Source organism: Opisthocomus hoazin, chromosome 5, assembly GCF_030867145.1.
Source record: "Opisthocomus hoazin isolate bOpiHoa1 chromosome 5, bOpiHoa1.hap1, whole genome shotgun sequence".
Taxonomy (NCBI): domain Eukaryota; kingdom Metazoa; phylum Chordata; class Aves; order Opisthocomiformes; family Opisthocomidae; genus Opisthocomus; species Opisthocomus hoazin.
Window position 1 is genome coordinate 55,347,713 of NC_134418.1, and position 130,362 is coordinate 55,478,074.

The 130,362-nt window shown below is 46.2% G+C and overlaps 2 protein-coding genes across 3 annotated transcripts; both read left to right on the forward strand.

The window, feature by feature from the left end:
• Positions 1-11,915: 11,915 nt before the first annotated feature.
• ELOVL6 (ELOVL fatty acid elongase 6) lies at positions 11,916-89,264 on the forward strand. Of its 2 annotated transcripts, XM_075421334.1 has the most exons (5): positions 11,925-12,009; positions 12,167-12,228; positions 63,783-63,914; positions 84,600-84,751; positions 86,622-89,264. In XM_075421334.1, the coding sequence occupies exons 2-5, from the start codon at positions 12,215-12,217 to the stop codon at positions 87,044-87,046; spliced, it is 723 nt and encodes a 240-aa protein (XP_075277449.1). In that variant the 5' UTR covers positions 11,925-12,009; positions 12,167-12,214; the 3' UTR covers positions 87,047-89,264. The 2 variants fall into 2 exon arrangements, with proteins under 2 accessions (XP_075277448.1, XP_075277449.1); XM_075421333.1 differs by having other exon boundaries at positions 11,916-12,228.
• Positions 89,265-101,650: 12,386 nt separating this feature from the next.
• On the forward strand, positions 101,651-103,564 carry LOC142361505 (uncharacterized). Its single transcript, XM_075422103.1, has 6 exons — positions 101,651-101,752; positions 101,980-102,097; positions 102,243-102,388; positions 102,810-102,901; positions 102,988-103,158; positions 103,540-103,564. The coding sequence occupies exons 1-6, from the start codon at positions 101,651-101,653 to the stop codon at positions 103,562-103,564; spliced, it is 654 nt and encodes a 217-aa protein (XP_075278218.1).
• Positions 103,565-130,362: the final 26,798 nt, after the last annotated feature.

Genomic DNA, 130,362 nt, shown 5'->3' on the forward strand with positions numbered 1-130,362 from the left:
TGTGGGCCTGTTATGCTATAAGGTCTGTTTATCTAGGCACAAACCACAGGGTGGACACATATAGCACCAGCTTCAGGGCTCCTGAGGGGACACTTTAGACTGTCCACAGCAAGTCAGTCTGGAGGATTTCATTTAGAGATGCCAGAATGGTATTAATCTGGGAGGATTTTCCAGTGTCAGTTTGCAACTGGATTGAAATCTCTCCCGTCGCTGTGTGTAGACCATAGTAATTGTGTGTGTGCATGTATCTTAACTTTTATGGAGCACAATTTCCCTGTTGAAGAGTCTCCTCTTGAAAATACTTAACTATTCTAAGGTAAATTCAAGGTGATCCCACACCCCTTCTTGCAAATGAGAACAGAAACTATCCTCAAAATGCAGATCAATTGTGTCAATAAAGGCATCTCAGAAAGAATAAGCCAGTAACACATATTTTATTATTCATTTTGGTCTCTAGGAGGTCTTTGCAAAACCATTTAATGAAAAGATGATTTGGGATGTTTGCACTGGATGCGAAGGTGAAACAAAGTCCTTCCTGTTGCTTCCCCATTGCTGTCAGCAGAGGAAAAAGCTGTGATGGTGTTCGTAGCAGGCTTGGACCAGCTGGTGTAAACTGCCCTACCACAGCTGACCTCCACACAGCGGAAGTGGTTGACCCTCAGTATAAATCCACTCCAGTAATTCTGGATTTACCCAAATCTGTCTTTTATTAGCAAATGAAATTCATGAAGTACCTCCATTCGTCTTGTTCCCTTCTTCCTACCTAACCATTTTCCAGAGTAAGACACCCTTCAGTAGAATACATTTCACTAGGTTCATTCCCCTAAAGTTTATAAACAACAAGCCACATAGGCAGAGCATCATGTCTGCTCTATCTGCTTCGCTTAACTCTGTATGAACTGTGTTTCCCTGCACAGAAGAAAACAGCTTGCAAGTCCCTAACAATAATCAAGACAGTGCAAAAGATGGTACTGAGTAACGACCTCAGCATAGCTCAAACATCCAGTGGAGCCTTGACAAAAGCCTCCCACAGTCCGCATCGTGCAGAGCCAAACTCCAAATTATCTCTTGGTGCAACCGTCTTGATTTGCCCTGCCAAATCAAGGAGGAAGTAACACCACGCTTTAGCTCGGCACCAGGACCCAGTTATTGGGGTTTCCCACTCCCAAGACTGGTGCTTGCCTTCCCACTGTCCAGTGCAGGAGAGGGATGGGAGTGGGCACTGGGGAAGAAACCATGCCAGCAGGCTGGAAATTGCTGTACAGGTTGCAGGAACTAATCGAACCCCCACTGGAGAAGAGAGGGACCAACGGAAAGTGTTTCTGCATTCTGTGCCTAAAACTCACCTGGGAGCAGGGTGCTGGAGCTCGGGTGCCTGCCCTTGGGGCTGCCGGGGGGTTTGTCCAGTGACCATCCTGTATCTGACAGCGGCACCGTTGCAACCAGCAAGGGCTTGAACACCTGCACGGCAGGGCTGCTACCGACCCCGTCCCTGACGCAGCCCCCCCGGGGAAGCACAGCCTACCCGGCCCTCGGGGGCAGGTGCTGGTGGGAGAGGAGGGGGACTGTGGGTGGCTTCCTTGGGCTCTAGCACAGACTGGCACCGTTGCCCAAGCCTGGTTTAGGGCCTGGTCCTTACCCATCAGTGTCCACAAGGCAGGCTCCACCAGAGGGCACAGCCACCCAGCAGAAGTGGGGAGCTGGGGCAGCGGGAGAGGCAGCAGCAGGAGGATGCTCCTGGGAGCAGAGGTCTCCCAGCAGCTAGCAGGGCTGGCTCTGCCGACCTCAGATGCACCCTAAAAGGAGCTGGGGTTCTTCTTTGAAAACACACTGGTCCCAGCCGCTTTCCAAAGAGGCGCAGCATCTGCTTTTGGCACTGGAGCACGTGATGGCCTGGTCTGAGCAGCTGGAAGGAAGCTAGCGCAGCCAGAATGTCACTTTCTCGCAGTGCTACTTTTCATCTTATTTTGGATGTGTGCATCAGGCAGGCTTCCTAAGGCAGCAACTGAGGGTTACCATTTCTTCCCACTGATCTGTTACTAGATCCAGCGGTAACTGATACAAGGTCAGGATTTATGACTGAGACCAGAATTTTACCCTCATTCTTTGTTTGTAAAAACCTTCCACTAATTTTGAGATTACCTGGAGACCAGTGTGCTTCAATGACTGATTTTCTTGTGTTGCATGAAACAGAAAAACCACCATCTCTAACCTGTAAGATGATGATGTTTTTGTAGCTGTTGTGGCTTGTCCACCTGTGAGCCGTGGGGCTGAGAGGGGGGCATGGAGACCTTTCCTCACTGAGCTGGGATAGCTCTGCCCCCTTTCCCCTCCATTAGCCTGTGCAGCATTTCAAAGGGGACAAAGCGGAGGCATCCCCTCCTTTTGAGCCAGTATGTGCAGGGAAATTGATATATATCCTTCAGGCATATGCAAATCAGGACACACGCCCTCCTTGTGCGAGGGATTGCTCAGGGAGCCCTTCTTCCAACGGTGCCTCCCAACGATCATTTTAGCTCTGCGTTCTCCCCAGTCAGGGCTCTCCCTCTGCAGCATAATTAAAAGCACGCCTGAGTTTTCTCTATTTGTCTCAGTAGATCATCATGGGTAAGTGCAATTCTTGTATGATACAACATGACAGTAATTAACACCTAGCTACAGCATTACGGCACCTACATCTTTCTTCACTGATGACCACAAATCACAAACAAGCATTTGCACTATTAACGGTATGAATATGGCACATATGAATTTTGAGGACAGTGTATGTAGCAGATAAGCAACATAATAATTATGCTTTGTACATAAAATAACACTTCTTCCTAAGGCTCTCCAAACTTTCGATACTCAGTAATGAATTCAGACCCGTTGTATCTACTGTGATGGGGGAGTTGTTAGTTTCCCTCTTTAGAGAAAAACTGAAGCATAGGAGCAATTTGTCAGAAGTGTTTTGGAAACTCTGCCATTGACCAGTTTAGGCTCAATGAATAAAAATTTTTAAGTTCACAGTTTTGGGTTATAACCATAAACTGTCTTTGTGCATGTCTGTTTCTGGGGCCTGAGTGAAGTCCAACATATATTCTGTTGATTCCTTTAATTAAGAATAGGCACTTTGACCTTCAGAGCCCAAGCCAAAAGTTTCTGGTGACACAAATTATACACATATGAAGCGAGTGATGAAATTTCCTGTCTTCTGGGTGTTGGTTTGAACAGACGAGGTGCTCAGGTAAGAAATGCGTCGATTCACTGTCCTTCCTAAGGAAGCTAGTGAAGAGCCCTGGATGGAAATGCAAAGAATCTTCCTTTGGTCAGGTCCTCATGGTGATCAGGGGTCATATCTGAACTCTGCTCATTCAAGCCTCCATTCAATAATCATATGAGCTTGCCAGAAAACTCATCTCTCTTCTTTGGATTGTCCTGGAAAAGGGAGAGGGAAATAACTGGGAAAAGGAGCACAGGACCAAAGAGAGTGGTATATTCTAATTGCCTATGGGAAGGCAATTCTTATCCCTGGAAAGGTCTTTCACAATATCTGCACTTTAAAAATGCTGAAAAAACCCCATAGTTCCAGATTTTATCACCCTTTTTTTTCCTACATTCAGTAATACCTAAACAGACATATTCACATCCTACCTTATGTGCATGTGACAACTTATGGCTTAATCCATCGCATCAGAACTCCGAAATCCCTGATTTCCAAACTGGGATCACTTCAAAGAGGGGCCCTCTTCCACATCAAGTGCAAGCCAATGAAGCCAAACAAACCTGAACTTGCCTCTTTGCGGTCTGAATAGCTGGTCCAGGGCTAATCTATTAGTGGTTACTGAGAAGTTGTTTCTGCTGTAATCTTGCCCTGCTGCAGGCTTATCCTTGGACAACACCTTGCTGTAGCAATATGCATTTCCCAATGTACAGATGGGTAGATAGATGACCACTGAAGCAGTAAAACAAGATGAAAACAAGCAGATAGCTGAAACTGAGAAACAACCTGTCTGCTCAGGTTTATGTAAAACCCCAAGAGAATTAACACTTCACATTTTAGCACCCTCACCATACTTTGCAGGTGGTCTTTCTTCCCCTGCCCATGCTGCAGGCCCTGGGCCTAAAGCACTGTTGGAAGGGTCGGCCACTGCAACCCGCTGGCTCACCTGGCCCTTTTGAGAGAGAGTGCAAGGGGACGTCCCCAACTCCAGCTCCACCACCACCCACACTACTCACCCTCTCCACGAGCCAGACTTGACCCTTCAGGGAGCCATTGCAACTCACTGCATGAGCTACTTAAGCTACTTACGGTCCTTTTTTTTTTTTTTCAGGTGTCTTACCCACCCACCATAGTGAGCTGAATCAGCTGACAGAGGGGTCAGGGGAGTGCCAGGGGTGGGGAAGCAGCGGGAGTGCACGACCAACAGGAGAGCAGGGAGCAGAAACTCCCCTTCTGTGGCAACCACATTGGCTCAACCCTTCCACCCAGGCAGTCTCTGCCTGCTAGTGTGGCAATCAGTTGGAGCGCGGAGAGCAGGATGACCTGTTATTTTGGAACACTCCCCAAATAGCAGTCATCCTCCAAACGGCTGGCAGCCTCCAGAAGAGTCATGCCTGTGGCTTCTCTGTTGGAACACAAACAGCTTGTGGCACACAGGTGTGGTCATGTACCCAACTGCAGGTGTCTGCTTCCATGGGTAGGTGGGCTAGGGTATCCGGCACATCTCTGGGGCCGGTAGACTAGACACAGGATTTAGGCTGCTGGCTGCTGGAGGCCGGGAGGGATACTGGAGGACACCTCAAATGGTGCTGTCAGACTCCCATCCCTCTGAAAATGAGTTGAGACCAAAGTGACTAATGTCAGAGTCCTCAACCCCAGCTACACTGATAAAACCGCCTGGCAGATGGGGTATTACTAGAATGGAGCATCCGTGGCAGAGCCGACCCACAGACTTCCACATACCTCTGAAACAGTAACAGCAGATTGAACCTACATATGGGTACAAAAGCTTCCTCTTGACCCTACTGACTTCCTATAAAAATCCTGGTGGTGTTATTATCATCTTCATTTGTTATTTTTTCCTGCATTCACTCAAATGCTAACATAGAGCTTTTTTTTTTATGCCAGGAAAAAGCAGTTCTGAGACCATGAAATACCTGTGTGGTCCAGAAAATGTTCAGAGATATATTTAAAAATTAAAGGCAGCCCTTTAAATACAGATTCTCTGTGCAGCTGTGCAACTACTTTTCTGTATGACTTCTCTTTCTTGTGCTCTGAAGTGCATGCAACTCTAAATTGCAAAGTAAAGTTCTTTCATAGACTATTTTTTGCACAGATTCCAGATGGCACAGAGGAAGTGACTTTGCTATGTAAAGCTAAAGATTTTAGAGGTGGTGACTACAGAGATTTACTCAGCTTTCGTACCCCCTTCATCACTGACTGCAGGATTAGTCCAACTGATGAAGCAAAAGAACAAGAGAAGAGCTCAGCAATCATTTCCCATTTTCAGTTTTGAAGAAGCAGCCTGGGTACCTTTTCTTTTTTTTTTTGTAAATCCCTAAAATAGAATACAACCAATATTTGTACAGTTAAATGTTACATTGTTACGTGGAAGAGCAAGACCTTCTTTTTCCCCTTTCCAATCAGTGAGCCTTTGTGTATACCTGTGTGATCTCATCAGAAGCAGGGAGGTTACGCAGCATAACTGATCACTGAGTCCTGTCCTTCATTGAAACAATCTATGCATGGGATTTGTGTAGCACGTTCACATTTGATTTAACAGTGGTAAATAACAGTAATCTTAACCATAATAGTTAAAATTAACAGGAATTAATCCTGTTATTGCCTTCCTGCTGAAGCAGCCGAGGTGACGACTTTCATCTTCAAGTGGGCAGCGAGTGGGCTGAGCACGATTTCCAAATGCCATCCCGGACTCTGTTTCCTCAGATGGCAAGTCCGCCACCGCATCTCGTCCCCACTGAGGTCAGCAGGAGTTTCCAGGGCCACTGCAAGATACAGCACAAAACCCTGTAGCAGAATCACGATCTGTATGTTCTGCAAGCTCTGACGGTTGGGATAGAGCCTATGAGCCATTTGGCAAAACCACTGTCGCATAGCAGTTTATTCAAGGAAGGGAGTGAACTGATTTGTTCAGGAGAGAGACCAACATCAGTTGGGCTGGCTCTGGAAGCAGCTAAACCTGCACAGAGCAGAAGCAGGTGAAGAGTCCAGGACTGCTTGATGACAGTTTCCTAATCACAGCTGGCAGGCAAGCTCCATGCCAGAGGCTGAAACTGTGAAGAGAAAAACTCAACCACAAGATTTTTGGGGTGTCCAGTATTTTGCTCTGTGGCCACTTCATCGAAGTGCCTGTCATTGCAAGATCTTGAAATATGTAGAAACAGGCTTTGAAGAAATTAAAAGCACAAAAAAGTAAGGGAAGCTAAGGTTCAAGTACACATACTTGTTGCTATCTTTGTATCTATCCACACATCACCAAAAATATACACATACTCACCCATAAAGAGAAACCTATAATAACATCACTCAACACCTGAAGTAGTGCTTTCTGCTTCTGTGGCTCTTTTGTACCGCAACGTAAAATTATATTGGTCTTCAGAACATGGTTGTACAGACCCAAATATTTCAACCACCTTTCCCATTCTTAACCTAATTCAATTAAGTAGTATTTTCATTCAATTAAAAAGAAATGTCAAGCAAATATATAGATCAACATCAAACACCATAAAACGGTTCCTATTCCAACCTCTGCCACAGACTTTTAGCATGACCTCAGCATGCAGACTGAGGTGGTTCAGTGTAAGCATCCAGCTCCAAACTGGTGTGCACATGTTTAAACTTTTTGCCTTTTGCTTCTCTGTCTTGCCTTCTTCCCTTAAAAAACAGATCATTTTGTTGACCTGTCAGCAATGAAAGTCAATCTGTTTTCTCTCAGATTTACTGATATTGTCCAGCCCAAGGCTGTAGGGAAGGAAGTATGGTGTTGGTGTCATGCTTTCCCCGGCTTGTAGGGATGAAGCACTTCACAGGTCTGCAGATATACTGGCAGATAATGTAGAAAAAACCCTCTTGTCTTTTGCCTATGAATGAATGCCATCTGGGACATGCTTAGAACTGCTACTAGTGTATGCAAAGATGGGAAATTCAGATTCTGAGATTTGTATGGCAGTGGCTATAACGAGGGAGGTCTTGCTGTGGATTGCATTTTATGCACAAGACTTCGTGTGCTTTGAAACCACAGAGATTTTCCACTTCTCGCCACAAACCACGGCCTAGAGCTTCAGCATGAATTTAAAAACGCTTCTGCTTCTTATGGCTGTGAAGAAAATACTGAGGGAGGCTGAGGAGGTGAACCGTGTGAAGACAAAGATATAATTATCCCACTTAGAACCACAGTGAGCTTTTATCGAGCCAATCTCAGCCATAGCCCCGACAACGAGGAGGGGCAGATTTCCGTCCGAGCTGCCCACGAGGGCAGCACCCTGGAGCTGCTGCCTGGCCCCTGCAGAGCACTCTGCAGCTTGCTCCTGACCATCGTCATTGCTGTTGTAACTGGCACGAGCTGCGTTAAAAGTGTTGCAGAAGAGCTTAGATCTAGCTGGTTTCAGAGCACGGAGGTGATTTTTAAGTGCGTGACCAAGCCGAAGGCCCTGGGTGTTGTAGCATGATAGAACGCGAGTACATTGAGACGTGGGTTATTTTACAGACCTGAAAGATGACACAGTAATTCTGCTTTAAATTCCCCTATAATATTTTAATTCATATTAGTGCTTACTATTGATTTATTATGAGCTGACGCTTGCCAAGTACAACAATTTGTTCATAGGGTTTGCTCAGGCTTACCACTGCAGCCGTCCAAGCAGCTTCCCAGCTGTCTGTGGTTGAGTCCCAGCGTAATGCAGCAGCACAGGCTAACCCGATTCGCAGGCCTGACTTACCAGGTAGACTGGGGCTGCCTATAAACATCCCTTGGCCATTTTTTGTTTATTCCGTGGCACATGAAAACTTGAAAACTTCCTTTTTGCTAGGACCTGTTAGGACCGGCTAGTAGCCCTAGGGAGATGCCTCATTCATTCTTGATACCATTTCCCTTTATCTTATCCAAGGGAACCACCTAATTGCTGCTAGATTCTGGGGTCTACAGGAGAATCCAGTTTTCCATGACTTCCACTATTTGTATGTCGCTTTGCTTTCAAGTGTGGCAAAATCACAGACAGAGAGATTAAATGCTTTAAGGCATTAACTGATACAGCTGGACAAAAAGCTCTCAAGCACCCAGGCCTCCTTCAATTTTTTGTTTGTTTTAGTAATTGATGTTATGTTTAAGTCACGATGTCAACTCTCATTGCCACTTACTATACCTTATGTTGACTTGTCGGCAATATAGCATCTCATTTCCCAGCAGCTGCTAAGAGTTTAGCTGAGACTTCTCTATACCTCAGTACAAGAAACTATTCAAAATTACTCCTTACAGCAGTAGAAACCTAATGGTTTTTGCAATAAATTATCACTGTGACAGGGATGAAAATGTATTTGCTTAGTAACAAGAATGATAACGGTAAGGCACCCAACCTGATTAGGCAGTTCTTTGTAAATCCTGAATGGACCTGCTTGTGTTATTCAACCAAAGGGTCTTGGATAAAATGGAAATGGCATTAACAGCTATCTGGTATAAAATGAAGCATTTAGCTGCTGCGCCTTCTATACAGCCTTAGGAGACATGGTAAATGAGGGGAATAAAATGTAATGCTCAATAACTATCCGTTTACCAAACAAGATGGAGACCCCATAGAAAAAAGCCATGAAAGTATGCACATGAATGTATGCAGAGGGACTGAGATTGTATTCCCTGTCTCTCGAAGACCTAGTTTTGAAACCTTATCATTCTCCCCACATCCTTTCTCCTGAAAGGTATTTACAACTTACACTTCAAGTTCCTGCTTTTATGTGAGAATTAATAAAATTACTTTCAAAATGGTTTCATAAAAGTTACTTCCCTCTAAAAAAGACTATATATTTTTTGTTTACTATTCTTTGATGCAATTGATCTAAGTGACTAGAAGCAGGGCTTACAAACTCCACAAGGCCAAGAAGATTTTATGCGTTCTTCCATCGTCCGCGCAGGTTTTGTAAGTGACCCTGATCTTCAGTATTGACTTCCAGATAGTCCTGTAGTAGGGGATATTTCAGGTAGCCCCCATGGGAGTGGGACAGAAAGGGAAGAAGCATACACTGCGATTGTTCACCCTGTGAAGAAGTCCTGTGAGCTATAGAAAACTTGGAGAAAACCCTGGCGTGCTTTTGAGACTCATACTAATCCCAGTAGTGTTTAGTGTTTCAAGGCTGTTACTGTATTTCCTGAAGCTCTTATGGATGGTTTTCAAGCGTTGCTGAGACTTGAACTTCAACGTGATGCCCTGCACAGTCAGCAGTTGTGGGGGCAACAGCCAACCTCACCCAAAGCCCCATGGCCACCCTAACCCTTGAGGAGCCCTTGCTATAGCATCTTATGGCCTTCATCTTCATCCTGTGTACCTTGCCAGCTCTAGCTCTGACTCTGGAAAGCCACCAGTGTGAGAGAGCAGGTCGCAGATCTTCTGGTCAATCTGCCACTTCAGGGTTTCAGAAGTCCATCTGTGCACTCCAGAAACTTTGCATGTGGGGCAATTCTGTTCTGAAGAACTGTTTTCTGGAGGAAAGCAAGCCCCAGACCATAAACTTCAACCCACCAGATATTAATGAAATAATTGGATGGTGTAAGTCATTAAGACACCCAAATTTCTAGTCCAAAATAATTTGGAGTTGCAGAAAAAGAGATTGAATTTTTTTTCCCTCAAAGTTAATATTTCTGGTAACCATCTCTCTGTAACAACTTCACTTTTAAGACAGAAAAAGTATTCTGCCACTCATGTGAGTAAATGTACCAGACACACAAATTGGGGCCCAGATTTCCTTGTTTATTTCCTAGTCACTTTTGACCAAAGAGCGTTGACATACACCAGCACTTGTCGATTCACACATTAATTTCTCCACACCTCTGTGTTAAAGATATTGTTCAGATGGATGAGCAGCATCACCTGAAGCCTTTAACGGAGCGAGTGCGGACGCGCGCTGTAGTGAGGGCACCACCAGGAGGTATTTCAGCTGGAGATGGCCCATCCGTGTACAACCCTGCAGGAAGCTTCTGGCAGAAGAGCAGGGGACTTGGGCCGATGTCTGCCATGGGGCAGCATTTATCCTCTGGCACGATGGCAAGGAGCAGTCCTGTGGCTCAGAGCCCAAGCACTGCAGCTGTGAAGAGACCTTCCCCCCACGCTTCATCCAGCCGCACAATGTCAGCTGTGGCTGTGTTGGAGCTGCCTCCATCCATCTTCCCCCATCTGCCTTCGGGTCCCCGTCCACTGAAACTGCCTCTCGTGGAGATTTGGAAGACTAACGTGCGCCTTGACGGGCAGGTCTTTTGGAGCAGGAGTGCGAAGGAAGCCAGCTTTGCCCAAACACCTCTCCACCACCCAGTTCATTGGCCACGGAAAGATGATGTGAAGCAGTTTTGAAAACCCTGGCAGCTCTCTGAGCTTCTCCATCTGGAAAGCAAGGTCACGACTGCTTCTCTTCCCCTTTGTCTCGACTATACAGACAGTATGGACTATGGGACCTTGACCCATTGTAAGCCTCTGGGTACAATAGTAATAAATAACAATTCAGCATCGCCTTGTAGTTTCAGCCTGAGCAGTGAGATGTTTTGTGTTTTGCTTAAAACCCCCAGTCAGATGACAACGTGAGCAACTCAGCCCTCATTAGCAAAAAAGAAGAGTTGTAATTGTCAGGAAAAAAGAAGTGAAAAGCTGAAAAACATAACTCTGAAGAGCAGAATCGTCAAAATGCAAGCAGGAACATCAGACCAGCTAGCTGTTGATGTCCCACAATTTGAGGGCTCCCTTTTTTATATTTCCCTCAGTGCTTGGCTTTCATGACATTAAGCACTTCCACGTCAACGAGAACTGGAGTCCAGGAGAGCCAAGAGCGCGCTGACCTGTGCTGGATGTGCTCATTTGTGGCTAGCTTTCTCGACATGAAAGCTGTTCTCCTCCTGCCTTCAGACTGCAAGCTCAGTGGGGGCTGGAACTAGTTTTAGCCCAGCTCGTCCGGCAAAGCGCGTCCAGGGTGCTGCAGGAGCCGGAGGAACACAGCTGGAGACTCCAAAGTGTGGCAGATGAGACGGGAAGGCAAAATAAGCACACCGTGCGCCCTAGCTGCGAGGGGAGCTGAGTGGCCGATAGTTACCCCTGGGATCTCTGCCCCACGCTCCACCAGCCCCGTCCCTACGGCAGCACCCAAGAGCGGGTCTGCGCACAGCGGGGAGCGCGGGGTGCCCCTCTGCAGGGCAGTGCCCCCCGCACCGGGACACCCCGCTGCAGCCCCTGACCGGGCCGGGCCGGGCCGCGGAGGTGCTGTAAAGTAGGGGATGAGATGTACTGGGGGCTGTGATGTACAGGGGGTATCACGTACCCGATTTTACACCACAGGGTCCGCGCACGGGGGGGTCGGCAGCCACAGCAGGTGCATGTTGAATTTAAATGAAAAAGGACACGGGGGGGGTGGTACACTGGGGGGGGAGGGGTACGCGTTTGCTTTTCTGGCTAAATCTCAGTTTGTGCTTTATTTCCCGGGTGTGCGGGGAGGGCACGCGGGGCGCCGTGCGGGCTGCCTATTTTTGCAGCTATTTTTGGCGGCCCGGGACTGGCGGGGGGGGCAGGGAGGAGCTTTCCCCCGCGACGCCCCGCAGCGCAGCCCCGGTGCGGGGCGCCGCCGCCCGCCGGGCAGCCGGGGGCGGAAGGCGCGAGGGGCGGCGGCGGGGGGCGGGTGTCCCGGGCGGCGGCGGCGGCGGCGGGCGGGCACTAAGACCGCGCCGCCCCCGGGCGCTGCGCGGCGGCCGCAGAAGAGGAGGAGACCGGCGGGCCCGGGAGGAGAGGCGCGGAGGGGAGCGGAGCTATGCTAAACCCGGGGTACCGCTGAGGCGGGGCGGGCCAGGCCAGAGGCGGGGGCTCTCCGGCGGCGGGCGCGCAGGGGCCCGGCTCCCCAGGCGGCGGCAGGCAGCATTTCGGCGCGGGGAGCGGCTCCGCAGCCACCGGGCCAATGAACATGTCAGTGTTGACTTTGCAGGAATACGAATTCGAGAAGCAGTTCAACGAGCATGCGGCCATCCAGTGGATGCAGGAGAACTGGTGAGTGCCGCCCCCGGGCCCCGCCGCTCGCCCGTCCGCCCGGGTCGGCGGGGAGGCGCTGAGCCCATCCGGGTGCGCGCCCGGCGCGGCGCGGTGCGGTGCCGTGCTGCTCGGCGCGGCTCCGCGCCGCCGTGCGCGGCCACACGGGCGCTGCCGCCGGCGCTACCTGCGCGCCCGGGCGGGGGCCGCCCCGCAGGGTTTGCGCAGAGCCGGGGCGTCCCGGCGCGGCGCGGTGCGGGCCCCGGGCCCCGCCGCCGCCGCCCGCTCCCGCCGCGTCCCGGCCCTCCGGCTGGCCCGGCGCTGCGGGGCCGCGCACGTGTCCCAGCCCTGCCCTCGGCCTCCCCTGGCCCGGCCCGCCTGGCCCTCCCGCTCCCCGCGCGGCGCGCCCGGCCGAACAAGTTGCGGGTACCTGCGCTCGCCGCACAGCCCACCCCCCCCACCCCCCCCCCCAGCTCCTAATAAAACTTCATTGGCGGCCACGCGTCTGTCAACTTTCCCGGGACCCGCCGTGCCGGGGGGCTGCGCGGAGACCCCGTGGGGCTGCCCGGGCCGCGGCGAGACGGAGCCTCACGGACGCGCACACGGACACAGGCGCGCACGCCGCCTTCCCGCCGGCGGGGAGCGCCGTGCCGGGAGCCAGCTCCCTGCCCCGGGGGCACCCCGGTCCCGGGCCTCGGCCGGCAGCGGGGGCAGGGGTGGAGGGAGAGCCCCGGCGGCCCTTGCCCCCTCCAGCGGGGTACCCCGGGCTGCCCCCGAGGCTGGGATCCCCCTCTCCATCACGCCTCCTCCCGGTCCTCGTCCTGGCTTCGTCTGCCCGCACGGGCCCTGCCTTCACGCCGTGCCCATGCTCGCCCGCGCCTCTCTGCTGCTCCATCCCCGGCGCCCAGCCTTGCCCTTTCTGCTGCTCCCGTGGCCTCCCTCCCCAGCTTGCCCTCAACTTCCCTATGGCCCGCCTGGCCTCCCTCCGCCGTGCCGCCTGCCCTCTCGGGCTCCGTCGTCCCCCTGTCTCCTGAGTGAGGACCTTCCCCGTGCCACCCTTGTGTGATGATGGCAGGGTAGGACTGTCTCTGGGTCCAAGCTTTGGTGCCTACATTTGCAAGGCAGAATGGTCCCTAGGTGGATCTCAGCCAGGGACCTGCTGGAATCCTCCAGTGACTCGTCTGGGGACTTTTAAGGGCGATATAATTAAAATGACGATTTAAGTGTGTGTATGTCTCCCTCTGTTCTCCTGCGGGTGAGCTCATTAGCTCTTGAGGGGTGGCTGGTGTCACTCGTGTTTTAGGAGAAAGGAGGCCACGTAGATATTCTTGGGCTGGGAGTGTTGGATGCTTCCCGTTTTGTCCATGTTCCGGAAGAAACCTGGCATCAGAATAGGGCAAACTGGTAAAAGAGGACTGGGGGTGGGGGGGGTGATACCTAAGTGTGTATAATAGCCAAATAACCCAGGAGAGATGCAGTTCAGATGAAAGAACATGACTAGGAACCAGGACTCCTGCATCTTCTGCTTGGCTCTCCTGCGCTTCGTGACGTGACCTTGGGGACATTATATAACCTCTCCTAGGCCTCAGTTTCCCTAGCAGAGAAAGACCGGGGTGGGGGATAATAACGCTAAAATGCCCTCATGAGGCGTGTTGATGGCTTTGGTAATGTTTGCCGAGTGCCTTGAAGATGTGAGGGACTATCTAAATGCTAAACAGTGTTATTAAAATCTCCTTGGCAGTCTCATGCGCTGCAGAAGTCGCCAGCTGGGACTCCCCTAACGCCAGGCTCCCGCTTCCCGTGTTTGAAGGAGGAGACGCTCAGTTTTCCACTGCGAAAGAGACATGATGATCCGTGCACACGCGCTTTTTGGTCCGATTTTGCCTTCTGTAAGGGAACTGGTGATTTGGTACCTGTGATTCACGTGAGAGTAAAGGAGGGGAGCGATCTGCTTGTGGCCTGGGAACTTTTCTGGAAACGAGACGGAGCTGTGCCTGCTGAGGTCTCTGTCGTGGCAGGCTTTTCCTGAAAATGCTGCTAAAGACTCTTCTAAGTTTTAGGTTCAATCGTGTGGTTTTTATCTTCAGGAAATTCACTCGCTTAATGAAACGGGTCCTACTCCAGCACTTGAATTTTTCGGGGTAGCTGAACTGGTAAAATACAGCAGCTGAGGGCCATGCAAGAAGGCCTTTCGGATTCCTATCAGGATGACGCAATAGGTTTGCTTACACAGGCATCAATGGCAGTACGTGGCTTCTCAACTTTGTAGGCGTAGCCCTAATGTGCACATCATTAGTGTAAAAGTGTCCTAAGATGAGGTTGTTAAGTAGTGGTTTGTAGAGATAAACACAGTTGTTCGTCCTTTGGGCAGGAAGAGGGCTAAGTGGACTAGCTTCAGGAAAGACTACGGCAGGACTTCACACTGTAATCGCCATTTACATCAGGATGCAATGCTATTACAGTGCCTAACGTTGGAGGTAAACAAATTGGATAGGTGTGGCATTCGTTGTATTACTTCCATCTCAGAAATACTTCTTGATAGCTTATAAGGCAGGAAAAAAAAAAGGCTTTAGGGGACATGAAGAGGCTCTAAGGAATTGACCCCGTCTTTTGGATTTTGAGAAGCTTCTTTGGAGTCTGACTAGGTTGCATATGAAGTTGTAGCCCAGTTTGAGGCAGGACATGAATCCCTTTACATACCCTCTGGGTTCTGATCTGGTTAAAGCACTGACAAGCCCTTTTAATTAAAGCACATAAGCCTAAAGCTGGAAAAGCTTGAACGCAAAGCCCAGAGGTAGTGGCGTACCCCTAGATACGGGTCTGGTTGGTCTGGATGGATCACGGTGCAAGGAAAGAAGTGGCTGGTTCTTTGCAGCCAAGGCTCGCCCCTCCTTTGCTTCTGTCCCCGAGCTTGCTCCAAGCCCCATCGCTCCCTGGGGCAAATGCATGTCCTCTGCACTCACCCATCGCTGGCACTCAGGCTTTTCTTCAGCATGCCCCTATCCTAGGGTTTGTTTCTTCTGTCCCTTCTGCCCCTGGAAATCTTCCCTCTGAGTCTGGCATGAATGGAGCCCGTCTGATGGTGAAGAGGTCTAACGGCAGTGAACGAGGTCCTCCTTGCTTCGTTCCAGATGTTCCCACTTCACTTTAGGGAGGCCCCCATCCTGCAGCGTGCATCGCACTGGGACCTCTTTAGAGCCTGGGCCTAGATTAGCAGTCCTATAAAGAGGTGGCTGTTTTGACACAGAGGAAAAATGAATAGTCTATTCCCTGATACTTATAAGCTGATGGGTCTCGTGCCTTCCTGAATTCTTGGCTTCACGTATGTGCACGCCCTTATGGTATAGCCCCCAGACTGCCTGGCTCTCCTGCGGGGAGGCAGGAACAGCAGCACGAGGTTGCAGGCTGCAGAGACAGACCTGCAGCGTGCTGGTCTCCGAGGGCGAGAGCCGCCAGTTAGCTGTCTTCCCTAAACAAGCAATGGCGAGGTTTGAGGAGGTTAAAGAACTAATGGGTCCGTTTACTCCGATGAAGCTCCTTATGCTTTGTGTTGCCGGAAAGCTGCTCGTGGTGTATGTTTACATAAAATGCCATCAGGTAGGTACCTTTTGCTACAAAATATAGTATCACTTTGGTTTTGTTGTGCTCAGACCATGGGAGGTTTGATTTCAGTAAGATCAGGATGAAATCAAATGTTTATGAAAATAATTGCTTAAAATGATTTCTCAGATTAAACTCACCCAGTGCCTCCTCCTGAACTTCTGCAAAGAGGGAGGAGGGATGAAGTAAATAATCTGCAGAGGCATTTTTTTTTTCCTTAAACTGCTGCATGAAAATTGATGCAGCTCTGGTCCTTTATTTCTCGTTGAATAAATACACTACTGTTTTTGCAGAAGGTTCGCGGTTCAGTCAGCCAGACAGCGAAAGGGTGGCAGCGCCGAGATCCATCCCGGTTCCCAGCTGCAGCCAGTGAGGTAGCAAAAACCGGCCGGTGCTTAGGAAAGCAAAAGTGACAGAAACGCATGGACGGAGTGGTGACCGCCGGGGTCCTTCTCCATCGTGCTGCAGAGCGCCAGGTTCGGGCATCGGCACGAAGTGACAGTTGTTCCTGTTATAATTGTCTGGCCAATAATAATTATCTTCAGATGTCTGCTGACGAGGGGCTCGCCAATGGGGAGGCAGGAGGCCTGTGCTGACTGCGTCGAGATTATCTGGGCGAGGTGACGTCACGCGAGGGCTTGCCTAAAATCGCAGAAACTTTTCCTCTGCTGCTCCGCCGGCTGCTGCAGAGCTCTGGCCACTCCTGTCCCCAGCGCCGCTACCCTCCGGCCGGCTGCTGCCCCGGGCAGGCTCCCCTCACTCCCCTCTCTCTTGCCTCTCCTGGCTTTTTCCTCTCCTGTTTTTCTTCCTGAAAAGGCAAGGTTTAACCCATGGCAGCCAGCAGCGTGCTCGCAGGTAGTAGCGGGAGCTGAGTCAGAGCGGAGGAGGATGAGCAGGATGAAAGCGGAGCTGGTTATTCCCCAGAGATGCTGTGGGGCTTTGCTGCGAAAGTGACCGTTTTTGTTAGTGAGCTGTCAGTACAGAGAGAAGCACTGCGTAAGGGCAGCTAGGCATTTTTTGGGTTTAAGGGGCGCTGGCAACTGACACTGAACTCTGAAATTGACTTTGTAAACCTCAGAGGAGTATAAATTTTTGTGTATTTGAAAAAAACATCCTAGTGCAGGAAGCTATTTTTAACCTTTTGTTGCCTGAAACTTTTATGTGGCGAGAGGAAGAAAGCGCAGCCAATACTGAGAGAAATTTATCCTTTGGTATCTTTCTGGTCAAAACTGGAGATAGGTGTGGAAGAGCAGAGGGTCAACAAATTTGGGTTTGCAAGTGCGTTTGCCTGGTAATAATTCCCATGAGCACCATCCTCCTAGACAGTTTTGTTTCCTAAGTGCAGAACAAGCTTTCCTCATCCACTTAAGCTACTCTTACCTCATGCAGAAATCAAGAGTGAGAGTCTGTGCGTGCACCTCTCCAGGCATACGTGAGTGGCAGCCAAAAAATGATGTAAATTACTTCTTTCTCCACCCCCCCACCCCCCCCCCCCCCCGAGCTCTTGCTAAATGCCGGTGAAGGATGTGGATGGGACACAGAAGTCACCCTGTCCTTCCCTTTGTGCTGCAGCAAGGACTCAAAGGACTCAAAGGGGAGAAGTATGAGTTGTGCTTTACTACTGAGAGACTTTTACTTGAGCAAATTTCATTTAACCCAAGAATTTAGCCTGCCTCCACGTTTCATCCCCCTGAGGGGCTTTTTGCTGTTCTCGTGTGCAAACTGGCCATGAAGCTGACTGGGCCACCAGTGCACAGAAGCTTTGGTGCTGCAGAGATTGGAGGATACCCACTCCTTTGCCTTGCTTCCATCCCTCAGGCGTTCCAGAGCAAAAGGCCGATGGATTGGAAGATCATGGAGCTTTGGCTCCTTGAAAATGCAAGGACAGAGTCTGTGAGGACTAACAGAACATGTCCTTTCAGAGTTCAGGTATTTTCTGTCTCGGGGCGGGGGGGGGGGGGGAGAGAAGAAAGATGGTGGCACAAAAATGTCATCCTGAAGATAAACACATCGGTGTCTTCTGGATTCAGCCTACCACTGAAACATAGGCATTGGCCTTTTGCTCACCCTGTCCCTAGAGTATGAACATATCTCTCATCATGTTGCTTCATTAATTTTTAAGCTTCTGAGAGTGAAGGCATCTCTTCTGCTTTGTGAAACACCATGTGCTTGTGGGAATAATAAACTTGTAAGAATGGAGCCAGAAGGAATTTAGGAGCTTGCCATCATTTTCAAAAGCGAATATGGACGTTCCAGAGCATTTTGGTTTGGGATGAGACGGATGAGATGTTTGGTTTGGGAGGATGCTGAATGATTTTGGCACTTCTGAAAAAGTATCTCATGTCTCAACTAGGCACGCACTTTGAAAGCAGAGGGGTGCTTGTGCAGGCAGGGGCTGAGCAGCAAGTGGTGACATAAACCCCTGGAGTCAGGGTGCTTTTTGTGGGTGGGCACAGGAGCAATGGGAAGAAGCTGATTTCCCTTGGGAATGGGGTACAGAGTGCCCAGCTGTCTCATTGCTTGTCTAAACTCCCTGGCCCTGTCAAATCGCAGGGAATTTTTCCCCTGGAAGATGGCAGTTTCACATCTGTGGCTATTTCTGCTGGTTTGCAGATACAGGCACCCATGCAGAGACAGACAGACTGACCTTTGTCCTTTGCTGGTTGAATCCACACGGAGCCAGTGGGACGAGGCACCCTGCGCGCTGGTCCAGCTTTCCAGTCTGCCAAGCTGTAGCTTCACAAGGATGTGGTGGTAGGGCTGTCGGGGCAGCGCGGGGCAGACAGATACCGCTTCTGTTACATGGCAGCGTCGCTGCTTGATCAGTCCTGGCAAAAGTGCGACCTGCAGTTGGCTTCCACAGGCTCTTCTGCACCCCAGGCGAAGGCAGCCGGAGTGAAAAGCGCATCTTTGGCTGAGGTCATCGCCTCACGTCGAGAAGACAGCAGTTTGTACTGTGGCATGTGAGTTGCTGTTGGCTGTTTTGCTGTCAGGTTGCACATGCTTCTGGGCTCTTCCTGGGCACCGCAGCAGCATTCCTTTCCTGATTGCCAATTTTTAATCATGCCTTGATGACAAGCTGCTGTTATTTAGATTGGTGTGTTTTTTCCTGCTGCTAGTTTTTCTGAGGCGGATGCTACATGTGCATGTCCCTTGCAACCTAGAAATCTTTAAAAACTGTCTTCTTTAAAAGCAGCGAATAAAACTTACATGGGGACAGCTTCCATATTCTCCTCCTCCCTCCAATGGGTGCAGTCTGGTTGTCCGTAATCTGGTAAGAGAAGCACTGTAGACAGGCTCCAATAATTTGTTAGATCTTGGTCTTTTAATGGACTCTGTGCTGGTAGATGTTGCCTTTTAATGGGGTTCAGGGTAAGCAGGAGATCGCTGTGTGTAACTCATTGCGTGATTTGGGGTCTCAATTACTCCATTTTCTGCAATGGCTGACGTAACTGGCCTTTTCCCTGACCCCCCCCTGCTGAAAACGCAGCGAGCATTTGTGTCCAGTACCTCTAGCGCTCCTCAAAAAGTCAAAGATGGTCACGTTCCCGTTGAGCTCAGCAGAGAAAGGTCTGGCCGAGTATTTAACTCTCAAATTTATGCACTGCGTTTGCCGTCGGTCTCTTCTCCACAGCCAGCTATAGTGGTGCTGGGAATAAAAGGATGTTTTGTACTTTTTTCTTCCTTTATGTCATTGCGCAGTCACTGCCCCTTGCTCAAGAGTCTATCCCAAGCCCTTTTCAACTGACTTTGATCTGCTAACTCTTAGCAATAAATATAGAGATAAAAAGGGGGAAAAATTCATAGGGGAAAGGCTGTAGCATTTCTGTCTTCATGACTGCGGTTAGCACGGGCAGGCTGGTACCCCTGGTGTGTTGGAGCCCAGGGAGAGGCTGATGGGGACTGCAGAGACCCTTCTCTGCAAAGGTATTGTCAGTACAGAGCTGGGGACATTGGAGGTTACGGGGCTGGAGTTTATTTTTTGTGCTTCAAGGAGAAACTTTCATTAGTGTTTATGGAGCTTTCTGCAACTTTGAGAATGATTTTTGTACTACAAGGTCCACTGGGACTGCACAAGGCAAGAAGATTTAAAATGCTTTTTGGAAAGCTTAATAGAGAGTTTAGATGCTTTTTATTTTAATGGAAATGGGCAGGGGTTAAACGTATTACTATTTTTAAATGTAAATTAACATCAGCTAAAATGTAAAATAAGCTTTTCACTGACCAGACTGTATGAACGTGTGACCTATCTGTGTAACCATGTTACCCTCGCACTGCTACCCAATACTTTTTTTTCTTGCCAACCGTTTTGTCAGCCCACTTCAGCCTTGGGCTTGAGTCCCGGATTGGAGTAGAAGGGTTGTGCACTTACTCTGTGTCTACACAGAGCCTAGCACAGTGGTGGCCCATCACTGGCTGAAGTGTCCCAGAAGTGCTGCTGCTGCAAGCCATGCTATTCCTGTCCATGTCACAGTGTGACGTCCCCTGGGGCTGGGTTTGCTGGGGGACACCGTTGCAGCCCGGTGGGGTGCTCTGCAGGGTCACCCAGGTTAGCGTTATGCAGGCCAGCAGCAGAACGGCAAACAGCAGGGCTGAGACTGCACCCGGGCAAATTCGAGGAGAAAAGTGCATCACATCGTGTGCAGGGTTTGCCAGTGTGGTTGTTACTGCTTTCAGATCCAAAGTAGCAGTGCTACCTGATACTACCTTGTACTGTGTGCTCCGCTGCAAACCTTCAATTGCAAATCTTGTTGACTTTTGTGAGGACATCTTACCTTTTGATTGCCGTGAGTCCTTCTTATGGTGCCGGCGCAAGGTGGAAGGATTCCAAGAAAGTCGTGACCTCAGTTTGGCTAAGGAAGGGACCCAGATCCTGCAGAGCAGACATTCCATGGAATGATGAAATCATGGGCAGATCTTGCATCTACTGAGCAGACCTTGACCTTCTGTTGGAAGAGCTGGTGTTCGGAGTAGGGAGGAAGAGAAGGTGATGCAAGTCAAAGGTTTACCTCATGCCAGGGGACTTGGGGCTTTGCAGAGTACACGTAGTGGTTTGTGCTACATGGCATGCAGGGGAATGATGATCAGTACATCTCTGAGGATGTGGGGAGCCTGACTTCAAACTGAATGCAGCCATAGCCACCTTGTACAAGTCAGGTGTCAGTCAGTCAGGCTCGGTTCTGCTGAACGTGCCCAAGTCCCACGATTTCCGTGGAAGTCAGGAACCTGTGTCATCTCTGGAAATTGTTCTTCATGCCTCAGTTCCTCAACTGTAAATTGTGAGCGATTCCTTTCTGAGGATATTCAAAGTTGTTCTTTTACCATGTCACAAAAGTGATCCTGAGGTGCTAAGACCCATATGAGTAACTACATTAAAACAGCACAGAAAACATAATGCCCTTACAGTATTACTATGCAGCTTTACACTTGTGCTAGCACTGAAGAATACTTTATTCTTGCCAAAGATGTGGGGCAAAGTTTGTCTCCTTGATTGTGGTAACTGAGGATTAAGAAGAGCTGCTGTATTATTGGAGGCAAGGCAGTTTATTGTTGGTATCATGGGATTAAACTGCAAAAGTCCAAACCATTCTTAATTGCAAATTTGTGGAAGGAACTGTCCTTCAAGTAGTTGAATAAAACTTCAGACTGTTCAACATCTTCTGTTGAGAACTTTTAAACAGAATTTTTAAAATTTGTTGGTAGTTAGTTTTTAGCATGTGAAGCCTGCAAAGTGAGTGAAAAATGAATTGGACATCATCCATGATTATGAGCTCCTCAAATTCAGTGTGTTGGTTTTGATATCTGATGGCCTTAGTTACAGCTGGACATAAAACTTAAGGTTGATAAAGAGCATTGTTAAGGACAAATATCTGCCCCGTATGTCTGGAGCCATCAGTAGTATAAATACACCTGGAAAGAGCAATCCCAGGGAGTGCCAATTAACATTTTAAGGGGAAGAAACAATGGGCCAAGTGCATCTCAGTAAAAAGACCAGAATGATATTATTGAGGAGTCTGATCTTCTGGCTAGTAAAATTGCCTAGTTTTATTTTAATTTTTTTCCTTCTTTTATTTTATGTTTAGAACCATTAAGAGGTACTTAAGATGATAGTGAAATCCTCTAAGTATAAACAAAAGCAGGATGCCAAAGTTGTTGGACTGTCTCATTCAGATAGTGGGTTTATTAACAAATCTTTACAAACTCTGGCTTTTCACTTATGTAATTTTCCTTTTAGCTTTAATTGGGAATTTTCTCTCTAGATCTTCTGTTGTGCAACTGCTGAATGCAGGTCCCCTGCAAACATTAATGAGAATTTTGTGGTTTCCAACATATGAAATCTCCAGGCAGGTAGAAGTCCTGGGTTTTCTTCGGTTTTTTTTGTTCTCCATGGGAGGGCTGGCTGTCCAACTCCTTTTCCACATCTTTGCAGGTCACAAGCAAGAGAGGCATTGGTTATAAGCAGGAAATTTTGTGGACACCTTACATTTCAATTCCTTCCTTCTTGTTTCTTCATCCGTGGCTTGACAGCCAAGCAGAAAACTCCAAGCTATTTTGTACACCTTAGAGATGTCTAGATCCTCTGGTCTTCATTAGCTGCCTTCACTTTTGCAAGGACTTTTGCTCTGTTGACATGATAGCTCTGGAACTAATGGTTGCCCTGGCCCGTGTTAGACCTCAAGGTCTCATCATCGGGGGCCTTGCTGTGTCCCCTCTCCTAGGTGTGGATGGGGACCTGACCCTTGTGCATGGGCGACTGACCCAAACCCAGCAAAGCCCACTGGCGATTTCACTGCGTTTCCTAGGTGAAAGCTGAAGCTCTGAGGATGTGCTAAGTGGAACTGCTGATGAGAGTGCACAGCACTGATTGCAGACCCCTGATGAAATAGATTGTTTAACAAGTAAAATTATTTCAAGTTGCATGATGTTGTCTTTAAATTATTTTGTGAGAGCGTTGCCCTGTTAAATTTTTTTAAAAAGTATTGCCGCCGTCTGAAACAGGATACTGACCTAGTTCAACCTTTGATCTGACCTGATCACTCCTGTGTGCTTGAATACCCTTTTTGGGTTGATAAAGAAAATACTATATTTGGTATCAGTCACGCCAGAACTGACTGGGAGTGACATTCCCTCTTGCAATGGCTCTGTGTACACAAGCTGTCAGTTTATTTTGTTAAGTCATTATTTGTTGTTTGAAAACTCTGTAAATACTGTGGAGTTAAATCCATTATTTTTAAATCTTACTTGGATTGTCAGTTCATGCTGAAAATGCCCAGCAACCCTACATACTGCGGCATTTCTGGGGGTCTCATGCGAGGGAAGATTCTCCTTGTGCAAGGCACTGCCCGTGGGTGCTATGAAAAACTCAGTCTTGCCCCTAACAGGTCAGTGGTTTAGTTTAAAACTAGTGGTACCCCAGGCAGACAAAACTCAATTTCCCATAAGCTTTCCAGCATTTTCCAAGAGCTGCCCTCCTACATCAGTGCTTACATCATGGGCAAATTTCGAACTATAGTTTGAAAAATAGGATCAACACCAGGTGTTCCTGTTGCAACACTTGGAGCCAGACTGTCACAAGGCTGTTGTACGCAGGATGTTCACACTTGTTAGGAAATCAAAGAAAAATTTTTACCGAAAGAAACATTTTGGAAACCTGGCCCTAGATGTCAGGGAGAGGTGGTCCCTGTGTAACGCTACTGAAGATGGTAGTTACAGTGCATGCCTTTCCCACTTCGTCCACATGCGCCTTTTGATCCTGCGGAGGACGTGTGCATGCCTGCGATCCTGGCATTTGGTGATTACAGGCAGTTTAGGTTACTGCTCACTCATTCGGTCCCTCAAGCACCCTGCAGGCACTGGTGATGGGATTTGTCTGACCACACATAGGCGCCTGCTACGTAAGGTGTCTGAGTCATCTCATCCTGAAATAGGGAGCTGAGAGAGAGAAGTGAAATCCTAAAACCACTCCCTTCTCTGCACGAATATAAAGAGACTTCAGGGAGCTATCGGACCATAGTTATTTCCAACCATCCTTCTTCGTTTCTCCTCGCACCATGCATTTTTTTCTTTTTCCAGATATCTATTTGATTTTCCTTTTTATCACCCTTTCCGCCCCTCTCCCTTTCATTTTCCGTGTATCTTTTTTCCGTTTAGGAACAGTCAAGCCGGCAGCGCGAGTGGCTGGGGGAGCCCTGGATGCTGGCGTAGAACAGCCTGTGCAGTGGGCAGCAGCCGGTGTGTGTTTCAGCGCTGGGCCGATGGAGCTGGGCAGCGCAGGCCTGGCCCTGAGCTGTCTCCAGACAAACAGAAAAAGCACTGCATTGGGGTGGGCCCGCTGCCACCTTCTGATGGAGGCGCTTGGTCCTTGGTTTCTGGAATAGGGCGATAACGAAAGGAGTGCTTGCTTGAAGCTTTCCTCAGCACCCGTCGTATCCCCGTATAAAAGGGGCTTCTCTCTTAAAAGCCACTTCCAGTCATTAGCTGGAAAAATGCTAAATAAAGTCTAGAGTAAAACTTCTGTTGGCTTCAGTATAAGAGATGTAGTCCCTAAACTTCGATGTGTTGGCTAAATGTAGTGTAGCATCTGGTATGTAAAATGATTATGACAATTCACATATTTTGCAATGGTCATTACTGTAAATGCAATAATTGGAAAAGATGCTAAAAGAACATGAAGAAAGAAGAGATTGTGTCTACATTTAGGAAAAAATACACACTAGGCTGATAATATGGGCAATCCAGAGATTAGGGAGAAATAGTAATTGTGAGAGCTACCACAGCTTTTTACTGTGTGGTGAATGAGCAGAACTCCTCCCTGTGCTTTCTGTAGTAGCGTGCCCTTGATCGAGAACAAAAATGGACTAGGAAAACAAAAAAGGGTCTGTTAGCATCTGTCACGTATCGGTGTTAAAGCTGGGCATCCAGATTTCGACCTCAGGCTTTCTAAATGCTCTTCTTGCCTTAGCCATTCCAGTGACTTCAGCTGTTGTGGTGTCATGAAGCATCTTCACCAATGAAGAGCCAGTGGCTTCAGGGTTGGTGTGCACAGTATGTAAGATACTGAGGGTGGTCCTTTGGTTTATCGTGATGAACTCTTGCGGGTATGTTGAGCAGTTTTGAATTGTGTCAATTAAAATGGAGTGTACAATTGAGGCAGGCTTTTCACAGACCACAAGCTTCTTGCCTACACTTTTCTTTTATGATTATGTTCCAGCACTTTGTCTTCATAGGCTGTGTACCGATGACCTTAGTTACGATCCATATTTATTGCTGGCAGAGAGTAGACCCATTTTCATTAATCTAGATGATGTTGTATCTGTTTACAGGGGACATGAGTTTGGCTTCGGAGATCTTTAACCCATTTGCCTTGTTTAAATTTTCAAGAATGAGTCTTGACTCAATGGAATTTCAAGTGACTCTTGTGTTGTTAAAGTAGCTGTGTAGCTTGAAAGAGGGACACTTGCATTTGTTGTGTTATTATGGAGAGTTACAGTATTTTAGTATCTCTTTGCCCTTTCTTAAGGGCAAATCCCACAGTCACATTCTTCGTGAGTTGGAAGCTATAATGACAGAAAGCTCTATGATGTAACATTTCTAACAACAGAAGGGATGTCTTGAAAGTGGTGGTTCTGCACAGCAACTGGGGCTGCTCAGATCGCTGCTCAAAACCATTGCAATTAGAAGTCTCACCAGGTTAGGATGATCAGTGCCACTGACTGTCAGTTGAGGTCTCTCTTCTCAGCTCCCAAGTCCTAAATGAGGTGAAAAGAAAGCAAGACCGATTCCCAGAACTCTGGAGAGCCTCCCATTGCACGTACAGTAAGCCAGAGTGCATTGCACACACGCATAGCACTGTCATGCGTTTTTCCCTGGCTGCTGGATGAAATTCTGCCACTTGAATGTCAGCCAGCCGGTGAGGCAACAGGGACGGCCTCCCTTGCCACCCAGGTTGCACAAAGGGGTGGTGTCAAGGTGGGTTGCCTGGGGTTTGCTGGCGCTGGAGTAGCTCCCTGGGGCTGAACTTTCGCCCCATGCCACGCGGATGCAACCACCACTACGGTGAGGTGAACTGTCCTCCTGTGCCAGGGCCACCTGCCATGGCTTCTCTGGGGCCGTGACCTCCTGCGGCGCAGCGGAAGGGAGTCAATCGTCAAACTGGTCCTTGCCCAGAGGCTGCCTGCGTGGCATTCCCTAAAGCAGTCCTGGAGACAGCACGGCGCAGAGGCCACGTGTCCTTTGGTATTTAGTACCCATGAGCGCGTGTATGCTGAGGTGCTCATGGCTCGTGTGCCCAAAATGTTGCACCCATGCTGTCTGAGCGGTTTCCTTCTAGCTGCGTGAGCAGAGACAAACGCTTCAGGTTGTGAATTAGACAAACATCCCTCTCTAACTGGATCTTGCAGTCTGCTATGCTAACACCCGGCGGTCTGGTCCCTAGACTGTCCTGCTCAACCTGCTGCATTCAAAGAGTGGGAAAGGCACCCTTCCGGAGGACTACGGACTTTCGAGGAGCTTCACTGTTGAAATTGGCGTCTGGGATTTGTCCAAGTCAGTGGGAGACATGTCTGTGGCTTGAATGGGAAGAGGATATGAAGTTTTGTGTATGAGTACAGGAGGTGGCTCTGGTCTTAGCCATAGCTTTGATCCAGACAGAGATATGAGTGCTGCTGAGGCCAGAATAAGCCGCCATCCCATGGGCTTCCTGCAGAAATACTGGTGAAGAGGGTGTAAGTGCAACATGTGGCTACGGAGTGAAGGGTAGTATGTGGGAGATCACTAGAAAGCATGAAAATTAAACTGAAAAGGGCATGTTTCCCAGAGACTGGTTTACATGCAGTTCTCCCTGTGCAAGTCCTCCTCTTCTAGAATAAAACTACCCATCTCAAGGTCCTGTGCAGCCTGCTGTAGGAGACCCTGCTTCGGCAGGGGGGTTGGACTAGGTGACCCACAGAGGTCCCTTCCAACCCCTGCCATTCTGTGATTCTGTCTCCAGTGTTGAACCAGGCAATGTGGGCAGGGGCCTAGGCTGCCATCTGCCATCATGCTCTGGGGAAGTGGCCATAGGCTGGAGAAGGCCTTACAGAACAGAAAGGGGAAAGAAACATCAGTTCTAGTCAGAGTGTGTTGACTCATAGGAGACATTTTGAAGGTTATGGATATATGTTGAGGAGGTATTAAATAGCTCTTGTTTTATAAATATCATTTACAAAAGCAAGTATCCTCTTCAGGGCGCGAGAGTATGTAAGCAGATGAGTTAATTAGAGTCAGCATTTTCAAAGTGGTAGAAAAACAGGATTTAGATCGGAAAAATTGCGAAGAAGTTTGCTGGTGTCTTGAAGTCCAGTGACTTTTGTAAAACTTCTGGCCTCGCACCTTGCTTTTTCTTCCCACTCGCTGCTCTCTGCAGCTGTGTCCGCTGGGCGCGGTGCGGTCGTTTGCGGTTTGTGTGACCCAAGGGGTTCAGACTCGCCGTCCGATGGCCATCTGCAGTGGGGCAGGCCTGCCCGCTGGTGGGGGCGCATCGTGGTGGGGCTCCAAGACACCGGCTCACTTGTTTTGCAGAGAAGTGCGGGCTGGCAGGAGGATGAGCCAGATCACGGGCTAATTTGTAAACAGGCTCGGTGGAGCGTTGCATGGCCTGCAAAGTGACCGGGCTAATCCCAGAAACCTGCAGCCTTCATCATGACACCTGACACAGCTCACGGCTGGCGTCTTCTGCTTTACCAGATTCCCATGCTCACATCCCCGTAGTTCTAAGCACGGCACAGATTTTTTTTGCTTTCCCAGACTTAAAGGGGGAGACAATGGAAGAAACCTGCGTTAAAGCCTTCCCGAAAGCAGTGTGAAGATGCGGAGCTCCTCTTGCCAAAGAGAGGGACCCCTCGCACCAAGGTGATGCGTCGTCCAGTTTCTCAGGGATGTGACTTTGTCTGCAGCATGAACAACCTCGCGGTGCCTTCAGAAATGCTCGCCTGGCTAACATATTGCTTACATTTGCTGACTCACTCTTGCACTGCCTTTTTCCTCCTGCTTCCCTGGATGTGTTGATTTTTATCTCTGTTACTAGGGCTGTGCCCCAGACACTGTATAATCAGCGTGTTTGTGTTTGGCTCCCCGGGCTGTGGGAGGTATCTACATTTGGATACAAACATTAATATAATTCGCCCGCAAGTGAATAATAGCAACAAAATACAGGGGCCTGAAAGCCCCTGGCGCAGGAGGGAGTGCTGTGAATCGCTGCTTTCGGGGCAGCGCCGTTCGCAGCATCACCGCCTGGGACTTCGCCCCACCAGCTGCATTCGCTCTGGCTGTTCAGGTCCTGCCCCCCAAGGGCATTTTGACCCATCGGTTTAAATTCATCCGCATGCTTTCACCTGCAGAAGCCACCCACGCAGGGCAGCCTGTGCCTGAAAGCGCTTTTGGGGCAGGAGCCACACGTGGCATTGCTGAGAACCACGGCAGAGCTGCCCGAGCCCCGCTGTCCCGCTCTTCCAGGGGGCCGGTGGGTGGTCGGAGGCCCTGCATGCCACCCACCCTGCTCGCAGGGTGCTCCTGGAAGGGCCCTGTCCTGCTCCTCCTCGCTGGGTGAGCTGCCGCAGCCCTGCACCCTTGCAGCCCTGCCTGCTTTCCCACTTTGATCTTTCACCGGAGCCATGCAGTGTCCGTGCCTCTTGCCACTTCAAAGGGTGTCTGTTCTTGAAGTACAATGCTCGCGTGCTTCCGGAGGTGCGGCTCATGTTTGCATGTCTTCCCAAATACGAGTGGTACTCTGGTCTGAAGTGACGCTCCTGAAATCTTTGATGATCCGTGTTAGTATGGAAGAACAATGATGCCTTCAGGATTTTTCCCTTTACAGCCCAGGCTCCTAAATTTTCTCTGTGAGTATACCAGATGGCTGTGACTATCTTGTCTTGTCAATCTCTTCTGAACAAGTCACCATTTATTTTTCTTGTCCAGCTTGCTTTAGGGCTAGTTTGAAGCCCATCTCGTTAAGCTGCGTCACATAAAGCTCTTTTTCCTTTTTTTAATCAGATGATGTCCAATGTTTTCCCAGCAATTCTCATGCAAGGAATGACATTGCGTGGCCAAATACCAGGGAGCTAATTAGCAGACAGCTTCTTCCCTCATGGTTCAAAGACCATTACATACACATTCCCAGGAGATCGTGCCACACAGCATCACCTTGCAGCAGCATTGCTGTGAACGAAACGTGCTTTTTGCCTCTGTGCCTTTTACTACTCATCAATTTTGTGTCAGACTGGGAGCAGACAGATGGCGTTTCCCAATGTCACCAAGGAGAATCCAGCACCGACGGTGCCTTCGAAACCCTCCCTGCATTGAAACTACGGTCCCTGCTAGTTCTGCACAGCGGTGGCACCTGAACAGAGGCACCCTGCTGAGTGCCTGGGCATGGTAGCTTTGCCTTAAGAAACTTCAACCTCTGAAGGGCTGCCTTTTTGCTTCTCTTTAAGCACAATTGATTTTTTTTCAGGCTAAACAGCATTTATGGCATTTCTTATTGCACTTTTCAATATTGGAGGTTTGGTGAGATCAGTGATATTTAGCATTTGCAAACAGAGATTCTTAAGTTTTAAAATCCTGGCATTTTTGATTGTGACTTTTGTAAGTGCTGGAGGGCATTAAACATGCAGCTTCTGTGGTGTCTTCTCCTTTTAGCTCTTCATAGTGCACATGACTGTCAGCTTCTTGAACCAAGCTGTGAGAGCCCTCCAGACATTTCAGTGGCAATACTAAGGACTTGTGACCAGCTTTACGCACTTTTGGATTTACATTTTTGTCATTGATTCTGAATACATATTGGACCAAATATATATGCAAACAATATTAGGAGGATGTGTGCTTGTATTCTCCCCACTTACTTTACTGATTCCCCAAAGCAGTGCCTGGCACCTTGGACCCGTGTAGTAAGGACTAAACAATGAACAGAGCTGTTGTTTTCTATTAAATTAGTCCATCTTCTCTATCCCAACTTCCTCTGAATTTGTGTTGTATTTACTGTCAAAGAGCATCTGGCATCACCGATTTGTAAATCATAAATTTAGATTTATTTTACCCAGGTAAATAGAAACAAGTTCCAGAACAGACACTAATACAAGAACTTTAAAAAAGATGCCTTATCTTTATCAGTAAGTGGTAGTGCATACTCTGTTGAGATCTGCTCTACTAAAATATTTCTTCGTTTCTGTCACCTAAGGTGAGCAATAAGCTTTTTCTTCAGCATGGCACTCAGTCAGCAGACGGGGTGGGCGGTCATACCGGAGCAGAAGAGCTCTCCTCCACCTCCAGATTGCAGCATCTGCTCCTGGTAACATTTTTATGTCCCCTTGTGCAGCTGCATGATGAATTTCTGGGATGAATAGCGGCTTAGGTGCATAGTTCAAAATGGAAACCAGGACTTGGCCACCCGATTTTCAAATTCCCTCTTCTACAGAGTTGAGGAGGAGGAGGCTTTGTTTCCTTACCAGAGTACCCTTGCAGGCTGGAAACCCACTCCCACCCTGGCTGGCCCTGAGACTGTTGGACCTACAGCTTCATGCCATATACCCTGCCTGGCCCAAAGCTGGACACTTGGCTTTTTGTTTAAGATAAGGGAAGAGATTTGTACCTCTGGAAGATGCTTTGGGGTGTGGGCAGAGTCAAGGAAATATCCATATATTACTTATATGGATAGTTAGGCCAGATTTTCCAGCTGTTTATTTTACAAGCGTGTTGAGACATCTCAATGCAGTTAGAGGTTATTAAGTCTAAGTTGTTAAATTCATTTTAATGACTTTAATAGACCTATAGCATTCATGCTTAATCCAGTACTACTTACTGGCCTACACAGTATGTTGATACTTTTTAAAGCTTCAGACTTGGCAGCTCTCATTTCCCGGATACTTGGATGAATTTGTTTCTGCTGTTGTTAACCGATGTAGACTTCAGCTCTGCATTTGCACTAAAATTTGAAACCACCTTCAGAAGGGAGCCTGACGCTGTGGTGGTGAGCAGCATCGCTGGCTGACTTTGCAAAGGGTGCCTGTACCTGTCTGCCAGGCGGGAGGCCTTGGGTGGAAGGCTGATGGACAGGGAGAGAAACAGATTTGCTTTGGTTCAAATGAGGCATAAAGCATTATACCAGCCAAGGAGGTCTGAGAAGCTGCCCAGCAGACCATATGACCTTGTTCGCTGAAATGAAGCCTAGCTCAGGATGCTTCCAGCCCTCTGCAGATTCACAGGGAGAAACATCTTGCTGGTTGCAGCAGAATAAGTATCAGGCGCCACTTTTTTCTGTGTTGTTTGAACAGCTTTCCTTTTGGCGTAAGAATGCTTCTCCAGCAATTCAATGTGAAGTTTCGAAGTTTCTGGACTACATTAACTTTTAATCTGCCCTGTACTAGCTGACAATTTCTATCCTGATTTGCAGTGATTAAAAATTAATCTAGCTAGGATTTGGTGGTACTCCAGGATTTAGGCATTTTTATCTTGTAAGTCAGGTTTTAAATGAAACGCACATTACATATACATCTGCTTTATTTAAAAGCAGAATCGGTGTTTCAGCTTTAAAGGAAAGATTATTGATGATTTCCTGGTTTATTCAGAATTGCAGGTGTACCAGTGCAGCAAAGCAATCGGAGGGCGTCTTCCAACTGACTGTTGATCCCTTTGGAGGGATATCCTTTGTGGTTGGTGTCAGAAACATGTACAAAAGGGGATTTTAGATCTGTGCCTGCGAGTGCTGCGTTTCTGCTCTTGTGTTTCAGCTAGCAAACGGGGCACTGCCACGTTCTGCTGAGACAAAGCTTCCACTGGTGCTGTAGGAGAAGTTTTCTTCATGAGCAGTAAAGGAATGCTGAGTTAAAAAGAGGAGAGATTCGAAGCCTTATAAAGACTGGATTCTCTTACAGAGATAATCCTTATGCGATTTTCCTAAATATTTTGTCAGGTTTTTCTGTCTCTTGTTTTCTTAAGTGTACCTTGGCACTAAATGCCTGCTGACCTTCCTTGAATCAGCTTTCGTCGTCTAATAACTCGAGGTAATGTGTGCAAATCCTGGGATTTACATATTTGACTGATTTATGAGTAAATACCTCTCAGACTCTGTTTAAATCTGCTGGAGTCTAAAGAGGTGCTGATGCGGATAGCCCGCAGATGTATTGCAGTCGTCCTGCAGGTACTCGCACATGACGGATTTTCTTCATTAACCCTTCCCCAGCTATGACAGAATACTTTTGCACCAAGTGGAAGCACCGATTCAGGTATTTTCTGTCAGATCTGTGTTTTTAATGGAAGTAGTACTAAACCTGTTTTTCTGCAAACATTAACACAATTTAGATTTTTTACAAGTATACCAGAACTAGTATGCCTTTAAATTCTTCCTGGCAGTTTATTAGTTCGTGAAGGGCTACAGCATTTTCACCAGTTAAATTCAGTGGTTAAGGCATATATGATGAAACCTGCCTAACCAAAGCTGGAGTCTTCGGTTCCTGGTGTCGATGCTCTGTCCGTATGACTTCCTTGGCTTGCTCCTCACCTTTTTCAGGTTATGATCTGTTTAGCTTAATAAGTCTTTTGATCTTTGGCGTGTAAACAAAAGCAATAAACACTTCTGTAAAGTGTCCAGGACTTTGTGGAGAGAGGTGCCCAGTTATGCCATTAGGTAACTGTTTTGTGAAATAGCTTATCCCTGTAGGCACTGAAATGTGTTTACATGCTAACTCTGTTTCTAACCCGAGTTAGGTAAATAACTATGTTTGTATTTGGGCTTCTCACCAAAGATTAGCGTGTTGTCCAGTAGGCTGCAGTCACACTAATGACAAACATTGTTTTATCACCCTTGGGTAGAAAATAGTACTGTCCTTGAGTAGCACCATACACTGTCTCGATTTTATGGCACTGCTCAAAAGCAGATGGAATGAGCATTGCTTTGCAGAGGCTTACTGCACCCACAGTCACTGACAGATGGGGGTAAACCCCCGTTTCCACCTCGCTGTGCATTGTATATACTCTGTGTTTTGCAGCGTCGTGTTTTGTTCGATACCAGTCTGGGCCGTGGTCCTGCGTGAGGTGGGGGCCTTTCTCTGACTTCTGGGAGCTCTTTCCAGTTCACCTCAGGAGGAAGATCCAGCAAACCTACCTGAACAATGTGAAAGATTCAGGTCCAGGTTTCAACTATAAGAGTTTTTGAATACTGAAAATCTTTGATTTTGATTCTTATTCATCTCTTACAGTCAGTGTGAACTAGAATCTAAAATCCCAACATGCTGTACATTTTAAAGTTCAGGTAAGTTCATTTCACTGAATTCGGAGAAGGTTTCAGACCTTTCAGGGTTACTTTTTCCAAGTGAAATGTGGAACAACCACTGTTACTGTTCTGTATAATTTTATTCTGTAACTTCTCCAGCAATACGTTAGGACAGTACATTTTTGGTGTCATTTGGGGTAACCATCGTAAGTCTGATAAGAGGTTAGTTTGGGAGACCTAAAACAATTCTTAAACTTGTGCCATTGTAGCAGTGTGGACTGGAATATATTAGCAAAGTTTCCAGTATTTCACTTGACTCTTTTCTGCAGGTAGGTTCAGAATTCAAATAAGTAGGAAGTGAAGCATAAAGTACAGACTTCCAGAAACAAAAAGCTCAAGACCATTTCAGGTTTTAATGGTATGTGAAATGTTCCCACCTCGCAGAAAAAGCTCGCCAAAGAAAGAGCACTGTTGTCTTTAGGTTATTCTGTGGGTAGAGTCAGACTTTCTCTACTAACAGCTGATCTCTAATACAATTCCTGTTTGCTTATACAATAATCGTTTTGCTTGAGACACCAAGGCTTTCTTCTCTTATTTAGTACTACTTCTTTTTGCTCTCTGTGGATGGGACCATAATAGCTGTCCTAACCATACAATAGACATGCAGACCAAACATAGGTGCCGTGGTCTTTTCCCAAAGCAAAGGTTTTCCTGCAGATTGAATAAGGTAAGATTGGATAGCCAAGTCCCTGAGAGCATTGAAACTTCAACACATGATGCGTGGGAGTCTGGATGCGCTTCATGGGACTTTGCATGAGAATGAAGTGTGGAGACAGACTTAGCTCTGTAGTTAAATGGTAACCTTTTAGAAGGTGATAAAGTCATAGCTTTCATGTAAGCTATTCCTCAGTAACAACAGGCATTGCAGTAACCTGCATAGGTTGGTGTGACCAGACTGGAGTACCCAGTACAGAGTTATATCAATGCTGTTCTTTACTATCTGTCAGTAGAAGAACCATGGACGACCCCAGCTGCAAACTCGGACAGACACTGGGGGCTCTTTCCCCAGCCCCATGCTTGCAGGACTGCACAGAGATCCATCTGTTCTTCTCTGTACTTCAGTGCCTGTGTGGGAAGAGAAAAATCACAGATTTGTGACGTTTTTAGGGTCAGTCACAGTTTTCACAAAAGGCAAATTTTGAAGTCATTTTAGAAGATCATAATGAATGAGTCGGCTGGCTCTGTACTTTTTAATTGTTGTTGGGATGATGACATAATTCTGTATTAGATGGAGGTCAGTTCAGTATAGTTTAGGCAGTTGAAATAGGTGGGAAATAAGCAGGAAGACTGGAGAATGAGTACAGGAAAAAAACATCACCAAATCCTCCTGGTCAACATCTCAAAATCTTAGAAAATTAGCTTCTTTGCAAGGGACTTGAAGCTGCAATTCCCTGCAAGGCCAGGAGAAATTCGTTGTATTCTGTCTCGTCTTTTTGGATCACTCCTCATGTCTCCCAAGTGTAAAGATGGCTAAGGCTAAGCGTGCTTAGTGGTCAGTAGAAAAGGGCTTTGTATATTGAAACCTCTTTCTCGAGTCTGGGACAGAGAATTTGAAAGAGAAGAAGAGGACAGTCTTTGAGGCATAGTCTGGACCTCTCTTTGCAGACCTGGTTAACCTGGGCAGCTCTTAGCAATGACGGTGTTTGCCTTTATAGGGTCCCTTCAATGCTGGGTTTTGTGTAAACAGGAAACAATTAGAGAAGAAATGGGGTGCTCTATTTCCATTGCATTTCCTGTGGTGAGCTGTGGGCTGAGCCATTTGGGAATCTTCCTCTTAATTGCACCCTTGGCTGTGTGAGATGTCTTGATTTATGTGATTTAAGTTGATTTAAGTTCAAGAAATTTGTGCATAATTAATAGCAGTGACTAAAGCAGAGCAGGAGGTGAACATCAGTCTCAGCTTTCTTTTGGCAACTGCTTGGTATGTCCATTTTCTTGACGGAGAAGAAGCAAGTCCAGAGGCAGGTTTAAATGCTATCAAACTCTACTCCAGATGCCACTGGTAAGTTTTATCATGGGTGAAGATCTCAGAATTGTAATGTACTGTCATTTGGCCTCAGAGATCCATTAGCTCTGAGACATCAGATAAAGGAATTTGACTGCATATACACAAGCCAGAAAACTTCTGGAATTGCCGAAGAGGACTAAGGTCTTTCCATAACTGTGTAGTGCTAATTCAGAGCATGACACAGGCAATGGTTCTCTAGGTCCCCCTGTAAGTCTGCAGTTAAAAACTGTAAGTTCTTGTAACACTTGCTGGTTTATTCGTCTGGATTATTCAGCATATGTAGCTGTGAGGTATGGGTGGATGGATGCGTGCATGTAAATTTCTGAAAGGCAATTTTTATGGAGAAACAATGAAATAACACAGCAGGGGAATTACTGCCAAAGCATGCTTTGTAAGCCACAGAAAGGGAAGAATAAATAAATACCGTGTTCTAACTCAAAATGTTTTTTTTTCTTTTTATTTGGCTGGTGATATGTGCACTCTTTGGTGAGGTGATTCTTCTCAGTATTATTGAGATACATTTGTGAAGACACTTTGGTTGGGCTTAGATGTTTCTATGTGAAGTGCCACTTTCCTTCTGCCCCGTAAATTTTCATTAAAAAGCATTTTATGATCATCCAACATGAAATATGAGGTCAGATTGATAATATATCCACCGCCACAGGAAAGGATGTCTTTTGAATCTGCGTGCATGGTGCAGAATTCGTCTTGTTACTTATGGAGGGATGGTATTTAAATTACAGCCTAGAATAATTACAGGAAAGCAAACAATTACATTTATGCATCTAATATTTTAGGAGTTCAGTTTCTTACATATGTTTGCTGAATAAATGTCCCCTTGCTGGAACTTGCACAACCAGGTGATGTCTTCACTTGCACAATCAAGAGCAACTCCAACGTGCAAGAGGACAAAGATAAGACGGGTTTTGTAATGAGAAAGCCGAAGACCTTTATTTTTGTGCAATTAAAATTTCACCTCAAAATTGGGTAGTGAGTTGTTTGTATGGCATTTCCTTCTATTCTTCAGCTGTCTCACTCTGAGAAGGATGTGTAAAAGATACACTAAGCAGGTGCTGAGCTGCAGTTTGTTTGGAGCCCTTCTGGGCCTTGGTGCTTACTTCTGATGAGGCAGTGGTTAAGGTCTTAGGCTGCGATTTTAGTTGTAGCCATCTTAAGTTTTTCTTCTTTGATATTTCTTCCCAAGGGCTGAGAATGACCTCCAGTCAAACATTTGTGGGTAGCTGAACAGTTTTTCAGTTTGTCTTGTGCCATTCAGCCGATGAGTGCTTTGGTATTTGTTTTTTATAGCCAAGAAGGAAGAGATTCCAGCTTTTCTTGATGTTTTTAGTCTTTGGTGAAGTGCCTTGTAGAGAAAACAACACACACAGCCAGTGTCTCTGGGCTTCAGTGGTACATACAGGGATGCTTGGAGGTCCTGTGATTTTGAACAGCTTTTTTGGAGGATGTGCCTGGGCCTCAGCTGTTACTGTTTTCAGCAGGTCAGGTTTTTTGTTCCACAGAACATGCTCGGGTTGATGTCAAAAGAGGCAGACATGGAAGAAAGGCAAAAGATTGTTTAGGATATTGAAAAAAGTACTGGGCATCTTTCCAGCATTGGCAGTGTTACTGGGAAGATTGGAGAAGCTGTGAGCTTGCAGATGATTCAAGGGCCACTGAAGATGCCCTCTGGGGAAAAATTTAAGTATTTATCTGCTGATTTTATCAAAAATTGGCACGTTAGCACTGGAAAGGAAAAAAAAAAGTACTGACCACTAAAGAGCTCTTCCATTGTGAGAAGGGAGACTGGGCAACGGTCTGTGCCTGGGAGGTGAAGTCCTGTGCACAGCAGTTTTGACTAGTAAGAAGTATGATTATGCACAGGAGCAAATTAGTAAGGGAATTGGTGCTTTCTTATCTGGGTTTCTTCCTCTCATGAGCAGATGTCTCCCTGGAAGATATGCCTTAGCCAAATCTCACTGCTTGAGCTCAAGTGTAGGAGTTCCTAGGTTAAATGTGAGGACTCAAGACACTCAAAATCAGATGAGGTGATGGTCCCTTCTGGCCTTTAAGCTGCAAATAAATGGCTGATTTTGAATCCGAAGTGTTGTCTTGATCAGTCTAATATAAACACACACCAACCTGTTTCGTAATACATGTGGGAAGCTACATAATGAGCACACTGTCAAAGGCTTTGGCACCTGGGAAGATTTTGCCCTTTTCGGCAGCGTTCCTGTCAGTTCATCTTGAGAGAGCCACATCTTTAGAGAATTCATGTATTCTTGTAAGTCCCTAACTAGAAACCTTGAATGTTGAGTTTCTGGAATTTTTTGAGTGAAACAAGATCAAAAAATCATACTAATCTAAGTCGCGTACATTTTCTCATTCGTAGGGTTTCATGCGTTACCAGCCCTGATGGTGGCATCTCTGTGAGATAAGGCTTGTTGCCACGTAAACAACTGCTGGAAACAAGCCGCGTCTCTTTCTTTGCTCTTACTCACTGTCATTCCTGGGATCAGCTTAAGTGTTTGTTTAATCTTTTACATAATAGTTTTATTGCATGCTGTGGATGTAACAGTGCTTATGGATACCAGTGCCTTGCATTGCCCACTGGATTGTCATGTTCATTTACTTATGCTCTTGCCCAAATTAATCAGCCAGAAGGTGAAACTCTGAAAATGAGGAATCGAAAAATACTGTGGCCATTGAGCATGGATAGCAAACCATTTTTTTTCTGAAAACAAAAAGTGTTGGCCGTGGATAAAGCCAAAGGATGACATGTTTTTGATCAAATACTGCTCCTCAGAGCTGCCACTGGGGCTTCAGAAACCAAATAGGTATCCAGATAGGATAGCACTAAATCCTTGAAAAGAAAATGATTAAACCCTTGTGAAGTAAGTTTGTATCAACATGCAATTTTCTGCCTGATAGTGTGAACTGAATTGAGTGCTGCCTAGGTTCTTTTCCGTAAGGCACCAGTTCTGAGGTTTAATGATAGCAATTTAAAGGCATTTTTGCTGATTCCTTTGTGGGCAAACACAAAGGAGGCAGGCTGGGGCATCACATCTGAATGCTGTCTGCCGACACAGGAGTGATGAGCTGAGTCTGAGAAAATAGTTTTGAATTTTTTTCCAATTAAATGCCCTCTCCTCCCAGTAGTTCCTGGTATCATTATGTATACAATATGTGTATACAGTGTATATTTCCCTTTTGCACAGTGCGAGAGACATAGATGGTCCAGATAGTAAATTCTGCGAGTTTATCTTTCCCAAATATGTCTGTTAATGAAAAGCCCATTATTGGCCTCTTCTGGAGCAGAGGCAGGAGAGTTTATGGCAGGCAGAGAAGAGGAGCCTGCCTCTCCTGTAAAAGCCGTTTCCACCATCCGGCTCAGCTCCGGGCCATCCCTGCTGGTGCTCTGATCTAGCAGCAAGTGACCTCATGCTCTCTGCAGGGACACAGTGACTCGGTGGCAGGCAGATCCCGTAGAAACACCGTAGCGCTGGTTGGCGAGTGGTCAAACACAGCAGCCAGCAGGGCTTTGAACACAGTGTCTGCTCTTGAGAAAATGCATCAGAGGCAAAGGAAAAAACACAGCCCTGAATGGCTGGAAATGAAGAAAACCCTCAGCGCAACAACCGTAGCACAACATGGATTTGCTTATTGAGATGATGTCTGTCTGTCTCTCTTTCTAGTAATCTCATCCACTGGTATTTGGTGTGTCTGATTTTTGAAAGACTGGGATCTTTTTTTTAACAAGAAACTAACAATCACTGCGTTAATTAGTCAATTGTTGTGGAAGCAGGCTGCTTATTTTAGTTTATTGTAGGAGTAAAATATGCAGTTAGGTCAGCAGAGACTGGCTAAGCCTCGTAAAGCTGCTTACATTGTATTAGAGAACCTGTAAAGTAAGGGGAGGCTCATTATTTCTTCTTCAAAGTTATTTCAGGAGCGTCACTGTGAAGTGCAGAAGATCCCACTTTAGAAGAATCCCAAATACTAAAAAAAAAAAAAATTTTGACTGGAAACAACAGAAAGATACATCAATAGGAAAACTGTGCCATAATTTGGTGTTTGAGGAAAAATATAAATACAGACTTAAATGCCCCATTTCTAGAGAATCGAAGTGTAGTATTCAAGCAGTGCTATTAAAAGTGCCCTTTTTCTCCTGTTGAGTCTCTAAATTCAGACAGATTCAGTTTTGCTACATCGAGGTAATCCTTCTGTCACCTTTGCCTTGTAATATCAGTGTGTTTCAGAAGCTGCCATCCATCCTGTTTGGATTAATTATGTACGTTGATGAACAAATAATTTGAATATGGTTGTACTTAAGATGACAACACTGACTGACAGTGTGGCTTCCTAGATAAAAGTACTAGCCGCTCATCAAGCCACAGTAGTTAGTCAAAGGTTTTCTGGTTTGAGCCTTTTTTAGCATGGAGGGTTTTACTGGGAGAGACTGTCCCAGACTGGGTGTAATCAGGGGTTTACTCAAGAACCGCAGCGGTGATTCCATATCCCAGCTGGAGATGGTCAAGAGAAGCTGGGTTGTTACTGAAGGGCACACGGATAACACGGGGACACCCACATTTGTTTAGGTTGGTGTGGGGTTTGGAGGGTTCTTAACTAATTAATGAGTTGTTTGTTTGGATCTTATGTGCAACATTCGTTACTGTGCTGCACATGTTTGTGTAAAAGCTGGGATGGAGGAAAAAGACTGCTTCTGAGTGGGCAAATAACTGTGGCATTCAAGCTACAGGATGCGATGTGAAAGTTTCCCGTTGAAACGTGCATGGTGAGATGCTTGACCTTGCGTATCTACTGCTGCCTCAAGGTTTCCAAGGTGACTAATGGGTATGACACCTCCCCAGTAGGTTCCTAGTCAGAAACAACTTAGGAGAGTCTTGTTTGCAAAAGGTACTGAGCAACTCCACTCTAAAACCCAGACTCGCTGCAAAGACCTTGACATCTGAAAAATGCAGGCATGTACAGTCCCTGTCGCTTGTGAAATCTAAGACAACACTGCTCAGTTAATTCTTCTTGGCTGTTTCATGTATTGTCAATTGATGATGCAAACCCCGTCATACATATTTACACATAGATACATAAATATATATATATGACAGCTGCCTGGTTAGGTGAGTGGCTGATTTTTATCCAAGCTGCAACCCTTTTTTTAAAAAAATAATAAGCTAGAATTACTATCTGATATTATGTGACTTTCAAAATAATGAGTGCAAAACAGAAACCTAAGTCTTGATCATTATTTCAAAATTTTCATGGAATAAGAGCTCCCTACAAGTATTGAATTTATCCTACATCTGCACACATGGACATTTAAAGACCATAGCCCATAACTCCATTTGAAAGAATGCTTCCATCATAGTATCAAATTGTATTGGGTTTGCGTGGCCAGGTTTTGGTAGCGAGGGGGCTACAGGGGTGGCTTCTGTGAGAAGCTGCAAGAAGCTTCCTCTGTATCCAGAAGAGCTAATGCCGACCAATTCCAAGAGGGGTGTGCCACTGGCCAACACCAAGCCCATCAGCAACAGTGGTAGTGCCTCTGGGATAACATATTTAAGAAGAGGAAAAAAATTGCAGCCAGAGTGAGGAGTGAGAATATGTGAGAGAGACAATATGTGAGAGAAACAACTCTGCAGACACGAAGGTCAGTGGAGGAGGGGGAGGAGGTACTCCAGGCGCTGGAGCAGAGATTCCCTTGCAGCCCATGGAGCAGACCATGGTGAGGCAGGCTGGCCCCCTGCAGCCCATGGAGGTCCATGGTGGAGCAGAGATCCACCTGCAGCCTGGGGAGGACACCACGCCGGAGCAGGTGGATGCCCAAAGGAGGCTGTGACACCATGGAGACCCCACGCTGGAGCAGGCTTCTGCCAGGACCTGTGGACTTGTGGAGAGAGGTGCCCACGCTGGAGCAGGTTTGCTGGCAGGGCTTGTGACCCCGTGGGGGACCCATGCTGGAGCAGCCTGTTCCTGAAGGACTGCACCCCATGGAAGTGACCCACACTGGAGCAGTTCATGAAGAACTGCAGCCCGTGGGAAGGACTCACATTGGAGAAGTTCATGGAGGACTGTCTCCCATGGGAGGGATCCCATGCTGGAGCAGGGGAAGACCGTGAGGAGTCATCCCCTGAGGAGGAAGGAGCGGCAGAAACAACACAGTCTCCATTCCCTGTCCTCCAGTGCTGCTCGGGAGGACGAGGTAGAGAATTCAGGAGTGAATTTAAGCTCAGGAAGAAGGGGGGATGGGGGGAAGGTGTTTTAAGGTTTGGCTTTATTTCTCATTACCCTACTCTGATTTGATTGGTAATAAATTTTTCCCAAAGTCAAGTATTTTTTGCCCGTGACAGTAATTGTTCAATGATCTCTCCCTGTCCTTATCTCGATTCAGGAACCTTTCGTCATATATTTTCTACCCTGTCTAGTTGAGGGGAGGGGAGTGATAGAGCAGCTTTGGTGGGCACCCGGTGTCCAGCCAGTCTAAACCATGACAGAAATCCACACAGGTTTGAATGCCATTCAGAAGTTTTAATTTAATTTTCCATGGCCAGGAAGAATGGTGATGATTTGTGAGCTCTCTCCCCGCTTGTCTCTTGCAGAAGATAATCTAGTCCGAATAAAACTTTATTCTTAGGACACTACAGAAGGGGAGAGGTAAGGTAAGCTATGGAATTGCATTTTTTGCATATATTGCCTATATTTATTGCATTTATTGCATGTATTGCCTATTTGTTTCAAAGTCAGTGCTTCAGGAGGGGTTGGTTCAGGTTTCGTTACATGGTTGTGTTGTGACTCAATGGAAAGACAGGAGTTAGATGGCAATGCAAAGGAATATGGTGCTGGAGGGGTCATCCTGTTAGTGAGACATGTAACCTCGGTCGAGCCCATGTGCAGTCATAAGAGAAGGGTTGCCAGCTTGAGTGCAGTGTTTGAATTTCTGTTGAGTAATTGTGCCTACCCTTCCGAAAGTTCCCCATGAAAACTTAATCGGTCCCAGTTCGCCTGTGTCCTTGAGCAAGTAATTCTGTTGCATGTCCCAGTTAACTGTCTGTGAAGAGGTAGCGATAATTTTTAAGGCTTGCACTGGTGTGCTGTCTGGGTGAATTTATTGTTGTGGGATGTGCTTATGTATGGGCTGAATTATATCACTACCCAAACGGGAGAGCATCGTTTTTAAGAGTGGATGCAGTATGTGCTGGCCACTGTTGAAGGTCACGTGTAACCTTTCGGTTTGCTGGAGTGATAATAGTGAACAATATACCAGGAGTGGCGTGGCTCACCTCTGAAATGCTTGTCTGGACCTAAGGAGTGACTTAGAAACAGCGAGTATGATCTTTTATGGAGTTTAGTATATATTTATTTTTCCGGTTCTCTTTAGGAGCATGCTAAAAGCAAACAATCTGCGGCAGTGAGTCAGAGAGGCTAATTGTATCTCGCGCAAAAAATCCACAAGCTTTTTAAACTCAAATTATTTCTTTTCTACCTTCATTGAATTCATTGCTGGTGAAAGGTGCTGGGTGAACAGTCCTAACGATTGAAATTTTCTGACTGCAGCTATGTAAAAGTAGCACACTGCAGAGACCTTTCTCCGCTTTCCTTTTCTGCTGAGAGCAAGTTATAAGGCCGTTTCTTGCTACGCGTGGGCTTAATGCTACCAACTCGTCTCACACAGATTATCAAGTCGCCTCCAGGTGGTAAATGACCTTTGGTCATAGTGGGCATGGGCCAGATCTGAACTAACAAACTGTAAAAGGATCTATATCCCATTACCAAACCACTATCCGGTCTTAGTCATTAACATTTTAGTGGCAAAGTTCAAATGAGTTATTTCATTAGTAGTCATGAAACTAATTACATTGAAGTGCATCTGTCAGTAGTAAAAGCAACTGACTGCTGTGCTTCTGAATAAATTCAGTCCACATGAGGAAATGTTACTCTGCCTCTAAATGAGAGAAATACATTGCAAATCATGAAGCGGTATTAAAAAGGAGAATGCAGATGTGTCCTAAATGTGATGTGCTTGATGTGGCAGTTCCCTAATGCAATCAATTAATGAAATGAATAATTAGAAGTGTGTTTGAGTAGGGGAAGGGTCTTGGGCAATATTTTGTGCCTTATTTCCTTCCTCAGACACTGAAAAGTCTGCAAGATAGGAAAGGTTGGGGTGCAGGAGGGTTGTCATTGACTTGGATGAAATCGTACTCAACCAAGTATCAGGAGTAGTTTGGATATGTAGAAATGAGACATGGGTATACTGGGGAGATCTGACCAGAGTCCACAGGGTGTCTATTCAAGTGATTTGCATGAGAATTTGGCACCTGATTATGACTAAGAAAGTGGTCAGATTTTCTTCGCTGAAGATCACAGGAAAGTTTGTGGTGGAGCAGCTCTAGTTTCCTGAGCACTAATCTTGCAGCCCAACAGTGCAATGACTCCAGTTTGCTGAGAGTGTATGAATTTGTCCACCACATCACTCCTATACCCAGTATAAGCATGTCAGGTCAGGTCTGCTCCCGCTGCCACTGTGAGAACTGTTATTTGCCATTGCTGTCATCCCTCCTTTCCCACGTCTTCCTGAGCCTGCGTGTGCTCCACAAGATGCTGTGGAGGCACACACTTGGAGGTACCTTCTGTCTTTAGGAATGAAAAACAAAGTAATTCTAATCGTGTGGTCTTTTATAGTCCAAGATGTGTTTAGTAGGGCCAGTGAAACAGCTTTTTCCTCTACTTGTGTGCAGGTAGATGGGGGAGCTGCTCCATGCGAGACCCAGAAATAGGTGTAGGCTAAAATTGGTTTGTAGACAAGTCTCAAGGGTTTCCAAACCATTAAGCTGTTTCTACAGTCTACAGTCACAGATGGAGAGTTGACTGAATTGACCCTAAAGAGAGAGTTCTTTGCTCAGGATCATCCGAGAGCACTGTATTTATAATCCTAGACCCTATGAGAAATTGCTCTGCAGTCTAAGATATGTTTATCTCTCTCCTGTGGTGAGTAAGTGAGTGGAGGAGGAGAAAGAAAGGGGTAGAAATCGTAAGTCGGTTTCTGCTAACTCTTGCCGTTGGACAGCATTCCCCCACAGAAGGGACTCAAAAACAAAGATGGGAACGTGGCCAGCTCTGTTTTTGTACCACAGTCTCCTGTCTGTAAAATGGCACTGTCCTTCTCTGGAGAGAAGTAAAAGCCTTAAAGAGTGTGAGCAGTAACAAAGTTACCCACGTGTCTAAGGTAGATGAACCAGTTTATATAGTAATTGTGGCCTGAAGTCAGCTGCATTGACGAACTGGTGAGTGTTAGGGTAAGTGCTGTATATGAGTATATAGTAAATGTAACTGCTAGTTATGACTGTGCATCTATCTGTATTATCATGTCTTTATGTGTCTTATGATGCTGTGGCATTCTGCACATGTATGAGCAGTTAGGGAAAAAGGTTTCCCTCTTGGCTTTGCTATCGTTTTTGTGTTGTTAACAGGCTCTAGCAAACACAGTTGTGCTACAGACATGTTGCAGTAGACGGTGTCTCTAAAGTTTAAGAAGACAAGGCAGACATTGAAAATATCATTATATATTTGTTTTATATCTGGGCAACTAAACTAAGATAGTTCAAGTGACCTACAATGAAGGTAACGAGGTGGTACTTACATGTGTAACACACATGCTGTATCCAACAAGCTGTTGTCGTAAACCGTAAATTCTGGGTTGATTTCTGTTCTTCAGACATATTCTAGAGTCTTGTTGAAAGAGAAACCTGTGCTAGAGTAATTGTAGTGAAGGAGTTACTCAATGCAGATTCACAACGCAAACAACCTGGCACCAGTGCAAATATGGTCTTGTAGTACTGCCACGAATGCCAATGAAATGAACTGCAATGGGCTCAGATATGTTGGACAGGCCAAAATTAATAGAAAGAGACAAACTGGGTTTTTTGTTTAGTAGAAAGTGACTTGCTTTTACTTTGTGAGGAACTTTCCTCAGCAGCCCGGGGTCTTTTTGGCTTGTCTCGGGAGGGAGCTAAGCCGTAGCAGGACCAGGGGTGACACCACCATGTGCAGCGAGTGGGAGTCGCACAAGCATGATCTCCACGAAGCGGGAAGGCAAGCCTATGGTGATATCCGTCCCTTTCTCGCTCGCTGCTAATGAGTGTCATAAGAATGCACAGGCCGCGTAAATAGCTTGGTATGACTGCTGCAGTTGATCAAAACAGGAACATTGTCAGATGTGTAGTTCCCCTTGTCAGATACTTTGGTTTAACTCACTCTTGGAAGCTGGGCCATGTGACATTTTAGATGAGAAATAGCTTTTTCAAATGTTTTTTTTTCACTTAGTAAGCAATATAGATATAGCCAACGCACCCACATAGGGAGCGGCAGTCTTTCCAACCAAGACAGCAAAGAACAGCATTGAACATTTTAGAGATAGCACAGGGAGCCCCAGGGGAGTGGAACAGGCTTGTTCAACCCACCTCTGCCCGTGAAGAGGTCACACGGAGGGAGAGATCACTGAAAGTTGATCTGTCCTGTAAGAAAGGTTACTTAATCAAGAAAAAATATTGGGAGAGGGACTTGGGGGAGTAAGAAATAAAATGAGATTGTTAAAGCTGTTGAGTTTTGCTGAGTTATGGATGGCAAATGACAAAACCAATATCCACCAACTAACATGCAACTTTTCCAAAGTGCTCTGAAATTGCAGGGAATATTCCATTAATGCCCCTGAGCTCTGGACCAGACGCAAGCACTTCTCTGGCAGTAAGAGAGGTGCAATCTCTCCTAGCTTCTGTGCAGTTTCACCACGTATTTTGGCAGTGTTTGGCAGCCTCGCTGTATTATTTCCCACTGGGCCTGTGCAGATAAAGAGGACAGGATACAAATATGTTTGTTATTTGACAGGCAGTAGATCAGCTTTGCCTGCGGCGTTTATGTTTGGCTTGGAGTTGCTGAGCTGTATTTCGCAGCTGAAGAAATAGATGTTTTCTGCCCAGCTTATGCCCTAAGCAAGGATTGTTCCCTCCCCTCTCTGCCCAGTAAGTTGCAGTAACCTGTGCTACTGCTGTTTTTTCTTGATACATATATGGTCACAGGTAGACAATTACGTGGAAGAGCGCAGACTGTGCTTCTTCTGTGTGTGAATTTACAACTGGGAGTAAACACCTGCTTGGCCACCCTGTTGGCTTCCCTTGCACAGACGGGTTGATCAGTGCAGCTCTCCGCACCACCTCAGCCACGACCTGGACTGACCTGACCTGGAGTGAGAGAGTGACTCCGTTAATTCCTCTTCAGCCCTGCTGCAGCAATGGCTGGGGCTGCCAAGTGCCATCAGTTCAGTGCTGACGTTTAGGAGGTCCCTTGGGAAGGGGGCTGAGACTGCCACAGACTTGTCAGCATCAGCTGGTAAAATCTTTTAGTTACCAAGACTTCCATCTCAAATAAACACTGCTAACTCTACGAGCCCAGCTCCCTTTCTCTCTCCTTTCTGCATACACATTTCCCAGCCAGGACCAAACCCTGAAATCTGTACTTTCTGCTGTGGTGATGCATAATGAATGCCACTGATCCAAACCAAGCCAAACAAAAAGGTGCTCTTACTACAAGTGACTTATTTAGTAGAAATGGGCTAGCAAATAGGTTACTGTTTACTTCCCAGAAATACACTGTTGTCAGCCAAATCAATGCACTGATGCAGCAAAGCATTTCAGCGAAATAAATGAAAAGAAGGAAGAGGAGTCTGCACATGAGCACAGTTCGGTCAGGTTTTCCAAGTGAGGTGTTTCAGCGTTTCCCTCTGAGTTGCCTTCCAAGATGGATCCCTTTAAACCGTTCATGCAGCTACAGAGATGCGGAGTGCTGAGCAAAGCCGGGCTTGGCGTGGTGTGGTGCAGGAGCCTGGTCTCGGGTGAACTGCAGTGCGTCGTCGTTCTACCGGCAAGGGAGAGGAGCACATGGGGGGAAGGGAAGCACAGGGCAGTAAAACCACGACACTTCTGCTATGAGTCAGCCTCAAAGGAATCTTTAATTTTCATTTATTTGTTTTGGGTTGAGCTACCCCTGGGTCAGCAGAGCGCTGTGCCAGAGGCAGACTCGGTACCTTGCCAGGGACCGCTTTGGGATCCCTGCTGCCCAAGCAGCTGCAGCCGCTCCAGCCCATCTCAGGGTCCAGAGCAATGATGCATGTCCCAGGCCTCCTTCCAGCCCCTGGGCGCAGTGTTGGAGTGGCTTAGACAGCTCTGGTCTTCAGGGGTCTAGGGGACAGAGACCAGCGTTTGCTGCAGGGATGCAGAAGGGGATATAGCAACTGGGCTGGGTTGGCAGTCACCATATGGCTGTGCAAGGCAGACTTAATCTCTCTGTCCCTCAGTGCTTGCCAACTTACTTTTCCTTTCCTTCTTCCCTTCTCTGAATTTCTCTTCCTTGCCAATAACTCTGCAGCTCTCCTCAGAATGCAGTTTGTAGGAAGGTGCCTGTGCGGAGAATGGCTGCATATTGTTGTTCCTGTGCTGTCGTGCTGCGCTGGAGTCTCAGTCAGAGTTTCGCTGCGTACATCTTGCTCAACACGTCCCAGCCTTGCAGCCGGGGGGTTGCACTGGCACTGCAAGTGCCAGAAAGCAAGGAAGAAACTTTTGCAAATTAAAGGTGCCAGGTTTGCATGCTTGCTCTGCTCTGTGGTAGGGCAGAGGTGAGACATCTCTGCCACCTCCCAGCATCACACCCAGCCATAACCATCGAGCCTTTCCTCTCCTGGGTCTGTGTTCCCAGTGACCACTTTCAGAACAGTCATCCTGGAAGTGGTGGAGTCAGGGAGAAGTGCCAAAGACTGGTTTTGTTTTGTAAGGGACCTGCAGGGTCATGCAGCCCCTCACCTGGTCTTTAATTTTTTTTCCCCCAGGCTTGCCAAGCTCCGTCTTTGAAGCAGGCAAACCTTTATGCGCTTGGAAAGCAGAGTCTCCCAGAGTTTGGATGTCCTAATCACTGGGAGACGTCTTCCTGCCTACGCGCAGTGGTGGCTGGCGTCTGTGGGTTTGATCTGGTGCCAAGGAAAGTGGAGAGATTATATACCCTCCTCACCTTCCCCCTTGCGTGAGAGCAAACTCAACCTGCCAGGTTTTTTTAATAGACATGTAGCAGGGAAGAGTTGTGCAAGCCTATGAACAGCATCAAGAGATCTTTTTTTTTTTTTAAATTTAAAGTGTATGTGGTTAACACACGCTGAGGATCAAGATAGTCTTTCAGACCTTGCGAGATCAGCCACCCGCTGTGTTTGTTGTGATAGATTTACCCCAGCCTGCGTGCTAGACACTGTTTCTCACTGTTATTTTGTTTGTGTTTATCATTTAATATGAATGCAGAAATCCTCAATCATTTAAGACACTCACTCGTTCCCCCTCTGCTTTCCAAATTAAACAAGGCTGAAAAGTAAGATTGCGTTTAAGCAGAGGCAGCAAAGCCTTTCCCAGTCTTGAAAATGGAAATGACTTGTGTAAGACTGCCACGGTGGTTTTTTTTCAAATGCAGAGAAGCATGTTTCGTTTTAATTTGTTAATTATAAAAGAAAATTCACCAAGGACAGTCTCGTTAAACAAGTCTGGCATTGAAGGAGTGATAGAAGGAAAAGGACCTGCCCTCACTCTGTAGCTGGTTGACCTGACTAACAGCCATGACCTGAATTTAGTTTCCTTCAGATTTTTGTTTCCATTTTTTTCCGCTATTTTTTTAGTCCAGTGCTGACAGCTTCAGGAAGGACGGCAGAGCTCTCTATTTTGCCCTCGGGCATACCATGAAAATGACAATTTAGAAACTTAAGCGTCAGGTATGGGCTTATTTCACGTGACATACGCAGCCCGGGGAGCCCCGGGAGCAGCAGTGGGTGCCTCTCGCTGGCAGGCAGCTGTGGGGACTTTCATTTCCCAGCCTTCTCGCTGCCTGTCTGCCATCCTCTTCCTCAGGCCTGTCAGAGCCAAGTATTTCCCCAGCCCAGTTTACCTCTTTGTAAAATGTTTAATTTGGGGGAAGAGGAGATTTTTTTTTCTCCCAGACATGCTAAGAGGCAGTGGGGGTGGGAACACTCGAGCAGCGCTGGATGAGCTGCCCTTGCAGGAGGCTGGTCTCCTGAAGTCGCTGAAGCCTCTCATGCAGAGCTTTGACTTGTGTGGTCTAAAACTGTGGCCTCAGAGTGGGCACTCGGCAAGCTCGTGAGTTTTTCTGGGAAACCAACAAGACAGTGAAGGAGCCCTGGTCCTGTTGGGTTCAGGGAGCCCCAGACGTGGAGAGTTTTGCAGGACTGCTCACACAGTCCAAAACGGCCAGCATACAAGAACAAGCCATGCCGGCATCTCACAGGACATCAAGCCTGTGACATTCTGTCACTTTTCAGTTATATTAGCTGCAGGAGGATTAAGTTTCATACCAGGACTTTCACATTTTCATTTTAGCTGCAGGATGTATACCTTAATATACCACCACTTTGATTTAAACCACCTGATGGTTTAAAATGCTTCAGGATACCACGGTGGTAAAGAGATACAGCTGCTTGAGAACGTTTCTCCATTGCTCTGTTGGATGACTGCAGCCACTAAATTCAGACAAGCCCATCATTAGCAGCTTTTTTTATTATTCAAGTAGAAATTTCTTGGTCCCAAGTAGCTCCCAGGCTCTTGTTCATTGACACCTCAAGTCATCCGTAGGTTTTAGGAGGTCTGGTAGAACCAGTTCATTGTCTTGAGCTTTCTGAGAAAGGTGTCAGCCTGGCTGTGAGCACCAAATTTAGCCAAACCATTTGAAGATAGTTCTACTCGAAGTTTACAGTCTTTCCGTGAATGCAAATGTAGCAGTGCTGTTGGGTTAAGCTTCAATTACAGGAGGCCACATTCTCGCATACTTGCCTGTTTCGTGAGTAAACACATTTTCTTTAATTATTATTTAGCAGGATCATTTAGTGTGTTACTGGTAGTAGTTATCAGCATTATTTGGTTTTTATCGGTACTGTTGGTGTTATTTAACAGGAGCGAGTAGGAAGTAGAAGTGGGATTTATTCTTCCCACCATCCAAGCAAACAAGACCACTTCTGAGACATGAATAAAATGTGTTAGAGTTTTATAGGAAGCTTGGTGTATATCAACACAATATTTAAATACACAGAAAAAGGAAACACGGGCTGATTTAAGTAATAAGGACTGGTACTGTTGTGACTGAAGTCTAGTTAGGTCCGTCGTCTGGTTTGTAGCCACGTAACGCACTTGTTTTATTTAGGGCAAAAGCTGCCAGAGGTGGGGCAGGATGGGTGGAGTGGTGGCCATAGCGCAGATCCATCATTTTTCAGAAATGTGGATGAGAATCTCAAAGCAGTATTTATACAAATTCAACCCCCAAAAGAACAAAATTGCGTAACTGTAGATCTAATACATCTTTGAACACATTGCCAGTGTCGTGTGAGATTGCTAAATATCTAAGGCAGGGAGATGCAGATTCTTTTTGCTGATACCTTTGGTAGCTAGAGGGACTAAAACATAAATTGTAGTCTGAAAATAAATCTTTTCACAAAACTGAATGTGTTTTTCCTTGCTAGCCTGTGCTTGGGTGAGGGACGCAGCAGCTCTGCTGGAATTGCTGATCAGGGCGCTGGAGCGGTGTGCCCGACTCTGCCCACTCAGGAGGGGCTCTGCGCCGGCTGGCTGCCGCTGCCGATGGGGCTGAAACTGCTGAAATGGAAGGCACTCTGAATATGGACTTGGTGCCTTCTTGGTGAAAGGCAGAGGACTTCAACGTTTTTCATGAGAGACGTTTCTCTGCCACTCCTCCCTCTGCACGTGCAGTCACCTCAGTGACGCAGGCTAGTAAAATGAAGGGCCGTGTTGGAGATTTCTGTGTGAGCTGGTGCACCCCTGCATTGTGCTGACCATGTGGAGATAGCAGCTCGGAGCCCCAAAGCCGCCAAGGGGACGTCGTGCCCAAGACCATTACCGCTGGCCCCAGCACAGCGGTACCGTGGCCAGGACGCAGGCGAACACAGGGGCACGTGTCTGTGTTTGCAAGTCATTGCTGGTACGGGTCAAGGTCTCCAAAATATTTTTGTTTTCAGTGTGCCAGAGTCCCAGTGAGCCAGAGAAATTAAAATAAAGTAGAGAAAACCTTGGAAGGGGGAGGGAGGGGAATCACTGGCATAGGTCCCTGAAACATGAGTAAACTCTTTCCCCTTGGTGTTTTGAATTCAAGACTGGGTGCCTTTTGGAAAACATGCTGGAGTGAAATCTTGGTCCAGACGCAGAGTGATTGTGAAACTCTGATCTGCATTTATAGTGTGCTTACATTCATGAATCTCAAAACAGGCTACACCTAAAGGGGAAAAACAAACCAAACAACCAAACCCGAAAGTATTACATTAGCAAACTGCCATTTGCTCTAGGGTGTTATGAAAGTGGAAAAACTTGTTGAATACACGGTGTTACAACTTTTTCTCTGGGCACTTAGTTTAGCTGGGTGGCAAGTGTGCAGTTGTGTTGATCATTACCAGCCTCAGAGAGATAGCATTTACCTTTCCCATGGAGAAAGGCTGGTAAAAGCAAGCTATTGTTCATGTGTACTTAATGCACAGAAACTGGAGTGCCCAGCCCATGGAGACTGCGGTAGCCGCTTGGTTCGTGCTGGTTTTAGCATGTTGGCGTTGAGATGCCCAGTCTCAATGTGTGAGTTGTGTGATGGGGCTGCTGGGTGCACGGGCAGTGAGCGTGACCCATGCCTGGGCGGCTTTTTGGTTTAGCTGCTGGCATGGGCTATGGTGGGAGTGCTGCAAAGCGCTGGAGCACCGCAGGGCATCCTTTGGGAAAATAGCATCTTTGGAAAAATGACTTTCTTCCCCCTCTCTGTTGCCCACGAGATCCTGCACGCAGGTGGCCAAGGGACTCTTGTGTTTCCTTTTCAAGTGAAAGAAGAAAGAGAGCAACAGAGCATCCTTGAACGAGATACTGATGTTAAACGGGTTCATGTGTAGTTACAACATCTGGTCGTAACATGACAGAGACAGCGGGCAGATGCAAGAGGCAGATTTATTGATGCCCTTCCAACAGGTGCATGACAAAACGTAGTAAGAATAGATGATGAGAATAGAGGGTATTCCACTATACTAGCTGTGTGATACAGAAATTGATTTAGGAGTAGGCTGGTTGTTTACTAGAACAGACTTTTTTTTACCTCTTCATAGGTCAACAAGAAGTTAGCAAACCTGTCATGGAGAGAAGTTTGAGTGAAATCCGCAGATTGCAGAGGTAATCAGTGGTGGACAAGCCAATTAAGAAAAATAAATAGCAAAAGAATTATGTTTGGAGATGTAAAACAAATTTTGGTTGTGTGACCTTTCAGAAAAAACAAAGGTCAGATCATTTATCTAATTTCCCTACCTTCATGGGAGGCTACTTTCTCTTTAAAGAAGTCTGGAACGGTATCGCTGACATGCTGACTGGCTTTCCTGTTCGTGTGCAGTGAGCTGGTTCTCCCTTTTGCCCCTTAACAGCTGTGGTCATTGGATTCTGACTGCTGTATTTGAATTGCTTAAACGCATTTATTTCCTTTCTTTGCTCTGTTTGCCTGCCCACCCAGAAGAGCTGAATGTCAGTTACTGCTTGCTCCTGGTGATGCTCCTGTTCCTTCTCACGGTGTCATGTGTGCAGCCGCTTCCACTGTAGTCCAGGTTCATCGCCTTGTTTGTCTGTGGTTTCTTTCCTTTTGGTATCTCCTTGTCTTTTAACAGGTCCCCTGTGACCAAGATTTAGCAGAGACTAGGACAGCCAACTCTCTGCGTATATGTAATGCTTTAATGTTACACTTGCTAATCCTGTAGTAACCTGGGCTCTTTATACGGCGTTGGAAAGTGAAATGCTGCTAAGCAGTTTAGTATCCCATCTGATTAGGTGAGGGAGTGGCTAAGGGCAGGATCCAGTCAGATGAGTCCTCTTGGCTGGAAGAAAGAAGAAAGACCCAGGCTCTTTAGTTGGGGAGAGCTGGTGGGTCCTGCCACCTCTGGAGAGAGACAAGGGTGCCCGTGGCAAGCAGGAAGCTGTAGGCAGAGGTGGAAAGCCAGAAGAAGCTGTCACAAAAATACTGCTGACAGAACAGAGATAAGCTACGTTAATGCTGTGTACTTTGTACTGCCCTGTGCCACTCCTGCTGGTTTGTTCCTGTTGTTTCAGGCTGGTTCGGGACCGCAAGTGGGAAGTCTGCAGGAAATGCCCGAGAAACAGCCGAGCTGTGATATTTAGTTGAGGAACGGGTGCTGGTGGTTGTACAATGTTTGCTATGTTCCTCTGTCCTGTCTTCATTTCCACTGCAGGTTTAGGAATGTTATCCTGCCTCTTCAATTTTGTCCGCATTGGATCCTGAAAACTCTGACACTAATTAGAAAATTAACTTCTACTGTTTTATTGCTCGCAGTATTTCTCACCGTGTTTTTACAGTCTCTCCTCAAATAATTTCGGTTGGATTCAGGCCAGTTTGCCTCTTCCTTTGTCTTTGAAAGGGTCTGCTTTAAAAGTACTGCCTTGAGTGATTTCAAGTAGAGCGATTCAGGATTTAACGAAGAAGCTATAGGTCATGGTCAATGACGGGGGATCATGAGGGATTGAAAGTACTGGGAAATTTATTATTCAGTCTGAGGAGTAAGGCCTCTGCTGGGAATGAAAAGCATAAAATTCTTACATAAGTAGTGGCGAGGTTTAGTTCATGAAAATGCCATTTGGTAATGACGACGTAACCAGCTAATGCACTTAGCTGCTGGCGGATGCGTTGGGCAAGCGGCAAAGCATCATGTTGTAAGGAAGGAGCGCCATGTAAACCTGCCTCCAGGCTACTCCAAGCGGCTCCCTGCGGCAAGTTTCGAGTACTGCTGAAGCACCTTTGTATTTCTCCTGACCTGCTTCCATGTTGATTAAGAAGAAAAATAGCTGTTTGGCAGGGCTCTTTGTTTTGTAGAGGTGGTTGAAAAGATTATGGCAAGATTGCCCCATTTTTTTTCTGGATTTTGCTAGTTTCCTATCAGTCAAGAGTTAGGTCCAGGTTCGCTGCAGGATTTCCATTAACATCCTTTGTCACTTGGTCTCTCAGCACTAGACAAAGGTCAGACATACTTGAAGGTTTTATTAGATACATCAAGCAGTCCTTGACATCGTGTATCAAAAAGTACTGTGGGACCAGGCAGAGCAGGCAGTTGTTCTCCAGATGACCTGATTTTTCTCCACTAAGGGGTGCTGGAAAATACTCTTTCATTTGCTTCTTTACCAAAATGTCCTTTTTTATGAGCTCCATTCTCTCACTTATCCTCCACAGGGCATGTGAGCATTTCAGGGTTTGAAAGCAAGACATTTTATTTCAGACTTCCGTTACTGCAATGTCAGCAGTACCAGTATCCCCTTTCAATCAGACCTAGGCCACAGAATGGCATTGCTGGCTTGCTGTGATCCATCTGTACGGTTTTAGGCCTTTAGATGGGGAGGAGAAGGGTGGTGAGTGTATATTTTAATTTATTGTGCTTTTCAGGCATCCCCTCAGTTTGGTTTCCTCCAGGATAATTTAATGTTTTCCAGCACTGAAGGAGTTCTGAAGCGATCCTTTCCATAAGGTGGTCACCAAGCCCTAGCTGCAAGGGCTTATTTGTACATGACTTTGGCTGCCCTGTTTCTAAGTTTGCACTCGGTTCCATGGGAGAATCTTGCATGTCGTCTTTGGCTGGAAATGCTTTCAGGAAAATGGGAATGGTTTTTGTTTGTTTGTGTTTTGCAATCCAGTGGCAGTTGTAGCAACGTCATTTTCTGAGGTCATATTGCAGAAGGCTCAAAGGGACCAATGTTTGCTGGAATGTCTTTTAGGGTGCATTGGTAGACAAACAACACACTGCTTGCTTGCAATCCCTGAATTTTCCATGTTTCGTTTTGAATAGCTGCTTTTTTCCTACTCAAATATTTTTTGAGATCCAACAGACATTATTTCTGAGACTGTTTACAAGTTGCATTTGCAATGGTAGAGAGACCTGGCCGTGCCATTGTGGTTCATAGGCTTTCCTGCAGACGCAAAGGCAAAGGTAGCTTTAGTAAAGTATTCTCATTGATATGTTACTTCTAGTGTTGTGTTGTGTCCTGTTAAATAAATAAATACGTATTCCCCAAAGTAGTCAAAAAAGCAGCACTTGTCTGTATAAATAACGTTTGTGAATGGCTTCAAGGATCTTCCTGAATCTGAAGGCCTTATGTTTATGTACTACTTGAAGTGTAAACTTATTAAATGTCATAACCATTGGTCGATCTGATCAGATAAAGCAGATCTGATGAGTAAGGCAGTATGGAGATCTAGTTTTCATGCTGTGTCTATATGACATACCTCCACTAGCATCTTCATTTACCACTTTCAGGTGAGCCGTGGGGACAAACAGAATGACTTCAGCTGGGAGAGAGGTAGGTTAGTAGTCCCTAAGTTCAGTTCCAGTTGTGTTTACTAGCTCCAAGTTTTTACTGTGGAGGCTGGAGGTTTAAATTTACATTGATGAAAAGAAAAGTGAAAGTACTGTAGCTTTTCATCAGAACTGCAGTGCCTGTGACCTACATTAGCTTCCCTGCTCTCTGCTGTCTCCAATGACTGCCTGAAAGCTCCAACAAAGCCTGGAGAAACCCATGGTGGGTCCAAGGGGACACCAGGACACCCTACTTCGTCACCTGTTACAACCTCAAGTCTTTGTATTAAGAACTAGGTATGCTGTCAGAGTGATACAGATGGATTTAGCAGAGGCTCCCAGTAGAGAAGTAGTTTCTGTAACTACTGACCTGCTATGAAGACCATTAACAGGGATGGTCGTCATTTCGTTGGTAGGCTCCTGTGGCTCTTCTGGGGCTAGATTCCGTTCTTAGCTCTGGCGATGTAAATCTTGGGGGGGCTTGTGCAAAAATGGTTGTGTCAGTAACAGAGAGGCCAGATGCTGGCCCGTCCCTGGGGAGGTGCGGAGGTGTTGGTGATGGGGTGACGCAGGCTTTGGCGTGCGGTGACAGTGTCACCTGGGTAGGAGGGTGCGATGGGGCTCACCTCAGCAATCCGACGCACCGGGCTGCGACTGCCACAGCTGTCCTGCGAGGTGGAAACTCGGGGATGGCTGTTGTCACTGTAAGCACACTGTCACCTGCCATCTCCACTGGGTAGGTCCCCGTTCAAAGCGTGCGTTGAAAGTAGAGGAAATCTGGGGCAGAGCCAGAGACAAAGCTCATTTGCCTTCAGTGATAACAAAATTTTGGCAAGCTGGTTTCAAAACCCAACGCTTTTGAGTTTGTTAAAGTTTTTTTCTGAAGCACTTTCCACTTGAGGGGTAATTTTCTCTTGTGACATTGCTTATGTTTGGGATTGTAGCTTACGAGCTTTTAAAGGTTTATGGCTTGTTCCATTAAGCGTATATGAGGCTTATAAGGAACAAGGGGCTTCATATACTTCAGAGCTGAGTTTGCCTCTTCTATCTGAAAAAAAAAAAGCCATTCCTGAATTTTAACTTAATTTTCTCATCCTTATGCTTCTCTTACATTTTCCCACTACAAAGGGAAAGCAAGAAATACTTGCTGTTGCTGTTTTCATCCCTAGCTGCACACATTTTAGTTCATAGTTAATACTTTGTAACATGTATATTCTACAAGCAGGAGTGTGACAAACTACTGGTGAACACATTTCAACCAAACAAATGCAACCATCAGGGAGGTGCAGGACACGAACCACCTTCCCCCGTGCCTCCATGCTGCCGTGCCCTTGTTTCTCCTCTCTGTAATTTTAGGGCTGTTGCCTGCCCTACCAATGACATGACCCGGGGGCACTTTCCTGCTCCTCAGTCTGACTGAGTGCGTTGTGAGGGGAGGCTCGGGTGGACACAGCCCCTTGCTCCACAGGGAGGATGCCTGCAGAGGTTGGATGGTGGGGAACAGGGGCCATCTCTAGCCAGGCCTCCAGCTGGACCACAACTGGCTGTGACCTGGTGATACACTGCAAAAAAATAGTTGCTCTACTCTTCAGAGGTGGCTGGCCCTGCAGCCCTCACCCTTCCCACTCCGACCTGGACAGTGGGGGACCTGGGTGTCAGGCTTGTGCCTCAGCTCAGCTGTTAGCACTCATGGAGCGAGGAGTGCACACACGAGTCCTTCTCCTCCTCCAGCCTTTTTGGCCAAGTCAAGCTTGGGTCAGTTGCTGCAGCAGTCCCTCTGGCAGCCTCCCAGTGCCATGCTTCCTTCCTTTCCACGGGTTAAGGAGCTGGGCAGATGGGACAGGTACTGTCTGTAGTAGTGACATGGATTGAGTGATGGGAACAGGACCCCAGAGAAAAGGCAGATGTGGGGAAATAGAAGTCCCTGGCTGGGATTTGTTCCCAGGGCACTGACTGCTCTTCCCTGGCTCCCAACACGGAGAGGGGTGCCTGGGGAACTGCCCTGGCCCCGGGGGGAGCACGGACCTGCGCATCCGACAGTACCTGTCACGAGGAGGCTGAAATGGTCTTTTGAGAGGCGTTAGAAAGCAAGGGATCAGATGAGATACATCCCTGTTTGCTCTCTGATAGCCTGTTACGTCAAAGACCATCATCAGTGAGTCACCTACCCGTGTGTGTGACTGTCGTCGTTGCTGCTCTAAATATAAATGTCAAAGGATATTGAGCTGTAAGAATAAATCAGACTGTGTTGGCCGGTGTGTATCCAACAAGTCTTCTTCTTCTGCATGTCCTTCTCTCTGTGTTATTAAGGCTGGTATGGTCAATGGGGAAACAGCTGCAGAAACCCAAATCAAAGCCAGGAGTACAGGTTGTATTGTCATATGCAGATCTGGCATATCCACACGTTGGATCTCTTTTTGCTGGTTCTGTCAAAATCATATCTGGGAAGAGAGAGAGGAAGGTTTGCGTTGACGGTATTTCTGAGGTAGAAATACTGAGAGACTGAGAAGCGTTTTCACACCCTTTTTTATACATACAGAATGTGTGACTTTTAAATAAGCACCAGAGAGAAAGTAACTTTGCCAAGGCTACCAGCCACTGCTTCTGAGCCATTGACATGGGTATGCCATGTGATTTACTCTGGTTCAGGTTAAAGCACTGTAATTAGACTCCCAAGCTAGGAGTTTCAATTATAAACACAAGTGGTTGTTTTCTGTTGAAAGAAAGTCGTAAGAAAAGTGCCTTATCTTTCATCTTGCTGAGCATCCTGGTTTTATTTTCTTTTTTTTTCAGTAAAATCTTTTTTTAAAGTCAATAGCATAGTGATGAAGAAGGCCAAAAGAAAAACGTCAGAAGGCTGAAATTGACTGTTTGCTTGCCAGAAGCACTATGCTCTGGCAACTGCAGTGTGTTTATGTTTCTTTTTTTAACCTGTTGTGCTCTCTTTATAGCATGTGCAGAAGTGGTAATGAATTTAAGAACGAGCTCTACCTGTGCAAAGTAAATACCTCTTGATAAAAAAGGTTTTTAAAAATCTATAGAATGTAATTAGAGGGGGATAACGCTGCTTCACTTTACTACTCCCCTGCTGAATGCTGGTAAGGGGATAATCCTCTATTACATGATACAGAATACTTAAAAGATCCATGGTAAGGTTGTCCTTTGTACATTTCTATAAGAATTCTCTTTAACAATTAAAGAAAATGCTATGGAAATATTAAGTTTTACAACCTATATCTGTATCTGTTTCAGTTTACTCATTAACTTCAGAGAACTCTACAATAATGACTCAGGCTGCTATTTTCAGGGGAAAAAATGACAACAGTGCATCTGGGCTGAAACCGCCTCCTTCAGCAGCACTGCAATATTCAGGGCTATTCCACTTTGCCTCGCAGATGTCGGGATGTCTCGCGCTGCTGTGCATGAGGCTCACCCTCAGGCTTTGGCCCCTTATTTTAGATTGCTGTGTTTTGCAAATGATGCACTTCTGGGGAAGTCAGGACTTCTTAGCTGTCTGTTTGCCATTGCTTTCCTCCTGGGTTTCTTTGCTGCCCCTTTCCGTGCTGTGTTTCCCTGCCTGGGCTGGATGACTAATCTCTCCCTGCCACCCCTTGGTGCCCGAGTGGGCTTTCCTGGGTGGGACTCCCTGGCAGTGAACCAGGAGAAGCTTTGTTCCTGGTGGGATTGATTTTCTCTGTCTTCCTTTATCAGCCCCAGTTTGTGTCTCCCTCTTCTCAGTTATACTTCTTTTCCTTTTCTCCTTGCCTGTCTCTGTTCCTCTGCCCTAGGGCAGGCCTAATAAGGGATTTCAGCTTCTAAAAAGCACATCAATGCGCAAACCTTCTTCCATCCTTGACAAAACACATCACCTCTCTTCAGTTTACACAGTGCTGAGGGACAAGCAGAACCCACGCGCTGCGGTCCAGGGGATGATAATACCTCCTGTCCCTGCTGTAGGGTTTTTGCAGGAAAGCGACCAAAGCTCTGTGTTCAGCATGGGTAGCCTGAGCCCGTCAGTGTGACCATGGGAGCCAGAAGCATCCCTCCAGGGGCTTAACAGAGAAAGGACTTCAAACATCCTTCCCTTCCATGCTGTCCCATCTTCACATCCATCTCTTGGCCGCCAGCTCCCCTCATTTGCTGCCGTGTTTACCATTCATCCTTTCTCTCCTGTTCCATCCATCATGTCAGCTGCTTCTGCCTGTCCCCTTGCCTTGTGACACGGCAGCCTCTGTGGTAGCGTCCTGCTAGATCTGCCTCACATCTTCAGCCTGTAGCCCCAAACTCTCTCATAATAACCCCCAGCCCGAGCACAGCATTTTATAGGTTCTCCAGAAAATTCGCCTGCCTCCCTTTTGAGGGAAAGAGCTGGCAACTTTCGACAGGGAAACATGGAGTTGTGTTCAGTAGAGACAGTACTTAGTCCCTGAAGTCTGAAAATGTAGGAAGGTGGGAGACAACTGTGAGAAACAGAAATGCCAGAAAAATGTGGAGGATTTGGCAGGCCTGTCTTTATGTCTACTGTGTTACCCTGCAGAACAGAATTGAAGACAAACATATGAACGTGCTAACGTTGAAGTTATTGGATGTGAGTCTGCTACTGAATTACTTTGGGGGATATTTTATTTTTTTTTTGGTTTCAAGTTTAATTTTTTTGTTGTCGTTCTGCTCTATTTAATTTTTCTTCAGATAATAGTAATGAAAAGTTACAGCGCTCCAGATCAACTCCAAAGCTTGGTCTTTAAAAATACTCATTTAATATTAGCTTCCTTTGGGTAAACCCATATCGTATCTAATTGAATGCTGTCAGATTGCCGTTGCTTTGTGTCACCAGCCCAGGAACCAGACTGTAGTCGTGAACCTTTCAGGAAAATCCATCATAAAAACACTGATAGGAAGCTGGTTAATACCAGTCTAATGCAGTTAAACAGATTATCTTAAGAGTACATACCTCTGCAACCCCTTTGTAACTAAATGGCCTGGACTACCCAGTCCTTTTAACCATTACTATGCTGCAAAGAGGGGGAAATTCAAAGTCCTTTGAATGCAAAAAGTAAAAGTTACCAAAAGTTGTCAGAAGGTGTCAAAACAGAGAGATGATTTCAAAATCAGCATTGTGCTCACCTCTGATAGGAGATAATACTACTGCGTCCCTCCACATCTGAAACTGCTTACAGCTGCTCTCTGCAGTTTGCATCATGCGTGCAGTCAAATCTTCTTGTGTCTGCCACCGCCAGTACAAAGCTGTATACTGCGGGAATGCCCATCATTGCAAAGAATGCTGACCTCGTTATAAAGCTGTTAGAAGTGACCTAACATTTATCTGTTGTAGTTAGTATTGACCTCATTAGACTGACTGAACTCACGAAGCACAGTTTCAGTAATAAGTAGCAAAATGGAATATTACTTGGTGTAAATATGTCGACTGTCTTGCCCAGGAAGAAGGGAGTCAAACAGAGCGCCAACCTGAGCTGCTAACTCGTTCAGACAGCTCTTTTTTTCTTGAACGGGACCCAAAGTCGAACCATTACTTTGAATTCTTGGCTGTATTTGACCCAGAGCTGAGCTGCTTCCTGCCCACCTGCCCTCCCACAGCGCATCTCTAGCTACTGCTCTTTAGTCCTGGCCTCCTCCCGTGCCAGCTCTCGATGGCTTTGGAGCTCCGTGCATGGACCAGTGCAAGAAAGACCTTTCCTGCCGTTGGCGGGGGGTGCAGGGTTTGCACCCCCTCCCTCGCGGCGCAGGGCTGCAGGGTCCCTCCCGTGGGACCCCTGCGAGTGGCCTGGCTGGAGCGTCCGTACGTGTGTGTGCGTGCCTCCACGCCTCGTTGTGTGCACTGCTGTCTGTGCGTCCCAAGTGCCGTAAGCCCAGGCTTCTGTGGGATTGAAGGGGCAGAAGCATGCAGAGGGGCCATCTCTGCCAATGCCCGGGGGCAGCCAGGCCAGCGCTGTGGACCACGGTACAGCCCATGGCGCTCCCTCTGCCTTCCCTCGCCCGCGCCCAGGTCGGCGACTGGCTGCTCTGCACGCCGCTGCTGGAGAGGCTGCGCAGGGAAGGAGACGGGAGCGCAGTCCAACCTCACACTGAGAGTCTGCTCCTGTCCTGTAAGCCATAAATCTTGTCTTAACAGTTAGGCAGTTCGGTATGAGCAAGTTTGAGGTGGTTCGTCCCTACCCAGGCTGGTTAACAAATATTTACTGGCCTCCAGCCAAGCTAAACTGCAGTCATGCTATCAAATGTGCTAATTCTGCCCCTTCCCTGACAGCGAAATTCAAGACCATAGAAGTGAAAATGAATGCTTTCTTCTGTATTATGAGATGAACAAGGGCTGAGGCTTTGTGGTTTTCAAAATCCAGTTGTGATAAACATTGCCATGGCAATTAGACCATCTCAGTGCGCAAGGTGGGAGGGTGCTGGCTCTGTGGTCATCCTGGTCTGCCTGGGGCTTGTTGCCAGCGCAGATGCTAAAGCTCACCCAGGAGACTGCAGGCACCAGGTCCTCCCTTCTCAGTGCAGAGCACCAGTCGGATTTTCATGCAGTTACCCATGTTTTGCAACACAGAGCTATAAACATGTCAGTAGAAACAGAGGAGTTTCTAAGTGGGCAGAGAATGGCGTGCTGCTGCACGCATACTGATATGCCTCTGTCTCTTTGGGCTTCACTTTTACTTAGCTTTCAAACTCACATAAAACTCAAGTGAAGGCTGCGTGTGCTTTCTTCGTACTTCCAATCAGATGTGCTGCTACAGCTTTTCTTAGTTTTCATGGACCTCGCGGGAAGACACTTGTCCATCGAGGAGCTCGTGGTCCACGTGCCAGTTGCCTTGAGCAGGCGCAGACACCCGCTGTACTGTGCCGCACATGTTGCTTGGCCTTCAGGACCGTGCTGTGCCACCCATGTCCCGTGCCATGGGGTACCCTCAGCTGGCTAATCATAATGGAAGAGCCTGGAGGTGGCGCCTACTTGGCACCACTAGTGACAGCACAAGCACATTCTTGTCTTTATCTTGAGTGAAGCAACATACTTTCATATAAACATCCAGTTGAAAATCCTGTAAAAATTCTGAAGACCACAATGCAGGTGAACCTCGCCCCCGATGGGAAGCCTGGGCAGTGTGCCGTGCCTTGATTGCAGATCTGTCTGGTGTTGCGTCGTCTCAGGGTTCCAGCATCAGAAGGAATGTAAGATCTCGTAGCTTGCTGCTGTCTTTTCTGGGATATTAATGAAGTAGTTACCTTTCTTGAGAGCATTTGTCTTTCTTTTTTTGGGTCCATAAAGTACCTTTTGGTACAAAGCCGTAGTCTGCTGATATTTGTGAATATAATTATAGATTTTGTGGAGTAAAATCTGTTCCTAAATATACTCCCATCCAGTTAGGCCACCACTAATGCTGTGCATCATTAAGTCTTAGTCTGTGCTGTGTGGGAAGGAATCCCAGGCTGAATCTATTTTTGACCTCTAATGGTTGATTTACAATGAGTTATAGTAGCAGAGTTCAAATATTTGCTGATTATTGCTGAGCTGTACTACTATCAGGCAGTTTTAAAAATAAAACTTGCAATTCTAAGAGTATCACTGAAGTTCCTTAACAGAGCCCTGCTTGACCTTTCAGCAAATTCACTTGATTTCCTGGACTGGTGCTTGCAGGCAGGGCTTGTGCAGCAGGTCAGTGCCACCCAGCATGGTCGCTGCTTCATGGGGCTTTTGACCTCTCTTTACCGGCTCTCCACTTTTCATGTTGTGTTGCAGCACTTAAGATCTTGAAGTGTCTTCTTGGAGGAAACAATGGGAAACTAAATTGCCAGGTAGCAAGGAGCCTGCAGGAAACAAAAATTGGTACAAAAAAGATGAATGAGCCACAAAACATGATCAGCTAGTTCAAGTATCAACCGTGTTGTACTTGCAGAAGTGTGTCTGGGCTTTGCAATAGCTCTTCTGTTGCTCACAGAAGTTCAGTCTTCAGAAAATGGGAAAGAATGACAGTCAAATTTGGCTGTCCTTTTTCAGAAATTCCCCGGGGCCAGTTTTGCCTGCACCTGGACCTGGCCCTATGTGCAGGCATGTAAGTTCATACACTAATGACAGTCTCAGCTGGGCTGCAGAGATGTCTGAAAGAGTTTCCTTTCAAGGAAACGCACAAGCCCTTGGCAGTCGTGTCCAGATGTGACTCTGATATATATCTAATATTAGCTAAATACTTGACAGGTGTTTTTTTGGTTTTGTTTTGCAGGAAGAAATCATTCCTATTTTCAGCTCTGTATGCTGCCTTTATATTTGGTGGTCGGCACCTAATGAACAAACGAGCAAAATTTGAACTGAGGAAACCACTAGTGCTCTGGTCCCTGAGCCTTGCCGTCTTCAGGTAGGCATTTCTTTACACCAACTGCCTTTGACAGTAGTCTGTGAAGAGGGTTTGGGGTTCTTCACATACAACAGCACTGCTGATGTGACGAGAAGCTCACTCAGAAATGGCATTTCTTTAGTTCTGCTCTTCAGGGTGATGTCCTGATCCACTCCTCACCATTGAAATGATCCCCTTTGACTTGCTAGATCACACGGCCTTTGAAGAGGAGAGAAATCAATAGCCCTCCTGAAGAACAAGGGTGAAAACAAAGTGAGGACGCACGAAAAAGTGCTTATCATTGCAATAAATTTACCATGCAAGCTACAAATGGAAATAAACACATTAAGGTGTTAGTCTTGATCTGACTTACTGTTAGTATTACATTTATATGGGTGCATATATAGAATATTTAGTCAAGACTCTGATCTCCATTACAGTGAGGTAAACCTAAAGTCACTGCTTTGATGACAGGCAAATTAGACCACTATAACTGAAATCGGAATCTGGCTTCTGGTTATTTCATCACGAAGAGCTTGTGAATGTAGCAAAAGAGTGGCTCCACACGGAAAGGCTATTTTTTACTGATGCGCATCTCTCTAGCTGTGTGTAGACTCTGTACGGAGCATCGAGCATGGGGAAGGTCAGGTTCGGACTCTTGGTAGTTGCTGAAGTCAGGAGTAAAACTGACCATCCTAAATTCCACTTTATGTACTTAATATGCTAATTTTTAATGAGGCTGAAGATAAATGAACAAATGCTTATGAAAATAGCTCTTACAAACACACAAACTTTTGGTACAATTTTCGAACAACAGTACACAGGAGACCTGAAGATTATCCTTCATTTCATTGCCTTGGGAGTGTAAGTTATAGTTCACTCAGCAGCATAGAAACCATTTGCAAACCTTTATCAAACACCAATACCTGTATCTTTTTCTGAGATTGATATAATAGTTACTGATTATATTAGTTCACAAGTACATAAAACAGGCTTGCTTACTGAGGAGCTGTGAATGGTGCGTGGTTTTTCACAGGATGAGAATAGTTTGAGCTGAGAGTTTCTACAGAGTAAAATAAAGCAGGAATGGAGGAGTGTGCTTTCTTCTGTGGCTTTTCCTTTTTTCCTCCAAAATTGTTCTATTACATTGTCACTTTCTAAAACTGTGGCAGGGGAAAATAAATTGTATTTCTACATTGTCTCATCCAGCTAGGACATGCTAACAAAAGAACTTTTATGTTGGCTTGATTTTAATAGTTAATCAGTACCCTTAAAAAAAATATCCTAGTGCAGACATAACTTTGAGCAGTCTGGATAACTTAGAAAGCAAGTTCTAACACTGTGAAAATTTGTGATTTTCATCTGATTGCATTTGGTACTGTACTTCTGGCTGAATGTCTAAGGTAGTTTTTCTGTTAGGGTCCTGTAAGCAACTGTTGTGGTCTGTTTCAGGAGTGGCTGAATTCCAGCAGCTGTTGAATTGGTCCCTAGATGGCATGTCATTTGTGGATCAATTTGTGAAGTGTTTTGTAGCCAGCAGGATCCCAAAATGCATACTCCAGTTACACTTTCTTATTGAATGTAAGCACTAGAAACTAGCTGACTTAGGCAAAGCATTTGTAGTTTAATTCCCAATCCCATGGAGGGGAAGCATGATTTCAGAACCATCCTTTGCAGAAGTTGTCTAGGGTGAATTTTAAAATCACATTATTTTGAGATGGCTGTGGCTGACATTCACAGTGTGGGGCTTTGAATTTCACTAACTAATTTCCTCCCAAAATCATAAGCGATGCACCAATCAACGAATAGCGAGTATATATGCTACACTGTGAAAGTGCCATCTGGATGGACTTTGAAATCAACATGTTCATTACTTTCTAATTGGAGTTTCCCATCATAATCATATCAAATAGCTAATGCATGGAGAGCATGAGCTGCTGAGGGATACTGGGTGAAATCTAAAATGTGGACTTCATGTTTTTGAAGCTCCAAGTTGCCCAGATGAACCTGACACAGAGGCCACCTCTTGCTCTGCCCTACAGTGCAGGCACTTGAGGTGAGCTTTACTTGTGCAGATGAGGAACAGTGGCCAGAAAGGTGCAATTCAAGAGAGATTCACCACTGCAGGGTTTGCTTCCTCCATCGGCTCAAGTAGCGCCATTCAGGGACAAGAGTTTCCCGAGCACTGCAGAACTCATCCTTCCCTCTGCACGTTGGGAAATGAGACAGCAGGGTGGAGAGGGGATGGATGGACAGCAGTGTGAGATGTCTGGACTATGCAGAAGCACCGAGCATTTAAGCTGCTGGATTTGCTAGTGGGGACCAGCTGATTATGAAAATTATTGACTATGCTCAGAAAGCTTTGCTCTTCTGAGATGCTGAGTAGCATGCAGAAGACTGAAGTAGGGAAGGGGAAATCAACCCAAAATGTTTGCAGTGGAACAGAGCATGAAAACTCTGTAGCTTCCATAGTAACATGCAATCCATACAAAATCAAGCGAAACACAAAACCCCTTGACTTCTTGCCTAGAAAACAGAGGAAATGCAGGATATTCATTAAAATCTAGCATGAAGACTTAATGTAAAAAGTGTTAATTGGAGCATCCATTTCGTGGTGTTTCACCACCACTGTCCTTCCTAGGGCCATCAGTCACTCCCAGCTTTATTCACTCTGTTAGCAAGCTGCACTCGATTTTGAATGCTGTAAACTTTCCAGGTAACTTGGATCTTTTTTTTTTTTTCTGGCTCCTCGCATAACTAGGTGTTTCATTTGCATATGCTGGGCCTGAAAGGCATTTCTGCTTCCTCTGAAGGTCGGGTCAGATAGATTTAGATGCCAGTATTCTGCCTGTAGACTTACTGTGGGTCCAGGGCACTGCTCCTTAACTTTAAAAAGACTTCCTTTTTGGCTTTCTGGAATGCTAAAATGCTATGACTTTTATGATACCTTGCAGACATTCTAAGTAATGTATTTGTCTGCCATGAGTGATAGTACTGAGGAAAAAAAGCCTGCCTGGAGAGCCCTCAGTATTCTGCCTCAAGGTTGGTGTGAGGCATTTTTCCGGAGTCCTTGTTTGTCTCTCTTCTGGCACTCCTACCATTTTACCTGCTTTAGATATTCTCGGAAATAGTAAGACTTAGCAGAGGCTGGAAAGATGTGTTTTGGGTTTAAAAAAAACACAGAAATTGCCTGCCAGGCAATGAGATGGTCTTTCTTCAGAATGTATCCCGTATGCCTCGCTATTGCCAAGATCATTTAAATGTAGTAGCAGCTACAGTAGGAAACTTGCCACGCTTATAAATAAACAAAACAACTACATCACCCTGCTGAGCTTGCTGAGCATTCAGGAGCTCGGTCAAGAGTGAGTTTTGTGTCAACACTGGCAGCCAGCAGGATTTCTGAGGCAGGAAAGCAGCTTTATTTCCCTTTGGAAGCATTGACTAGTTTTGAACATTTTGTGTCCAAAATAAGGTTACCAGTTCTCAGTGAAAACTTCTGTAGGAGCAATGATGGTAAATGTTGCTTTTCACTTGGAAACCACCGTGAAAACATGATCTTCTGAAGTCTTTTGCTGAGAAATTAGCTTGGGATCTTTTTCTTGGATTGTTGGGTTGTTTTTTTTTCCCCTTCCTAGCAGGTTTGTTGGCTTGTTTCTAGCATTGAAGATTTATTGTTGTGAGAAATGTTTTCAGTCGTTTGTTTTGTTTTGTTTTCTACACTTTAGTTCAGTGATTTTACCCCGCCTGGTCATGTACTGAGGTCCTGAGGGAGCAGCTCTGTGCTGCTCCGTGTTAGTGCAAACCCACTGCTAGGAAGCTGACACAAAAGTTCATTTTTCAGTCTTGTAAGACCCCAAGGAAACTGTTGCTGATTCACCTACACATCAAAGTGACAGTCAGCCCTGTATTTCTGAATATTTCCTGGGGTTACAAAGCTGCAAAACCACACCAAATCTGATATTCGTGTCACTTTAAACATAAAGTTAGGGTCATTCATTGAATTTTTTACTTGGAGTATATGAGAAGTGTCATGCTGGCATCTCTAGGAATTAGCAAAGCTGAGACCAAGACTCCCACAGAAGGATGTGAAGTCATTCATGTTTTCATTACATCTCAGCTGGATTTTTGTAATTCCTTTTATAGGCCATAGAACCTGTGTATGGGTGGCATTGCTATCAAGGAGCTTAAACGTGTATTTGATTGCCTCGTCTTCACAGAAGACAGCAGTATGGCACTGGTTTCACTTGCTCTCCATCCTTAAGGGGCTGCCAACAGAAGTCTCAGGGGCAAGGCACTAACTAGAGCAGTGGAATGTTGTCTTCCCTAGGGAATACTTTCGCATCAATGTGGGAGACGAAGAAGCTAAAACATCCAATGTGACGCAGTCATTGATAGGCAGAGGCTAAACCTGACCATGGCTGGTACAGTGAGAGGAGGGATTCCTCTTTGTCTACCCAAACCACACAACCGTAACACTGTTACCATCACCTGAGATCACTTAGATTCTAATCCAAATTCAGCTATGCTTTGTGGCAGTGGTGGAGATCAGTTGATGTCAATACAGGGTGTCCAAATGTCTTTCTTCCTGGGAAACACTTTCTCTCAAAGTAGTAGAAATGGTATCAAACGTAGCTGAAAGGTCGGTAGCCGCTCGCCACTAAGCTAACCGGAGCCTCAAAAACGAAGTATTCCAGCAGCAACAGGTCCTATATTTGAAAGACAAAACCAGGCTCAGTGGAAGAAGGTGACTCACTCTGCTTTTAGGAGACTGGTGTGATTGAGTTGTTACTGCAAGCACAGCAGCCCTGTATAGCAGGGTTTGCACTTGTTCTGCAGAGAGCTCCTGACAAGGCAGTCCAAAACACGTCTTTATGTGAGGAACTCGGTCCTGAACTGAACTGAACAAAAAAGACTAAACATAACTATAAAGAAAGGCTTTAATTTGCTTGGATTTCTGAGTCTGAAGTACAGTCTAGTTATCACGTTTATAAGCAGGATAATTGATGAAAAATGATTCAAATATACATCCTGTCTCAGGAGCTGCCATACACAGATACTTGCCATGGAGATTAAAACACAATTTCATATGTTGCTGAGCAACCCATCAAAATCTTGAAGTACTCTGAAATTTTATAGAGGTCCTGACAGTACATTCAAAGAGAAAATGAATTACTGAAAAGAGCAATATTTGCCAAATACCATTAAAATTAATAAGCAGCATTTAAGGTGAATTAATAATCTTCTCCCTTATAAATTTAAAAGAAAGTGAATTCCATGTGAAACATTCCCTATATTTGTAAAGCGTTAATGCATATTCTCAGTAGGACATTTAACAGAACCCACATTAGCAAAATGCTTAATATATACCTACTTAACGATGTGTTTCTGTAGGACCATGTTCATCTTTATGTACTTACCTGATTTTCTTATAGAACAGGTATTGGAAACATCTTTTTAATTACCATTTTGGAGCAAAAGTTGAAAGTTGGGTGAACATTAGGAATTCAGAATGATCGGAGAGAAGACAAAAATCCCTTGGATGAGACTTAACAGCTTAAAAACAAAAATTTCTTTTGTGTAAGCTGAACTGTAATCCCGATAGGGAAATAAAACCAGTGCTCTGTAGGGTGAATTTGTACATTGCAAAACAAGTGCTAGCTGGCATTAAAAAAACAGTGTAGTGGTGATAAAAATATATAGACTAAGAGCAATAAAATACTGTCAAGAAGATGTATCTCCAATCTGTACCTTATTTAATCTAAGTAAGAAGAGCATCTCATGACAAATATCTTTATTCCCAGAATTGTAATTGATGCCATGTGCCAAAATGCTGTGCCCATCTTCTTCTAAAATCTCACCTCTTCATTCACTCTGCTGTTACTGCTGTGGACTCTGTTGTGTCCATCAAAGTAATTTTTAGTGTAAATTGGCTTTACTCTTTTTACCTGGTCAGGCCTAATTAAAAGTAAACAAGGATTCTCTGTACGACCTGACTGATGCTACTTTATAGGAGATATGGATAGGACTGGCTAAAAATTCCTATGAAAATCTCTTTTTGCAGAGCTAAGCTAGGCCTCCTTTCTTTAAAAACTTCTTTTTTTCTCTGTCTGTTCACTTGCTTTTTTGTCTTTATTGCTGGAAAGCTGAACATCTTAGCAAAGTGAATTCAATATATTATTTGAAAAGCAGCTTTTGTGCTTGTTTTGCTCTATTGCCTCCCCACTCTCACAATCAGTGAGAGTGTTGACACTCAGTTTGTCACCCTGAATTGTACGTTTCTCCCATAGATCACCCTGTCCCAGCCCACGGGAGCCCTCGCAGGCCACCGCTCGGCATGAATGTCGAAGAAGCAGGCTCTGAATGTGCTCAAAGCAGAGCCCCCTGGGAGTGAGACTTTTCCTCTTCATTTTAAATGGGGAGCAGACTGAAAAGTGTATTTGAGGAATAAAGAACATCTGTCTGGTGGCTTAAGAAGGGAACTGTACTAGAGAGAAAGTAGATAATTCATGCAAAAGAAATCAAACCTTCCATCTGTCCCGCTGTGGCAGCACTTCTGCATTTTACTCAGCCTCGGTACTTGGTTCGTGTGCCTGGTAAAAGGTCCTCTCCCCCCTGCAGAAATCCCTGGGGAGCAGAAATCTCCATGTATTTTTGTCTGAGTAAGTTCGAACAGCTTGTGCTTGTTGGAGGCAGTGGGAATGGAACACTGAGAGGTGTTAACTTGCATGACCTAGCAAATCCGACATTGGATCTGTGGACCAGCGTGTTGATAAGCACTGCCAAACCGAGCAGTGTTCACCCGCAGGGTCACATCCGAGTGTCGAGCCGTGGTTTAGCAAAGTCACGGGTGTGTGATGAGCTTAACTTCTGCAAAACAAATGCACATCCTTATGCCAGTACCATTCAGCATCTTCTCTAGGTTGCTGAATAAATAAAATATATTTATTATTTACCAGCTGTAGGTGAATCCCTGAGATCTGAACTTCTCTAGGTGCTTGCAGAAGTACTGCCCCGGGGAGGACAGAGTGAAGAAGGAAGACCAATGGGTCCAGGCCTGTAATTGCCATTAAATTTATGAATCTGAGCAGTGCATTACAGCTGTATTATAACTTTTAGCTTCTTTAAGCCTTCTTTATTCTGTCAAATGCTAGTCTTTTCCTGTAACTTAGATTATGTTTACTTTGTTATCTACCTGTTTTACAGCTTTAGTGATGGCTAGCTCTATTGGCTAGCTTGATTCTCTGCTAAACCTTTTACTTTATTGCTTTTTGGCTTTATTTGCCTAGGATAATTTCAAACTCCTGATATGTACATTTCAATGCTAGACATGACAGTTACTCCATGAACTTGATACATTTGATCCTGTAAGTATCTTTAACTTATCCTGCAGAAATAGACATGCCAGGTTTTTTTTGGATTATCATTTAAATCACTGCAATATTACAGTTATTGTAAAATTTTCTTGGGGTAATGAATGGGATGCTGAGAATAATTTCAGTAACAACACAGGAACAAGTGCAAATGCCCCTGAAGCATTCATTAGGGATTGCTGAAGAGTTACACTGTGCTTATGAATCCTCATGGGCTACTTTAGAAATCCTTAGATGGATTCCTTAATTCTTATGAGATTTTGCACCAAACATAGGGCTTAGGTTGAATTTTTTTTTTTCCTTTTTAGTAATTTGGCCACAGTCCAAACTTGCTGAGATAAATATCTAAGAACTAGGAAGTGTTTCTTGACAGAAGAATATCTCATCGAGTACACAGCCTTCACAGGGTGTCAGGGATCTTCAGCTGCAGCAGAAGTTCAATTATTATTTAGTGATGGAAAAGTGAGTTATTGCTCAAGAAATAACAGCTTTCATCAAGAAATATTGTTCCTACAAGTTAGTACCCTCCATGTGCCAGATAATCAGGGAGCAGCATCAGGTAACAGCACATTGAGGAGGCCAAGACTGGCTGATAGGCAATTACCATTGATTAGCTTGTAACTGACTCTTTGGAAGTCAGATGCGATGCAGGGATGCATGGGTAGAGCTGAAAAATTATTTTTCATTCATTGAAAGAAAACACTGACATATTTATCAGCAGTCTGTGGTTAGACGAGGGTCCCTGTAAACAACTTACGCTATTCTCTCATGTTCCCAGGGTAATGATTGAGTGCAACTGCCCTTCAGCGTGACCATTGCTCCTTGTTTATCTCTACCAAAACCCAGTGGGCCTTGTGTAGCCACCGAATGCTCTGTATAAGACTTTCCATAAGACTATAACCCTTTTCGCCTCCACCAATTATCATATCCTCTGTTGGAAAGACTACTTGCAGGACTCTAGCCCTGGCATTTGTTTTTCTGCTATGCTTTATAAATAGTGCAGTTTCTTCCACCGGCTCACAGAGCTTCACTTTTTTTGATTATTTTTGTACTGTGCTGCTCAGGATTGTCTGAATATAGCTAATTCCAGTCATCAAGAATGCAGGTCTGGGGGATCAAATTGCATTTCCTGGAGAGGGAATTCAGGCTCCATGAGGAGGGACTGGAAGACCGTAGCTGTGGTAGTTTGATTTTTATCCACACATATAAATAAGTGTTCTGAGTAGCAGCTGCAGCAACTGGCAGAACTGTTGATCCTGCCACTTTAGCAGAGGAGAATCAGATGGATTTTACTCTGCTGTGGTGTTAATGTGATTAAAATCTCCAGATGACAGTGTCCATTGATCCGGAGCCGTGCAGAGATGTCACTGTTTGGGTATGCTTAATGAAGTCCCTGGAGAGGGAAGGAAAGAAGTTAAGCGTGGTTTTCTTTCCAGTTTTGTCAATAAAGAGGGCAAAGAAATGGTTCTGGGAGCCAGGTGAGTTGTGACTAGGAAATCTGCAGATGAGAGGGAAGGGCTGAAGGGAGTGGCCCCACATCAAGGAATTTAATCCTGAGGAGAAAAAAAGACTGATGCAAGGAGCACAGTATCTGCCCTCACTTGAAAACCACAGAGAGCTGTCACTTTAATACACCTCTTTTCCCTCCCCAAAATTTATCACACGGGAAAGTAATAACCACCCAGGCATGTATGCATATGCTTATGGGTATATAAACCTGCACAAGTGATATATTATTTCTTAGAGCCATGTAAAATATTTGCACAATTTTAAAATCACTCTGAGCTGGCCTGGCTTCAGGTTTTGGTCCCAACTGAAAACTCAAACGATTTGCATTGAAAAGCTTGCTAGAGACATCTGGATCAGATACAGTAGAAAGGTCTGAAAAGCAGGGCTTGTGTGTTTGGTTCAGTGATGGCAGGTTTTTTTAGAGATCTAAGGGGAATTCTGTCAAATTTTGCTTTGAGATTTTGATAGGACTGAACCCAAACCTCAAAGTATGCGTGAACTTATGCAAAGGAAAGGCTTCTGCCAAAAACAGTGATAAAACCTGCAAAGATCAGCACAACTTGTGCTCACACAGATGGTACTGAGACCTAGAGCACCCCATTATAAAACACTTCCAGAACTGCTGACCACCAGATTTTAGGGTAAGTGAGCGCCTCGCTGAGAAAAGCGTATGTTACTCCTCATCTCCCCCTTTTCTTACCTTTTTCTTACCAAGACTGTGGCTTGGACTCCACCCTGAATGGGACTCCATTGCCTTGAAGAAGGTAAAGGGAGGACTGTGGGTGTGCTGCAAGACCCATCTGGTTCTCCTTCCTGGTCAGGAGATGGGCAGGGGGAGAGGCTGAGGAGCAGCTGGGCAGCAAGATGTTAGAAGGAAGGTTTTGCTATTGGGGCTTGTTAAATTCTTGGTGTTTTTATGCCCTTGAAGAGATGGTAACCATTTGAGTAAGTATGTTTTGGAGGCTTCTGATTCTGTTCCTCAGAGCAGTGGATTATATAGAGAGAATATGTAACAAGCATATATAATGGGAGTGGTACTTAATACAGCGTTGGTACTGTTCATGCTCCATTCTCAACCATATCCTAAGCGTATTTTCAAGCTTTGAGTCAGTCCTGGGATTTTCTGTCACTCTCTCAAGGAACCATATTTGAAACAAGATCCAGCAGAGAGATGCAAACCAGTGTCTTAGACGCCTTTTCAATGGCTTCCCAGAGCAGAGTAGCTGTTCAGAGCACAGTGCCACATTTTGAACTTCTCAGCCAAGGCTGGCTGGAAAGACTCCTGCCTTCCCTGGTCTTCTTTTTCTCTGCTGTGACCGAGAGCAATGAAATCGTGTCGTCAAAAATAAACGTGGAGGAGAGACTGTTCTAACTGCATCGTTCACCAGTCCAGTTCACCGCTGGATGCGCAGGTACGGGAGCTCACAGCAGAGGAGCCACAGGCAGTGCCCATCGCTAATTACCATTACACCTCCTCGAAGAAAACAAACATTTTCAAATAAAGCATTCCCTCAGCTGGAGACATAAAATTGCAAGTGTGAACAAAAGCATTAGTCATGTCAAGCTTCTGGTGAGTTTGGGGAGCTAAAAACATTTTGTAGTCTAAAACATTTGTGAAAATTGTGCTCTAAATTACAATAGTCATTATGAAGAATATAGATACCTTACGGCCTTTCAGACACGTGGGCTGAGGAGAACGAGTTCTGCATTCTTTTTAAGGAATGACAGTGACATAAGTGGTCTTAAAAGACTGTTCTGTTAATTTCTGAAATTTTTTAGAGGTCTTCAGTTACCACAGGAAAAAGGTACATCATGGGACCAAGGCCCTTTTTCCATAACTTTTTCTTGTTCCCACCCACTGTAAGAGAGTAAATAAAGGTCCCAAATAATCATATCAATAGGCTTGGAGCATATAGGTGCACAAGGGAGTTACTGTGCTTGTGATTATCTGCTAGCAACTGAACTGTGGTAACGGAGCACGTGATTGTCTAAACACAATTACGAAGGGGTAAAATGTGGTAGCACTAACCTTCTTCTCTGATATTGCAGTTTTACACTAAAATATAGTTTTACATTAAAATTGCCATAAGTTCATCAGCACCAGGGAAGACTTGGTAACATGTTCTCATATCTGTGTCCAAAGTTAGTTCTGTTGAAGGAAAATACAGGAAAATGATAACCAATGTGTGATTGATTTTTTTTCCCCAGTGAAACACAAACAACATAGAGCAGAAAGCAGTTCAACTTCCGTGCACAGAAATGTCATGATAGTCCTAAATCCCAGACATACAAAACCCAAGAACTGCAGTCCTCTGCAAGAGCGACTTTGAAATAATGAAATTTTTTCTTTTTACAGTGAGAGTTTAGGTTTCTGGCTTTGTCCCTGGTTGACTCACTGGTTATGTCCTCAGGCTTTTTCTTCATAGACTTAGGGTAGATAAAAGAAGCCTTTTAAAATGAACTTCCCACAGAATCAGTTGCTGCTGAATGGGATTAAATGCCTGCATTTTTGTAGTTTTATCAACTGAGGGCATTAGTAAAGGAAAACAGGAGGTTTTCTAAGAACTTTGCCATTGAGTTTTCCGCCTCACTAGTGTGTTTTTTGTACTTGCCCATGTCGCAAGGAGTTAGGTGTTTAAAGCCACCCCCCGCCATGGATTCTGATCCATACCTGACTTTTCTTCTGGAGTTTGCTGGTGCGAGTAAGGAGATCAGCAGGGAGCATTAATATAAAGCAGCCACAATAGTTAGAACAATTGCAAAAAATCCACAAGAGAGTAGAATCTTGCATTGTATCTCTCTGCACATCCTAAAGGTATAGGTGTACCTTGGGTAATTAAGATGGAGGGTTTGAGACTTGAAGGTTTAGATAGTAACTTTGAAAAGTGAAAACAAAATCTATGGTAGGTCAAAGGACTCTCTGAAGAAAAGTGCTCCTAGTGGACTGTGTTTACTGTTATTTCAGTAATACTGTTTTCACGGATACAGAGTGAGGTCAGACCTCTTCTGCATGAAGTGGACCTCATGGGTAGGGCGCGGAACCACAACTCGTGATGTTGCACATCATTTCTCATCCTGGCTCAGACAGAGATTTTTGACAGGACGCTTAAATTTCAGTTGGCCTCACCTCTCTGTCTTTGAAATGGGTCTTGTGCTTAGATACCTTACAACGCTGCCACAAGAGTAAAGTCCATTAAGGACTGTGAAATATTCACAAATGCAATGCTAAGGGCCTTGGAGATGCCAACAGGGGCAAAAGAAGTCTGAAGAAAGTCAAGTTTGAACCTGAAGAGACTCCAGTTTACGAACAGCTTTGTATTTAGCAGTTCTTCACACAGGGATGTCTGAACTGAAGCACTTGCTGGCCTAAATATTGTTGAGATGTTCATAATTCTGAGACAGCCCCAGCTGGAGGGGTTAGGTCACTTGGCTGTTGGAAAGCAAACAGGACCAAAATTCTGGTACGGCAACAGGAAGTTCTACTCTGTGGAGAGAATGGAGATGTCCTTTCCATCGTAAGTGGATTCGATGAGGAGATGGGGTCTTCCGGGGAGGTACCTGGATCAGTTCTGTGAGGCAAAACAGGGAAGTGCTTTACAAGTGTTTTATAAGAACAGTCTTTCTGCAGGATCAGGTCTCCTGCTCCCCATCACTAACACTGGCATTGCCTGAAAGCACTTCAGAAATGTTGAAGGATGATGAAACTACAGCCTAATTACATTCATTTTCTTTGCCACTGCTTATAAAAATAACAGTTGGGCTAAGTTCATCAGCTGTAATTTGAACAAGTGTCTCTCTAGGATTTCAAGGTAACTCACTATTAAGAAGTCCTCTCTTTTAAATGCTTGTAAAATGCCTCATAAATGTTACATTTATAGCTAAGAGAGACCAATTCTGTAATCAGTACTACTCTTTTTCAAACTTTTTTATCACTTGGATGAATACCATATCACTGTGTATCCTTCACTGACCAAGACACTGACTCATTTGATTTGGAAAACGTAACCCTCAGTTCCACAAACCTAGCAAAATAATTTTAATAACCAGGTGCAGACTTACAAAGCTGGTTCTTCTAGTCAGTTATTAATATATATGAATATTTCATATAGGCTGTCCTTGTGTCACATTGACCATTTAGGATGTTGGGCACCAGATCCTTTTCTAGGCTGCTTTTCTGTGAGATTAGAGGACATGTCATATTGCACTGACTTAGCCACAGCTCTCATTAACATCTTGAGATCAAAACAAGAGCCATTAATTCCATGTAGGTCACTGAACAACAGCCAAATGATATCTTTCAGTCATTGCCCACATTTCATTTGTACTTAATGATCAGTTTCTTAGTGTATGGTTTCTCACTGTACAGTAAAAATATCATGATTTTGCAATCAAAGATAAGTCTAAAGCAACCTTATATTTTCTACATCCATTTAAATACAAGAAGACCCAGGATTTTGGGGAACTGTGTTTGAATACAATTAAGGCAAACTAAGACAGGAGTCATATCTGAGGTAACATTCAGGTAGTCTGGCAACCTTTTAGTAAAACTATGTATTAAAATTGTCATAGGCTTAATTAATTCCTCCTCTCTTCCGGAGAATTTATTCCATCAGAAAAATCCAACTCTTTTTTTAATATTGCAACGTCATGTACTGCGCATTGCCCAGTGAAGCCAGTACTGCTCCTCCCTTCCCACTGCAAAGGTGGCCAGATACGGATGAATGTGCACATCATTGGAGGAAAAACATGGAAAGAGTTAAGAGGTGATTCATTTTTTTAAAAAAGACGGGGGGAGTAGCTGCAATGCAATCTAGCCAGTCCACAAACACCCAAGAGCAGCCTGGGTGTCAGAATGCGGAGCAAAGCAATTGCGGGTTCTGGTGGGTTGTGCTGCGCCTTCGCTACGTTACCGCACCCGTCCCCCCCCCAGAAAGGGGGGGCCTGCAGGACCCGTGTTTGCTCTCTGCGATACCCTGAACACGTGCCTGTGGACTCTTAAGGAAACTTAATTAGCCAGGAAACGTGTTTCTTGCTCGCGCTTCGCTTCCGTGTGCTGGAAGGCTGGTATGTGACGGCAGGTCTCGCCAGTCCCCTCCCCGTGGTGGAATGAATGCCGCCTCTGTCAGGCAGGCTCTCGGGGAGGCTGCTCTCGTGGTTTTAATTCTTCTCCCAGCCTCAGAACAGTCTGGCATGTCTACCCACGAAACAATTTTGGAATAACAGGCTTTATATAAGCACCCAGGCACCAGTAAAAGTCAGCAGGCTGTTGGTCCGTAACTCTGGTCAGCACAAACCAGACCCTAATATCGTTTCCTCATAACCAGATAACCACTTTAACCTGGACATTTGCTTTCATTTTGGCTCAACTTTAAAAAGAAACTACCCTCACTACAGCCATATCTTGGGAGAACCGGAAAAAATGCAGTTTCATATTTTTTTTTACAGATTATGAGGGCCGGCTCCCTTAAAGCTCCTGATTTAGCTACTAAAATTTTGTTTGACGATCCTCTTTTTGACACAAAGGTTAGCAATTTCCCAGAGTACTCTGCTCCTGCGGGACCTGAAGCCACCACAAAACGTAAGCACAGATTTTAGGTTGGGAGCAGGCCAACAGTTCATTAAATCTTCTGTCTTTCCCACTGGTTTGATAATATAATCACTGCAGCGATAGCAAAGCAGCAGGAACGCTGTGGTCTGACTACCTCACCTGTCTAGACAGATAATAGTTTAGGTATATCTTCGTATTAAACTGTATATATAATGTGCAGTCGCCATACAAATGCATGTTCCCAGAACTCCTGCCCTGTTTGCTAGGTGGGACTTATCCTCGTGTGCTTCTTCCCTGGAAAGGAACATTTCCCAGCGCTGGTCTGCCAGCTTTATCTGGACTCACATAGGAAAAAATAATTCTGTGGCAAGCTTGGAAAATGCCCTTCCCTCTGCTGGTTTGCAAGGCGAGGGGCCCCTTCAACGCTTGCGTCATCTATGGCTGTCTCTGCGTCTTTCGAGTCAGCCAAAACTGCTGTTACTTCTGACATGGCCAAAGCAGGGGTTTGGAGTAGACAGAAATCTCCTACAAACAGTTGCATTTCTGGCAACAAAATCCATCGGCTTCTTAAGAAAGCTGTCACCTGGCCCTGGCCCTGCTCTGTCATCCGCTTGGAGCGTGTCATTGATGGACTGATACTTTGGGACCACGAGGTTCACGAGACTGCGGGAGCCAAGAGTGATTTGAAAGAAGCTCACCCTTACCAGGTGGAAAAGCAAAACTCTGTAAATCCTGCCAAAGAACTACAAAACAAACCTCCCGGTCGTGTTGCAACACTGCTTTGTTACAAGCTTATTTTTAGGAACTAATCCAAGAGCACAGTGAGCAAATGGCTGAATGAGATGTTCCTTCACATGGAGATGCACCCACCTTGGCGTATGCTGCTTGATAATACCAGGGGTTTCTGAGTTTCTTTACTGATTTGGGACTACCTGCCCTGTTGGGGAGGTCAGAGTTGTCTGACGAACGTGGCTTCAGATGCATTTCTTTTCAAGAAACTTAGTTCAGTTAGTTGTTTCTCTTATAGATGCTTTCTCTGTGCGTTTTCCAGCATCTGTTCTTATTATATGTGTTTTCTGTTGCTTGGCTGAGCACAGAAATATTCTGTTGCCCTTGCACAGTAACTGCTTTCTCCAGGCGTGCTCTCGGACTGCCCTGCCGCTCTGACCTCTCAGACCAAGGGGTGGCTGTGCATCCCGCGCTCCTGCGCCGCATCATTAGCACCGCAACTTGCTCCTCTTTTCTGAGGAACCCGGGGTTTAAATCAGCAGGGCACAGAAAGGCCATTTTGTTGTGTTAAGAGACCAGCTCTTCAGCAGCAGAAGGGAAACTTGATATGACCACTGAAACACTCCGGCTGATCAGAAGTGAATGCAATTTGATTTGTCATGCAGGAAGGTGTAGGAAGCTCTGTGTTCTTCAGCTCCTGACCTTTATGCAGTTCTTTATAATTCAGAGTGCTTCCTCTGTAAATATTCTGCACACTAAAATGAAAAAAAACCCAGCCAAAAAAGCTGTTTCCCTCTTTTCTCGCCATTCGATGCAAGCAAGCTGGCTGCAGTCTGACTCCGCATGTGAGGTGACCTTGGCTGCTCTCCTAGGATCTGTTCGATGTGGCTTTCACTGAGGAGGACCACGTGCTCACTGCCACCTCCCTGTGCTCCTGGGGCACAGACTCACCTGCTGGGACTCCTGTGAGTCACCATATAGGCAGGTTGGGGCAGAATTAAGATATCTTCTTTCCTCCTGCCAGGACCTGGGCTGGGAGCTGGAGCTGGACCCATGGGATCTTCTGCCTGTGGCATCTTCTGCCTGTGGCAGAAGATAGTCCGACACCTCAGCGACTGGTTAAACCAGCTGGGAGCCTGTGGTTTGAGCCAGTGTTGAACAGCCTGTGGGGCCTGAGTAAGGAGGGCTCTGCTTGAAGTCCCTACCAGCCCTTAGTTTTGTGCCACAAAGCTGGATCTTGCTGTCTGCGGGTTCCCTGCTGCTCTCTGCTGGTGCTGGGTACGCAGGATGGCGTGCTTTCAAAAATATACTCCACTTCTGATGTGTAGCTTGCAGCCATCGTATTTTACATTCACCTTCGCCATACTCGAGACGTATTCCCGTCTTTACCTAGTTCTGCAGACACAGTTTGCGTGGTGTGTTTGGTTAGTTTAAGGGGTTTGTTTAAAATGCAAACTGGAGCAGAGAATTTCCACTCTGTGATTATCACAGCACTAAAATCCTTTAGGAAACATTGCTATATTCTGTGCTGAACTTCTGATTTTTTTGTTTCATGTGTAAGTCACATTCCCTGCTCAGTTCTGCAGTGTTGATCCTGGGCTGCGATGTCCGGAGGTGTCAGGACCTGGGCTGTGATGTCCAGAGGTGTCAGGAGCCAAGTGCAGTGATGGGTCTGCATAGAAAGCAGCCCTAGGAAAAATGGGCAGTGTCCTCCTCATTGCGAGGAGGAGCTGAGTCTGCTAGAGTGGCAGCTGGGGTTGAACTGAAGTCTTGAGCTACCTGCTGCCCTCTCAGGCTTTTGAGAAACAAGCACTTCACTCCTCCCTGGTAAGTAGAACGGAGGGAACAGAAAGCAGTAGTAGCCAGTAACGCCTGCTTTGTCTTCCCATCAGCTAGCTCCGTGGCCTTCAGTTTCCCTTCTTCTTAATGCTGTGCCTAACCCATGCATGGGATGTGTTTTGAGGCCCTCATTTGAAAACAAGCTTATGAAGGAAAAGTATTAGTTTTTAGTCTCCTCATGGATACGTTTTGATCATGTTATGGACAGTAACATATCAATTGGCCATTTGTTTATCTACCAGAGGAATCGGTGCCTGAAGGGAGGAGAATGTAGGACATTTTGAATCTGAATAGATGAGAAAGCTGCATTAGCTGGTGCAGTTTGATTCTGATCAGTCTCTCTAGTTGCAAAAGGCTGTAATTGTACAGTAATTCACTGCTACCTTATTTCTAAAATCCCTGCAGATGATTCCCACCAGACAGACTGCTTTGGTAAGCAGTTCATTTCAATACCTCACAAAAGCTACAGCAGAGAGCAGGGCGAGGACAAAATGAAGCGGAAGTGATTTACTGAGCAAGCAATGTCATCACTCTGCTGCACATCGTGTCTTTGCAAGATTGAAATTTGTTGGTTGATCTTACCTTACAGAACAAATAAGATTTAAGCGGCAGAGGCACAAAAAGCAGCAGTCCTGGCTCTCTGGGTCCAAGGCACATTTGCAGGCATGCATTAGATCTTTTTCTGTCTCCAGTGGCGTCTGCTTGTTGGCAAGGTAGTGTTCTGGCATGCAGCACATCTCATAAACAGCTACCTGCTCATGGCATCTATTTAGGTAATTGAATCAATTACTTCCAATTTGCTATCTTCCTTATTTATAAAGCCTTCCCTTGTGAATTATGTGAAAATGTAACTTGTTTTTTACTGATAAAAATTCAGATTAGTCTGACTCACACCATGTAGAGCAGTAGCTGGAGTCACTTCTTCTGGAGTCACGGAACTAAAGGAAGCTGCTGTGCTGCGGTTTTATAGAAAAGTAGGTATGTGAGCACAAGTGTCAGAGTATGCGTGCACGGGTGCACTCCAGGGAGAGCTCTGCAATAGCTGCTAAACAGAAAGACGGGAAGAATGACGTTGTTACAATCTCAAGGGCAGCAAAGTGAAACTCTGTAATTCCCACAGGGCAAAAACTCTTGGCTCTGTTATCAGCCCAGATTAAATCCGTGGGTGTCCAGTCGCTTACAGTTAAGTCAACGTTTGCCTGTTGCTCAGACAAGCACTCTTCCTAGCTGAGTTTGTGTTCATGGCACAGAATTCTCTTTGGCTTTAAAACTTTAATAACAAATTATATTTTAGAAAAGCAGTGCAGCTTCTGTACAAGGAAAGCCATATTGCTTGAAGCCATTTGATTTCAGAATTTAAAATTTCCCTTTTTCTCTCTATTTTAATGTTAGCACTGAGGTGTTTGCTAATGGGAGAACCAGCGTATCATTAGATATTCTGCCTGACTCTTCTTGCACCCAGTTTTGCCACCACCCAAAACATAGGAGCAAGCAGCAGCCTGCCCTGGCTAGCTTGAGGAGTTCACTGCCTCAGGAGGTGATCAGATCACTTCTCTTTCAGGATCCTCCTGTCTTCTTGGGAATGAGAAGAAAAAAAAAAAGGGCACGTGTTAAACACCAGAGAGAAGACACAGAACAAGTTGCACCTCGTTTCAAAACTCTTTCTGCAGGCTTTGGAACTCTCTACTGAGTTAAAAGGACCAATCCCCAAAAGACATGAGAAAAGCTTGCTGAGAGAGCATTTCTGGAAGGGAGCAACCCTACACGGAGAGGATGCACTGCAGGCTGCCTGGATGCTAGGAGTACTGCACTATCTCTTCTGCATGGAGGGGTGGATGAACATGAGAGACTGCAGCGGCTGTCATGCCAAGGCCTGGGAATACGTACATTGCTTTGGGCAGTGCTAGTGGGAAACCCAGGCTCAGATAAACTCCGTCAGTACACCTGTGCTACAGCAGGGTGGGTTTTTATTTGCACATAGCGCAAGAGGACTCATCTGGCAGTAGAGCTCATGAGCAAGTACCACCATACAGATCGCAGATAATAATACAGGCTTCTTAAGTTCTAACTGTTGTCTGAATTTCCTGCTGGCACAGTGAAACCTCAGGCATCAAAATGCGATGGTGTGGGAGCCAGGGTGTGCCCTGGGCGTAGAGCCCCATCTGTGATGCCACTGACAGAGCCTGAAGAGCAGCAGGCACTGTGGTACTCCACTCGGCTGTGGAGTGCATGTGGTGGACAGGGAAGAGCAAGGGGCATTGCTCCGTAGCAGCTGGCAGGTTTGACTGGGTGTATCAGTGCTGCTGATTTGGAAAACTAAATACTTCGTGCAAAAAGTATAAAAACTTAGGTCAGCAGTTTTTGTGCTCAGCAGACTTATTTCAACCATTCTAGTCTGACTAAATGCCATAAGAACTGCCATAGACCTCAACTTTTGAGGCTGCCTTCATGATTTTAAAACATTTTTTGAAGAATACTGGCTTCGCAAGATAAGGACAAGTAACAAAATCTATAATTTAAGAACACCTATTCCTTATTTCACACACTTTGCATAAGTGGTAGCTTGCATTTCCCACGTGTCTGCGCATCAGTTTGAGGTGGCTTGGTTTGCTTGCTGCCGTGTGATTTCACGAAAGACACCAAGGCAGAGCAGGAACCAGAGGATTCATGAGTAGGACAAGGTCACAAAGAAGTTGGAAGGGAGATAAGATGGAGCTGTGTAAAAGCACAGGGACATACGATTTAGGTGTAAAGCAAGATATACTCAACCCCAGAGGAGACTGGGTCTTTCTTTGCTCCATTTTTCTGAAAGCTCCTTGTTTCACCCAGTATTCATCACAGCTTTTGAAGGGCCAACAAGCTACAGTGGTAGACAATGGGTAGGCACGTTCTTGCCGTAAAACAGTAAGGCAGTTCCTCCTGCAGAGCTCCTCACTGCGGAGACAAAAGCCTTTGTTCCTTACATCAGCTGGATGTCTTTCGTTATCTGAACCTATCCCCTGTGTAATTGCACTAATTAATACCGTTGCAAACCTCTTGATGTTTCTCATTTACGGAACAGTTACCTTGCATCTCACTTTGATGAGGTGAGGGTGAATCTGCTGTGCATGACTCCATTTAACTAGTCGATTCCTCTGTTAGCAACCAACTGTTAAGAGATGAAGTATGAAGTCAGCACGTGTACCAAAACACCAGCCCTGACTGAGACCCCGCACTGAAATCAGTGTGCCCTACCTAGGTTTGTCTGTGCTTGGAGCTCCTGTGGGCGTAACAAACACAGGGAGAGACAAGAGAAAACTCTGAGGAAATCAGAAGAGGGAGTTGGTCCTGATTACGTTGATGACAGCTCTTTATCAACTCGTTTCTCATAGCCTTGCAGCCGTCAGCATCAAAACTCTGCAGGCTGTTTTCAGCTGACGTAGATGTCTCCCGCTTCTCCTGAAAACTGAAGGATTATTCCTGTAGTAATGAAATAAAAAACACTGACGTCAGCGTTCCAGACTTTCACCAGGAATATGGCTGCAGTCCAGTTTACAAATCTGCCTTCTGAGTGACTTCCTGGAAGCCAACAGAGTTGCTCTAGCTTTAAGGCTGTCTCAAACTTATTATTTCAGCACATCTATGGCCTTTTTCTCATAATGATTTGAAGTGATGGCATGTAGATTTCAAGTGTCCACTCAACTTTCTTCGTTGTCTCTTTTTGTTTTAAAGTATATTCGGTGCTGTTCGAACTGGTGCTTATATGCTGTACATTTTGATGACCAAAGGCCTGAAGCAGTCAGTGTGTGACCAGGGTTTTTACAATGGACCTGTCAGCAAATTCTGGGCATATGCGTTTGTGCTAAGCAAAGCACCTGAACTAGGTAAGTACTCTTCCTCCCTTTCTCTCACTATGCATATTTAGAGCAGAAATGTCTGTGCTGGAAGCACAAGAAGGGTCTCAGTGCTGTCAAAATCTTGTTTTAGTCTTAGAAAAACTGAGTAAACAAAACCAACCCCAAACTCTGCATGTTTTGGTCTCTGGAGATTAAGTCCAGCTTGGCTGAAGTTAGAGCAGTGTGCAGTTGAATAAGACCATTCCAGGCCCAGGAATAAACTGCAGTGATTGTATACAGCAGGGCAGTCAAGAGATAAGAGCAATCTGGTCCATACTCTTCCTTAGCTACTCATAGGCAAACACAAGTAGCGTAATGTGCAGTCGCTCACCCCGTGGGTACAGAAGTGAAGGGTGGGCTACAGCAGCTCTGGCAGCAAGCAGCTTTGAGCCAGGTTCTGCCTCCATTCTGCAGCATTCGTCCTTAAATGCATATATATGTGTACAATCATGAGCAGTAACGTGTTTCCTTCCTAAACATTGAAAGCTGTGGCTCTTTGCTTTTTCCAAGTAGGAATCAATTCCCCGTAATATCACTAGATTTTCTAGTCCTGATTCTTATAAAATCCTGTCTCTCCAGCAACTTTTTGGGCAAGGATACTTATGACATATATGCCAAAGCCAGCTTAATAGCCACTGCATGTGTTCTCATCCCTTATTAGTGGGTTTATTAGTGTAAGAAAGGATTGTTCTAACTGGAAGGAGGAGGTAGCGATTTAGCAGGCTCCAGCTTTCATTTTGGAAGATGCCCTTACTAAACTTCAAAGGGTTGCAGTACTCACTGTGTTCAGGTGTGCAGCAAAAATAAGTCTTTACCTTTCAGCAGAGGATTTGATTCAGCAAATTACAGGACAGCAATTCATCAGCATAAAAACCGGGAAGAGACAGACACCAGTTGCCTTGCTGTGTCAGAAGCCTTTGGTTTCCTGCTGCTTAAATTACTGCAAAACCATGGAAATTTAGTTGTTAAAACTGGAAAACATCAGCTAGAACTGCACAGCAACAGCAAATTGAACGTATGATTACTTATTAAAATGTGAGTCAACATCTTGCAGCTAATGAAGTAAACAGTAGCATTGTGGCTCATTAAAGACCTTGTGCAGACTATGCAGTTTTGGTTCCACCCATCACAAATATTCATAATTTGGATTTCCTGGGATACATATACGTAGCAATAAGTCCCCAGATTCAAATCTCAGGGATCTTTTTGGAAACACTGTGTCTATAACAATAGAAAACAAGTAGCATCCATATATACACATATCTAATTGAGATGCTCAGTGCAATCAGGAGAAGCAGAAGGCAGAAAAAGGCAGGGAAGAGTGAGAAGATCTACTTTTCTACAACAGCAACAACTCAAAAGGTTCTACTGAGTTTAACTAGGTTCAGTTTGTAGGTAGGCATTTGAATCGGAGGACACTGTGCTTCTTCCTGCTCAGGTTTTCTGCTCTCTGTCAAGCTGCGTTTCTCTTCTACTCATGGTATGTAATGGAAAATCTAACAGTCACAGATGATACACATATATCCACCTACCTCACCTCAGACTTTCATGGATTGTGTTTGTAGCAAAGGGCTGCCAAGTAGACTGATGGAATTTTCAAGACGGGTTATCCACACAGGAAAAAGTGGATATACTGGTTTTCCAAAGATTGCGTACAGATTAGGAGCCAAGCTGGCTCTCAGATCAGACAGGCTTTCAGATCTAGCGCTGAGGTGGTTTTTCATGCTCCAAAATAGTGTATACTCCAGCAATAGCAAAGGGAAGAGAGCACTGCAGTAGTTACGGAATTGTTCAATATATTTCTAATTTCCTCCCCTCCTTTTGTTTTTTTTTTCTTTTTGTGTTTTTTTTGTTACAGGTGATACAATATTCATTATTCTTAGGAAACAGAAGCTCATCTTCTTACACTGGTACCATCACATTACTGTGTTACTTTATTCTTGGTATTCCTACAAGGACATGGTGGCTGGCGGTGGCTGGTTCATGACCATGAACTATGGAGTACACGCCGTTATGTACTCTTACTATGCCTTGCGGGCTGCTGGCTTCAGAGTCTCACGCAAGTTTGCCATGTTCATCACCTTGTCGCAGATCACTCAGATGTTGATCGGTTGCGTGATCAATTACCTGGTCTTCTCCTGGATGCAGCAGGGCCAGTGCCATTCCCACGTGCAGAACATCATCTGGTCCTCTCTCATGTACCTCAGCTACTTTGTGCTCTTTTGCCATTTTTTCTTTGAGGCCTATATTGGCAAAACCAGAAAAGAAAGGAAGGTTGACTAGTGGTAGAAACGAGAAGCCATAGCTCAGGGTCAACAAGAAAAATAAAACTATAAGAAAAGAAAATGGCACAAGGGAACACACGTATGGTGCAGCTAAAACTTGGCAGCTTAGGGAAAGTTAGCTTGGTTTAACCCAGTAAGTTTATGATCCTATCATGGTGAGGACTCACTGAATTCTACTCTATCTCAAAGGACTGCTGATGAAAGACAACTTCCTTCTCGTACCTGTCTACTCTAGAAAAGAAAGGAGAAAAGAAAGAAGAGAAAAAGAAAAGAAAAAATGAAAGAAAAAAGAGAAGAAAAGAAAAGAGAAAAGGAACAATCTTGAGGCGAATAAAAAACGTACGTCAAATAAGCAGTGTGTTTCCCCAGGATGGAGCAAAGACTTTTGTGTAAAAAAAAAAAAAAAAGTTTCTAAATCCTTTCTAATAATTTTTCGGCGTTAAACTTGAACAAAACAAAGCAGAGAAGTGACAAAAAAAAAATCTGTCTATGATAATAATAAGATTGCAAAATCAAAAGTTTGATACCTTTCACCAAAATGAAACCCAAAAGGATGTTTCCTGCAGGGAAAGTGGCTGAACTCCACACTGTGGTCATGAATGGAAAAGAAGAGATTGATTTCTCCGCTATGTATTCTGCCAGGGGAGCAGATCTGGGACGCAGAGCCGCCTCCCTCAGAAGGTGGAATGGAGCAGTACTTTTACAAGAGTTTAATGTGAAAAGATGCACTGTTGCAATACGTATCTCAGAGAGTGCATTTTCCAAGTGCATTTTTCAGTTAAAGGCAAGGAATTTCTGCAGCAGGATAAGTCATAGAGGGTTAAATCAATCAATGTTTGCTAAATTACCAGGGGCCAATAGCAGAGGGATGTTCAGGAAGGAGAGGGAGACAACTCCCCTCACGTTTTTTTTTAGGATTTATCCATTAATCTCAATTAAACCCGTAGTGACACTGAATTAAACCGGGGAAATCGGAAGAAATCCTAGTTAGCAAGAAGAGAGTGATATATCTGCCCACTGTTTTCAGGACAGAGCCCTGTGGTACAATATGGATTCTATATTTTTGTGGACACCAGGGTACCTGCCTGGGTGGGACGAGGTGGCAGGTCTGCGCGACATTGGGTAACACTGTGCTCCTGCATCTGCCTCCTGGGCAGTGCAAAGATGTTCAAAGTGCCCTCCTCTGGTCATGTGGAGATACTACTACAAAACATACTTGGAATAGGTTTTTCTTGAGATTTGTATAGAAAAATCAGTCTAAACGGAGTCATTTTGCTGCAACAGCTTAACTCTAAAGTTCAGAGAGAATTATCCTTCATTAAATATATATATATAGCTCTCTGCAGAATCTGTACTGTGACGTCAGACTGACCGCTTAAGACACTTTCTTCCCTGAAGTCAGCTACAGATACAAGGAGAAACATAATTCACTCTGAACCTTAGAGAGTTAGCTGAGAACAGCCATATTCTTTCAAAGAGAAGTAGATTGCATTATCTGTGATATTTCAGTCCTTACAAAGCCAAATAAAATGTGTAAAAGTTCCTAGTATTTCAAAGACGCAAGTATGTAAACTTGATGTTAAATGTGTTAATGTAGTATTCTAAATTGTATCAGTTAGGTAGTTTAACTAAATTAGAAGAACTAGATCAAGAAAATAGGGGCTGCTGTTCTGCATAGGATATACACACACCTATAACTACACCCATATACACATTCTGTAAATTGTCAACAAGAAAAAAAGCCCAGTGGCAGAGAATCACACCTCCTGGCTAATGCAAAAGATTGTCATTATCTTTCTTGCTTTAATTTGAGATTGTATGGTACAAAGGTGTTTTTTTTTTAATTATGATTTTTAGCTTTAATTGTGCTGTCGTTCATGAACAGAGCTGCTTTAGTATCCTGTTAATAGATGACAAGGGCTTTCGGTGTCTCATTATATACAAAAGAAAAACAAATAAAGTTACATTCCATGTTATGTGAATGGTCTTACAAATCAAAAAGCCTTCGAAGGCTGAAATCATAATTATAACAAGCAGAAAATGAGTTTACATTTGTGTTATTTAAGTTACTGATGTGCTGACGTTATTTTATGGTACACAACAAATAGCAAAATGTGATACTCAGTAATGAAGCTGTGATATTCATTAATAGGACTACTGTATACATGGAAATAATAGACAAAACCAATTAAATGTGTAAACCACTTTGTTAAACAGCTTGGGAGTAGATAATTATAATGCTGAATAAGCCTTTTTCCTCATGCTTGATTTTGCCCTGGCTAAGCAGCAGGTTCAGAAGACCGATTAAAAGTGGAAAAGGCAAAATTAAAGTAGACTGCAATTAGATGAGAAACGTTGGTAGAAGCCCACCATCGTGCCATTTAGACCCTCAGTCAGTCCTGTGTGTCTTAGGTCTCTCAAATAAAGCGAGAGAGGGTGGAAGTGGTCCGACACCTAGAGCTGAAGCTGGAGCAGAAATCTGGGACCCTGTGAAGGCAGTAGAGGCTTTACTCTGCTTTAGGCAGAGCCGGTGTGTCCGGCTGCCTTTTATCTGAGCAGTCAGGAAGGAACCGCACACACCTCCCGCTAATTTGAGGCTTACGGCTAATGACTTAAAAGCCCCGTAAACTTCATCAACAAGAAGCGATGCCACAGCAAGGCAAGGAGTTGCAGCCTGTGTTGGAAACAGGGTGGGTTGCAACCAGCCTACCGTGTTTCATACACAGCTTTCCTTAATTGCCAAAGGGGGAAAACCCCTCACCTGTGCATGCTGGAAGGCCACGCTGGCAGTGCCGGCACTGACTTCAGCGGAGCAAGAATCTCCCCCGCTCCGACCCCATCGTCCCGTAGCCCTGGCGGGTACCTCTGCACGGTCCTCGAGGTGCCCCGCGCCATGGCAGCCGGGGCTGTCCCCCTCGCTGCGCAGCCCGGGAAGGGGCTCAGCGCACAGCGCACGGACCGGCCCGCGCGAGCCCCTGCCAGCACGGCGTAGGTCAGCCCTGGCATGCCAGGGAGCTCGGTGACCAAGCCGTGGGCGTCCGGGCCGGTGGCGAGCCTGCAGGCAAGCACAGGTGTAGGGAAGAGGCAGCAAGATCAGGCACCTGAGGGGCAGTGGTAAATCAGGGTACGTTTGTCGTCATGCTGGAAATTGGCTGCCGCGCTGCCGTTTGCTTCAGGAGAGGACGCATCGCACATGCATTTACACAGGTCCTGTGGCCCTACTTGTACCATTGGGGTTTTCCCCTCAGGTTTTCCACTGGAGTCAAATGTGGCAACTAGCATTAAAGAAATTGAGGATAAGACCGAAACCAACTTATGCTGCTTTTCTTACTTTTTTTTCCTTCCTAAAACATCCACCCATGATATTTGGACATCACGTTTAATCCACTCACATGTACTTAAACACCGAGCCAGTCAACCCTAATGTTACGACACCTCAGCAGTACTCCAGCTGTTCCAACCTACAAGCCACAAGATGTAAACACAGCTGATTGGGTCCTGTTTATTTCCCCTGGTTTGAGCCTTGGGGTCACACTTTCAAATTTTTCTGTCCAGAACCCTTTTTTTCCTAATTATTTTAGATAAAGCTGTAATTCTGTTGCACTCATGCACACCACGGGGAACTCAAACTTTGTATAAATTACCAAGCATTATGGGACCTGTGACAACCACCACAGATGCTGGAAATGCTGTTATGGGATTCACTATTAAAGTCAGGAAATTTACACTGGTGATAAGGTCAGTCTGCCAGGGTCAAAGTCTGTGTTTTATGTTTTGACACATTAATCCAATGTACTGAAATAAAGCCACAAAGGTTGGTATGGATTTATGCTTAGGCAGCTGCGAGCAGAAGTTGGCTCTGCCTGAACACTACTTCTGTGTAGTGAACACTTTAAGGAAAATATTTTCATCTTGTTAGTGGGAGAACAAAAACTTGGGTAATTTTGCAGCCTCTTTAAATTGTGCCTGTGATGAGAAGGAAGCCCCTCATGCTTACAGGCCCTCAGTAACTCAGAGTCACAAGTAATTTATGTCTGGGCTCACTGATAACACCCAACTAAGAGCAGCTGGGTCCAATAGAGACCTCACCAGAATCTCACAGTAAACTAATACAAGCAGTTACTTACAAGATAAGCGCCCAAACGTGCAGAAGGAATCACTCAAAAGGGCCAAACTGGATAGTAGGCATAAAGTATTGAGCACAAGTTGCAGGAGAGACAAGGAGGGAGAAAACCTATTCCATACCCCAGGAGAAAGTATTTCCAGGCTGAATGCTCACTCCTTTCCAGGATGAGGGAAGGATGACGCAAGGCAAAGTGGGAGGAGGGCAGGCTGCATGGTGCCGGGCACCCAGGGTGGGGTGGCTGGTGGAGTAAAGGGTTCCTCCTGTGAATGCAGTGGCTCCCTGAGCGCAAGCATGGGTCTCTGGATTTCTTTGGAGGAACACCCGTGGCCTAACAGCTTGTGAACTTCAAGGCCTGGGTGTATTTAATTTTGCTTTCCTGAAAATAAAAACCTGGGACAACCTTTTAGTTCAGAGCGATGGTACCTCAGGGATCAATATCCAGGTGGTTTTCAGGCAATAAAGAGCGTATGACACCAATTATTGTGGCTGTGAAACTGCAGCCTTTGTAAGCAGTGCCAGATAGAACGTATGAGTGCAGTAATATCTCTAGTAGTTGTAGTCTATCCTGTACTTCAGAACCAGTAACAGAAGTGTAACGTTTATAACAAATCATAAACACAGACATACTCCAAGTAATAAAAATGGCTCTGATCAAGGAAGAAATCAAAGCAAATTGCAGACCACGCCTCATAAGTTCAGGACTTGGTTCAATGCCTGCTGAAAGTGAGATTGTTGGTGAGATATCCAGCGACTTCAGTGAGCTTTGCTTCAGCCCACTGCAGCCCAGTTGCAGAGGGCGATGAAACACCTAAATCCCCGCATTGTTTACTTAGCGGTGACATGAACAACTCGGGGCATCGCTCAGGCACTGACATGGGTCTTCAGTCACATTTTCCAACCTAGCGTCAATGAACCCTCTAAAAGGGAAGAGCTACAACCCAGAATTGTTGGTGGCTTTCTACTGGTTTATTTCAATACATTTTCCATTCCATTTATTTTATTATAAGCAAGCTGAAGGACAAGTCCCTGATCCTGCTGTCGTAAATGCCCTGTTGCAGTCAGTGCAGCTGCACAAGGGCACAGAAACCTTTTGCTTGCAGGGGTAAAGGCAGGATCATTGCCTTGTTACAGACTGAATTTCTAGCCAAGCAAACACCGCAGGGTAGGATTTGATTTCTTAAAATGAACCAACACAAATAAGATCGGATCTGCACAGGAACTCGACAGCTAAGGGGAGCTAGGGCCCTCCCCAGTATATCATAAAGCTCAATAAAATGCTGCACAAAGTGGGGTTAGAGTGTATTTCCCAATGGGCATAAAATCATACTCCCCTGAAACAGTGACCTTCCTGAGAAGTCTCACTTCTGTCCAGTCCTGGACAGCTTCAAACAGGCCTGTCTGCTGAAAAAACACAGCTCTGATTGACTTATCTGCTTTCTCAAAAAGAGCCACTACATGCGTTAGGCGTTTTGGAGCCTTAAAGCTCAAGCTAGGTTTATATTCAGAAAAAAACAACCTTAAATATGTGCACAATAATTAAGAGAGAATAGTATGAGAAATATCTTTATTTTACCATTTTCAAATGGCTATTTCACTACATAAAAGGAAGTTTTTATTTTTATTTTTTGGGGGTATATTGATATTCCAAATAAAATTTTAACTTTTGGTTCAAAAGAATATCTGTCTCTGTGTTTTATTAATCTATAATGCCCATTTTCTTCTCTATACTGCCACCAAGTCCAGCTACTGAAAAAGAAGCGGTTCTCCAGCTATGAGACTAAAGCGTGACCACTCTGTCTTTCACTTCCCAGCAAATATCTATCAATCAAGTTCATATTTTTATGTACCACATAGAAGCACTGTATGTTTTTCTTTGTTTGTGTGTATGTGTGCACATGCATCTGTATGATACGAGCACATATCATACAGATAATCAGTGCTTGAATGTCCTTTTTCTACACGCTTACACTTTGGAAATCCTCATCTCTGCATCTCTGGTAAGAAACAAAATCCCTGTCCGTCATGATGCCTTCTGAGCAGGGGGACCGTGCGAACCCAGCAGCACTCGGCAGCGAGCCCACTGTCCACAGCTCCCCATGGCACTGTCTGCTCTGTAACATTCCTGTGCCGGTCTTTTCCTTCTGAACAAACATGCAGAGGGACACCCGTGCTAAGTGATGGGCATAGCCATCCGCACTGTGCACAGCAAGAGCATTTCCTGGCTTGCTTTGCGCTTAGTAGTTTGTATTTAAACCAAAGCAATCTATAAAGGAGAACAAAAGCTTTGCTGTCCCATATACACAAATCGATAAGGTGACTTGCGTCTGTCACAGGACTAACCAAAGACGGAGGCAGGACCCAACGTGTAAATGTTTGGGCTGCAGCATATCCCTGCTGAAACCCCACCAATCTCACAACAGATTTCTGAGCAGACAGCATGAGCTGGAGGTGGGGGAGGAGGGTAAAGCAGAGTGGGAAGCCCACTGTGGGCACGCATGGGGCTGTGAAAGACTCTGCTGACCTTCCCGAGAACTGGTTTGGGACCCAGCCCAAGGAGCAGCCTGGAAGTGTAGCAGCAGGAAGAGGGAATTGGATATACAGGCTGGGAAGCGCTGCCTGCTATCTTCAGTGTTACCACAGAGAGTGGAAGAGCAAATGTAGCAAAGCTGAGGGGGATTTCCAAGGTGCAGCTCTGCTATTGGGAAGAATTCTAACAATAACTGGGGAGAAAAAAAACAGGACATTAGCAGTAAAGGATTGTTTCAGGCTTATGGCAGAGACATCTCCTTGGCTCCACTACCTGGCTCTCTATGCTTCTGACAGCTACGGGTGACTCAGGCTGGATTGCAGCTGTATTTGAGGTAGGAGTGGATACAAAGCATGCAAATCTTCCTTTTATTAAGATTCTGTGGAAAGCAAAGGGGTACAGCTTTTGTGGATGTACTACACACCCCGCCAGTACCTTTGGCAAGGCTGTGGGTAGGGAGGGTCATCCATTACACCACAAGAAGAAATGAGCTCTCCTTTCTAGTTTCCTCTGTCAAGCTGCCACGACTTGCAATGACCTTGTGCAGAAAGTCCCCAGCAGAAGAGTTCATCCTGGCGTCCCACCAAATGTGGGCTGCCGCTTACCAGGGTGGGTTGATCCTGCCTGGATGCCAGGTGCCCACCAAAGCTGCTCTGTCACTGCCCCTCCTCAGGCAGGGGAGAGAAAATATAACAAAAGACTCGTGGGTCGAGATAAGGACAGGGAGAGATCATTCAGCAATTACTGTCACAGGCAAAACAGACTCAGGGAAAAATTAATGTAATTACCAATCAAATCAGAGTAGGATAATGAGAAATAAAGCCAAATCTTAAAACACCTTCCCCCCACCCCCTCCCTTCTTCCCTCAACTTCACTCCCGATTTTCTCACCCTCCTGCCCCTGAGCAGCACAGGGGGACGGGGAACAGGGGTTGCAGTCAGTTCATCACACGCTGTCTCTGCCGCTCCTTCCTCCTCAGGGGAGGACTCCTCACACTCTTCCCCTGCTCCAGCGTGGGGTCCCTCTCATGGGAGACAGTCCTCCATGAACTTCTCCAACATGAGTCCTTCCCACGGGCTGCAGTTGTTCCCAAACTGCTCCAGCGTGGGTCCCTTCCCTGGGGTGCAGTCCTTCAGGAACAGGCTGCTCCAGAGTGGATCCCCCGTGGGGTCACAAGCCCTGCCAGCAAACCTGCTTCAGCATGGGGTCTCCATAGGGTCACAGCCTCCTTTGGACATCCACCTGCTCTGGCATGGGGTCCTTCCTGGGCTGCAGGTGCATCTCTGCTTCACCGTGGACCTCCACGGGCTGCAGGGGGATGGCCTGCCTCACCATGGTCTGCTCCATGGGCTGCAAGGGAATCCAGCGCCTGGAGCACCTCCTCCCCCTCCTCCTTCACTGACCTTGGTGTCTGCAGAGTTATTTCTCTCACATATTCTCGCTTCTCGCTCTGGCTGCAATTGCTGTTGCACAGCAGCTTTCTCCCCTTCTTCAACAGGTTGTCCCAGAGGTGCTACCACCATCACTGATGGGCTTGGCCTTGGCCAGTGGCGGGTCCATCATGGAGCCAACTGGCGCTGGCTCTATTTGACTAGGGGAAGCTTCTTGCAGCTTCTCACAGAAGCCACCCCTGTAGCCCCCCCTGCCACGCAAATCTTGCCGTGCAAACCCAATACGCTTAACCAGAAAGACAATATCAGGACAAGAGAAATTGTGTTGTGCTTGTCCTTTAGCATAGCGTGGCTAGGCAGGTGTCCATCACCATGTGGCTCTAGCAGCTCTCTGTTTGTTGCCATTCTGGCAAGTAGAAATGTTTTCTGGCACAGGGGAGATGCCAGGCGTAAATGACCGAAGCTGACCCTGTGCAGGAGCCTAGCCGCAGCAGAGGGGGGCCACGGGGCTGTAGCTGCCACTCTCCTGCCTGCTTGTCCAGGAGCACAGCACAGTCTCGCCTTCAGCTACACTTTGTCCCTTCTGCGTAGCGGTTGCATCAAAGACAAAGCTGAAGTGTTTCACAAAGCTGCCAGTAAGTCCATGCAAACCAACACAGATCTCACAGTGACACTGGGCTTCGCCAAGGAGTCTCTTGAGGCTTTGCCACATCATTTAGCGTGAAAATGCTGGATAAGCTTTCTTCATCTGTTGTCCTCCAAGCAGCTTGGTGCCCTGTGTGGTCCCTCAGAGTGATGTGCTCACAAAATCCCTTCTGGAAAAACCCACATAAATGCCTTCAGCTACACCTGCTCTGCCACCTTCCAGCCTTCAGGGGCCTAAGGGCTTGGCAGGGAGCAAACCCTTGCTGCTGCTCTTTCATAAGCTCACTAGAGAAGGCTTAGAAAGAATTATTTATAACATTGTCCACAGTGAAGGAGTAGGCTGTGTTGCCTAAATCACTGATCTAGTTAAGAGAGGTGAAGCCAGACGAACTCTGCTGGGGCATGGTGCTCTGTCTTGCCTCTCTTATCTATACTGCTCTTCAGCTTTCCTCTCTGCTGTATGCAAGGAGCCTAAAGACAGCCCAGGGCTCTGCTGCTGCAAAGATTTTGACAGTCTGCCTGTTCAGCCCGGGCTGAGCTCCACTGCTTTGCTCAACAGATCTGTTCTCGTTCCTGAGCCACCCTGGGCTGGGCAAAAAGGAGGACTTTTCCATCCACCTGTGAGCGTACCGGCTGCAGTCCCTACCCCACCATTGCCAGCTACAGTTGCTTGAATTGTATTTGCAATTCAATGCTTGAATCCTTTCTGCTGCTGCATTCACTATAATTCTTCACACCCCAGGAATGCACCTCAGCTGCTGCCACCCAGCGCCGCTGGCACCTCCACCAACACATGGGGCAGATTATGTGGAAAATTGCACTAAGCTTCTCTGCAACCTATTTTGCACCTCCAATAGGAATGAAATTGCACAGTGTGATGTCACCTGTTCAGATCATGCTGGCTTAGGGATGTTAATGTGATTGACCTGTAATAGAAATACTGTATTTCCATTCAAAAAATATTAATGAAGTACCAACACTTTACTGCATCAGCTGCGTGTCAAATTATACAGAAATCTAGATTTACCGGTTAAAAATGAGCCGTGTGGCTTCTTGTCTATTTTACATCGAACTCATCTAACCATGGACATGGTATTAGCTGAAGTTATAATAAAGGAAACAGTAATAGAAATATTAATTTTGGAATGTGTTATATGGGATAATTTATTTTTTTTAAAAGAATTTTAAAGGTCACACATAGAGAGTTTTTTTTTTTTGGTCAGTACTTTTTTCTTTTAAATTTTACTAAAATACCAGGGATCCTAGGTTTGGTCAATACAATGCTGGCACTTACACTCAAATGGTGGCACTGGAACTGCTGAGGGCATTTAAATCCTTTTTCCCAAGTATTCATTAGACAGATGGCTAAATACTGTTAACAAAGACTTTGCTGTTCACCTCTTCTGCTTTCTCACTAAAGCTTGTCTTTCGACATGACTTTTTCTGCGTAAGATACACTGAGCACACGTAAGCTGATGACTGTTCAGGGTATCCATCTGTAAGACAGGTAAGGTCACAGCAGCTTGGAGGAGTGCTGTTTGCTTGGGAATATTTCTTCTGTTGTGTCAGAGGCCAGATCAGGCCCGTTATCACTTAAGAGCGTTATACATTTCATGAACGCAACTGTGAGCTGTTTTGGAGTTTAATTCACAGCTCCTGATGCCCGCTGAAAGGACATTACATCAATTCGAGCATAGTTCATATACCTGTTGTTCAGGTAGAGCATTGCAGGCCCCAAGGAAACAACGCCTCATCTCCCCACTTCGGACAACCAGCATGCTGCAATCATGGGAGCTGGAGCCACAAGTAAAAGCTAGAGAGCGTGTGTCTGCAGGAGATGTGCTGGGCCCAGCGTTGCACAGGTGAGAGAAATACCCGTCTCAACGGTCCCTGACCTGGTCTGTGCTCAGTGGGTCCCCTGGGGAGGGGGATCCAGGTGCTGCCAGGGAGCCTGGAGAAGACCCAGCCAGCCATGGCCAGTGGGCTGATGCAAGGGGCGGTTTGGAGGCTTCTCCTCATAGGACTTTGGACCCCTGGTGCAGGTATTTCTTCAGACTGGCAGAAAAGGACCTAGTTGACTCACACATGCAGGGTGCCTGAAGCTGTAAGACGCGACATGAGGATTAGACATTTTTAAGTATGACTACATCTGGTACAAAAACTTCCAGAATATCTGCTCATATCCAATATGTCTCTTCAAGACAAGAATTTTGGTATTTTCCCTACTTGACCAAGACTTGTTTAAATTCAATCAGGGAAAACCTGCACCTTCAAGTAGAAGAAGAGTAGATGGTTCTTATGGGAGAAGACGGAAAAACCAGAACAGCATTGCTGCTGGGCACCGAAGGCAGGACCACGCACGCGACAAGGCAACACCAACAGTCGCCATGCCCGGCTCCCCAGGGCCACCAGGCCTCCCCCCACGTCCCCACCTCGGGACGGCTCTTGGCCCCGCCCCTCCGCCGGGCCCCGCCCACTGTCCATTGGGGTCCCACTGCTGGCAGTTGCAGCCAGCAGCCCCCCGAGCCAGCAGCACCCAGCTCTGCGGCCACGCAGCAGCGCGCAGGAGGCAGCCTCTGGCCCAGCAGCGCTGCCCCGGCACCGGCACCAGCACCCCGCTGCCCGTCCTCGCTCTCGCCGCCTGCCTCGCGTCCTCGCTGCCCGCCGAGGGCCCTCCTGGCCCGGGCAGGATGGGCCAGGCCAGCTGCTGCTGCAGCTCCAGGTGGGCTCTCCCTGGGGCTCGGGGACACGCGGCCACGGCCGCCACCCGCACCAGCACCCGCCTTGCTCATGCCCGCCGCTCTCTGCTCTGCTCTGCTCTGCAGGGAGGCTCTCAGCGACGCCGAGGCCGTGCTGAGCACGGACGTGCGGCTGAGCCGGGGCTGCAGGAGGAGCGAGAGGCGCCTTCTCCTCCTCCCGCAGGAACTGCCCGTCGCCAAGCTGCAGAAAGAGCCTCTGAGCGCGGCTGCCTTTCCCCCAGCCCTGGCCCCACCACCAGCCCAGGGACAGCCGGGCACCAGCCCCAGGCCCCGACACCTTGCTGCTGGAGGCACCAGTGCCCGGCCCAAGGGCAGGCGGGGGACACGCCTCTGGCCACGGGGACCCCCACCAGCCCACCTCCAGCTCCCGGCCTGCCTCTCCTCTCTGCAGGTGGGGCACCACCCTGTGCCCACAGCTCCGCCTGGCCCTGCACCAGCTCTGGGTGCCGAGCAGCGGGAAGGAGGCGCCGGCCGAGGGACACAAGGACGACGAGGACGAAGCCAGCCACAAGGACGGGGCCTCCATCATCCTCGCCTGGCCCTCCGGCTCCTGTGTTGCCACTTTCGAGTGAGTCCTAGAATCCTTAAGCTTGGAAGAGACTTCTAAGACCATCAAGCCCAAATGTCAACCCAACACCACCATGCCTGCTAAACCGTGTCCCCAAGGGCCACATCTACACCTTTTTTAGACACCTCCTCCATCCCCTGTTCTCCTTTTGCTCCCAGAAGGGAAAGAGAAGGGCAGAAGCAGCTGCTCTGGCAGGATGGAGGGACCCAGGCCTTGGGCTGCGCCTCTGTCCTGCCCCACGGGGCTTCGTCCTGCCCCTGTGTCCTTCCCCACGGGGCAGGGCTCTGCAGGCGTCCGCCCCTCACCATGGGCTGGAGATTCAGCAGAGCCTGACGCTGCTTCTGCTCTTTCTTCAGCTCCTGGGCGCTGAAGGAGCTCTGGCTGCACACACTGCTGGGGTAAGACGGGGCCATGTTCCAGGCGCAGCCGGACGGGGGAACACAGCTCCCCAGATGGGGAGAGGTGCCCCCGTGCCTGCGGGCAGCTCTTGGGCACAGCTGCCCCACAAGAGAGAAGAGGCAGCGTGGGGCTCAGACAGCTCTCTCCCTCTCCCTTCCCGGGCCACAGGACACCAGAAGGACCAAACAGAGCTCGAGTCACCCGGCTGCCGTCGATCAAGCTCCTGCAGAAGAAGCTGAGCCGCCGCCATGCCGTGAGTGTCTCTCCGCTCTGGCCTCTGTCCCCGAGCACTGCTCCTGCAGCCGAGCAGCACAGGCATCGCTGCTCAACTTCTTCCCCTGCTTCTCTCTTGCCCAGTGGAGGACACTCAGTGCCAGGAGCGTGGAGAGGCTGCTGGAGGGCCAGGCCGAGGTGAGAACGGCTGCCTTTCCCCTGCCTCTGGCTTTGCCGGGGTGCCAGGGATGTGGGTGAGTGGGGTGGGCTCGTGCAGGTTGATCCCAAGCAAGGGCCTCCAACGGCCCCATCTGGAAACAGAGCGGGACTCTGCCGCTCCACAGGTGAGTTTTGCAAGAGAGGAAACGTCCTGCAACTGCTTCAGCCGTGCTCACTTGTCCCCTGAGTGTCACCATGCAGGTGTGGCACCCCCAGGGAGGACGTCACCTGGACAAGCAAGGATCCGCGCTGGGCAGCAGCCGCCGGACGTGGTTCTGCAGGGACACGGAGCCTCTGCTGCTGCCCACAGCTCGGTGAAGGGCAGGGCGAGGGCTGCCGCAGGCCGTCCCGCTGGCACGACCGCTCTCAGGAGCCTCTGAGCCAGAGCCTCTGAGCCAGAGCCGTGCTTCCAGCTGCCGGCTCCCTGCCCGTCCTGCCGCCCCGCTCAGCACCGCGCTGCAACCAGGCCAGGACAGGGCAGGACAGGGCAGCGCAGGCTGCGGGAGGGCTGGCCTGGCCATCTCCATTGACGGGCTCTTGCTCCCTTTTCCTTTGCAGCACGAGGCAGCAGCAGCAGCAGCAGCAGCAGCAGGAGGAGGGGGCTGCCCTGGCCCTTTGCTCTGTGGTGCAGCCCGGCCGCTGCGCGGCTGCCAGGGCAGGGGGGCTCCGGCTGCAGCAGGGCCCTCTTTGGGCAGCCCCTGGCAGCCCTCTGCCCGCAGGACGGCACGCTGCCCCAGCCCATCCAGGTAAGGCAGCCCGCACACGGGGTCCACAGCCCTCTCTGCGCCTGCTCCGCAGAGCTGCTGGGCGGCCCCAGGGCTGCGCGGATGGGACATTGGGCTCTTCACCCACGGCTCACGCTTCTGGTCCCAGCCCCTTGGTGGAAAGACGGAGCCCAGCCTGGGGCAGAGCTCTGGCCCCGGCCAACGCTCTTGCAAAGCATCTCCTCAGCCAAGTCACTGTCCTGATGCATCTCTTGCAGGACCTGCTGGCTGTCCTGCACCAGCAAGGACCGACGACAGAGGGGATATTCCGCCTTGCTGCCAGCGCGACAGCCTGCCGGGAGCTGAGGGAGGCCCTGGACCGCGGCGTGGATGTCTACTTGGGAAGCCAGCCCGCCCTCCTGCTGGCCGTCATCTTGAAGGTGAACCCTTCTCACCTGCAGCTCTAACAGCTCCTGGCTGGCCTGGAGGCTTCCAAGGCTCACCTAGAGCCCTTGGCATGGCAGAACTTCCTCCGAAACATCCCTGACAAGCTCCTTGTGACCCACCTCTACGAGGAATGGATGCAAGCCATGGAGAAGACAAGCAGGCAGGCAAAGGTGGAAGAACTGAAAGCGTAAGTGTGGCCAGCAGCCTGCCTGTTGAGCGGGGACTGGGAGAGGCCTGGGACTTGCCTCAAAAGGGATGGTCTCCTTCCAAAGCTGTGTTCTCTGCCAGCTCGCTCTTGCTGGGCTGGGGTTACATGCTGGGGCAAAGGGCACGCACAGGGAGCCTTCCCTTATGGGGGCTTGGGGGAAATCGGGAGCTGGCAAGCAGCGCTGTGCTTCCTTCCTTGAAAGCTGCACAACACAGCCGCTGGCTCCCACCTGCCTTGGGCAAGCTTCGCGGACGGCTGTGGGCAACGCCTGCTTTATTAACGTTCTGTTGCTCTTCCCTCAGGGTGGCCGAGAAGTTGCCTGCGGCCACTCTCCTCCTCCTCAAGCGGCTGCTCTCGCTGCTCCAGCACATTGGCCGCAACGTCTCCACCAGCCCAATGACCTCCAGTAACCTGGCCATCTGCCTCGGGCCAAACCTCTTGAGCCCGGCCAGCAGGGTCCTGCTTCCACTCAGGGCCGTGCTGGAGGCGACTGCAAAGGTATGCTGGATTGACCAGCCGGCTGTGGCCTTCCCACACCATCAGAGCTTGGCTCCTCACAGCTCCCTGGCAGCCCTCTCTCTCCACCAGATCATGGTGGGCTGGCTGCCTGGAACATCAGCCCCACACCAACGGCCTTCTGCGCAGACGCGAGGCTCAGGAGAGGGAAAGGCTGCCTGGCACGTTTGCAGGCACCTGGGTTCACAGCAAGGCTTTGGTGTGTGCAGGTGAACGTGCTGGTGGAGTTTATGATTGAAAACTGCCATGTAATCTGTGAGGAGGAGACGGCTGGCCTCTCCTGTCCGTTGGCCAAGGAGTCACCAGCCCCCACGGACAGATCCACAGGTAAGAGCAGGAACTGAGACTTCTCACAGGGTACCAGCATCCTCAATGTCCCAAAGACCACCAGTGCGGGGCTTTGGCTGCGTTTTGCTTTAGGTGGTTTTGCCTTCCAAGAAGTCCCTTTGCTGCACCTGCTTTTCCTTTCTAGACCTGCATTTGGAAGAGAAAAGTGGCCCGGCAGGCAGAGCACACGACGACCAGCAGGCAAAAGCCATTCTGCACGCAGCCCCCTCTCTGCTGGACGTCCTTCAAGAAGCTGGGGCAGACACAGCGGCGGAGTCCGAAATGGCAGAGGTAGGTCAGCTCCACCAACACTGGGACAGTCACTCTCGGGTAGGACGGTCATTTCTGATGAGGCCAAGCGGCTGCTGGGCCTCCTCTGCTGCCTTTGGGGTTCCTCCTCCCCACCCCCGCTATGATACATTGGAAGGAATATTGGAAACGTTGTTTCTCCAGTGCTTTAGGCACGGACTTCATCAGCCAAAATACCTTCAAAAACACAGAGGGGAGCAGCTGTCCACTGGAGAGGGCTTTTGCTTGCATCCTGCTTCATCACATCTTCACCATGTCTATTTTGGGGCGGGTGGACTGTGCAAAATGAGGATGATGCAAATCCGTGTCTTCTCAGTAGAGCCAAGGTGGCAATGTGGCAATCAGTCGCTTCCTACTCCCGGTCGTCTCTTGTCACCTGCTAACTCCCAAATTTCTGCTTTAGGCACCTCCAGCTTTGCCTCCAACCACCCCCCAGAGTGCGGCACAGTCCCAGGTACGCCCAGAACCACTGACGAGCTTCCCAGAAGAAAGAAGGTAAAATGAGCTCGCTTTGGTTCAAATAAGAACGGACTCCAGCGGATGGTGGCTTTCCCTATCTAACCACGCTGTGGCCTTCAAAGGTGTGCAGGCTCTCCTCAGAACAGCAAATGTCGAAGAACCAGAAAGAGAAAAGAGGCCTGGGGAGACGACAGGGAAAGCCCACCACCAACAAAAAGGAGGAAGAGAGAAAATGTTTGGGGGCGTCGCAAACTGAGAAAATACAGGAAGCTCCAGCAGGCCAAGAAGCCCAGGTGGGTACCAGGCTCTGCTGCCCAGCTTTCCCAGCTCCCAACACTGCTCTGAGTCGGTCCAACTCGCTGGCAAGGGACGGCGAGGGATGGTGCTGCGCAGGGTGTGTAAAGAACTCCACGCCAGCTGCCCGGGGGCTCCCCATCGAGCCCTGCTGCGTGGCACAGGGGCACTGGGCATCTCTGCCTGCGCCCAGTGCTCGAAGGGCATCACCCATGGGGATCAGGCGCCAGAGCCACCCCGCAGTCAGTGCCAGCAACAGCTGTGTGTTCTGGGCCTCCAACAATTCCTTGGCAACCGTGTTCCCCAAAGAGAGGGGAGCCCAGTCCTGCCTGCTGCTGCCTCTGTGGGTTTATCAGTGCTTTCTGGCTCTGTCGTTGTAGGTGCCGCTTTCCTGTTTCTGCCTGAGCCCATGAGACTCCTGGGTCCCCACGCCCCCACGCTCTCGATGTTTGCAATAAAATAATCTTTGCTCTCTTCCAACTGTGTCTGCCATATCATGTTCTGGACTGGGGAGATGTCAGAAAATCTGTGGGTTGAGCCAAAGACAGTATAATAATTAAATATTAAGGCTGTAGATGTACCCTTAGTGCAGGAGGATCTGGTAGGGTCAGGTGGAAGAGGAGGAGATTAGAGAGTGTTTAAGCAGGCATTTGAATGGAAGGATACAGCATCTTTGGAAGACAGGCAGGGTAGACGAGGAAGGAGTGTCGCCATGTATGTCAATGACCAGCTGAATTCCATGGAGCTCCATGTGGGGATCGATGAGGAGCTGACTGAGAGCTTATGGGTCAGGATTAGAGGCAGAGCAGGGACAGGTTTAATTATAGTGGGGGTCTGCTACAGACCATCTGACCAAGCAGACTAAGTGCACGAGGCCCTTATGGGCAGACAGGAGCAGCCTCACATTCAGAAGGCCTGGTCTTCATGGGGGTTTTCAACCACCCTGACATCTGTTGGAGGGACAACATAGCAGGGCATAAGCAATCCAGGAAGGTTCCTGTCATGCACTGATGACAACTTCCTTCTCCAAGTGATAGATGAGCCAATGAGCAGAGGTGCTATGCTGTACCTTGTTCTCACCAACAAGGAGGGTCTGCTCGTGAATGTGAAGCTCAATGGCAGCCTTGGCTGCAGTGACCATGAAATGGTGGACTTCAAGATCCTCAGGGCAGCAAGGAGGACACACAGCAAGCTCACTACTCTGGACTTCAGGAGAGCAGACTTTGGCCTCTTCAGGGATCTGTTTGGTAGAGTACTATGGGATAAAGCCCTAGAGGGAAAAGGAGGCAAAAAAAGCTGGTTAATATTCAGGGATCACCTCCTCCAAGCTCAGGAGCGATCCATCCCAACAAAGAGGAAGTCTGGCAAAAATGCCAGGAGGCTTTTTTCCTATGAGGAAAGGTTGAGAGAGTTGGGGTTGTTCGGCCTGGAGAAGACAAGGCTCCGGTGACACCTTATTGCAGCCTTTCAGTGCTTAAAGGGGGCCTGCAAGAAAGCTGGAAAGGGACCTTTTTCAAGGGCATGTAGTGACAGAACAAGGGGTAATGGCTTTAAACTAAAAGAGGGTAGATTTAGATTAGATTAGAAGTAACAAAGAAATTCTTTACCATGAGGGTGGTGAGGCACTGGAACAGGTTGCCCAGAGAAGTTGTGGATTCCCCCTCCCTGGAAGTGTTCCAGGCCAGGTTCGATGGGGCTTTGAGCAACCTGGTCTAGTGGAAGGTGTTCCTGCCTGTGGCAGGGGGGTTGGAACTACATGATCTTTAAGGTCCCTTCCAACCCTTACCATTCTATAATTCCATGAAACTAGATGTGGCAGTTGGCCAGGAGCATTGCATGCAGTGTGTAATGCTGGTGGCTTGTATGGATGTGCATACAGCGGTTGGGAACACCTGGCTCACTCAGTGTGAGCAGATCAGATAGAACTCCCTGGCAGGCAACTACCAAAGACTCACACAGCCTTGGCACTGGTTGCTTTCTTCCCAGCAGCTGTAAGATGCTGCCACCTTCCTTTGCTAAACTGCTCATCCCTGCTGTTGTAGGAGGTGGTGGGCAACATGCAGGTAGCACTCCAGCACCCAGGGGCTTATTGCCTCTTGTGCTGCCGGGACAAAATATTACTTGCTCCCTGATGTGCAACCTGAGGATGTGGCCTCTCTGTGCATCAGTGAGTGAGGCAAAGGGCTTTGTTCTAAGCAGAAGGAATGATTCATTCATAGCAGTGAAGGAGGTGGCTGCTGTATTAAGGCTGTGTACTGTCCCAGAGAGCAGCAGAAGTGCCAGTTGCAGGTCCTGTGGGACAGCCAGAGGCTTTAGGCCACGTGCATAAATCTGCATGGCTCAGAGAAAGAAAGCATTGCAAGGACATACTGCACAGGAACCTTAGAAACAAAGATATCTCTGTCTCTTAATGTCATACAACTCCATGGGGAGGATCTAGTGAAGGAGCCATCAAAAACTGGGCAAGAAGAAGGCTCCTTTCTCTTCCACCCCCCTCGGCAGAGCAATGCTTATGAGCCTGAGGGTCTTACATTGGGAAATAAAAGCACCGAATTACTGAAAGATTAAACAACTTCAGGTGTAAAAAAGAAAAATAAGTTGCTGGTATCTGGAAGAGGACAAAAAAGTTGTCATCATTACCCAGACAGTCTTTCCTAAGCCTGCCTTTTTATAACTGCAGATAGAGCAAATCTGACCGAAAGCCTCTGCTGCAGCTTGGAAAACCAGCATGTGCTGCGGCATCTCCGGTGCTGTACGTCGGTACAGCCAGAGCCACCCGCGCACCCAGAGGAGGCTGAGCAGCGCCTGTGCCAGGCTCTCCGGCTGCCAGCGACTGCTGCCCACCGGGGCTGGCCGGCACACAACACTCCTCTATCAACGACTTGGTTATTTTGCAGCTTGCACTTTTTCTTTTTTAAAGTTAAACAAAAATGGCAGTTTAAAAGAAAAAGTCCAGGCTATTGCTTCAAGTAAATTGTTCTTCATTCCTACTGATAAGCTTAACACTACAGTATGGCACACACTCCAGGTTTAAGATCTGTACTGTATTTATGTAGACCTTCCTCTCTCTTACCTGCTGTAATTCTGCACATGGCCTCCTGTTCCTGAGCCATCCCCTGCTGAAGATGAGGGAAGCACACAGGTTACATCTGGCTTTGTGTCTTTTACTTTGAGCAAATGCTTCTCCCAGTCTGGTTCCTCTATAACACACTGGCAAGTCTAAAAGGGGGAAAGAGGGAAAGGAAATGAGTTGTTTTTCCAGATGATGCCTGATGAAATAATAAAAGGGACACCTGAACTCGCTTCACGTGTCCAAGGAGATGCAGGTGTGGAAGCTGCTCATGGTGATTTAATTGCCACGGTGGAGTCTGAAACAGGGCATCCACACCTTCAGAGCAGGTGTCCGGATGCCAAAGGAGTTAGAAAAAGTGAGTCTGAGGCATGTCCCCACACCAAACACAGAAATCAAAGTACTAAGAATAACAACAGGCAAAGGCTTTGTACATGCAGTAGCCTACAGAGCTGTGATGGTGGGATTGCAATACAGTGAACCAGTTCACTTAGCAAACTCTGGATGTAGGATTATTTATATCCATGGCTTAATGACTGCTTGTTGAGATGTGCAGAAGTGCTTGTAGCTGGTCAGTTGTGTGTAGCTGGTGTGTAGTTGTGAACCTGCTGTTAGCCACCATAGGTTTGTTAATAGATTAGTTTTTCTTTCATTCCTCCTGATAACACAGGGCTGAAGTGCAGTTACTGATGAGCTCTCAACACTCATGGCCCCATTTATACCAGTGTACCGAATCCAGGTATCTTTATCCTCACAATCAGTGTTAATTAGACAGGCTAAACTTTTCAGACTTTGTCGTTTTTACTGAAACTGCCTAGATAAGAAAGACACCATCTGGGTAAGGCAGTGGTTGTAATTCTACAGGTCTCCAGAGCTTAAACTATTTATTCACCTTTTCCCTCAAAGTTCTGCTCCAGTATCTACAGCCTACTTGTTTATTTCATCATTTGTTACTCCTTTTGTTGGCATGCTCAATTTAGATGCTTTTCACTGGTTCCAAAAAGCAAGCTAATATTAGCCACCAACTTTCATAACTCTTTACAAGAGCTGCAAGCGTGAAATTTCCAGTCCTGCTTGCTGTTTGGTCAAGCTATTCCAAGTCACACGTCCCTGTACCTACTGATGTCCAGGGCAGTAGTCATAAATAGCTCAAGAGCAGTACAAATAGTCCTTCCTGAATTCATAGACACTGTTTATACTGTTAAGTAATACATATCCGACAGTGATTATAACTCTGTAGAGGGAGAAATAGCTAGACTAACAAAGTCAAGTTAAACTACAAAACTTTAACTTTAGAAAGTAGCATTCGTTAAAGAGTGACTCATCAGTTCTTTCTTTAAGTGTCTTCCACAGCTGCAGCTTGAGCTGAGTACTGTTATTATTAACTGGGAAAGCTTCCAAAGCCAATATATAGAAAGATCCAGAAGAAAATATTTTGGTGCTTTAACTAAAGCTAGTGTCTCCATTGGTCATGTAAATGGTAGAATGGGAGCCAATGTTTTCCTTAAAAAAATATATTTAATCAGCAGGAGTTATCTGTGAATGCTAAACTTTGGAGTAACTATCGCATCAGCATTTCTTAAACTTGTTTTCAAAGACACAAAATTAAAGCCTTAATGTCATAATTAGAGGGTAGTACATAATTACAGGATTTGCGTGACCTACTCTCTAAGCACGAACCCTCTTCTAACAGAGTTCTTCCCACTCATTACTTCACTCATGTTTCACTTGAACATGGCTGTCCTCACTTAGCCTGACAGCTCTCCATTTGGAGGCCAAGTAGAAGATGTGCAAAAGAAATGCCTCAAAGAACCTCTCCTGGTTTATGAGCGACCATGCTGGTATTACCAGTCTCTGCTCTGCAGTGCATAATTACTACAAATGCACAATCCACGTGTAGGCTTTCTGCTGACCTGCCCTGCCCTATTCCTTCCAGTCCATCCAAATATGGGATTTGAGTGGCAAAGCCACTGGATATGTTGCAATCTGCACACTCATGTGCTGAACAAAAGGGAGCGTGGGCTCTGCAATGGCCTGCAGTCCTACATCTGGATTGGCCTGGCTGACCAGTGACCGTTGCTCTTCACAGGTTCCTTCTCTCCAGAGACGGTATTTTGGGGAACGATGGGTATTTAACTTCCATTTGCTAGCTGGACCTGGAAACTGTAAAAGCATTTTTTTCTCCTCAAAACTTTCTGGAATCTGCCATTTCAGGAAGAACAATTCACAGCTTTCATGGCAAGCTTGGATTCTAAGCTACTAGGTTTTCGACTTTCTGGGCCTGAACTTTAAGGGAAGCTTAGTTTTGTTCTCATGCTAACTCCTCTTCCAATTCCTCTGGCACCAGGATTTAAAGCAAACTCTGAAAAGTTTATCTTTGTTTAAGACTGAAGGGCAAACAATCTCTCTTTCTGCTTGGGACAAACTTTATTCCCATGGACAAAGCCATCAGGTAGCCACAAGGAATTCCTTGCCAAAAGAGAGCATGACTGGGTGAGAAGCTAGCAAGTGGGTCACAGACCTGTTGACAAAGACGCTTACTTCAGACACAAAGTGTGTGGAAGAATTTGGCCTCCAAGACTCTTTTTCTGAGACACATTCCAACTGAGAAGTACCATGTCCTTCCCAGCATCAGCTTCCATTTTGCCACACAGCGTGCAGGTGCAGCCTCAGTGCCAGCCTCCCAACTCCTGCCAGCAGCACAGGGACGAGCATGTCAACAGAAATACGTGCCTTGGCATTTGAAAAGCCTTGCTTCTCACTGCCAAGGCAACGTGTGCTGGGGGACCATCCATTGCCTGCAACCAGAGCCTGTGTCACTGAGTCCCTGAGCACAGAGGAGAAGGAGCAGCAGCAGCCGGGCAGCTCGTAGTACTGAGGACTTCTGCGGACTGGAAAAGCAGCCCTCAGTTTTGTCATCCAGTACCTTTTCTTCCTAGAAATACATTTTGTGACTAAAGTCTTGGCTAAAAGCAGATCACGCCAATCCTAAAATCACAGTGTGCCCAGAGTTTTGCTATTGCAGCTCAGGAGGAGAGGAAGCAAACACTCCAGCCAAACTCCCGAGGTAGTTACTTCGGAGGAGCCAGGAGGCCCGGGGTTGCTTCTACAGGGGGAAATTAACAGCTTGGGCAGGCCAGCCTGCAAAAAGAGACCAAACAAGCCAGTGCACAAGCCTTTGGAGTAGGTATCAAAAGGGCTTTAATTTGCCTGCCCTGATGTCATTTCATATTCTGTCTCATGATACTCATTTACAGGATGGAGGAAGCAATACTTCCTTGGGCTCTGGAAAGGGAATGTCATATGCCTGCATTTGTATGAGCTTTCAAGTATGTAAAGGGATATTCATGTGGAAAATTAGCCCTGATGGAAGGAAACGTGGATATTCAGCAGGGACACGGCAGAGAGGAAGGCGCGTTTTCTCTTCTGTATTCCTTTTCTTCCCTCACACATAAAACTATTTTAGGTTTTCTGGAAAGAAACTGAAGGAAAGAAAAAGAAGCAAGTTTCCATCCAGAGCACTGTGTTATAATGAACCTGTACTGTGGAGGGTGTGGATGAGACGTAATTCTGAGCATGTTCCCACCATGCAGCATGGCACTCTGTGTTCCATGACCAAAACCTACAGTTAGCTAACGTGCAAAAATTAGTAAGGGGAAAAACCTACCATTCCCCAAAATTTCTGCGTTCTAGGCAAGAGAGCTGAAATCAGGTGGGAGCTAGGAAGTGACTGCAAATGAATGAATAACAAATATATGTGCCAACACATGTATCATCAGAAGAAAGTGAATATCTCTACGGCTTTCTTTAGTCATCCAGGTGTGTAGCCCTTAAGAGGAGGACAGCAGACATTTTGAGAAGGAAGGAATCTTTATTTTATCTTGCTGTGGAAATTAATAATGAAAACCAAAGGATGCCATGTGCTGCAGTTCTGCACTCCTCCCTTACGCTGTCTGCTGGGCAGCACAGAGTGGGCAGCTGTGGTCTGCAAAGCACTGGGAGCGGGCTGTGCTTGAAGTTTCTACCTGTCTACTTGAGCGAGTAAAAGCCCATAGCCCTCCTTGCTGTCCTAGTATCCCTTGAAATAATGGTTACGTAAGCAGTGATGGAGGGAGTTGCACTGGGGGCCTGCAGGCTCCCCGCTTCCGAAGGAAGGTGGGAGGCACCATCTAAGCTGCCGGTGTCCGTACCAGCACAGATGATCGCAGGTGGTGCAGCCACAGCCCTGTACCAGAAACACGACCTGCCACAGAGCCAGCCTGCGCAGCATGCCCAGCACCCGCTCAGACGATTGTCGGACAAAGCTGGGCTGCAGCCCTGCCCTTTCATAGCAGCGCGGTCGGTCATGACATGCAATACTGCAAAATGCAAGACATCTCAACAGTAATTTGGATGCTTTGTGGGACACCAACCTGAGTGCAGAGACCCTGCTAAAAGCGATGTGGGTCTGGAAAGTGACAGCTGCTCTGTTTTTCTTTTGCACAAGTGAAAGCAAGACTCCTGAATTTGCTAATCAGCCTACTTCACTAGCTAGTAAAACATCAGTCCCTTGCATAAAAATTTACAGCCTACAAATTAAAAAAGTCATGTTTCTCCTCCTGCCTGCAGACTTTTCTCAATGGTGTTCTTAGAAATTCTGCTGGAGAAAAGGCTAACTAAATCGATTTTCCTCTCTAAATCCTCACGCAGTAGGACAAGGTGACAGGCACTAAACGTGACAAATCCAGAGAAAGGGAACCCAGTAAGTGCTGACTTAGTGCTGCTTGCCTCATGGCTTCCCTAAGCACTTTTCAGTTCCATTTTTTTAGGCACATTAAATAGCTGCTTCCTGCCGGACAGTTAAAATTTGTTACTTGGAAGACCAGCGAGAGTTTGCAATGGAGCAGCTCACTCAATGGCCTGGTGGGTCTGGTTTCCCTGTGTAAATGACCATAGTCCACATTCCTGCTCCCACAAATATATTTCATATACAAAAGTGAAAGACTGTGGATGCAGAAGCTGTGAAAAAAACCTGCTCTGATCACTGTCTCTTCCATTAGTAGCCCGGGGGTTCGTCTGATTGATGAGTAACACCTTTTCTTACCAAGTCTGATATGAATGAAGCAGAGCGGGGTCTGGCAGTAGCATTTCCCACACCTCTGGGAAAGCCCTCCCCGACAGCCGCGCTGTCTCACTCCTGCTCTTGCCCCGCCTGGTCACACCTAGCCACCCCGCGTTGCCTTTGGCAGGCGGAGCAGACAGGCGGGAGTACTGGGAATTTCTCCCGGCCGGTGCCTCCGAGAGGCTGGATCACCCAGCAGGGCTCCGGCAGCGGGAAGCGTCCCTAGTGCCCCTGTGGGCATCCTTCCCCATTAAGGAAAAGGGCAGCGGGACATGGACGCGAGTATTGGCTGCTTACACGCAAGGGGACGGACAAAACCGTTCTCCAGAGGCGATCATGTCTCTACCATTTGTCAGCATTCACAGCACCAGAGGGAAAACTCCAAGCCAGGGAAACTTGTATCAGCGTAAAGCTGACAGCATGTTGGAAACATTCTCAGCTGATATGCTGGTGTGCCAGGGTCATGTCCCTCTACGACTCCTACTAAGACGGCGCTTTTCAGGTGCACATCCTCGCTCCCACTTGTCGTCCCTTTCATCCCAGCTCACCTTCTCCCTCCTCCTGTCCATTACCCCAGGCAAGCAGACCAGGAGGACATTGCACATACACGGTAGACCCATCAGCCCAGTGGTCCTCTCAGCTGATGCACGTAACATTTCAGGTCCCAGACATCACTCGTACTTTTGGATTAGTCCTAAACACCTATGAAGTACAAACAAGTATGAGCTAGGTCCAGGGGCGTCTCTACATTAAATGTGTTTGTGTGATTTAGGGGAATGTATAACAGAGTAGGATGTGCTCACATAAGCTTCTAGTTTAGCAAGTCAGTGCAACCAGCTAATAGCATCCGAGCCATAGACTAGATCCCTTGGCCAGCTGCCAAGCCAGAAGAGAGGAGGCAAGACTGACAAATTTTTTCCTCATGCTGCATAAATAATACAGGTCAGCCAGCGAGGCAGTGGGGAACTACTCACCCAATACAAATTGGCAAAGATGACAGCATCCCCTTGGGAAGATTCAGAAAATCACACTGAGGCAAAAAGGTTCCTAGACCAGTTTCTTCCCATTCACTCTGGACTAAGCGCTCCCGTGTCACTTTCCCTCTTAATACCTTTTTCATGCAAAAGTTATTGATATTTCACAGATTAATATTACATACTGCTGTTAATGGCTCATGAAACTTTGTCCTTGAAGGAGCTACCCAGAAAGCCAGCAGCCCAAAGGGACAGACCGGCCCTTAGGAAATAGTAAAGACAGAAGTGGGTTTAATCCTCTAAGAGTGTAACCCTACTCACCCACAGTCAAGACAGATGCACTGAGACTGGAATAAATGTGGAGAAGGGCATCAAGAAGAGCCAACAGAGGCTCTAACCATAACTCGGCCTTCAAGCGAGCATGAGTTCATCCCACAGCATGGCACCAACTACCACAAATTGCTATCCAGTGCTTCACTTCCCTTTCCATATCACCTCTCTCCCGTCTTCTTCCCTTCTTCCTTCTGAAGCAGTGGGAAATTGCTAGCAGAGCTTCCCAGGAGAGGAAGAAGGGGTTTGGGGGTTGGCGGTTTTTTTTTTAGACATAATGAAAAAAAAAAACCCCAGCACCAACAATCATAAATGTGTTTTAGAATGGTGAGAATGAGAAGCTTTTTGGAGAAATTAGTCTGCAGAAGTGTTATGGGAACTTCACTCAAATGCTGCGAAACTGTGCTATTTGCCGATCATTTTGTTCAGAACTTGTCTATACCAGGCTAATGGATTTGTGATTTTTTTCATTCTGACTAAGAGAGAAAGGAAGCAGGTTGCTGTAATACCTGCACTGTCTGTGGATGTTATTTTTTTCTTTCAATTTGAGCTACTGCGTAGGAGGACAAACTCTGAACACAGGACTAGCAGTTCGAGTTTGATTCAGGAGTTAAAGTCACCGAGAAAATGAATTACTATACTGACATAAAATGTGGTAAGGCAGAACAAGAATTAATACATGAACGTAAGTGATCAATAAAAAAAAAAAAGGAAGAAAGGAAGAAAGGAAAAGAGGAATTTGTTCCCCTCAATTTAGGAAGAGTCCATACATTGTGCTATTGACAGAGGCGAGCAATTATGCAATGACGTAAGGAATTTTAGCAGGACTAAGCAAATTTTTCCTGAATCAAGAAAGCAATCTTTGATCCTTCCCTCCCCAGAAAGGACCAGTAGAAGCATGGTAAAGTGTGCGCAGAGTAGCATGAATGGCATGTGTTGCTGTCAGGCAATACATCAGCCAAGAGACCAACCTCCTGAGAAGTTAAACACTTGGTTTCTGCAGGTCTATGCTTTGCCACTACAAGAACTGTCATAATCAAATTTTTTTGCCTCAACTCACAGTGCCAGGAGACCTTTCAGCATTTTCTTTCCTTCTCATTTTCCTTTTTCTCCTTTCTGAGGAGTCTTTCTTTTATTGCACAGCTTGCAAAGTTGTTAAGGCCAGGACAAAGCAGAGCAAATCAATCACTTCTCCATCTTTAATGAAGTGATCAAAGAAAGAATGAACATACACACTCAGAGTGAAGTGGATGCTCAGAGGTTTCAAGACAGACTCTTGTCTGGGAATAGAAACCAGTATTTTTCTTTCTTATGATGCAGTTATTTATTTTCCGGGAATCTGACGTAAAGTATACTGAAGCAGATATATCTCTCCTAATAGCTTGACTACCACATGGCATTTCAGCAGCTATATTAAAAAGAACAAAAAAAGCTATATTATTGATCAAAAAAATAGCTCAAAATGACAATGCTAAAAAGTACCAAAAGAATCCTTATTCTAAGACATCATTGAGTTACTGTTAAGACTGTAGAGATCTTGCAAATGGAGCAAGATCAAAGAGCATCACTAGAATTAAGTTCATAGCATTAACTACGATATCTGCGTCTAAAACACAGCAGCTTAGGTGTGGTTTGCTTGCTCATGGCCCAGAATCCTGTCTCAGGAATAAACCAGCATTGTTCATCCTTTTATTTTTAATCCATAGAAAAAGAGTAAGGAAGAGGAGGAGGTGTGACTCCGAGGCCTATTTACTAACTTGCTAACACCCCTAGCACACAGGGCATCGCAGCACACCGGTGCAGGAGCTCAGTGGGTAAACTGGGGCAGTGATAACAGGGCCTTCTCCTCAGTTTTAATCCAGCCAGGCAGCACCTCTGCAGCAATGCTACATGGCAGGACTGCACCAGAGGAGCCAGGCTTGAGCAAGTATTTGGCAGCTGAAGTTCTTCCTGCTCCAGTTTGTTTGCTCCCAGTACCAGGCTGGTGGAGTTTTAGTCAGTAGGGTCTTTTTGGCCCTAGGCACGCTCTGCCCAGAAGACCATGTGGTGCTGAAGATGCTTCCTGCATGTCTTCTTAGTAAACCTCTGTGTTGAATTAGCATTTGGAAGCCTCACCTAAGCTGCAGGGCCGCCTGGGCTTTGCCACGAGACAGTCAGGTCTTTAGCTTCCCACTGCGCAAAAGCAGGCTGTCTGTTTTTATGCCAAATTTTGATGCTAGGCTATTCTGATAGTCGCATAGCAGGTATGCTTTGAATGTATTCACCCCCACCCTTTGGCAGTATAAAAAGCTGTAACGCAAGCTGAGGTCTTCTGTTAATTCACTGTGGTGTAATTTTTCCCCTAGAGTATCAAACCGCAAAAACAGCTTATAGGAAATCTTGGCAAAGTTACTTCCATTCATCCAAACACAGGAACTATTCACTGTGATAAAGCATAAAATGAGGATCAGTGGTTTGCTGCTATTCCTAAGTCACGTATAGCAGCTCAATCATTAGCTCTTTATGTATCAGCTAAGATTTGAATTTTTTTCCCTAGTGATCTCTTTCCTTTAACTTAATTCCTTATAAGCTTGTCCTGGGGATAGGTGGAAATTTTGCAGAGGCAGTGGTAGTTTTTAACATATCACAGTGGCTTTCACTCGAAATGACTGAACACAGTGGGACATCTTGTTCTGTGCTGTTGAGTCATTTTAAAACTGTGAAATATCACTCTTGGAGCTTCTTCTGAATCGTGCAAACCACAGAGCATCTCCTTCTCTGAAGACGAATAGGAAACTAATCCTATTTTCAAACATACACATGCACACACAATTTTTCATTTCACGGGACGTACAAAAGCTTTTCTTTCAGGGACTTTTTTCACTACTCGCAGTCACGTTGTAATTTGCTAAAATGAAAATATGTTTCTTGATCATAGTCCTGATTATTTATAAAACAGAAAGCCCCAACAATTTCAGTTTTGCATAACTGCCATTTTGAGAAAGGTCATTCAGAAAATTTGTTCAGAAACAGACGGGTGGTTTGACCTTTTCAGGTTCATCTGCTATATTTCGAAGCATCTACAGAAGGAGCGAAGGATTTACAGCACACACTGTTTCAAGGTTAGGCACAGGGTAGTGGTAAGACGAGAGAAGTACTGCAGTGTGTTGCAGCGGTGTGGTGTTTCCCTTACTGAAAGTACTGAAGAACTTATTGAGAAGATATGATAACAGAACACAGTATTATTATAAAGGTAATTGGCCTTATCCTGGAGCAAAAAGAACCAGGCAAGCTATTGGATTGCCTTTCAGCCCTGTGCTTCTGCTATGATTTTTATTGCAACCCTCAATGGGTTTTCCCGCTATTTTTTTCCAAGCTAAAGCTATACAAAGCATTTGCTAAGAAACATCAAACTCCTGATTACCAAGCGTATGCTTGGTAATAAAACTGCAAAAGTTCACTTTCTAAAAATGAACAGATGGGTTTTATTCCAGAGGATCAGATATATCCAAGAAAGTGTACTTCACTTGCAGAAAATGGCCAAAAGAAACCCTCAAGCAGCTACTGGGCATATAAGTGTTAAAAGCATAATCAATCTATATGTCATATATGAAATCAATAGCAATTATAGTAGAAAAATGTAACTCTCTAAAGAGCAACCGGTATTTCTCCAGTAGTCCCCCTGGGCCAGTGATAGAGGCAGAATTTATATGGATTTTCAATAGCAAGTCTTAATGTATTCTGTGCTAGGTATAAGATTAGATGTAATTTTTTTTTTTTTTAAACATAACAGGGTATCTTGTGTCTTCCTATCGAGGTTCAGCACGGAGACAAAGGATTAAACCACTACTACAACTTAGATAGCGCAGGACTACACCTGAAGAATAGATTCCAATAGTAAATTACAATGCATGGTCTTTGTGCATCACTGAAAACTTGCTAGATTAAAACAACACACTTAGTAAGTAAAGGTCGCTTACTTACTCACCCGCACAGGAAGTTTTGGAGTTTTGCTACTTGCTATTGGACACGCCTGTGTAAGAAGACAAAGCTGAGTCAGAAAAAAGAAGCCGAGAGAAGCACTGCCAGATTTTGACGACTTGAACAAACTATGCTGTACTAACTTGTCCTTCTTTGTGGCTGTGTTATAATTCATACAAACATGGTTGCACTCTGTCGCAGGGACTCTAATGCTTCAAAGGGAGAAAGGGCTGCCAAAAAGTTCAAATTGCTCAAGCTATTTTCCCAGGCAAGCGCATTCCATCTCAGTTCGGACATTGTATCCTTTCTCCACCGTGGAAGCAGCTCACCAACTTCACCTGTTTCACCTGCATTCCTTCGTATAGATCTCTCCGCCTCGCAGAATCCTGGGTCCAAAGTCTCAGACAGTTTCCCGGGTTTTTCTGTCAGTATATGGACTTCCTGATAAAAATTTTTCCAAATTGATCATAAATACAATGCACAGAAATGTTCAGGAAAAAATGATCACTCTGAAAGGGGAGGGGAGGCTCTCATGGAATGTGGATTTCACCTTCCTATCAACTCTTCCATTGCAGCAGCCATGGCCTTCCTACGATGCCCTGAGTAAGGCTTTAAGGACTTCCCATACCTTTCTCCTTCTTTTCCCCTTCGTTTTGATGCCGAAATACATTTTTCTTGTCTGTTAAATCACACTTTGTTCTGTCTGAGTGTTATTTGACAACACCCTCTCGGAGGAGGCAGCGCCAAGCAACGCGCAGGTTGCACACCGGCTCAAATGAAACGGCTGCATTTACAGCACGAAGAAAAACACCAAACTAGCAGGCGGGGAAAAAAAACCTGACACAGTTAAGCTGCTAAGCGGAGCCCGCCCGGCGTGCTCGCTGCCGCACAGGCCGCAGTGCCCAGCTGTCCTCGCAGGCGGGCGGCTGGCGAGCAGCAGCCATTGCCGCAGCCCGGCCCCGCCGAGGCACCAGCGGCAGGGGAGAAGGGGGAAGGCGGAGAGAGACGTACAAATTGGACATTAGCGCGGCTTTACTACTAATGCCAATAATAAGAGAAATAAGGCAAAACACGCACGACGGGCACCGCGCCTCCCGGAACAGCCCGCGCGGGGCCGGCGCCCGGCCGGCGGCTGCCGGGCGGCACCGGGAAGCCCCGGACTGGCCTCGCCAGCAGACGGGAGCCGGACTCAGGAGCACACGGATCTGGATCCGGATCAGGGTCGCGGGCCGGACGAGGAGCAGGGTCCTCTCCAGCAGCCGGCCAGGGACGGAGAGAGCGGGACCCTCGTGTCCCCCCCGGCTTCAAACGGAGCGCGGCGTGCGTGGCGTGGCATACCGCATTGGGCAGCATCGGGTCGCCTCTCCTGCCCGCCCCGCCCCGCGAGTGCCACCCTGTCAGGCACTTCTGCTGAAGCAGTTAATGATGGGTCAAATCTACGAGTTCAGCATCTAGCCTGACCATAACAAAGTCATTTATACAGCCTATGTGAGGTTCTTCCTGATGGCTGGTGTTTCAGAATTAACAAAATGGATTATCTTCACCATGCAATGTTTTATAACACATGAAAATGACATTTAACACAAGCCTGTAAGTGAGAGCCAGTGATGCATCCACTCGCTCTGACATGACAGAGACTAAACATGACAGCAGCTCAAATAAACAAGGGGACTATCGTTAGTGTGCAACAAATCTCTCCTACACATGGCTTACTGGATCGGTGTGATAGCTTCTCACAGAGACAAAAGAGGAAGCATCACCAGTGAGCAAAGGGAAGAACTGGAGAGGAAAGGTCCGCAAATTGTTTAAAGGTGATAGTAAAAGGCAGATCAAACATGACTGGGCAGAAACGAGCCCTATAACTTTGTGAGGACGTAAGTGAAAAGAATGTGAGGCAGGGTACTCGAGGAAAGGCGTACAACTGTGGTTTTGCGTATGGAGTCCTTAGTGGAGGAAGAAATTCAACCAATGTTTTCAGTTTAGGTAAAAATGACAGAGGAGCATCAATATGTGGGAAGAGAGAGACTGATCAGTGTAGAAGAGGTGACACAGCTTCACAGAAGAGCATTACAGGGCTGGAGGAGGAGCAGTCCGTACAGCTGTCCAAACTATTCGCTGTGAATCATCACACCTGGAAAGCAATGAAAATAAATAATGTCCCTTTCCTTTGGAAAACACTGTAAATCAGTATGCTAACCTGAGCTCTCAGATGACTTGTTTTCTGGAATGTGTGTTCCACATGGGCAGACTGAGATAATGAGACTCAGCTTTCTACCTCAAATATGCTTCTGTCACAGGGACGGAATCTTACTTACTCTTTCTCTTCCTCCCTCCACCACCTGTAAAATGGGAATAATGGTACTATCCTGCTTTATCAGACCTTCGCAAGGATAAATAATCTGAGATTGTGAGGGCTCAGGTGCTGTGATATCCTGAAAGAGGTGACTACAAAGCACACTTACCAGGCCTTCTGCTCCAAAAATGAGCATCCTACCTCTCTGAGACAAACGAAAAGTCACTGACATCTGCTTTGCTGTTGTAGTCGTTGTCTCTCCCTGCCAGCCAACCTCAGAACCTAGGTGGGAATCAAACAGATCAGTAAAACCCACTTCAAATTGTACTTCTAAAGCTCACCAAAATCTGACCAAAAAGCCCTCAGAAGTCCTGGTCAGCAGCGTTAGCTAACATGACATTTCCCAAGTTCCTTTAAATGCCCTGAAATGGGAGACAACAGAAAAATCAGGCAGAAGAGGGTATGACCAAAGCTTTCACAGCTCAATTCCTTGTCCTCCGAAGCATTTGCTGAAGTCTGAAACAGTGCAGCTAACTTTACCGTTTCGTGTTCTCCCTCTGCACTCTACAAATCTGGCTCTTTCATTCCCTCCAAGCAATTTCTTGCTTGGACCAAGTCTGTGTGAAAGCCATCTCATCTCAAGTCGTTATCTCAATTCAGCCATGTGGAAATAGCTCTTTTTCACTTCTAAGCTTTCACCTACTTGAATTTCAAACCTCACATTTACAGATCTGTGGAATTTTTGATCAGTTTAAATTCTATCTTTCATCCACAACTGGAGCTGGAACAACTCATTCTCAACAACTAAGGCATCCCGTGATGTAAGAGTCTCTTTCCATCTGCAGAATATTTGAGACCAATTGTAATTTCCTCAAATATATTTCTTATTCTACCACTGCCAAAAGAATTATTCTGTTCTGTAAAGTTTTAGTTGTAAATGCTGCCCTGCAAACATCTACGCAACTGTTTAATTTACCAATTCTCTCAATAAGTGCATGTATAATTATCTACCAAGTCAGCTTGTAAACAAATACTTAATGTTCCAGACTGAGGCTTGCTCAGCTGTTATTGGTCACGCTTGGGACTGGTTCCAGCCCTTGGCTGAGAGAGCAAAAATAATTATGTAGCTTCTATACATTTCTGTTTTACTGAATACTTTTGCGTTACAGTTTGAATTTAACTCTTCTCAGTTGTTTTCCTGATAAAGTTTTTTACGTGAGAACAGACAAAACCAAACTTAAAACTAGCTGCCACAATTCACTCGAATGTTCATTCATGGCAAACATATTTTTGCAATACCCATTTTCAAGCATGTGGCTATACACTCTCAGCCAGCAACAAGGCCTCTCATTGATAGTGCTAAGGTCAAAAACTTTGTGATTAGATTACAGTGTTTATACCAGCCTCCTTCAGAGAGAATAGGAGGGGTTGTTAACAGGTTCATAAATCCAGGTGAAAAGATTAACCCAGTCATCCAGGCATATATGTTATTGCTGAATATTTATGGTTTTAGAACATGCTAAATAATCAGATCAGTGTTTACTGTTATGTCCTGACTGCAGACTGGAGTCACTCTTGCCCCATGTATTAGGTTGTATGTATCACTTCCTGAATACCTATCAGCATTATACTTCAATATAGCTTTTATTCTGCTGGGTCAGGTTAAACAGCTCCTGGATTCCTGATTGTATCAAGTAGTGAGCAAAACTGACACACAAAGAAACCAGCTCTCCGTGTTAGCATGCTACAGAACTTGCCTTTGCACTTACCTGAAGAGACAGTCCCTCTGGTTATACATGCTTTGCTCTCCTTTATTTAAATTCTACAGCTTCTTTTCTTTAAATGTACTTAACTTTTGAATGGAAGACTAAACAATGTCTCTTATATCCTAATTTAATCTGTGTAAAACCTCACATCTAAAGAGTTTAGCCAATAAAATGAAGAGAGATGTTAGTGCTGAGTACAAATGCCCAAAACCAAACCCCAGCACACACTTCTTTTACAAATAAAAACTACATAACATGCCTCCAAGGCAGTTTAGAGCCTAATTTCTTGGCCTTTCTGCAAGATACTCACACTGAAATCTTGAGAGATGCTGGACTCCTTGGCAAACTGAACAGCTAGTTTTATCAGAGGTGTAGTTAACCCCTATTTTTTCTTGGACAGATTAGCCAGGCTGCGGCTCAGTGAGGTCCTGCTTTCCCAAAAAAGCCTTTGGGCACCACTCAGAGCCCAGCATTTGCATCAGTCAGCAAGCTGCTTCTTGCAGTTTATAGAGACTCTTGATATCTGCCAAAATCTCTTCACAAGCTTTTGAAGGTGAGTGTACATAACGTGTGGCTAGCCCAATTTTATATGGTACATATTATCTGTTTTCACTTTACCCAATTTGTTTCCTGTTAGCCTGTAGGATTAAGAACTGGCTGTGGCCAAACACTTTTTGAATGTTTTGAACATGAAACTTCACATTTTCCTGTAGGAAAAATAACTTCTTTCTAAGCCAAGCCCCCCAAACTGGCTTTTTTTTTCCTCCATTTACACATTTCTGTACAGAAATTAAATCAGTTCTTTATCTCTTCACCTTCATACCTGCCACATTAAAACAATAGCTCTAGTTTCTGTTCCTCTTGTGCACGTTTAATCAAATTTCTTCCCACTTTATAGTTTGGGGAGACTATAGTGCAAAAAAAGTGCTATAGATACCTCCTTTCCCAAAAATGAAAAAATTCTGCACAAATTCCCAAACATACTCAGGGCTGTTGCTATGCATTTTCTCATGTCAAACTGTCAAATTCTCCAGCACATCCCCAAAAGGTTTGATATGAACTTTGGGAGATACACTGCATAGGTTTTTAAGTTAGATGAATTAGTTCAATTCTCTTTGTTTAATGGCACTGTCTGGCAGCAGTACAGGCTGGTCTTTTAATAATACCTTATTTTACACCTTCAAAGGAAAAGTAAGTTCCCTGGTTTTGCAATGTGTATTTGCACATTCTGATGTGCTAGTTGTCAATACCAGGAATACTTATTGCTTGGGAAAAAATGAGAGAGAAAACAAGGGAGGAAACAGTGTATATCATAAAGTCAACGGGAAACTCACCTGAGATGTCGCTGCCTTTATAGTGATCCATCCGGCTGCTGCCTCAGAGCAAAGTTTCTCGTGCTCGAGCTGTGTTTCAGACGCAAAAATCAGAGCAGTAACCGAGGAACCAGAGAGAGGATCTAGAAAAGAAATAGACACCTTCTTGATAATAGTGGTTTACAAATCATTTCCCTTCTGATTCACTGAGCTCGTGGAAAACGACCTTCTGGAAGAGAGCCTGTACCATTCCCTTGTTGAACAGTCACCCACAGGTTGTGATCCTGCCATGCCTCCTTTATCAGCTCCCTTGAGCTTCCTCAGATACGCTTCAAGGAGATGACAAAAAGTCAGAGGCCTGGAGGACCGCACTCAGATGCAGCGAGTTGCTGCTGAACGACTCTGACTGTGCTCATACTCTCTGGCACATGTGCCACTTGCATGGCCTGGTGTCATACTGCCTGGATGATCCACACAGGGACTGTGTGGAGGCTGCCACAGCTCGTTTCTCTCCTGGGCACTTAGGCTTCCATCACTTGGAAACCAGGGTGCCAGCATTCTGGGTGCATGCAGGGTCTCATTAAGCAATGGCAACAGGTTTGGCCAAGGAAGCAGGAGACCTAGGGGCAGGAAAGTGATCTTGGTTTAGACACAAATCCTGGTGTCATGAGTGACTTTTTTGCTACTGTGTGTATTTGTGGAAGGTCCATCCCAACCACAAACCACAGAAAGCAATGAAAATGCACCATGAAATCATCATCAGCAGCAAGATCTTTGAAAGTGCTTGGCATTTTCACGTTAGGTGTGGGAGCACTGAGGGCAAGGAGAGAAGGACAGAGGAGAGTTAATGCTGATACAATCCATGAGGATGCTGTTGAGCCACAGGCACATTTTAGAAGACACCCGGCTTTAGTGAATGCAGCCACACAGAAGAGCATGTTGTGTGGGTGGATGTTAGTGCCTTTCTGCACTCATAAAGATAACTCACTCTCTCCATGCCTCAGCTGCCCTGTTCATAAATACAAATAATGTTTCTCCCCAGTCAGGATTCATTAACATCAGTAAAGCACTTAGGAGTTCAGATAGAAGTGTTTTCTCTATAAATATAAATATAGGCCCATAATATTGCACACTGAGCTACCATTCCTTTAAGAAACATAGCTGAAATACACATAGTGAAGTAGAAAGATTTCTGGGGAATCTGTATGCTTCCAGAAATTTCACAAGGGCTCAGAGAGCAAAGGCTATGATGGAAACCCTGCTCCATTAATTTTGGTCTCACTTTAATCGGGCAAGCTATCAGGTATAATTTTTCCAAGACAGCACTGGACATATAACCGAAAATTTTCTTTTCTGAATGTTAACAATAACAGCCCCTTTTGCCAGAAGCCCTTTACAAATGCATGCTAAAGAAAACAGCACCAGGAAATTACAAAGGGCTGTTAGCATCTCATAATATTAATTGGTATTTTATATCTCTTCATGGTTCAAAGCGGCATACACAAATTACCCAACTAATCCCAGCTGCTCAGGATTCTCCTGCTCCATTGCACTGGCCAGCTCTGTGTCCAGGGCCCCGTGCCAGGACGAACATGGATGGTACAACCTTGCACATACCAGCCAGCTGCCCCGAGCCCACCCAGCCACCCGTGGGACTCCATCAAGCCAAAGACCATCTTTTCTAGCAAGATTTTCCACACGCGGCCATTTATAAGAAGCTGTCCCTCCTGGGCTGAAAAGCAGCACTGTGGACTTGTGTGCTGAGCAAAGCTAGACAGCAGCCTGCAGGACCTGCTAAATACCCTCATGGGGTCCGCCGGCCTCTGAAGCAGGGAGGAGGCCACAGCACAGTGTTGCAAGACCATGAGACATGGCCTCAGAGGAAGGGCAAACCGTTGTCTGAGCCTCCGGCTCAGTGAGCAGGGCAGGATGGGATTGTGTGCCCCCTGGTACCCTATCCCCACTTTACAGGCGAGGATGTCCCTGAGATCCAACACTGCAAGGTGCCCCCATGTGCTTAAAGCAGTGGAGGAGCCCCTGGTGCCCTCCAAGTTGCGCAGGGCATTGCTGTGGCATGGGAGACCCCTGAATCAACAGCAAAGCACAATTTGAAATTGAGACCCTCCGAGACCACACACAGTCTCCCCAAAGCTGTGCCACTCTTACCTACCACTAAACATAAAGTTTCTTTTCTTAATGCCAAATACAATTATAAACAGACTAAGCCAAACAAAGCTCAAGTGTCCCCTCCTCTGGGGAGAAGGTAAGAGCGAGGGTTTCTCCCTTCTTTCAACAAACAGATGGGTTTGGGCAGCTAAAAGGGTTAATGCACATGGCTGAACCACAGGGACTGTCCACATGGGAAAAGTGAAGCAAAAGCTTTTAGCCTAAAACTTGGCAAAGGAGATTTGTTCTGTTAAGGAAAACTTTGACGAATGTGTTCTACTGTCTTTCCTCAGTCCCCCATTTCACTGCCAACTGGGCCTTATTTTGAAGCGTTACATAAAATATTGGTACAAATTACTGATCTCTGGTAGGGTCTCTGCACTGGATACATGCATAGAGCTACAGATAATTATTTTTTTTTAAATAGAATTGTCTAAATAACTGAAATGATAGTCCAAAAAAGATCAAGTGCCAAATTGCCTGTGATTTTAACAGGATCAGGTCTTCCTGATATGTGTTAATCCATGATAAACACATGTGTTTTAATGATGGAGATTAGACAGATCTCTAAATATTCCTTATATATGGGTCCCCAGATCCGTATTTTGTAGGTTCTCATGTTAGAGCACTGTGATATTTCACCTACCTCTGCTTTAATCTTAGGATAGTCAATGGTAGTGCAGAACTGCGGGGTTACTGGGTGGGAGGCTGTCAGTGTTTGTGTTTTTTAATGAAATCAAAATAAACTTTAATTGCAGTGCAATCTAGGAATGTGTAGCAAAGGTGTTTAAATATCCTCACTCATAAAGAACTCAAGCTGCACCAAATCCAGACCTTCAGATCAAACCCTGAAATACTCCAGGCTCAGTTTCAGGTATGACTCTGGCTCCATCACCTGGGCTGTAGAGCAGGTCCCAAACTCAGAGGCAGATTTTCTGTGTACCAGCATACACCACTTGCTGACAGCACCCCAGATGCCCTGCACACACCGTTTCAGAAGCAATCCCAAATCCTCATGCATGTTCGGTGGCGTGGTCCATCAATCACAAAGCATCAAATTGTGTCCCTTGGTCCGCCTCCAGAAGTAATGACATTAGGTGACTTCCACTAACCCCTCTTGAACAGGCAGACTGAAGAAAATAAATGTGTACACAATTGAAGTATTTTAACTGTTTTTTACAATTTTACTTACTAAAAAAAAATAAAGTCAGAGCTTAGGACAGAATTTGATATAAAATTTAATGAAGAAGTCTCATTTTCTCTTGCTTATGGTAGAGCTACATTGCTGTACTCTTGTTCCAATTCACTCTTTGCATTTTCATTTCCTGACAGTGACTTTTTCTGAAAGTATAAGCATGTAGTCTAGCTGTTTAGAAAAGCAAAATTCAATACTCAATTTTTGTCTTTGTCTCTCTTTTTCCCATTCTCTCTTGTCAATAAACCAGCCAGAATCCCTCAGCTCAAGGCCCTGATCCTTGGGCACCACCCAAGAAACTGTTGGCAGTGCACATTGAACACCTATATAAACCTCTCTGAGGCTGGAGACTAAGCCCTCTCCGGCTCCTAGTCTTCTACGGTTCAACATGGTGTTGACTGTAGGAGCCGGAGCGAGTGATGAATGGAGGCTGACAGGAGCACACCTCAGTCACCCCACTGGAGGCTGCGCACTGCTTTCAGCAGGATGCTCAGCCGCTACCTTGTGGAGGGCCCTAGGAGAGATGTTTCTGCTGGCGAGGATTTTCCCTGCTGAACCATGCTTGGTTCTTAACAGGGCCTCACATGTAAGACTGAAAAGTGCTTGTCAGCCCTCACCTTCCTCAAAGCATTTTGTGCCTCACGCTTTCCTTCAGGATGCTTCTTACTCCTCATTGCTTGTGGGAGGTGCATCCCCATCACTTCAAGAGGCTGTTTACCAGACACTGTGGGCAGTCTAGAGGAAAGTCATGAAAAATGGATTTTTGTAGCTCAAAAGCAGGTCTGTCCAACTGAAGCCTGGCGGTAGATTTGCCTACTAGAGAGTGCAAGAGCTCTCAGCTGCAAAAGTATGTGCAATTTGACACCGTGCTCACCTGTGTTTTTTCTCCAGTACACTCTTCAGTTGCCACAGAATTTTGCAAAGCAGAAAGGAGGCAGGGGTCAGACCTGCAGGTACCATCCTGGCATAATGGGTCCAAATCTGGTCAACAGGACTTAGCCATTTACAGCAGGTCTAAACCAACACAAGGAAACTCAGCCTGCCTCCGGCTGCACTTCGTACGATCTATAGGTACATGTTGTATGTGGTTATTCAAGCTTACAAGCACTTCATATTCATTAGTCAGTGAAATATAATTTTTTTTTAATCTATTAAATCTTCACTATCTGCAATTATTCCCCAGGGCATAATAGATAGTGAGTCAGCAGGCACAGATTTAATTATCAGTTTTTACTGTAAGATGATGATGTTTATTGATATCACTATCAGACAGACACCGAAATGAAGCAGATGTTAATCTGAGGTTAAGCTGCAGGAGGCGCCTGCCAGTCTAAGGGGACTGATGTTCATCAGATAATATAAGAAGAGACCTCCCTCCCTCCTTCCTCCCTCCCCCCGGACGCCTGCACAGAGCTCACAGAAGTGCTGCCTTGTTTTGCAAATTCCTCCTCGCACCATTTCCAACTCATCCAACAAGCGGCTTGCCCCTTAATGCAGAGCTTTCAGTCGGTTCCAGCAGACTGTTTAACATAACATCGTATTTTGCTTACATAGGAACTTTATGGTTGGGTTCGGTTATTTTCCACAGTATGTCCTACAGGGTGACGCCAGAGAAGTCGAAAACAGAAGTGAAGTGGTCACAAAGTTGCTGGGGCATCACAGTTGTGAGCAGAAAGCCTGTCATTGATTCCCATCACACCAACATCTGCCTTCAGTAAATCCACAGCAAGGCGAAATGCTGCTCACCAGTTCAAATGACACAACGCAAAAGAAAAGGGACCTTCAGTGGGGAAGGAGAGGATAATGAAACAACAGGAGCTTTTTATGTTTCTCAGTCTGCTGTCACTTGCTAGTGTTGAGAGCAATGATATGACAACTTATATACTAATAAAAAATATGCTGGCAGCTCACACTCACTGAAATATATTAATGTTTGACATTAGAACTTGCCACAGGACTAGTGAGCTGATGTAAATGATCATTCAGATGGGTATTTTCATAGCTGCTTCAGTGGTACACTGTTTTCCTGACAAGAACAAGTCTGCCAGTTTCAGTGGAAGATGAGTGGAGAAAAATCCCCATGTTCTGTTTTCTAGATGAACACTAGCGCTGCATCTTACAGCAACACCGCACATTTTATTTTATTGTTACCATTCGTGGCTCAGCTAGGGCTTTTTTAAGATGTACCATGCTGCAGCAGCATCTAGACTCTCTGGTGTGCTCCCAACCAGGCTATGGTGTCGCCCAGCTCTGTGCCCAGCCTGTGACACCGACAGGGTGATCTTGCTCTTGCCCTGGCTCAGGTAGACCTGGGCAAGTCTCCAGGCACAGCACTGCAGGGCAGAGCACAAGTGGGCTTTGCACAGGAGAGGAGTCTCATGCATTCCAAGAGCTGGCTGTCTGAAGAGGTACAGACAAAGCCGAGAAAAGAGACACAGAGAAAGCACCGCACTGTCTAACATCAAAGAGCAATTAAAGTGGCAAACCTGGGACCAGAACAGAAATTTGCTGGATTGCGTTGATTCATGCAGTCCGTTAGGCCCTATTTTCCTCTGTTAAGGTCAAAGTCAGAAAGAGTCTGACAAAACATGAAGATCCCTTCCTTGAGGTGCTGCTCTTACCACCACCCTCAGCTTGACACCTGGACACAGGACCCTCAACCAGCTGATGCTGGTATATGTTTAAAATTATGTAAAAGGGTTACTTTAAACTACTAGGAAGAGAGGTTTAGTACCACTGGAGACTGGAAAAGTTAATGAAGTGGAGGAGCAATGATCCTTTTTCCAATTAAAAAGAGAAAAAGAGAGAGAGAGACCAACCTTTGGAATTTCAACATGTGAGAGCACATAGTTTGCAGGAGAGCCACATTGTCTCTGTGCCTAGCTGAAGGGAATTTGTGGTTTCATTTCGGGCCCTTTTGGACTGTTTTTCATGTCAAAATTACATATTTGCTATAATTTGTCTCTGTTCCAAGATTTACTGAAACAAAGGAAACATTTGAACAAGATTTGAAACAACTTCTTTCTCACCCGTCAGGAGGGTAATCCCCAACCTTCAGATAAATGCAGGCATGTGGTTTCCAGTATTCTCACTCCATATGTCTTCACAAACACCAAATAGATCTAACATAAGAGGACTTTTTTTCCCCCCGTACATCAAAAGGTTACAGTGATGGACCTTGCCCGGGATGATCCTGATTTTCATCCATATAATGCCTTCATTTTCTCTCCTTGTAGAAATACAGACTCCCTGGCACAGAAATCAGGAGACAGGTTGAAGGTAACAACCCATTCCAGCACTTTCGATCTCAGCCATATCAGTTGTAAAGTGCAACCAAAGCATTACATCAATTTAGGAATTGAGCAGTTGAAAAACTGCAACATTTTGACTGCTGTAACTCTGAAATGAGGAAGATGGTGTTAGTCCTGACTCTCATTCATAAAGAAAAATGGTGTTTGATGCTTTGTGTCAGCTCTCTTCCTCCAATGTTTCGGAGTGAACACTATAGCTCTTAAATCTGCTGCTTACATGGTACCCTGCTTGTGGGTTTGAAATCTGCTTTCATATGCTTGTGTTCATACTGGGTTTGGGGAAAAATCAATGGAAGCGGAGGGAGCGGCTCCTGCAAAACAGCAAAAAGAAAAGGCGGACATAGAAAGCCAGGTTTGCACTGCACCTCACTGCCAGTCCCAATCAAAGTAAAGATTAATTTGTGTATATGCATTGACATGAGGCATTGTTTGCCAGTACAGCTATTTCAGTCACAAATCACACGTCATGGCACTCTGACCCCTGTTTGTAGAGGAGGTCCAGCCCTTGCCTTACCCCAGAGGCAACAGTTTCCTCTGCTAGAAAATGCAATATAGGGTGAAAACTTGGGGTACGAAGCTCAAGCAGCCTTGATGCAACCAAAACCTCCTTATTTCCTGTATAAGCCACTGGGTCTGGCACTGTCATGAACAGGTCGGGCAGGGGGAATGACTGACTGGACTGACTGACAGCTGCCAGGTCAGCTCTACCACTTATTGGCTGGGAGTGCATCTCTCAGTGATTTGCTTTTGTTTGCTACGTGGCTGGATACCTTCCCAGAGGAGGGAGACAGGAGGAAAAAAGGAGGGGTTGGGGAGAAATATGCTTTACATGGGATTTTCCCATTGGAAAACAATGTGGATGGGCAATTAATCCTTTCCAAAACAGCAAACATTGAGCTAGACAAGATTTTCTTTGAAATCCCATTGACACACCAATGCAACATTTAGCATGTAATACAGAAGTCTGTGTGACACACTGTGGTGTTTTCTTCTGCCATAAATGGACAGAAGTTATACATAACACAAAGCCATAAATGCTGACAGACTTTTGCAAGAATGTTTACATTTATTTTTCATAGCCCTGAGAAATTCAATCTGTAAGGGTGTCCCATAAGAGACTGCATTTGACCCTGAAATATTGCCCTGAGAGGCTGTGTTTCCCTCTTCCACCTGACACATTTTACAGAGGGTATCAGCATATGGATTTGCACCTCAGCTGTGTCATGAGAAAAGAATTGCTATTGTTTTAATATGTTACACTGGGACATTTCAACATTGATATTGTCAGGTACTACTTTACAATTCCCATTAGATTTGTTGTAAAGCACACACTTATGAAATAACATATTGCTGTACTCATGCATAAAACTCTATGTTATAACAGTACTAAGCATCTGGTTTTAATCAGAAGTCAGGAAATTCACAGTTCGAGCTGGAACTCCATCCTTTCCTAAACTCATTGTGTTTAACTTCTGCAGCTCAGATGTGAACAGGTTCTACAAAAGTCTCACTGCCGCTAGTGAAAGCTAAGCACAACAGGCATACAGGTTTGGAGTTGGGTGACACATTGGGACAATTCCATTTTTGAGGCTTCCTGATGGAGTAACTTGGACAGTGGTAGTAAAGTGGGACAAAGAGACAGCACAGAACATCATTGATAATGGTTTACACAATGGGGTTAGTGTTGCAGAGCAGGCACGTTTGAACTCAACTTTCAGATCCAA

Excerpts from the sequence above, each read along its gene's own strand:
- ELOVL6 (XM_075421333.1), top strand. The coding sequence starts at position 12,140 with ATGAACATGTCAGTGTTGACTTTGCAGGAATACGAATTCGAGAAGCAG. Across the intron at positions 63,915-84,599 it reads CTGAGCCTTGCCGTCTTCAG|TATATTCGGTGCTGTTCGAA; the intron begins GTAGGCATTTCT and ends TTTGTTTTAAAG. Across the intron at positions 84,752-86,621 it reads AAGCAAAGCACCTGAACTAG|GTGATACAATATTCATTATT; the intron begins GTAAGTACTCTT and ends TTTTTGTTACAG.
- LOC142361505 (XM_075422103.1), top strand. The coding sequence starts at position 101,651 with ATGACCTCCAGTAACCTGGCCATCTGCCTCGGGCCAAACCTCTTGAGC. Across the intron at positions 102,098-102,242 it reads CCCCACGGACAGATCCACAG|ACCTGCATTTGGAAGAGAAA; the intron begins GTAAGAGCAGGA and ends TTTCCTTTCTAG. Across the intron at positions 103,159-103,539 it reads CAGCAGGCCAAGAAGCCCAG|GTGCCGCTTTCCTGTTTCTG; the intron begins GTGGGTACCAGG and ends CTGTCGTTGTAG.